The sequence below is a fragment of the Pseudophryne corroboree genome, chromosome 9, assembly GCF_028390025.1.
Source record: "Pseudophryne corroboree isolate aPseCor3 chromosome 9, aPseCor3.hap2, whole genome shotgun sequence".
NCBI classification, from domain to species: domain Eukaryota; kingdom Metazoa; phylum Chordata; class Amphibia; order Anura; family Myobatrachidae; genus Pseudophryne; species Pseudophryne corroboree.
In genome coordinates this window covers 136,015,681-136,159,859 of record NC_086452.1, presented here as the reverse complement: position 1 = coordinate 136,159,859, position 144,179 = coordinate 136,015,681, and positions in this window count along the sequence as shown.

Sequence of the window (144,179 nt, the reverse complement as noted above, 5' to 3'; positions counted from 1 at the left end):
ATGAAAATTTCAAAAGTGCCCCAATTTCTGCTTTAAACTTTAGGTACCACCCCAAATTGTATCACTAAGGTGACAGAAGTTGATTACGGAGCATGATTTTTGAATAGGAGCTTCAACCATTTTGTTGCATCTGAGAAATTTCCTAAGCCACGGACCCATAGATTTTGGTCAAAAATGACAATTTCAAAAGTGCCCCAATTTCTGCTTTAAACTTTAGGTACCACCCCAAAATGTATCACTAAGTTGACAGAAGTTGATTTCGGAGCATAATTTGTAAAAAATGAAAATTTCAAAAGTGCCCCGATTTCTGCTTTAAACTTTAGGTACTATCCCAAAATGTATCACTAAGGTGACAGAAGTTGATTTCGGAGCATCATTTTTGAACAGGAGCTTCAACAGTTTTGTGGCATATGAGAAATTCCCTAAGCCCCGGACCTGTCGATTTTGGTCAAAAATGAAAATTTCAAAAGTGCCCCAATTTCTGCTTTAAACTTTAGGTACTATCCCAAAATGTATCACTAAGGTGACAGAAGTTGATTTCGGAGCAAGATTTTTGAACAGGAGCTTCAACCATTTTGTGGTGCCTGAGAAATTCCCTAAGCCCTGGACCTATCGATTTTGGTCAAAAATTAATATGTCAAAAGTGCCCCAATTTCTGCTTTAAACTTTAGGTACCATCACAAAATGTATCACTAAGGTGACAGAAGTTGATTTCGGAGCAAGATTTTTGAACAGGAGCTTCAACCATTTTGTGGTGCCTGAGAAATTCCCTAAGCCCTGGACCTATCGATTTTGGTCAAAAATTAATATGTCAAAAGTGCCCCAATTTCTGCTTTAAACTTTAGGTACTATCCCAAAATGTATCACTAAGTTGACAGAAGTTGATTTCGGAGCATAATTTTTTAACACTAGCTTCAACCATTTTGTGGTGCCTGAGAAATTCTCTAAGCCCCGGACCTATCGATTTTGGTCAAAAATGAAAATTTCAAAAGTGCCCCGATTTCTGCTTTAAACTTTAGGTACTATCCCAAAATGTATCACTAAGGTGACAGAAGTTGATTTCGGAGCATCATTTTTGAACAGGAGCTTCAACAGTTTTGTGGCATATGAGAAATTCTCTAAGCCCCGAACCTGTGGATTTTGGTCAAAAATGAAAATTTCAAAAGTGACCCCAATTTCTGCTTTAAAGTTTAGGTACCATCCCAAAATGTATCACTAAGGTGACAGAAGTTGTTTTCGGAGCATGATTTTTGAACAGGAGTTTCAACCATTTTGTGGAATCTGAGAAATTACCTAAGCCTTGGAACAATCGATTTTGGTCAAAAATGAAAATTTCAAAAGTGCCCCAATTTCTGCTTTAAACTTTAAGTACCATCCCAAAATGTATCACTAAGGTGACAGAAGTTGATTTTGGAGCAAGATTTTTGAACAGGAGCTTCAACCGTTTTGTGGTGCTTGAGAAATTCCCTAAGCCCTGGACCCATAACTTTTTGGTCAAAAATGAAAATTTCAAAAGTGCCCCAATTTCTGCTTTAAACTTTAGGTACTATTCCAAAATGTATCACTAAGGTGACAGGAGTTTATTTTGGAGAATTATTTTTGAACAGGAGCTTCAACCGTTTTGTGGATTATGAAAAATTCCTTAAGCCCCGGACCCATATATTTTGGTTAAAAATGGAAATTTCAAAAGTGCCCCAAATTCTGCTTTAAACTTTAGGTCCCATCACAAAATGTATCACTAAGGTGACAGAAGTTGATTTTGGAGCATAATTTTTGAACAGGAGCTTCAACCGTTTTGTGGTGCTTGAGAAATTCCCTAAGCCCTGGACCCATCAATTTTGGTCAAAAATGAAAATTTCAAAAGTGTCCCAATTTCTGCTTTAAACTTTAGGTACCATCCCAAAATGTATCACTAAGGTGGCAGAAGGTAATTTCGGAGCATGATTTTTGAACAGGAGCTTCAACCGTTTTGTGGATTATGAGAAAATCCCTAAGCCCCGGACCTATCGATTTTGGTCAAAAATGAAAATTTTAAAATGACCCAATTAATGCTTTAAATTTTAGGTGCCATCCCAAAATGTATCACTAAGGTGACAGAAGTTGATTTCGGAGCATGAATTTTGAACAGGATCTTCAACCGTTTTGTGGATTATGAGAAATTCCCTAAACCCCGGACCCATCGATTTTTGTCAAAAATGAAAATTTCAAAATCCCCCAATTTCTGCTTTAAATTTTAGGTGCCATCCCAAAATGTATCACTAAGGTGACTGAAGTTGATTTTGGAGCATGAATTTGAACAGGAGCTTTAACCATTTTGTGGCGTCTGAGAAATTTCCTAAGCCCCGGACACATCTATTTTGGTCAAAAATAAAAATTTCACAAATTTCCCTAGTTTCTGCTTTAAACTTAAGGTACCATTCCAAAATGTATCACTAAGGTGACAGAAGTTGATTTCGGAGCAAGATTTTTGAACAGGAGCTTCAACCATTTTGTGGTGCCTGAGTAATTCCCTAAGCCCCGGACCCATCAATTTTGGTCAAAAATGAAAATTGCAAAAGTGCCCCAATTTCTGCTTTAAACTTTAGGTACCATCCCAAAATGTATCACTAAGGTGACAGAAGTTGATTACGGAGCATGGTTTTTGAACAGGAGCTTCAACCATTTTGTGGCATCTGAGAAATTCCCTAAGCCCCAGACCCATCAATTTTGGTCAAAAATGAAAATTTCAAAAGTGCCCCAATTTCTGCTTTAAACTTTAGGTACCACCCCAAAATGTATCACTGAGGTGACAGAAGTTGATTTTTATAGCAAGATTTTTTAAACTGGAGCGTCAATCATTTTGTGGCATATGAGAGATTCCCTAAGCCCCAGACCCACCGATTTTGGTCAAAAATGAAAATTTCAAAAGTGCCTCAATTTCTACTCTAAACTTTAGGTACCATCCCAAAATGTATCACTAAGGTGACAGAAGTTGATTACGGAGCATGATTTTTGAATAGGAGCTTCAACCATTTTGTTGCATCTGAGAAATTTCCTAAGCCACGGATGCATAGATTTTGGTCAAAAATGACAATTTCAAAAGTGCCCCAATTTCTGCTTTAAACTTTAGGTACCACCCCAAAATGTATCACTAAGTTGACAGAAGTTGATTTCGGAGCATGATTTGTAAAAAATGAAAATTTCAAAAGTGCCCCGATTTCTGCTTTAAACTTTAGGTACTATCCCAAAATGTATCACTAAGGTGACAGAAGTTGATTTCGGAGCATAATTTTTGAACAGGAGCTTCAACCGTTTTGTGGCATATGAGAAATTCCTTAAGCCCCGGACCTGTTGATTTTGGTCAAAAATGAAAATTTCAAAAGTGCCCCGATTTCTGCTTTAAACTTTAGGTACTATCCCAAAATGTATCACTAACGTGACAGAAGATGATTTCGGAGCATGATTTTTGAACAGGAGCTTCAACCATTTTGTGGCATATGAGAAATTACCTAAGCCCCGGATCCATCGATTTTGGTCAAAAATTAAAATTTCAAAAGTGCCCCAATTTCTGCTTTAAACTTTAGGTACCATCCCAAAATGTATCACTAAGGTGACAGAAGTTGATTTTGGAGCATGCATTTGAACAGGAGCTTTAACCGTTTTGTGGCATCTGAGAAATTACCTAACCCCCGGACCCATCTATTTTGGTCAAAAATGAAAATTGCAAAAGTGCCCCAATTTCTGCTTTAAACTTTAGGTGCCATCCCAAAATGTATCACTAAGGTGACAGAAGTTGATTTCGGAGCAAGATTTTTGAACAGGAGCTTCAACCATTTTGTGGCATCTGAGAAATTTCCTAAGACCCGGACCGATCATTTTTGGTCAAAAATGAAAATTTCAAAAGTGCCCCAATTTCTGCTTTAAACTTTAGGTACCATCCCAAAATGTATCACTAAGGTGACAGAAGTTTATTTTGGAGAATGATTTTTGAACAGGAGCTTTAACCGTTTTGTGGAATATGAAAAATACCTTAAGCCCCGGACCCATATATTTTAGTTAAAAATGGAAATTTCAAAAGTGCCCCAATTTTTGCTTTAAACTTTAGGTACCATCCCAAAATGTATCACTAAGGTGGCAGAAGGTAATTTCGGAGCATGATTTTTTAACAGGAGCTTCAACCGTTTTGTGGCATAGGAGAAATTCCCTAAGCCCGGATCCATTGATTTTGGTCAAAAATTAAAATTTCAAAAGTGCCCCAATTTCTGCTTTAAACTTTAGGTACCATCCCAAAATGTATCACTAAGGTGACAGAAGTTGTTTTCGGAGCAAGATTTTTGAACAGGAGTTTCAACCATTTTGTGGAATCTGAGAAATTACCTAAGCCTTGGAACAATCGATTTTGGTCAAAAATGAAAATTTCAAAAGTGCCCCATTTTCTGCTTTAAACTTTAAGTACCATCCCAAAATGTATCACTAAGGTGACAGAAGTTGATTTCGGAGCAAGATTTTTGAACAGGAGCTTCAACCGTTTTGTGGTGCTTGAGAAATTCCCTAAGCCCTGGACCCATAACTTTTTGGTCAAAAATTAAAATTTCAAAAGTATCTCAATTTCTGCTTTAAACTTTAGGTACCATCCCAAAATGTATCACTAAGGTGACAGAAGTTGATTTCGGAGCAAGATTTTTGAACAGGAGCTTCAACCGTTTTGTGGTGCCACAGAAATTCCTTAAGTCTCGGACCCATCGATTTTGGTCAAAAATGAAAATTGCAAAAGTGCCCCAATTTCTGCTTTAAACTTTAGGTACCATCCCAAAATGTATCACTAAGGTGACAGAAGATGATTTCGGAGCATGATTTTTCAACAGGAGCTTCAACCATTTTGTGGTGCCTGAGAAATTCCCTAAGCTCCTGACCCATCAATTTTGGTCAAAAATGAAAATTTCAAAAGTGCACCAATTTCTGCTTTAAACTTCAGGTACCATCACAAAATGTATCACTAAGGTGACAGAAGTTGATTTCGGAGCATGATTTTTGAACAGGAGCTTCAACCGTTTTGTGGCATCTGAGAAATTCCCTAAGCCCCGGACCCATCGATTATGGTCAAAAATGAAAATTTCAAATGTGCCCCAATTTCTGCTTTAAATTTAAGGTACCATCCCAAAATGTATCACTAAGGTGACAGAAGTTGATTTCGGAGCAAGATTTTTGAACAGGAGCTTCAACCGTTTTGTGGTGCTTGAGAATTTCCCTAAGACCTGGACCCATCAATTTTGGTCAAAAATGAAAATTTCAAAAGTGCCCCAATTTCTGCTTTAAACTTTAGGTACTATTCCAAAATGTATCACTAAGGTGACAGAAGTTTATTTTGGAGAATGATTTTTGAACAGGAGCTTCAACCGTTTTGTGGATTATGAAAAATTCCTTAACCCCCGGACCCATATATTTTGGTTAAAAATGGAAATTTCAAAAGTGCCCCAAATTCTGCTTTAAACTTTAGGTCCCATCACAAAATGTATCACTAAGGTGACAGAAGTTGATTTTGGAGCATAATTTTTGAACAGGATCTTCAACCGTTTTGTGGTGCTTGAGAAATTCCCTAAGCCCCGAACCCATCAATTTTGGTCAAAAATGAAAATTTTAAAATGACCCAATTCATGCTTTAAATTTTAGGTGCCATCCCAAAATGTATCACTAAGGTGACAGAAGTTGATTTCGGAGCATGATTTTTGGAAAGGATCTTCAACCGTTTTGTGGATTATGAGAAATTCCCTAAGCCCCGGACCCATCGATTTTTGTCAAAAATGAAAATTGCAAAAGTGCCCCAATTTCTCCTTTAAACTTTATGTACCGTCCCAAAATGTATCACTAAGGTGACAGAAGATGATTTCGGAGCATGATTTTTGAACAGGAGCTTCAACCATTTTGTGGCATATGAGAAATTCACTAAGCCCCGGATCCATCAATTTTGGTCAAAAATGAAAATTTCAAAAGTGCCCCAATTTCTGCTTTAAACTTTAGGTACCATCCCAAAATGTATCACTAAGGTGACAGAAGTTGATTTCGGAGCATGATTTTTGGAAAGGATCTTCAACCGTTTTGTGGATTATGAGAAATTCCCTAAGCCCCGGACCCATCGATTTTTGTCAAAAATGAAAATTTCAAAATCCCCCAATTTCTGCTTTAAATTTTAGGTGCCATCCCAAAATGTATCACTAAGGTGACTGAAGTTGATTTTGGAGCATTAATTTGAACAGGAGCTTTAACCATTTTGTGGCGTCTGAGAAATTTCCTAAGCCCCGGACACATCTATTTTGGTCAAAAATAAAAATTTCACAAATTTCCCTAGTTTCTGCTTTAAACTTAAGGTACCATTCCAAAATGTATCACTAAGGTGACAGAAGTTGATTTCGGAGCAAGATTTTTGAACAGGAGCTTCAACCATTTTGTGGTGCCTGAGTAATTCCCTAAGCCCCGGACCCATCAATTTTGGTCAAAAATGAAAATTGCAAAAGTGCCCCAATTTCTGCTTTAAACTTTAGGTACCATCCCAAAATGTATCACTAAGGTGACAGAAGTTGATTACGGAGCATGATTTTTGAACAGGAGCTTCAACCATTTTGTGGCATCTGAGAAATTCCCTAAGCCCCAGACCCATCAATTTTGGTCAAAAATGAAAATTTCAAAAGTGCCCCAATTTCTGCTTTAAACTTTAGGTACCACCCCAAAATGTATCACTGAGGTGACAGAAGTTGATTTTTATAGCAAGATTTTTTAAACTGGAGCGTCAATCATTTTGTGGCATATGAGAGATTCCCTAAGCCCCAGACCCACCGATTTTGGTCAAAAATAAAAATTTCAAAAGTGCCTCAATTTCTACTCTAAACTTTAGGTACCATCCAAAAATGTATCACTAAGGTGACAGAAGTTGATTACGGAGCATGATTTTTGAATAGGAGCTTCAACCATTTTGTTGCATCTGAGAAATTTCCTAAGCCACGGATGCATAGATTTTGGTCAAAAATGACAATTTCAAAAGTGCCCCAATTTCTGCTTTAAACTTTAGGTACCACCCCAAAATGTATCACTAAGTTGACAGAAGTTGATTTCGGAGCATGATTTGTAAAAAATGAAAATTTCAAAAGTGCCCCGATTTCTGCTTTAAACTTTAGGTACTATCCCAAAATGTATCACTAAGGTGACAGAAGTTGATTTCGGAGCAAGATTTTTGAACAGGAGCTTCAACCATTTTGTGGTGCCTGAGAAATTCCCTAAGCCCTGGACCTATCGATTTTGGTCAAGAATTAAAATGTCAAAAGTGCCCCAATTTCTGCTTTAAACTTTAGGTACCATCCCAAAATGTATCACTAAGGTGACAAAAGTTGATTTCAGAGCATGATTTTTGAACAGGAGCTTCAACCATTTTGTGGATTATGAGAAATTCCCTAAGCCCCAGACCCATCGATTTTGGTCAAAAATGAAAATTTCAAAAGTGCCCCAATTTCTGCTTTAAACTTTAGGTACCATCCCAAAGTTTTTCACTAAGGTGACAGAAGTTGATTACGGAGCATGATTTTTGAATAGGAGCTTCAACCATTTTGTTGCATCTGAGAAATTTCCTAAGCCACGGACCCATAGATTTTGGTCAAAAATGACAATTTCAAAAGTGCCCCAATTTCTGCTTTAAACTTTAGGTACCACCCCAAAATGTGTCACTAAGTTGACAGAAGTTGATTTCGGAGCATGATTTGTAAAAAATGAAAATTTCAAAAGTGCCCCGATTTCTGCTTTAAACTTTAGGTACTATCCCAAAATGTATCACTAAGGTGACAGAAGTTGATTTCGGAGCATAATTTTTGAACAGGAGCTTCAACCGTTTTGTGGCATATGAGAAATTCCTTAAGCCCCGGACCTGTTGATTTTGGTCAAAAATGAAAATTTCAAAAGTGCCCTGATTTCTACTTTAAACTTTAGGTACTATCCCAAAATGTATCACTAACGTGACAGAAGATGATTTCGGAGCATGATTTTTGAACAGGAGCTTCAACCATTTTGTGGCATATGAGAAATTACCTAAGCCCCGGATCCATCGATTTTGGTAAAAAATTAAAATTTCAAAAGTGCCCCAATTTCTGCTTTAAACTTTAGGTACCATCCCAAAATGTATCACTAAGGTGACAGAAGTTGATTTCGGAGCATGATTTTTGAACAGGATCTTCAACCGTTTTGTGGATTATGAGAAATTCCCTAAGCACCGGACCCATCGATTTTTGTCAAAAATGAAAATTTCAAAATCCCCCAATTTCTGCTTTAAATTGTAGGTGCCATCCCAAAATGTATCACTAAGGTGACAGAAGTTGATTTTGGAGCATGAATTTGAACAGGAGCTTTAACCGTTTTGTGGCATCTGAGAAATTACCTAACCCCCGGACCCATCTATTTTGGTCAAAAATGAAAATTGCAAAAGTGCCCCAATTTCTGCTTTAAACTTTAGGTGCCATCCCAAAATGTATCACTAAGGTGACAGAAGTTGATTTCGGAGCAAGATTTTTGAACAGGAGCTTCAACCATTTTGTGGCATCTGAGAAATTTCCTAAGACCCGGACCGATCATTTTTGGTCAAAAATGAAAATTTCAAAAGTGCCCCAATTTCTGCTTTAAACTTTAGGTACCATCCCAAAATGTATCACTAAGGTGACAGAAGTTTATTTTGGAGAATGATTTTTGAACAGGAGCTTTAACCGTTTTGTGGAATATGAAAAATACCTTAAGCCCCGGACCCATCTATTTTGGTCAAAAATAAAAATTTCACAAATTTCCCTAGTTTCTGCTGTAAACTTAAGGTACCATTCCAAAATGTATCACTAAGGTGACAGAAGTTGATTTCGGAGCAAGATTTTTGAACTGGAGCTTCAACCATTTTGTGGTGCCTGAGTAATTCCCTAAGCCCCGGACCCATCAATTTTGGTCAAAAATGAAAATTGCAAAAGTGCCCCAATTTCTGCTTTAAACTTTAGGTACCATCCCAAAATGTATCACTAAGGTGACAGAAGATATTTCGGAGCATGATTTTTGAACAGGAGCTTCAACCGTTTTGTGGATTATGAGAAATTCCCTAAGCCCCGGACCCATCGATTTTGGTCAAAAATGAAAATTTCAAAATGCCCCAATTTCTGCTTTAAATTTTAGGTGCCATCCCAAAATGTATCACTAAGGTGACAGAAGTTGATTTCGGAGCAAGATTTTTGAACAGGAGCTTCAACCATTTTGTGGTGCCTGAGAAATTCCCTAAGCCCCGGACCTATCGATTTTGGTCAAAAATTAAAATGTCAAAAGTGCCCCAATTTCTGCTTTAAACTTTAGGTACCATCCCAAAATGTATCACTAAGGTGACAGAAGTTTATTTTGGAGAATGATTTTTGAACAGGAGCTTTAACCGTTTTGTGGATTATGAAAAATACCTTAAGCCACGGACCCATATATTTTGGTTAAAAATGGAAATTTCAAAAGTGCCCCAATTTTTGCTTTAAACTTTAGGTACCATCCCAAAATGTATCACTAAGGTGACAGAAGTTGATTTCGGAGCATGATTTTTGAATAGGAGCTTCAACCATTTTGTGACATATGAGAAATTCCCTAAGCCCCGGATCCATCAATTTTGGTTATAAATGAAAAATTCATGAGACCCAATTTCTGCTTTAAACTTTAGGTACCATCACAAAATGTATCACTGAGGTGAAAGAAATTGTTTTCGGAGCATGATTTTTGAACAGGAGTTTCAACCATTTTGTGACATCTGTGAAATTTCCTAAGACCTGGACCGATCATTTTTGGTAAAAAATGGAAATTTCAAAACTGACCCAATTTCTGCTTTAAACTTTAGGTACCATCACAAAATGTATCACTAAGGTGACAGAAGTTGATTTTGGAGCATGATTTTTGAACAGGATCTTCAACCATTTTGTGGAATCTGAGAAATTACCTAAGCCTTGGAACAGTCGATTTTGGTAAAAAATGAAAATTTCAAAAGTGCCTTAATTTCTGCTTTAAACTTTAAGTACCATCCCAAAATGTATCACTAAGGTGACAGAAGTTGATTTCGGAGCAAGATTTTTGAACAGGAGCTTCAACCATTTTCTTGCATCTGAGAAATTTCCTAAGCCACAAACCCATCGATTTTGGTCAAAAATAAAAATTTCAAAAGTATCCCAATTTCTGCTTTAAACTTTAGGTACCACCCCAAAATGTATCACTAAGGTGACAGAAGTTGATTTCAGAGCATGATTTTTGAACAGGAGCTTCAACCATTTTGTGGATTATGAGAAATTCCCTAAGCCCCAGACCCATCGATTTTGGTCAAAAATGAAAATTTCAAAAGTGCCCCAATTTCTGCTTTAAACTTTAGGTACCACCCCAAAATGTATCACTAAGGTGAAAGAAGTTGATTTTGGAGCATGATTTTTGAACAGGATCTTCAACCATTTTGTGGCATATGAAAAATTTTCTAAGCCTTGGAACAATCGATTTTGGTCAAAAATGAAAATTTCAAAAGTGCCCCAATTTCTGCTTTAAACTTTAAGTACCATCCCAAAATGTATCACTAAGGTGACAGAAGTTGATTTCGGAGCAAGATTTTTGAACAGGAGCTTCAACCGTTTTGTGGTGCTTGAGAAATTCCCTAAGCCCTGGACCCATAACTTTTTGGTCAAAAATTAAAATTTCAAAAGTATCTCAATTTCTGCTTTAAACTTTAGGTACCATCCCAAAATGTATCACTAAGGTGACAGAAGTTGATTTCGGAGTAAGATTTTTGAACAGGAGCTTCAACCGTTTTGTGGTGCCACAGAAATTCCTTAAGTCTCGGACCCATCGATTTTGGTCAAAAATGAAAATTGCTAAAGTGCCCCAATTTCTGCTTTAAACTTTAGGTACCATCCCAAAATGTATCACTAAGGTGACAGAAGATGATTTCGGAGCATGATTTTTGAACAGGAGCTTCAACCATTTTGTGGCATATGAGAAATTCCCTAAGCCCCGGATCCATCAATTTTGGTCAAAAATGAAAATTTCAAAAGTGCCCCAATTTCTGCTTTAAACTTTAGGTACCATCCCAAAATGTATCACTAAGGTGACAGAAGTTGATTTCGGAGCATGATTTTTGAACAGGATCTTCAACCGTTTTGTGGATTATGAGAAATTCCCTAAGCCCCGGACCCATAGATTTTTGTCAAAAATGAAAATTTCAAAATCCCCCAATTTCTGCTTTAAATTTTAGGTGCCATCCCAAAATGTATCACTAAGGTGACTGAAGTTGATTTTGGAGCATTAATTTGAACAGGAGCTTTAACCATTTTGTGGCGTCTGAGAAATTTCCTAAGCCCCGGACCCATCTATTTTGGTCAAAAATAAAAATTTCACAAATTTCTCTAGTTTCTGCTGTAAACTTAAGGTACCATTCCAAAATGTATCACTAAGGTGACAGAAGTTGATTTCGGAGCAAGATTTTTGAACAGGAGCTTCAACCATTTTGTGGTGCCTGAGTAATTCCCTAAGCCCCGGACCCATCAATTTTGGTCAAAAATGAAAATTGCAAAAGTGCCCCAATTTCTGCTTTAAACTTTAGGTACCATCCCAAAATGTATCACTAAGGTGACAGAAGATGATTTCGGAGCATGATTTTTGAACAGGAGCTTCAACCGTTTTGTGGATTATGAGAAATTCCCTAAGCCCCGGACCCATCGATTTTGGTCAAAAATGAAAATTTCAAAATGCCCCAATGTCTGCTTTAAATTTTAGGTGCCATCCCAAAATGTATCACTAAGGTGACAGAAGTTGATTTCGGAGCAAGATTTTTGAACAGGAGCTTCAACCATTTTGTGGTGCCTGAGAAATTCCCTAAGCCCCGGACCTATCGATTTTGGTCAAAAATTAAAATGTCAAAAGTGCCCCAATTTCTGCTTTAAACTTTAGGTACCATCCCAAAATGTATCACTAAGGTGACAGAAGTTGATTTCGGAGCAAGATTTTTGAACAGGAGCTTCAACCGTTTTGTGGTGCTTGAGAAATTCCCTAAGCCCTGGACCCATAACTTTTTGGTCAAAAAATAAAATTTCAAAAGTATCTCAATTTCTGCTTTAAACTTTAGGTACCATCCCAAAATGTATCACTAAGGTGACAGAAGTTGATTTCGGAGCAAGATTTTTGAACAGGAGCTTCAACCGTTTTGTGGTGCCACAGAAATTCCTTAAGTCTCGGACCCATCGATTTTGGTCAAAAATGAAAATTGCAAAAGTGCCCCAATTTCTGCTTTAAACTTTAGGTACCATCCCAAAATGTATCACTAAGGTGACAGAAGATGATTTCGGAGCATGATTTTTCAACAGGAGCTTCAACCGTTTTGTGGTGCCTGAGAAATTCCCTAAGCTCCTGACCCATCAATTTTGGTCAAAAATGAAAATTTCAAAAGTGCACCAATTTCTGCTTTAAACTTCAGGTACCATCACAAAATGTATCACTAAGGTGACAGAAGTTGATTTCGGAGCATGATTTTTGAACAGGAGCTTCAACCGTTTTGTGGCATCTGAGAAATTCCCTAAGCCCCGGACCCATCGATTATGGTCAAAAATGAAAATTTCAAAAGTGCCCCAATTTCTGCTTTAAACTTTAGGTACTATTCCAAAATGTATCACTAAGGTGACAGAAGTTTATTTTGGAGAATGATTTTTGAACAGGAGCTTCAACCGTTTTGTGGATTATGAAAAATTCCTTAAGCCCCGGACCCATATATTTTGGTTAAAAATGGAAATTTCAAAAGTGCCCCAAATTCTGCTTTAAACTTTAGGTCCCATCACAAAATGTATCACTAAGGTGACAGAGTTGATTTTGGAGCATAATTTTTGAACAGGATCTTCAACCGTTTTGTGGTGCTTGAGAAATTCCCTAAGCCCTGGACCCATCAATTTTGGTGAAAAATGAAAATTTCAAAAGTGTCCCAAATTCTGCTTTAAACTTTAGGTACCATCCCAAAATGTATCACTAAGGTGACAGAGTTGATTTTGGAGCATAATTTTTGAACAGGATCTTCAACCGTTTTGTGGATTATGAGAAAATCCCTAAGCCCCGGACCCATCGATGTTGGTCAAAAATGAAAATTTTAAAATGACCCAATTCATGCTTTAAATTTTAGGTGCCATCCCAAAATGTATCACTAAGGTGACAGAAGTTGATTTTGGAGCAAGATTTTTGAACAGGAGCTTCAACCATTTTGTGGTGCCTGAGAAATTCCCTAAGCCCCGAACCCATCAATTTTGGTCAAAAATGAAAATTTCAAAAGTGCCCCAATTTCTGCTTTAAACTTTAGGTACCATCCCAAAATGTATCACTAAGGTGACAGAAGTTGATTTCGGCGCATGATTTTTGAACAGGATCTTCAACCGTTTTGTGGATTATGAGAAATTCCCTAAGCCCCGGACCCATCGATTTTTGTCAAAAATGAAAATTTCAAAATCCCCCAATTTCTGCTTTAAATTTTAGGTGCCATCCCAAAATGTATCACTAAGGTGACTGAAGTTGATTTTGGAGCATTAATTTGAACAGGAGCTTTAACCATTTTGTGGCGTCTGAGAAATTTCCTAAGCCCCGGACCCATCTATTTTGGTCAAAAATAAAAATTTCACAAATTTCCCTAGTTTCTGCTTTAAACTTAAGGTACCATTCCAAAATGTATCACTAAGGTGACAGAAGTTGATTTCGGAGCAAGATTTTTGAACAGGAGCTTCAACCATTTTGTGGTGCCTGAGTAATTCCCTAAGCCCCGGACCCATCAATTTTGGTCAAAAATGAAAATTGCAAAAGTGCCCCAATTTCTGCTTTAAACTTTAGGTACCATCCCAAAATGTATCACTAAGGTGACAGAATATGATTTCGGAGCATGATTTTTGAACAGGAGCTTCAACCGTTTTGTGGATTATGAGAAATTCCCTAAGCCCCGGACCCATCGATTTTGGACAAAAATGAAAATTTCAAAATGCCCCAATTTCTGCTTTAAATTTTAGGTGCCATCCCAAAATGTATCACTAAGTTGACAGAAGTTGATTTCGGAGCAAGATTTTTGAACAGGAGCTTCAACCATTTTGTGGTGCCTGAGAAATTCCCTAAGCCCCGGACCTATCGATTTTGGTCAAAAATTAAAATGTCAAAAGTGCCCCAATTTCTGCTTTAAACTTTAGGTACCATCCCAAAATGTATCACTAAGGTGACAGAAGTTTATTTTGGAGAATGATTTTTGAACAGGAGCTTTAACCGTTTTGTGGATTATGAAAAATACCTTAAGCCCCGGACCCATATATTTTGGTTAAAAATGGAAATTTCAAAAGTGCCCCAATTTTTGCTTTAAACTTTAGTTACCATCCCAAAATGTATCAAAAGGTGGCAGAAGGTAATTTCGGAGCATGATTTTTGAACAGGAGCTTCAACCATTTTGTGGCATAGGAGAAATTCCCTAAGCCCGGATCCATCGATTTTGGTCAAAAATTAAAAATTCAAAAGTGCCCCAATTTCTGCTTTAAACTTTAGGTACCATCCCAAAATGTATCACTAAGGTGACAGAAGTTGATTTCGGAGCATGATTTTTGAATAGAAGCTTCAACCATTTTGTGACATATGAGAAATTCCCTAAGCCCCGGATCCATCAATTTTGGTTATAAATGAAAAATTCATAAGAGACCCAATTTCTGCTTTAAACTTTAGGTAACATCACAAAATGTATCACTAAGGTGAAAGAAATTGTTTTCGGAGCATGATTTTTGAACAGGAGTTTCAACCATTTTGTGACTTCTGAGAAATTTCCTAAGACCCGGACCGATCATTTTTGGTCAAAAATGGAAATTTCAAAACTGACCCAATTTCTGCTTTAAACTTTAGGTACCATCACAAAATTTATCACTAAGGTGACAGAAGTTGATTTTGGAGCATGATTTTTGAACAGGATCTTCAACCATTTTGTGGAATCTGAGAAATTACCTAAGCCTTGGAACAGTCGATTTTGGTAAAAAATGAAAATTTCAAAAGTGCCTTAATTTCTGCTTTAAACTTTAAGTACCATCCCAAAATGTATCACTAAGGTGACAGAAGTTGATTTCGGAGCAAGATTTTTGAACAGGAGCTTCAACCGTCTTGTGGTGCTTGATAAATTCCCTAAGCCCTGGACCCATAACTTTTTGGTCAAAAAATAAAAATTTCAAAAGTATCCCAATTTCTGCTTTAAACTTTAGGTACCATCCCAAAATGTATCACTAAGGTGACAGAAGTTGATTTCGGAGCAAGATTTTTGAACAAGAGCTTCATCCGTTTTGTGGTGCCACAGAAATTCTTTAAGTCTCGGACCCATCGATTTTGGTCAAAAATGAAAATTGCAAAAGTGCCCCAATTTCTGCTTTAAACTTTAGGTACCATCCCAAAATGTATCACTAAGGTGACAGAAGTTTATTTTGGAGCATGATTTTTGAACAGGAGCTTCAACCGTTTTGTGGTGCCTGAGAAATTCCCTAAGCTCCTGACACATCAATTTTGGTCAAAAATGAAAATTTCAAATGTGCCCCAATTTCTGCTTTAAACTTAAGGTTCCATCCCAAAATGTATCACTAAGGTGACAGAAGTTGATTTCGGAGCAAGATTTTTGAACAGGAGCTTCAACCGTTTTGTGCTGCTTGAGAAATTCCCTAAGACCTGGACCCATCAATTTTGGTCAAAAATTAAAATTTCAAAAGTGTCCCAATTTCTGCTTTAAACTTTAGGTACCATCCCAAAATGTATCACTAAGGTGACAGAAGTTGATTTCGGAGCAAGATTTTTGAACAAGAGCTTCAACCGTTTTGTGGTGCCACAGAAATTCTTTAAGTCTCGGACCCATCGATTTTGGTCAAAAATGAAAATTGCAAAAGTGCCCCAATTTCTGCTTTAAACTTTAGGTACCATCCCAAAATGTATCACTAAGGTGACAGAAGTTTATTTTGGAGCATGATTTTTGAACAGGAGTTTCAACCATTTTGTGGATTATGAAAAATTCCTTAAGCCCCGGACTCATATATTTTGGTCAAAAATGGAAATTTCAAAAGTGACCCAATTTCTGCTTTAAACTTTAGGTACCATCCCAAAATGTATCACTAAGGTGAAAGAAGTTGATTTTGGAGCATGATTTTTGAACAGGATCTTCAACCATTTTGTGGCATATGAAAAATTTTCTAAGCCTTGGAATAATCGATTTTGGTCAAAAATGAAAATTTCAAAAGTGCCCCAATTTCTGCTTTAAACTTTAAGTACCATCCCAAAATGTATCACTAAGGTGAAAGTTTATTTTGGAGCATGATTTTTCAACAGGAGCTTCAACCGTTTTGTGGTGCCTGAGAAATTCCCTAAGCTCCTGACCCATCAATTTTGGTCAAAAATGAAAATTTCAAAAGTGCACCAATTTCTGCTTTAAACTTCAGGTACCATCACAAAATGTATCACTAAGGTGACGGAAGTTGATTTCGGAGCATGATTTTTGAACAGGAGCTTCAACCGTTTTGTGGCATCTGAGAAATTCCCTAAGCCCCGGCCCCATCGATTATGGTCAAAAATGAAAATTTCAAATGTGCCCCAATTTCTGCTTTAAACTTAAGGTTCCATCCCAAAATGTATCACTAAGGTGACAGAAGTTGATTTCGGAGCAAGATTTTTGAACAGGAGCTTCAACCGTTTTGTGCTGCTTGAGAAATTCCCTAAGACCTGGACCCATCAATTTTGGTCAAAAATTAAAATTTCAAAAGTGTCCCAATTTCTGCTTTAAACTTTAGGTACCATCCCAAAATGTATCACTAAGGTGACAGAAGTTTATTTTGGAGAATGATTTTTGAACAGGAGCTTTAACCGTTTTGTGGATTATGAAAAATACCTTAAGCCCCGGACCCATATATTTTGGTTAAAAATGGAAATTTCAAAAGTGCCCCAATTTTTGCTTTAAACTTTAGGTACCATCCCAAAATGTATCACTATGGTGGCAGAAGGTAATTTCGGAGCATGATTTTTGAACTGGAGCTTCAACCGTTTTGTGGATTATGAGAAATTCCCTAAGCCCCGGACCCATCGATTTTGGTCAAAAATGAAAATTTCAAAATGCCCCAATTTCTGCTTTAAATTTTAGGTGCCATCCCAAAATGTATCACTAAGGTGACAGAAGTTGATTTGGAGCAAGATTTTTGAACAGGAGCTTCAACCATTTTGTGGTGCCTGAGAAATTCCCTAAGCCCCGGACCCATCAATTTTGGTCAAAAATTAAAATGTCAAAAGTGACCCAATTTCTGCTTTATACTTTAGGTACCATCCCAAAATGTATCACTAAGGTGACAGAAGTTGATTTCGGAGCATGATTTTTGAACAGGAGCTTCAACCATTTTGTGGCATAGGAGAAATTCCCTAAGCCCGGATCCATCGATTTTGGTCAAAAATTAAAATTTCAAAAGTGCCCCAATTTCTGCTTTGAACTTTAGGTACCATCCCAAAATGTATCACTAAGGTGACAGAAGTTGATTTCGGAGCATGATTTTTGAATAGGAGCTTCAACCATTTTGTGGCATATGAGAAATTCCCTAAGCGCCGAATCCATCTATTTTGGTCAAAAATTAAAATTTCAAAAGCGCCCCAATTTCTGCTTTAAACTTTAGGTACCATCCCAAAATGTATCACTACGGTGACAGAAGTTTATTTTGGAGAATGATTTTTGAACAGGAGCTTTAACCGTTTTGTGGATTATGAAAAATACCTTAAGCCCCGGACCCATATATTTTGGTTAAAAATGAAAATTTCAAAAGTGCCCCAATTTTTGCTTTAAACTTTAGGTACCATTCCAAAATGTATCACTAAGGTGGCAGAAGGTAATTTCGGAGCATGATTTTTGAACAGGAGCTTCAATCATTTTGTGGCATATGAGAAATTCCCTAAGCCCCGGATCCATCAATTTTGGTCAAAAATGAACATTTCAAAAGTGCCCCAATTTCTGCTTTAAACTTTAGGTACCATCCCAAAATGTATCACTAAGGTGACAGAAGTTGATTTCGGAGCATGATTTTTGAACAGGATCTTCAACCGTTTTGTGGATTATGAGAAATTCCCTAAGCCGCGGACCCATCGATTTTTGTCAAAAATGAAAATTTCAAAATCCCCCAATTTCTGCTTTAAATTTTAGGTACCATCCCAAAATGTATCACTAAGGTGACAGAAGTTGATTTTGGAGCATGAATTTGAATAGGAGCTTTAACCGTTTTGTGGCGTCTGAGAAATTTCCTAAGCCCCGTACCAATCTATTTTGGTCAAAAATGAAAATTTCACAAATTTCCTTAGTTTCTGCTTTAAACTTAAGGTACCATTCCAAAATGTATCACTAAGGAGACAGAAGTTGATTTCGGAGCAAGATTTTTGGACAGGAGCTTCAACCATTTTGTGGTGCCTGAGTGATTCCCTAAGCCCCGGACCCATCAATTTTGGTCAAAAATGAAAATTTCAAAAGTGCCCCAATTTCTGCTTTAAACTTTAGGTACCATCCCAAAATGTATCACTAAGGTGACAGAAGTTGATTTCGGAGCAAGATTTTTGAACAGGAGCTTCAACCGTTTTGTGCTGCTTGAGAAATTCCCTAAGACCTGGATCCATCAATTTTGGTCAAAAATGAACATTTCAAAAGTGACCCAATTTCTGCTTTAAACTTTAGGTACCATCCCAAAATGTATCACTAAGGTGAAAGAAGTTGATTTTGGAGCATGATTTTTGAACCATTTTGTGGCATATGAGAAATTTCCTAAGCCTTGGAATAATCGATTTTGGTCAAAAATGAAAATTTCAAAAGTGCCCCAATTTCTGCTTTAAACTTTAAGTACCATCCCAAAATGTATCACTAAGGTGAAAGTTTATTTTGGAGCATGATTTTTCAACAGGAGCTTCAACCGTTTTGTGGTGCCTGAGAAATTCCCTAAGCTCCTGACCCATCAATTTTGGTCAAAAATGAAAATTTCAAAAGTGCACCAATTTCTGCTTTAAACTTCAGGTACCATCACAAAATGTATCACTAAGGTGACGGAAGTTGATTTCGGAGCATGATTTTTGAACAGGAGCTTCAACCGTTTTGTGGCATCTGAGAAATTCCCTAAGCCCCGGACCCATCGATTATGGTCAAAAATGAAAATTTCAAATGTGCCCCAATTTCTGCTTTAAACTTAAGGTTCCATCCCAAAATGTATCACTAAGGTGACAGAAGTTGATTTCGGAGCAAGATTTTTGAACAGGAGCTTCAACCGCTTTGTGGTGCCTGAGAAATTCCTTAAGCCTCGGACCCATCGATTTTGGTCAAAAATGAAAATTGCAAAAGTGCCCCAATTTCTGCTTTAAACTTTAGGTACCATCCCAAAATGTATCACTAAGGTGACAGAAGTTGATTTCGGAGCAAGATTTTTGAACAGGAGCTTCTACCGTTTTGTGGTGCCTGAGAAGCTCCTTAAACCTCAGACCCATCGATTTTGGTCAAAAATGAATATTGCAAAAGTGTCCCAATTTCTGCTTTAAACTTTAGGTACCATCCCAAAATGTATCACTAAGGTGACAGAAGTTGATTTTGGAGCATGAATTTGAACAGGAGCTTTAACCGTTTTGTGGATTATGAAAAATACCTTAAGCCCCGGACCCATATATTTTGGTTAAAAATGGAAATTTCAAAAGTGCCCCAATTTCTGCTTTAAACTTTAGGTACCATCCCAAAATGTATCACTAAGGTGACAGAAGATGATTTCGGAGCATGATTTTTGAACAGGAGCTTCAACCATTGTGTGGCATATGAGAAATTCCGTAAGCCCCGGATCCATCGATTTTGGTCAAAAATTAAAATTTCAAAAGTGCCCCAATTTCTGCTTTAAACTTTAGGTACCATCCCAAAATGTATCACTAAGGTGACAGAAGTTTATTTTGGAGAATGATTTTTGAACAGGAGTTTTAACCGTTTTGTGGATTATGAAAAATACCTTAAGCCCCGGACCCATATATTTTGGTTAAAAATGGAAATTTCAAAAGTGCCCCAATTTTTGCTTTAAACTTTAGGTACCATCCCAAAATGTATCACTAAGGTGGCAGAAGGTAATTTCGGAGCATGATTTTTGAACTGGAGCTTCAACCGTTTTGTGGATTATGAGAAATTCCCTAAGCCCCGGACCCATCGATTTTGGTCAAAAATTAAAATTTCAAAATGCCCCAATTTCTGCTTTAAATTTTAGGTGCCATCCCAAAATGTATCACTAAGGTGACAGAAGTTGATTTGGAGCAAGATTTTTGAACAGGAGCTTCAACCATTTTGTAGTGCCTGAGAAATTCCCTAAGCCCCGGACCCATCAATTTTGGTCAAAAATTAAAATGTCAAAAGTGACCCAATTTCTGCTTTATACTTTAGGTACCATCCCAAAATGTATCACTAAGGTGACAGAAGTTGATTTCGGAGCATGATTTTTGAACAGGAGCTTCAACCATTTTGTGACATAGGAGAAATTCCCTAAGCCCGGATCCATCGATTTTGGTCAAAAATTAAAATTTCAAAAGTGCCCCAATTTCTGCTTTAAACTTTAGGGACCATCCCAAAATGTATCACTAAGGTGACAGAAGTTGATTTCGGAGCATGATTTTTGAACAGGATCTTCAACCGTTTTGAGGATTATGAGAAATTCCCTAAGCCGCGGACCCATCGATTTTTGTCAAAAATTAAAATTTCAAAATCCCCCAATTTCTGCTTTAAATTTTAGGTACCATCCCAAAATGTATCACTAAGGTGACAGAAGTTGATTTTGGAGCATGAATTTGAACAGGAGCTTAAACCGTTTTGTGGCGTCTGAGAAATTTCCTAAGACCCGGACCCATCTATTTTGGTCAAAAATGAAAATTTCACAAATTTCCTTAGTTTCTGCTTTAAACTTAAGGTACAATTCCAAAATGTATCACTAAGGTGACAGAAGTTGATTTCGGAGCAAGATTTTTGAACAGGAGCTTCAACCATTTTGTGGTGCCTGAGTAATTCCCTAAGCCCCGGACCCATCAATTTTGGTCAAAAATGAAAATTTCAAAAGTGACCCAATTTCTGCTTTAAACTTTAGGTACCATCCCAAAATGTATTACTAAGGTGACAGAAGATGATTTCGGAGCATAATTTTTGAACAGGATCTTCAACCGTTTTGTGGATTATGAGAAATTCCCTAAGCCCCGGACCCATCAATTTTTGTCAAAAATGAAAATTTCAAAATCCCCCAATTTCTGCTTTAAATTTTAGGTACCATCCCAAAATGTATCACTAAGGTGACAGAAGTTTATTTTGGAGCATGAATTTGAACAGGAGCTTTAACCGTTTTGTGGCATCTGAGAAATTTCCTAAGACCCGGACCCATCTATTTTGGTCAAAAATGAAAATTTCACAAATTTCCTTAGTTTCTGCTTTAAACTTAAGGTACCATTCCAAAATGTATCACTAAGGTGACAGAAGTTGATTTCGGAGCAAGATTTTTGAACAGGAGCTTCAACCATTTTGTGGTGCCTGAGTAATTCCCTAAGCCCCGGACCCATCAATTTTGGTCAAAAATGAAAATTTCAAAAGTGACCCAATTTCTGCTTTAAACTTTAGGTACCATCCCAAAATGTATCACTAAGGTGACAAAATTATTTCGGAGCATGATTTTTGAACAGGAGCTTCAATCATATTGTGGCATATGAGAAATTCCCTAAGCCCCGGATCCATCAATTTTGGTCAAAAATGAAAATTTCAAAAGTGCCCCAATTTCTGCTTTAAACTTTAGGTACCATCCCAAAATGTATCACTAAGGTGACAGAAGTTGATTTCGGACCATGATTTTTGAATAGGAGCTTCAACCATTTTGTGGTGCCTGAGTAATTCCCTAAGCACCGGACCCATCAATTTTGGTCAAAAATGAAAATTGCAAAAGTGCCCCAATTTCTGCTTTAAACTTTAGGTACCATCCCAAAATGTATCACTAAGGTGACAGAAAATTATTTCGGAGCATGATTTTTGAACAGGAGCTTCAATCATTTTGTGGCATATGAGAAATTCCCTAAGCCCCGAATCCATCAATTTTGGTCAAAAATGAAAATTTCAAAAGTGCCCCAATTTCTGCTTTAAACTTTAGGTACCATCCCAAAATGTATCACTAATGTGACAGAAGTTGATTTCGGAGCATGATTTTTGAACAGGATCTTCAACCGTTTTGTGGATTATGAGAAATTCCCTAAGCCCCGGACCCATCGATTTTTGTCAAAAATGAAAATTTCAAAATCCCCCAATTTCTGCTTTAAATTTTAGGTACCATCCCAAAATGTATCACTAAGGTGACAGAAGTTGATTTTGGAGCATGAATTTGAACAGGAGCTTTAACCGTTTTGTGGCGTCTGAGAAATTTCCTAAGACCCGGACCCATCTATTTTGGTCAAAAATGAAAATTTCACAAATTTCCTTAGTTTCTGCTTTAAACTTAAGGTACCATTCCAAAATGTATCACTAAGGTGACAGAAGTTGATTTCGGAGCAAGATTTTTGAACAGGAGCTTCAACCATTTTGTGGTGCCTGAGTAATTCCCTAAGCCCCGGACCCATCAATTTTGGTCAAAAATGAAAATTTCAAAAGTGACACAATTTCTGCTTTAAACTTTAGGTACCATCCCAAAATGTATCACTAAGGTGACAGAAGATGATTTCGGAGCATGATTTTTGAACAGGAGCTTCAACCATTTTGTGGCATATGAGAAATTCCCTAAGCCCCGGATCCATAAATTTTGGTCAAAAAATAAAAATTTCAAAAGTGCCCCAATTTCTGCTTTAAAATTTAGGTACCATTCCAAAATGTATCACTAAGGTGACAGAAGATGATTTCGGAGCATGATTTTTGAACAGGAGCTTCAACCATTTTGTGGCATATGAGAAATTTCCTAAGCCCCGGATCCATCGATTTTGGTCAAAAAATAAAATTTCAAAAGTGACCCAATTTCTGCTTTAAATTTTAGGTGCCATCCCAAAATGTATCACTAAGGTGACAGAAGTTGATTTCGGAGCATGATTTTTGAACAGGAGCTTTAACCGTTTTGTGGATTATGAAAAATACCTTAAGCCCTGGACCCATATATTTTGGTTAAAAATGGAAATTTCAAAAGTGCCCCAATTTTTGCTTTAAACTTTAGGTACCATCCCAAAATGTATCACTAAGGTGGCAGAAGGTAATTTCGGAGCATGATTTTTGAACAGGAGCTTCAACCGTTTTGTGGATTATGAGAAATTCCCTAAGCCCCGGACCCTTCGATTTTGGTCAAAAATGAAAATTTCAAAATGCCCCAATTTCTGCTTTAAATTTTAGGTGCCATCCCAAAATGTATCACTAAGGTGACAGAAGTTGATTTCGGAGCATGATTTTTGAATAGGAGCTTCAACCATTTTGTGGCATATGAGAAATTCCCTAAGCCCCGGATCATCAATTTTGGTTATAAATGAAAAATTCATAAGAGACCCATTTTCTGCTTTAAACTTTAGGTACCATCCCAAAATGTATCACTAAGGTGAAAGAAATTATTTTCGGAGCATGATTTTTGAACAGGAATTTCAACCATTTTGTTGCATCTGAGAAATTTCCTAAGACCCGGACCGATCATTGTTGGTCAAAAATTGAAATTTCAAAAGTGATCCAATTTCTGCTTTAAACTTTAGGTACCATCACAAAATGTATCACTAAGGTGACAGAAGTTGATTTTGGAGCATGATTTTTGAACAGGATCTTCAACCATTTTGTGGAATCTGAGAAATTACCTAAGCCTTGGAACAATCGATTTTGGTCAAAAATTAAAATTTCAAAAGTGCCCCAATTTCTGCTTTAAACTTTAAGTACCATCCCAAAATGTATCACTAAGGTGACAGAAGTTGATTTCGGAGCAAGATTTTTGAACAGGAGCTTCAACCGTTTTGTGGTGCAGGAGCTTCAACCGTTTTGTGGTGCTTGAGAAATTCCCTAAGTCTCGGACCCATCGATTTTGGTCAAAAATGAATATTGCAAAAGTGCCCCAATTTCTGCTTTAAACTTTAGGTACCATCCCAAAATGTATCACTAAGGTGACAGATGTTTATTTTGGAGAATGATTTTTGAACAGGAGCTTCAACCGTTTTGTGGATTATAAAAAATTCCTTAAGCCCCGGACCCATATATTTTGGTTAAAAATGGAAATGTCAAAAGTGCCCCAAATTCTGCTTTAAACTTTAGGTACCATCACAAAATGTATCACTAAGGTGACAGAAGTTGATTTTGGAGCATAATTTTTGAACAGGAGCTTCAACCGTTTTGTGGTGCTTGAGAAATTCCCTAAGTCTCGGACCCATCGATTTTGGTCAAAAATGAATATTGCAAAAGTGCCCCAATTTCAACTTTAAACTTTAGGTACCATCACAAAATGTATCACTAAGGTGACAGAAGTTGATTTCTGAGCATGATTTTTGAACAGGAGCTTCAACCATTTTGTGGCATCTGAGAAATTTCCTAAGACCCGGACCGATCATTTTTGGTCAAAAATGAAAATTTCAAAAGCGCCCCAATTTCTGCTTTAAACTTTAGGTACCATCCCAAAATGTATCACTAAGGTGACAGAAGTTTATTTTGGAGAATGATTTTTGAACAGGAGCTTTAACCGTTTTGTGGATTATGAAAAATACCTTAAGCCCTGGACCCATATATTTTGGTTAAAAATGGAAATTTCAAAAGTGCCCCAATTTTTGTTTTAAACTTTAGGTACCATCCCAAAATGTATCACTAAGGTGGCAGAAGGTAATTTCGGAGCATGATTTTTGAACAGGAGCTTCAACCGTTTTGTGGATTATGAGAAATTCCCTAAGCCCCGGACCCTTCGATTTTGGTCAAAAATGAAAATTTCAAAATGCCCCAATTTCTGCTTTAAATTTTAGGTGCCATCCCAAAATGTATCACTAAGGTGACAGAAGTTGATTTCGGAGCATGATTTTTGAATAGGAGCTTCAACCATTTTGTGGCATATGAGAAATTCCCTAAGCCCCGGATCCATCAATTTTGGTTATAAATGAAAAATTCATAAGAGACCCATTTTCTGCTTTAAACTTTAGGTACCATCCCAAAATGTATCACTAAGGTGAAAGAAATTATTTTCGGAGCATGATTTTTGAACAGGAATTTCAACCATTTTGTGGCATCTGAGAAATTTCCTAAGACCCGGACCGATCATTGTTGGTCAAAAATTGAAATTTCAAAAGTGACCCAATTTCTGCTTTAAACTTTAGGTACCATCACAAAATGTATCACTAAGGTGACAGAAGTTGATTTTGGAGCATGATTTTTGAACAGGATCTTCAACCATTTTGTGGAATCTGAGAAATTACCTAAGCCTTGGAACAATCGATTTTGGTCAAAAATTAAAATTTCAAAAGTGCCCCAATTTCTGCTTTAAACTTTAAGTACCATCCCAAAATGTATCACTAAGGTGACAGAAGTTGATTTCGGAGCAAGATTTTTGAACAGGAGCTTCAACCGTTTGGTGGTGCTTTAGAAATTCCCTAAGTCTCGGACCCATCGATTTTGGTCAAAAATGAATATTGCAAAAGTGCCCCAATTTCTGCTTTAAACTTTAGGTACCATCCCAAAATGTATCACTAAGGTGACAGAAGTTTATTTTGGAGAATGATTTTTGAACAGGAGCTTCAACCGTTTTGTGGATTATGAAAAATTCCTTAAGCCCCGGACCCATATATTTTGGTTAAAAATGGAAATTTCAAAAGTGCCCCAAATTCTGCTTTAAACTTTAGGTACCATCACAAAATGTATCACTAAGGTGACAGAAGTTGATTTTGGAGCATAATTTTTGAACAGGAGCTTCAACCGTTTTGTGGTGCTTGAGAAATTCCCTAAGTCTCGGACCCATCGATTTTGGTCAAAAATTAATATTGCAAAAGTGCCCCAATTTCTGCTTTAAACTTTAGGTACCATCCCAAAATGTATCACTAAGGTGACAGAAGTTTATTTTGGAGAATGATTTTTGAACAGGAGCTTCAACCGTTTTGTGGATTATGAAAAATTCCTTAAGCCCCGGACCTATATATTTTGGTTAAAAATGGAAATTTCAAAAGTGCCCCAAATTCTGCTTTAAACTTTAGGTACCATCCCAAAATGTATCACTAAGGTGACAGAAGATGATTTCGGACCATGATTTTTGAATAGGAGCTTCAACCATTTTGTGGTGCCTGAGTAATTCCCTAAGCACCGGACCCATCAATTTTGGTCAAAAATGAAAATTGCAAAAGTGCCCCAATTTCTGCTTTAAACTTTAGGTACCATCCCAAAATGTATCACTAAGGTGACAGAAAATTATTTCGGAGCATGATTTTTGAACAGGAGCTTCAATCATTTTGTGGCATATGAGAAATTCCCTAAGCCCCGAATCCATCAATTTTGGTCAAAAATGAAAATTTCAAAAGTGCCCCAATTTCTGCTTTAAACTTTAGGTACCATCCCAAAATGTATCACTAAGGTGACAGAAGTTGATTTCGGAGCATGATTTTTGAACAGGATCTTCAACCGTTTTGTGGATTATGAGAAATTCCCTAAGCCCCGGACCCATCGATTTTTGTCAAAAATGAAAATTTCAAAATCCCCCAATTTCTGCTTTAAATTTTAGGTACCATCCCAAAATGTATCACTAAGGTGACAGAAGTTGATTTTGGAGCATGAATTTGAACAGGAGCTTTAACCGTTTTGTGGCGTCTGAGAAATTTCATAAGACCCGGACCCATCTATTTTGGTCAAAAATGAAAATTTCACAAATTTCCTTAGTTTCTTCTTTAAACTTAAGGTACCATCCCAAAATGTATCACTAAGGTGACAGAAGATGATTTCGGAGCATGATTTTTGAACAGGAGCTTCAACCATTTTGTGGCATATGAGAAATTTCCTAAGCCCCGAGTCCATCGATTTTGGTCAAAAAATAAAATTTCAAAAGTGACCCAATTTCTGCTTTAAACTTTAGGTACCATCACAAAATGTATCACTAAGGTGACAGAAGTTGATTTCTGAGCATGATTTTTAAACAGGAGCTTCAACCATTTTGTGGCATCTGAGAAATTTCCTAAGACCCGGACCGATCATTTTTGGTTAAAAATGAAAATTTCAAAAGTGCCCCAATTTCTGCTTTAAACTTTAAGTACCATCCCAAAATGTATCACTAAGGTGACAGAAGTTGATTTCGGAGCAAGATTTTTGAACAGGAGCTTCAACCGTTTTGTGGTGCAGGAGCTTCAACCGTTTTGTGGTGCTTGAGAAATTCCCTAAGTCTCGGACCCATCGATTTTGGTCAAAAATGAATATTGCAAAAGTGCCCCAATTTCTGCTTTAAACTTTAGGTACCATCCCAAAATGTATCACTAAGGTGACAGATGTTTATTTTGGAGAATGATTTTTGAACAGGAGCTTCAACCGTTTTGTGGATTATAAAAAATTCCTTAAGCCCCGGACCCATATATTTTGGTTAAAAATGGAAATGTCAAAAGTGCCCCAAATTCTGCTTTAAACTTTAGGTACCATCACAAAATGTATCACTAAGGTGACAGAAGTTGATTTTGGAGCATAATTTTTGAACAGGAGCTTCAACCGTTTTGTGGTGCTTGAGAAATTCCCTAAGTCTCGGACCCATCGATTTTGGTCAAAAATGAATATTGCAAAAGTGCCCCAATTTCAACTTTAAACTTTAGGTACCATCACAAAATGTATCACTAAGGTGACAGAAGTTGATTTCTGAGCATGATTTTTGAACAGGAGCTTCAACCATTTTGTGGCATCTGAGAAATTTCCTAAGACCCGGACCGATCATTTTTGGTCAAAAATGAAAATTTCAAAAGCGCCCCAATTTCTGCTTTAAACTTTAGGTACCATCCCAAAATGTATCACTAAGGTGACAGAAGTTTATTTTGGAGAATGATTTTTGAACAGGAGCTTTAACCGTTTTGTGGATTATGAAAAATACCTTAAGCCCTGGACCCATATATTTTGGTTAAAAATGGAAATTTCAAAAGTGCCCCAATTTTTGTTTTAAACTTTAGGTACCATCCCAAAATGTATCACTAAGGTGGCAGAAGGTAATTTCGGAGCATGATTTTTGAACAGGAGCTTCAACCGTTTTGTGGATTATGAGAAATTCCCTAAGCCCCGGACCCTTCGATTTTGGTCAAAAATGAAAATTTCAAAATGCCCCAATTTCTGCTTTAAATTTTAGGTGCCATCCCAAAATGTATCACTAAGGTGACAGAAGTTGATTTCGGAGCATGATTTTTGAATAGGAGCTTCAACCATTTTGTGGCATATGAGAAATTCCCTAAGCCCCGGATCCATCAATTTTGGTTATAAATGAAAAATTCATAAGAGACCCATTTCCTGCTTTAAACTTTAGGTACCATCCCAAAATGTATCACTAAGGTGAAAGAAATTATTTTCGGAGCATGATTTTTGAACAGGAATTTCAACCATTTTGTGGCATCTGAGAAATTTCCTAAGACCCGGACCGATCATTGTTGGTCAAAAATTGAAATTTCAAAAGTGACCCAATTTCTGCTTTAAACTTTAGGTACCATCACAAAATGTATCACTAAGGTGACAGAAGTTGATTTTGGAGCATGATTTTTGAACAGGATCTTCAACCATTTTGTGGAATCTGAGAAATTACCTAAGCCTTGGAACAATCGATTTTGGTCAAAAATTAAAATTTCAAAAGTGCCCCAATTTCTGCTTTAAACTTTAAGTACCATCCCAAAATGTATCACTAAGGTGACAGAAGTTGATTTCGGAGCAAGATTTTTGAACAGGAGCTTCAACCGTTTGGTGGTGCTTGAGAAATTCCCTAAGTCTCGGACCCATCGATTTTGGTCAAAAATGAATATTGCAAAAGTGCCCCAATTTCTGCTTTAAACTTTAGGTACCATCCCAAAATGTATCACTAAGGTGACAGAAGTTTATTTTGGAGAATGATTTTTGAACAGGAGCTTCAACCGTTTTGTGGATTATGAAAAATTCCTTAAGCCCCGGACCCATATATTTTGGTTAAAAATGGAAATTTCAAAAGTGCCCCAAATTCTGCTTTAAACTTTAGGTACCATCACAAAATGTATCACTAAGGTGACAGAAGTTGATTTTGGAGCATAATTTTTGAACAGGAGCTTCAACCGTTTTGTGGTGCTTGAGAAATTCCCTAAGTCTCGGACCCATCGATTTTGGTCAAAAATTAATATTGCAAAAGTGCCCCAATTTCTGCTTTAAACTTTAGGTACCATCCCAAAATGTATCACTAAGGTGACAGAAGTTTATTTTGGAGAATGATTTTTGAACAGGAGCTTCAACCGTTTTGTGGATTATGAAAAATTCCTTAAGCCCCGGACCTATATATTTTGGTTAAAAATGGAAATTTCAAAAGTGCCCCAAATTCTGCTTTAAACTTTAGGTACCATCCCAAAATGTATCACTAAGGTGACAGAAGATGATTTCGGACCATGATTTTTGAATAGGAGCTTCAACCATTTTGTGGTGCCTGAGTAATTCCCTAAGCACCGGACCCATCAATTTTGGTCAAAAATGAAAATTGCAAAAGTGCCCCAATTTCTGCTTTAAACTTTAGGTACCATCCCAAAATGTATCACTAAGGTGACAGAAAATTATTTCGGAGCATGATTTTTGAACAGGAGCTTCAATCATTTTGTGGCATATGAGAAATTCCCTAAGCCCCGAATCCATCAATTTTGGTCAAAAATGAAAATTTCAAAAGTGCCCCAATTTCTGCTTTAAACTTTAGGTACCATCCCAAAATGTATCACTAAGGTGACAGAAGTTGATTTCGGAGCATGATTTTTGAACAGGATCTTCAACCGTTTTGTGGATTATGAGAAATTCCCTAAGCCCCGGACCCATCGATTTTTGTCAAAAATGAAAATTTCAAAATCCCCCAATTTCTGCTTTAAATTTTAGGTACCATCCCAAAATGTATCACTAAGGTGACAGAAGTTGATTTTGGAGCATGAATTTGAACAGGAGCTTTAACCGTTTTGTGGCGTCTGAGAAATTTCATAAGACCCGGACCCATCTATTTTGGTCAAAAATGAAAATTTCACAAATTTCCTTAGTTTCTTCTTTAAACTTAAGGTACCATCCCAAAATGTATCACTAAGGTGACAGAAGATGATTTCGGAGCATGATTTTTGAACAGGAGCTTCAACCATTTTGTGGCATATGAGAAATTTCCTAAGCCCCGGATCCATCGATTTTGGTCAAAAAATAAAATTTCAAAAGTGACCCAATTTCTGCTTTAAACTTTAGGTACCATCACAAAATGTATCACTAAGGTGACAGAAGTTGATTTCTGAGCATGATTTTTAAACAGGAGCTTCAACCATTTTGTGGCATCTGAGAAATTTCCTAAGACCCGGACCGATCATTTTTGGTTAAAAATGAAAATTTCAAAAGCGCCTTAATTTCTGCTTTAAACTTTAGGTACCATCCCAAAATGTATCACTAAGGTGACAGAAGTTTATTTTGGAGAATGATTTTTGAACAGGAGCTTCAACCGTTTTGTGGATTATGAGAAATTCCCTAAGCCCCGGACCCTTCGATTTTGGTCAAAAATGAAAATTTCAAAATGCCCCAATTTCTGCTTTAAATTTTAGGTGCCATCCCAAAATGTATCACTAAGGTGACAGAAGTTGATTTCGGAGCATGATTTTTGAATAGGAGCTTCAACCATTTTGTGGCATATGAGAAATTCCCTAAGCCCTGGATCCATCAATTTTGGTTATAAATGAAAAATTCATAAGAGACCCATTTTCTGCTTTAAACTTTAGGTACCATCCCAAAATGTGTCACTAAGGTGAAAGAAATTATTTTCGGAGCATGATTTTTGAACAGGAATTTCAACCATTTTGTTGCATCTGATAAATTTCCTAAGACCCGGACCGATCATTGTTGGTCAAAAATTGAAATTTCAAAAGTGACCCAATTTCTGCTTTAAACTTTAGGTACCATCACAAAATGTATCACTAAGGTGACAGAAGTTGATTTCGGAGCATGATTTTTGAATAGGAGCTTCAACCATTTTGTGGCATATGAGAAATTCCCTAAGCCATGGATCCATCAAATTTGGTTATAAATGAAAAATTCATAAGAGACCCATTTTCTGCTTTAAACTTTAGGTACCATCCCAAAATGTATCACTAAGGTGAAAGAAATTATTTTCGGAGCATGATTTTTGAACAGGAATTTCAACCATTTTGTTGCATCTGAGAAATTTCCTAAGACCTGGACCGATCATTGTTGGTCAAAAATTGAAATTTCAAAAGTGACCCAATTTCTGCTTTAAACTTTAGGTACCATCACAAAATGTATCACTAAGGTGACAGAAGTTGATTTCGGAGCATGATTTTTGAACAGGATCTTCAACCGTTTTGTGGATTATGAGAAATTCCCTAAGCCGCGGACCCATCGATTTTTGTCAAAAATGAAAATTTCAAAATCCCCCAATTTCTGCTTTAAATTTTAGGTACCATCCCAAAATGTATCACTAAGGTGACAGAAGTTGATTTTGGAGCATGAATTTGAACAGGAGCTTTAACCGTTTTGTGGCGTCTGAGAAATTTCCTAAGCCCCGGACCCATCTATTTTGGTCAAAAATGAAAATTTCACAAATTTCCTTAGTTTCTGCTTTAAACTTAAGGTACCATTCCAAAATGTATCACTAAGGTGACAGAAGTTGATTTCGGAGCAAGATTTTTGAACAGGAGCTTCAACCATTTTGTGGTGCCTGAGTAATTCCCTAAGCACCGGACCCATCAATTTTGGTCAAAAATGAAAATTGCAAAAGTGCCCCAATTTCTGCTTTAAACTTTAGGTACCATCCCAAAATGTATCACTAAGGTGACAGAAAATTATTTCGGAGCATGATTTTTGAACAGGAGCTTCAATCATTTTGTGGCATATGAGAAATTCCCTAAGCCCCGAATCCATCAATTTTGGTCAAAAATGAAAATTTCAAAAGTGCCCCAATTTCAGCTTTAAACTTTAGGTACCATCCCAAAATGTATCACTAAGGTGACAGAAGTTGATTTCGGAGCATGATTTTTGAACAGGATCTTCAACCGTTTTGTGGATTATGAGAAATTCCCTAAGACCCGGACCCATCTATTTTGGTCAAAAATGAAAATTTCACAAATTTCCTTAGTTTCTGCTTTAAACTTAAGGTACCATTCCAAAATGTATCACTAAGGTGACAGAAGTTGATTTCGGAGCAAGATTTTTGAACAGGAGCTTCAACCATTTTGTGGTGCCTGAGTAATTCCCTAAGCCCCGGACCCATCAATTTTGGTCAAAAATGAAAATTTCAAAAATGACCCAATTTCTGCTTTAAACTTTAGGTACCATCCCAAAATGTATCACTAAGGTGACAGAAGATGATTTCGGAGCATGATTTTTGAACAGGAGCTTCAACCATTTTGTGGCATATGAGAAATTTCCTAAGCCCCGGATCCATCGATTTTGGTCAAAAAATAAAATTTCAAAAGTGACCCAATTTCTGCTTTAAACTTTAGGTACCATCACAAAATGTATCACTAAGGTGACAGAAGTTGATTTCTGAGCATGATTTTTGAACAGGAGCTTCAACCATTTTGTGGCATCTGAGAAATTTCCTAAGACCCGGACCGATCATTTTTGGTCAAAAATGAAAATTTCAAAAGCGCCCCAATTTCTGCTTTAAACTTTAGGTACCATCCCAAAATGTATCACTAAGGTGACAGAAGTTTATTTTGGAGAATGATTTTTGAACAGGAGCTTTAACCGTTTTGTGGATTATGAAAAATACCTTAAGCCCTGGACCCATATATTTTGGTTAAAAATGGAAATTTCAAAAGTGCCCCAATTTTTGCTTTAAACTTTAGGTACCATCCCAAAATGTATCACTAAGGTGGCAGAAGGTAATTTCGGAGCATGATTTTTGAACAGGAGCTTCAACCGTTTTGTGGATTATGAGAAATTCCCTAAGCCCCGGACCCTTCGATTTTGGTCAAAAATGAAAATTTCAAAATGCCCCAATTTCTGCTTTAAATTTTAGGTACCATCCCAAAATGTATCACTAAGGTGACAGAAGTTGATTTCGGAGCATGATTTTTGAATAGGAGCTTCAACCATTTTGTGGCATATGAGAAATTCCCTAAGCCCCGGATCCATCAATTTTGGTTATAAATGAAAAATTCATAAGAGACCCATTTTCTGCTTTAAACTTTAGGTACCATCCCAAAATGTATCACTAAGGTGAAAGAAATTATTTTCGGAGCATGATTTTTGAACAGGAATTTCAACCATTTTGTGGCATCTGAGAAATTTCCTAAGACCCGGACCGATCATTGTTGGTCAAAAATTGAAATTTCAAAAGTGACCCAATTTCTGCTTTAAACTTTAGGTACCATCACAAAATGTATCACTAAGGTGACAGAAGTTTATTTTGGAGAATTATTTTTGAACAGGAGCATTAACCGTTTTGTGGATTATGAAAAATACCTTAAGCCCTGGACCCATATATTTTGGTTAAAAATGGAAATTTCAAAAGTGCCCCAATTTTTGCTTTAAACTTTAGGTACCATCCCAAAATGTATCACTAAGGTGACAGAAGTTGATTTCGGAGCATGATTTTTGAATAGAAGCTTCAACCATTTTGTGACATATGAGAAATTCCCTAAGCCCCGGATCCATCAATTTTGGTTATAAATGAAAAATTCATAAGAGACCCAATTTCTGCTTTAAACTTTAGGTAACATCACAAAATGTATCACTAAGGTGAAAGAAATTGTTTTCGGAGCATGATTTTTGAACAGGAGTTTCAACCATTTTGTGACATCTGAGAAATTTCCTAAGACCCGGACCGATCATTTTTGGTCAAAAATGGAAATTTCAAAACTGACCCAATTTCTGCTTTAAACTTTAGGTACCATCACAAAATTTATCACTAAGGTGACAGAAGTTGATTTTGGAGCATGATTTTTGAACAGGATCTTCAACCATTTTGTGGAATCTGAGAAATTACCTAAGCCTTGGAACAGTCGATTTTGGTAAAAAATGAAAATTTCAAAAGTGCCTTAATTTCTGCTTTAAACTTTAAGTACCATCCCAAAATGTATCACTAAGGTGACAGAAGTTGATTTCGGAGCAAGATTTTTGAACAGGAGCTTCAACCGTCTTGTGGTGCTTGATAAATTCCCTAAGCCCTGGACCCATAACTTTTTGGTCAAAAAATAAAAATTTCAAAAGTATCCCAATTTCTGCTTTAAACTTTAGGTACCATCCCAAAATGTATCACTAAGGTGACAGAAGTTGATTTCGGAGCAAGATTTTTGAACAAGAGCTTCATCCGTTTTGTGGTGCCACAGAAATTCTTTAAGTCTCGGACCCATCGATTTTGGTCAAAAATGAAAATTGCAAAAGTGCCCCAATTTCTGCTTTAAACTTTAGGTACCATCCCAAAATGTATCACTAAGGTGACAGAAGTTTATTTTGGAGCATGATTTTTGAACAGGAGCTTCAACCGTTTTGTGGTGCCTGAGAAATTCCCTAAGCTCCTGACACATCAATTTTGGTCAAAAATGAAAATTTCAAATGTGCCCCAATTTCTGCTTTAAACTTAAGGTTCCATCCCAAAATGTATCACTAAGGTGACAGAAGTTGATTTCGGAGCAAGATTTTTGAACAGGAGCTTCAACCGTTTTGTGCTGCTTGAGAAATTCCCTAAGACCTGGACCCATCAATTTTGGTCAAAAATTAAAATTTCAAAAGTGTCCCAATTTCTGCTTTAAACTTTAGGTACCATCCCAAAATGTATCACTAAGGTGACAGAAGTTGATTTCGGAGCAAGATTTTTGAACAAGAGCTTCAACCGTTTTGTGGTGCCACAGAAATTCTTTAAGTCTCGGACCCATCGATTTTGGTCAAAAATGAAAATTGCAAAAGTGCCCCAATTTCTGCTTTAAACTTTAGGTACCATCCCAAAATGTATCACTAAGGTGACAGAAGTTTATTTTGGAGCATGATTTTTGAACAGGAGTTTCAACCATTTTGTGGATTATGAAAAATTCCTTAAGCCCCGGACTCATATATTTTGGTCAAAAATGGAAATTTCAAAAGTGACCCAATTTCTGCTTTAAACTTTAGGTACCATCCCAAAATGTATCACTAAGGTGAAAGAAGTTGATTTTGGAGCATGATTTTTGAACAGGATCTTCAACCATTTTGTGGCATATGAAAAATTTTCTAAGCCTTGGAATAATCGATTTTGGTCAAAAATGAAAATTTCAAAAGTGCCCCAATTTCTGCTTTAAACTTTAAGTACCATCCCAAAATGTATCACTAAGGTGAAAGTTTATTTTGGAGCATGATTTTTCAACAGGAGCTTCAACCGTTTTGTGGTGCCTGAGAAATTCCCTAAGCTCCTGACCCATCAATTTTGGTCAAAAATGAAAATTTCAAAAGTGCACCAATTTCTGCTTTAAACTTCAGGTACCATCACAAAATGTATCACTAAGGTGACGGAAGTTGATTTCGGAGCATGATTTTTGAACAGGAGCTTCAACCGTTTTGTGGCATCTGAGAAATTCCCTAAGCCCCGGCCCCATCGATTATGGTCAAAAATGAAAATTTCAAATGTGCCCCAATTTCTGCTTTAAACTTAAGGTTCCATCCCAAAATGTATCACTAAGGTGACAGAAGTTGATTTCGGAGCAAGATTTTTGAACAGGAGCTTCAACCGTTTTGTGCTGCTTGAGAAATTCCCTAAGACCTGGACCCATCAATTTTGGTCAAAAATTAAAATTTCAAAAGTGTCCCAATTTCTGCTTTAAACTTTAGGTACCATCCCAAAATGTATCACTAAGGTGACAGAAGTATATTTTGGAGAATGATTTTTGAACAGGAGCTTTAACCGTTTTGTGGATTATGAAAAATACCTTAAGCCCCGGACCCATATATTTTGGTTAAAAATGGAAATTTCAAAAGTGCCCCAATTTTTGCTTTAAACTTTAGGTACCATCCCAAAATGTATCACTATGGTGGCAGAAGGTAATTTCGGAGCATGATTTTTGAACTGGAGCTTCAACCGTTTTGTGGATTATGAGAAATTCCCTAAGCCCCGGACCCATCGATTTTGGTCAAAAATGAAAATTTCAAAATGCCCCAATTTCTGCTTTAAATTTTAGGTGCCATCCCAAAATGTATCACTAAGGTGACAGAAGTTGATTTGGAGCAAGATTTTTGAACAGGAGCTTCAACCATTTTGTGGTGCCTGAGAAATTCCCTAAGCCCCGGACCCATCAATTTTGGTCAAAAATTAAAATGTCAAAAGTGACCCAATTTCTGCTTTATACTTTAGGTACCATCCCAAAATGTATCACTAAGGTGACAGAAGTTGATTTCGGAGCATGATTTTTGAACAGGAGCTTCAACCATTTTGTGGCATAGGAGAAATTCCCTAAGCCCGGATCCATCGATTTTGGTCAAAAATTAAAATTTCAAAAGTGCCCCAATTTCTGCTTTGAACTTTAGGTACCATCCCAAAATGTATCACTAAGGTGACAGAAGTTGATTTCGGAGCATGATTTTTGAATAGGAGCTTCAACCATTTTGTGGCATATGAGAAATTCCCTAAGCGCCGAATCCATCTATTTTGGTCAAAAATTAAAATTTCAAAAGCGCCCCAATTTCTGCTTTAAACTTTAGGTACCATCCCAAAATGTATCACTACGGTGACAGAAGTTTATTTTGGAGAATGATTTTTGAACAGGAGCTTTAACCGTTTTGTGGATTATGAAAAATACCTTAAGCCCCGGACCCATATATTTTGGTTAAAAATGAAAATTTCAAAAGTGCCCCAATTTTTGCTTTAACACTTTAGGTACCATTCCAAAATGTATCACTAAGGTGGCAGAAGGTAATTTCGGAGCATGATTTTTGAACAGGAGCTTCAATCATTTTGTGGCATATGAGAAATTCCCTAAGCCCCGGATCCATCAATTTTGGTCAAAAATGAACATTTCAAAAGTGCCCCAATTTCTGCTTTAAACTTTAGGTACCATCCCAAAATGTATCACTAAGGTGACAGAAGTTGATTTCGGAGCATGATTTTTGAACAGGATCTTCAACCGTTTTGTGGATTATGAGAAATTCCCTAAGCCGCGGACCCATCGATTTTTGTCAAAAATGAAAATTTCAAAATCCCCCAATTTCTGCTTTAAATTTTAGGTACCATCCCAAAATGTATCACTAAGGTGACAGAAGTTGATTTTGGAGCATGAATTTGAATAGGAGCTTTAACCGTTTTGTGGCGTCTGAGAAATTTCCTAAGCCCCGTACCCATCTATTTTGGTCAAAAATGAAAATTTCACAAATTTCCTTAGTTTCTGCTTTAAACTTAAGGTACCATTCCAAAATGTATCACTAAGGTGACAGAAGTTGATTTCGGAGCAAGATTTTTGAACAGGAGCTTCAACCGTTTTGTGCTGCTTGAGAAATTCCCTAAGACCTGGATCCATCAATTTTGGTCAAAAATGAACATTTCAAAAGTGACCCAATTTCTGCTTTAAACTTTAGGTACCATCCCAAAATGTATCACTAAGGTGAAAGAAGTTGATTTTGGAGCATGATTTTTGAACCATTTTGTGGCATATGAGAAATTTCCTAAGCCTTGGAATAATCGATTTTGGTCAAAAATGAAAATTTCAAAAGTGCCCCAATTTCTGCTTTAAACTTTAAGTACCATCCCAAAATGTATCACTAAGGTGAAAGTTTATTTTGGAGCATGATTTTTCAACAGGAGCTTCAACCGTTTTGTGGTGCCTGAGAAATTCCCTAAGCTCCTGACCCATCAATTTTGGTCAAAAATGAAAATTTCAAAAGTGCACCAATTTCTGCTTTAAACTTCAGGTACCATCACAAAATGTATCACTAAGGTGACGGAAGTTGATTTCGGAGCATGATTTTTGAACAGGAGCTTCAACCGTTTTGTGGCATCTGAGAAATTCCCTAAGCCCCGGACCCATCGATTATGGTCAAAAATGAAAATTTCAAATGTGCCCCAATTTCTGCTTTAAACTTAAGGTTCCATCCCAAAATGTATCACTAAGGTGACAGAAGTTGATTTCGGAGCAAGATTTTTGAACAGGAGCTTCAACCGCTTTGTGGTGCCTGAGAAATTCCTTAAGCCTCGGACCCATCGATTTTGGTCAAAAATGAATATTGCAAAAGTGCCCCAATTTCTGCTTTAAACTTTAGGTACCATCCCAAAATGTATCACTAAGGTGACAGAAGATTATTTTGGAGAATGATTTTTGAACAGGAGCTTCAACCGTTTTGTGGATTATGAAAAATTCCTTAAGCCCCGGACCAATATATTTTGGTTAAAAATGGAAATTTCAAAAGTGCCCCAAATTCTGCTTTAAACTTTAGGTACCATCACAAAATGTATCACTAAGGTGACAGAAGTTGATTTTGGATCATAATTTTTGAACAGGATCTTCAACCGTTTTGTGGTGCTTGAGAAATTCCCTATGCCCTGGACCCATCAATTTTGGTCAAAAATGAAAATTGCAAAAGTGCCCCAATTTCTGCTTTAAACTTTAGGTACCATCCCAAAATGTATCACTAAGGTGACAGAAGTTGATTTCGGAGCAAGATTTTTGAACAGGAGCTTCTACCGTTTTGTGGTGCCTGAGAAGCTCCTTAAACCTCGGACCTATCGATTTTGGTCAAAAATGAATATTGCAAAAGTGTCCCAATTTCTGCTTTAAACTTTAGGTACCATCCCAAAATGTATCACTAAGGTGACAGAAGTTTATTTTGGAGAATGATTTTTGAACAGGAGCTTCAACCGTTTTGTGGATTATGAAAAATTCCTTAAGCCCCGGACCCATATATTTTGGTTAAAAATGGAAATTTCAAAAGTGCCCCAAATTCTGCTTTAAACTTTAGGTACCATCCCAAAATGTATCACTAAGGTGACAGAAGTTGATTTCGGAGCAAGATTTTTGAACAGGAGCTTCTACCATTTTGTCGTGCCTGAGAAGCTCCTTAAACCTCGGACCCTTCGATTTTGGTAAAAAATGAATATTGCAAAAGTGCACCAATTTCTGCTTTAAACTTTAGGTGCCATCCCAAAATGTATCACTAAGGTGGCAGAAGGTAATTTCGGAGCATGATTTTTGAACAGGAGCTTCAACCGTTTTGTGGATTATGAGAAAATCCCTAAGCCCTGGACCTATCGATTTTGGTCAAAAATGAACATTTTAAAATGACCCAATTCATGTTTTAAATTTTAGGTGCCATCCAAAAATGTATCACTAAGGTGACAGAAGTTGATTTCGGAGCAAGATTTTTGAACAGGAGCTTCAACCATTTTGTGGTGCCTGAGTAATTCCCTAAGCCCCGGACCCATCGATTTTTGTCAAAAATGAAAATTTCAAAATCCCCCAATTTCTGCTTTAAATTTTAGGTGCCATCCCAAAATGTATCACTAAGGTGACAGAAGTTGATTTTGGAGCATGAATTTGAACAGGAGCTTTAACCGTTTTGTGGATTATGAAAAATACCTTAAGCCCCGGACCCATATATTTTGGTTAAAAATGGAAATTTCAAAAGTGCCCCAATTTCTGCTTTAAACTTTAGGTACCATCCCAAAATGTATCACTAAGGTGACAGAAGATGATTTCGGAGCATGATTTTTGAACAGGAGCTTCAACCATTGTGTGGCATATGAGAAATTCCGTAAGCCCCGGATCCATCGATTTTGGTCAAAAATTAAAATTTCAAAAGTGCCCCAATTTCTGCTTTAAACTTTAGGTACCATCCCAAAATGTATCACTAAGGTGACAGAAGTTTATTTTGGAGAATGATTTTTGAACAGGAGTTTTAACCGTTTTGTGGATTATGAAAAATACCTTAAGCCCCGGACCCATATATTTTGGTTAAAAATGGAAATTTCAAAAGTGCCCCAATTTTTGCTTTAAACTTTAGGTACCATCCCAAAATGTATCACTAAGGTGGCAGAAGGTAATTTCGGAGCATGATTTTTGAACTGGAGCTTCAACCGTTTTGTGGATTATGAGAAATTCCCTAAGCCCCGGACCCATCGATTTTGGTCAAAAATTTAAATTTCAAAATGCCCCAATTTCTGCTTTAAATTTTAGGTGCCATCCCAAAATGTATCACTAAGGTGACAGAAGTTGATTTGGAGCAAGATTTTTGAACAGGAGCTTCAACCATTTTGTAGTGCCTGAGAAATTCCCTAAGCCCCGGACCCATCAATTTTGGTCAAAAATTAAAATGTCAAAAGTGACCCAATTTCTGCTTTATACTTTAGGTACCATCCCAAAATGTATCACTAAGGTGACAGAAGTTGATTTCGGAGCATGATTTTTGAACAGGAGCTTCAACCATTTTGTGACATAGGAGAAATTCCCTAAGCCCGGATCCATCGATTTTGGTCAAAAATTAAAATTTCAAAAGTGCCCCAATTTCTGCTTTAAACTTTAGGGACCATCCCAAAATGTATCACTAAGGTGACAGAAGTTGATTTCGGAGCATGATTTTTGAACAGGATCTTCAACCGTTTTGAGGATTATGAGAAATTCCCTAAGCCCCGGACCCATCAATTTTTGTCAAAAATGAAAATTTCAAAATCCCCCAATTTCTGCTTTAAATTTTAGGTACCATCCCAAAATGTATCACTAAGGTGACAGAAGTTGATTTTGGAGCATGAATTTGAACAGGAGCTTTAACCGTTTTGTGGCATCTGAGAAATTTCCTAAGACCCGGACCCATCTATTTTGGTCAAAAATGAAAATTTCACAAATTTCCTTAGTTTCTGCTTTAAACTTAAGGTACCATTCCAAAATGTATCACTAAGGTGACAGAAGTTGATTTCGGAGCAAGATTTTTGAACAGGAGCTTCAACCATTTTGTGGTGCCTGAGTAATTCCCTAAGCCCCGGACCCATCAATTTTGGTCAAAAATGAAAATTTCAAAAGTGACCCAATTTCTGCTTTAAACTTTAGGTACCATCCCAAAATGTATTACTAAGGTGACAGAAGATGATTTCGGAGCATAATTTTTGAACAGGATCTTCAACCGTTTTGTGGATTATGAGAAATTCCCTAAGCCCCGGACCCATCAATTTTTGTCAAAAATGAAAATTTCAAAATCCCCCAATTTCTGCTTTAAATTTTAGGTACCATCCCAAAATGTATCACTAAGGTGACAGAAGTTGATTTTGGAGCATGAATTTGAACAGGAGCTTTAACCGTTTTGTGGCATCTGAGAAATTTCCTAAGACCCGGACCCATCTATTTTGGTCAAAAATGAAAATTTCACAAATTTCCTTAGTTTCTGCTTTAAACTTAAGGTACCATTCCAAAATGTATCACTAAGGTGACAGAAGTTGATTTCGGAGCAAGATTTTTGAACAGGAGCTTCAACCATTTTGTGGTGCCTGAGTAATTCCCTAAGCCCCGGACCCATCAATTTTGGTCAAAAATGAAAATTTCAAAAGTGACCCAATTTCTGCTTTAAACTTTAGGTACCATCCCAAAATGTATCACTAAGGTGACAAAATTATTTCGGAGCATGATTTTTGAACAGGAGCTTCAATCATATTGTGGCATATGAGAAATTCCCTAAGCCCCGGATCCATCAATTTTGGTCAAAAATGAAAATTTCAAAAGTGCCCCAATTTCTGCTTTAAACTTTAGGTACCATCCCAAAATGTATCACTAAGGTGACAGAAGTTGATTTCGGACCATGATTTTTGAATAGGAGCTTCAACCATTTTGTGGTGCCTGAGTAATTCCCTAAGCACCGGACCCATCAATTTTGGTCAAAAATGAAAATTGCAAAAGTGCCCCAATTTCTGCTTTAAACTTTAGGTACCATCCCAAAATGTATCACTAAGGTGACAGAAAATTATTTCGGAGCATGATTTTTGAACAGGAGCTTCAATCATTTTGTGGCATATGAGAAATTCCCTAAGCCCCGAATCCATCAATTTTGGTCAAAAATGAAAATTTCAAAAGTGCCCCAATTTCTGCTTTAAACTTTAGGTACCATCCCAAAATGTATCACTAATGTGACAGAAGTTGATTTCGGAGCATGATTTTTGAACAGGATCTTCAACCGTTTTGTGGATTATGAGAAATTCCCTAAGCCCCGGACCCATCGATTTTTGTCAAAAATGAAAATTTCAAAATCCCCCAATTTCTGCTTTAAATTTTAGGTACCATCCCAAAATGTATCACTAAGGTGACAGAAGTTGATTTTGGAGCATGAATTTGAACAGGAGCTTTAACCGTTTTGTGGCGTCTGAGAAATTTCCTAAGACCCGGACCCATCTATTTTGGTCAAAAATGAAAATTTCACAAATTTCCTTAGTTTCTGCTTTAAACTTAAGGTACCATTCCAAAATGTATCACTAAGGTGACAGAAGTTGATTTCGGAGCAAGATTTTTGAACAGGAGCTTCAACCATTTTGTGGTGCCTGAGTAATTCCCTAAGCCCCGGACCCATCAATTTTGGTCAAAAATGAAAATTTCAAAAGTGACACAATTTCTGCTTTAAACTTTAGGTACCATCCCAAAATGTATCACTAAGGTGACAGAAGATGATTTCGGAGCATGATTTTTGAACAGGAGCTTCAACCATTTTGTGGCATATGAGAAATTCCCTAATCCCCGGATCCATAAATTTTGGTCAAAAAATAAAAATTTCAAAAGTGCCCCAATTTCTGCTTTAAAATTTAGGTACCATTCCAAAATGTATCACTAAGGTGACAGAAGATGATTTCGGAGCATGATTTTTGAACAGGAGCTTCAACCATTTTGTGGCATATGAGAAATTTCCTAAGCCCCGGATCCATCGATTTTGGTCAAAAAATAAAATTTCAAAAGTGACCCAATTTCTGCTTTAAACTTAAGGTACCATTCCAAAATGTATCACTAAGGTGACAGAAGTTTATTTTGGAGAATGATTTTTGAACAGGAGCTTTAACCGTTTTGTGGATTATGAAAAATACCTTAAGCCCTGGACCCATATATTTTGGTTAAAAATGGAAATTTCAAAAGTGCCCCAATTTTTGCTTTAAACTTTAGGTACCATCCCAAAATGTATCACTAAGGTGGCAGAAGGTAATTTCGGAGCATGATTTTTGAACAGGAGCTTCAACCGTTTTGTGGATTATGAGAAATTCCCTAAGCCCCGGACCCTTCGATTTTGGTCAAAAATGAAAATTTCAAAATGCCCCAATTTCTGCTTTAAATTTTAGGTGCCATCCCAAAATGTATCACTAAGGTGACAGAAGTTGATTTCGGAGCATGATTTTTGAATAGGAGCTTCAACCATTTTGTGGCATATGAGAAATTCCCTAAGCCCCGGATCATCAATTTTGGTGATAAATGAAAAATTCATAAGAGACCCATTTTCTGCTTTAAACTTTAGGTACCATCCCAAAATGTATCACTAAGGTGAAAGAAATTATTTTCGGAGCATGATTTTTGAACAGGAATTTCAACCATTTTGTTGCATCTGAGAAATTTCCTAAGACCCGGACCGATCATTGTTGGTCAAAAATTGAAATTTCAAAAGTGATCCAATTTCTGCTTTAAACTTTAGGTACCATCACAAAATGTATCACTAAGGTGACAGAAGTTGATTTTGGAGCATGATTTTTGAACAGGATCTTCAACCATTTTGTGGAATCTGAGAAATTACCTAAGCCTTGGAACAATCGATTTTGGTCAAAAATTAAAATTTCAAAAGTGCCCCAATTTCTGCTTTAAACTTTAAGTACCATCCCAAAATGTATCACTAAGGTGACAGAAGTTGATTTCGGAGCAAGATTTTTGAACAGGAGCTTCAACCGTTTTGTGGTGCAGGAGCTTCAACCGTTTTGTGGTGCTTGAGAAATTCCCTAAGTCTCGGACCCATCGATTTTGGTCAAAAATGAATATTGCAAAAGTGCCCCAATTTCTGCTTTAAACTTTAGGTACCATCCCCAAATGTATCACTAAGGTGACAGATGTTTATTTTGGAGAATGATTTTTGAACAGGAGCTTCAACCGTTTTGTGGATTATAAAAAATTCCTTAAGCCCCGGACCCATATATTTTGGTTAAAAATGAAAATGTCAAAAGTGCCCCAAATTCTGCTTTAAACTTTAGGTACCATCACAAAATGTATCACTAAGGTGACAGAAGTTGATTTTGGAGCATAATTTTTGAACAGGAGCTTCAACCGTTTTGTGGTGCTTGAGAAATTCCCTAAGTCTCGGACCCATCGATTTTGGTCAAAAATGAATATTGCAAAAGTGCCCCAATTTCAACTTTAAACTTTAGGTACCATCACAAAATGTATCACTAAGGTGACAGAAGTTGATTTCTGAGCATGATTTTTGAACAGGAGCTTCAACCATTTTGTGGCATCTGAGAAATTTCCTAAGACCCGGACCGATCATTTTTGGTCAAAAATGAAAATTTCAAAAGCGCCCCAATTTCTGCTTTAAACTTTAGGTACCATCCCAAAATGTATCACTAAGGTGACAGAAGTTTATTTTGGAGAATGATTTTTGAACAGGAGCTTTAACCGTTTTGTGGATTATGAAAAATACCTTAAGCCCTGGACCCATATATTTTGGTTAAAAATGGAAATTTCAAAAGTGCCCCAATTTTTGTTTTAAACTTTAGGTACCATCCCAAAATGTATCACTAAGGTGGCAGAAGGTAATTTCGGAGCATGATTTTTGAACAGGAGCTTCAACCGTTTTGTGGATTATGAGAAATTCCCTAAGCCCCGGACCCTTCGATTTTGGTCAAAAATGAAAATTTCAAAATGCCCCAATTTCTGCTTTAAATTTTAGGTGCCATCCCAAAATGTATCACTAAGGTGACAGAAGTTGATTTCGGAGCATGATTTTTGAATAGGAGCTTCAACCATTTTGTGGCATATGAGAAATTCCCTAAGCCCCGGATCCATCAATTTTGGTTATAAATGAAAAATTCATAAGAGACCCATTTTCTGCTTTAAACTTTAGGTACCATCCCAAAATGTATCACTAAGGTGAAAGAAATTATTTTCGGAGCATGATTTTTGAACAGGAATTTCAACCATTTTGTGGCATCTGAGAAATTTCCTAAGACCCGGACCGATCATTGTTGGTCAAAAATTGAAATTTCAAAAGTGACCCAATTTCTGCTTTAAACTTTAGGTACCATCACAAAATGTATCACTAAGGTGACAGAAGTTGATTTTGGAGCATGATTTTTGAACAGGATCTTCAACCATTTTGTGGAATCTGAGAAATTACCTAAGCCTTGGAACAATCGATTTTGGTCAAAAATTAAAATTTCAAAAGTGCCCCAATTTCTGCTTTAAACTTTAAGTACCATCCCAAAATGTATCACTAAGGTGACAGAAGTTGATTTCGGAGCAAGATTTTTGAACAGGAGCTTCAACCGTTTGGTGGTGCTTGAGAAATTCCCTAAGTCTCGGACCCATCGATTTTGGTCAAAAATGAATATTGCAAAAGTGCCCCAATTTCTGCTTTAAACTTTAGGTACCATCCCAAAATGTATCACTAAGGTGACAGAAGTTTATTTTGGAGAATGATTTTTGAACAGGAGCTTCAACCGTTTTGTGGATTATGAAAAATTCCTTAAGCCCCGGACCCATATATTTTGGTTAAAAATGGAAATTTCAAAAGTGCCCCAAATTCTGCTTTAAACTTTAGGTACCATCACAAAATGTATCACTAAGGTGACAGAAGTTGATTTTGGAGCATAATTTTTGAACAGGAGCTTCAACCGTTTTGTGGTGCTTGAGAAATTCCCTAAGTCTCGGACCCATCGATTTTGGTCAAAAATTAATATTGCAAAAGTGCCCCAATTTCTGCTTTAAACTTTAGGTACCATCCCAAAATGTATCACTAAGGTGACAGAAGTTTATTTTGGAGAATGATTTTTGAACAGGAGCTTCAACCGTTTTGTGGATTATGAAAAATTCCTTAAGCCCCGGACCCATATATTTTGGTTAAAAATGGAAATTTCAAAAGTGCCCCAAATTCTGCTTTAAACTTTAGGTACCATCCCAAAATGTATCACTAAGGTGACAGAAGATGATTTCGGACCATGATTTTTGAATAGGAGCTTCAACCATTTTGTGGTGCCTGAGTAATTCCCTAAGCACCGGACCCATCAATTTTGGTCAAAAATGAAAATTGCAAAAGTGCCCCAATTTCTGCTTTAAACTTTAGGTACCATCCCAAAATGTATCACTAAGGTGACAGAAAATTATTTCGGAGCATGATTTTTGAACAGGAGCTTCAATCATTTTGTGGCATATGAGAAATTCCCTAAGCCCCGAATCCATCAATTTTGGTCAAAAATGAAAATTTCAAAAGTGCCCCAATTTCTGCTTTAAACTTTAGGTACCATCCCAAAATGTATCACTAAGGTGACAGAAGTTGATTTCGGAGCATGATTTTTGAACAGGATCTTCAACCGTTTTGTGGATTATGAGAAATTCCCTAAGCCCCGGACCCATCGATTTTTGTCAAAAATGAAAATTTCAAAATCCCCCAATTTCTGCTTTAAATTTTAGGTACCATCCCAAAATGTATCACTAAGGTGACAGAAGTTGATTTTGGAGCATGAATTTGAACAGGAGCTTTAACCGTTTTGTGGCGTCTGAGAAATTTCATAAGACCCGGACCCATCTATTTTGGTCAAAAATGAAAATTTCACAAATTTCCTTAGTTTCTTCTTTAAACTTAAGGTACCATTCCAAAATGTATCACTAAGGTGACAGAAGTTGATTTCGGAGCAAGATTTTTGAACAGGAGCTTCAACCATTTTGTGGTGCCTGAGTAATTCCCTAAGCCCCGGACCCATCAATTTTGGTCAAAAATGAAAATTTCAAAAATGACCCAATTTCTGCTTTAAACTTTAGGTACCATCCCAAAATGTATCACTAAGGTGACAGAAGATGATTTCGGAGCATGATTTTTGAACAGGAGCTTCAACCATTTTGTGGCATATGAGAAATTCCCTAAGCCCCGGATCCATCAATTTTGGTCAAAAAATGAAAATTTCAAAAGTGCCCCAATTTCTGCTTTAAACTTTAGGTACCATCCCAAAATGTATCACTAAGGTGACAGAAGATGATTTCGGAGCATGATTTTTGAACAGGAGCTTCAACCATTTTGTGGCATATGAGAAATTTCCTAAGCCCCGGATCCATCGATTTTGGTCAAAAAATAAAATTTCAAAAGTGACCCAATTTCTGCTTTAAACTTTAGGTACCATCACAAAATGTATCACTAAGGTGACAGAAGTTGATTTCTGAGCATGATTTTTAAACAGGAGCTTCAACCATTTTGTGGCATCTGAGAAATTTCCTAAGACCCGGACCGATCATTTTTGGTTAAAAATGAAAATTTCAAAAGCGCCCCAATTTCTGCTTTAAACTTTAGGTACCATCCCAAAATGTATCACTAAGGTGACAGAAGTTTATTTTGGAGAATGATTTTTGAACAGGAGCTTCAACCGTTTTGTGGATTATGAGAAATTCCCTAAGCCCCGGACCCTTCGATTTTGGTCAAAAATGAAAATTTCAAAATGCCCCAATTTCTGCTTTAAATTTTAGGTGCCATCCCAAAATGTATCACTAAGGTGACAGAAGTTGATTTCGGAGCATCATTTTTGAATAGGAGCTTCAACCATTTTGTGGCATATGAGAAATTCCCTAAGCCCCGGATCCATCAATTTTGGTTATAAATGAAAAAATCATAAGAGACCCATTTTCTGCTTTAAACTTTAGGTACCATCCCAAAATGTGTCACTAAGGTGAAAGAAATTATTTTCGGAGCATGATTTTTGAACAGGATCTTCAACCGTTTTGAGGATTATGAGAAATTCCCTAAGCCGCGGACCCATCGATTTTTGTCAAAAATGAAAATTTCAAAATCCCCCAATTTCTGCTTTAAATTTTAGGTACCATCCCAAAATGTATCACTAAGGTGACAGAAGTTGATTTTGGAGCATGAATTTGAACAGGAGCTTCAACCATTTTGTGGCATCTGAGAAATTTCCTAAGACCCGGACCGATCATTTTTGGTTAAAAATGAAAATTTCAAAAGCGCCCCAATTTCTGCTTTAAACTTTAGGTACCATCCCAAAATGTATCACTAAGGTGACAGAAGTTTATTTTGGAGAATGATTTTTGAACAGGAGCTTCAACCGTTTTGTGGATTATGAGAAATTCCCTAAGCCCCGGACCCTTCGATTTTGGTCAAAAATGAAAATTTCAAAATGCCCCAATTTCTGCTTTAAATTTTAGGTGCCATCCCAAAATGTATCACTAAGGTGACAGAAGTTGATTTCGGAGCATCATTTTTGAATAGGAGCTTCAACCATTTTGTGGCATATGAGAAATTCCCTAAGCCCCGGATCCATCAATTTTGGTTATAAATGAAAAAATCATAAGAGACCCATTTTCTGCTTTAAACTTTAGGTACCATCCCAAAATGTGTCACTAAGGTGAAAGAAATTATTTTCGGAGCATGATTTTTGAACAGGATCTTCAACCGTTTTGAGGATTATGAGAAATTCCCTAAGCCGCGGACCCATCGATTTTTGTCAAAAATGAAAATTTCAAAATCCCCCAATTTCTGCTTTAAATTTTAGGTACCATCCCAAAATGTATCACTAAGGTGACAGAAGTTGATTTTGGAGCATGAATTTGAACAGGAGCTTAAACCGTTTTGTGGCGTCTGAGAAATTTCCTAAGACCCGGACCCATCTATTTTGGTCAAAAATGAAAATTTCACAAATTTCCTTAGTTTCTGCTTTAAACTTAAGGTACCATTCCAAAATGTATCACTAAGGTGACAGAAGTTGATTTCGGAGCAAGATTTTTGAACAGGAGCTTCAACCATTTTGTGGTGCCTGAGTAATTCCCTAAGCCCCGGACCCATCAATTTTGGTCAAAAATGAAAATTTCAAAAGTGACCCAATTTCTGCTTTAAACTTTAGGTACCATCCCAAAATGTATTACTAAGGTGACAGAAGATGATTTCGGAGCATAATTTTTGAACAGGATCTTCAACCGTTTTGTGGATTATGAGAAATTCCCTAAGCCCCGGACCCATCAATTTTTGTCAAAAATGAAAATTTCAAAATCCCCCAATTTCTGCTTTAAATTTTAGGTACCATCCCAAAATGTATCACTAAGGTGACAGAAGTTGATTTCGGACCATGATTTTTGAATAGGAGCTTCAACCATTTTGTGGTGCCTGAGTAATTCCCTAAGCACCGGACCCATCAATTTTGGTCAAAAATGAAAATTGCAAAAGTGCCCCAATTTCTGCTTTAAACTTTAGGTACCATCCCAAAATGTATCACTAAGGTGACAGAAAATTATTTCGGAGCATGATTTTTGAACAGGAGCTTCAATCATTTTGTGGCATATGAGAAATTCCCTAAGCCCCGAATCCATCAATTTTGGTCAAAAATGAAAATTTCAAAAGTGCCCCAATTTCTGCTTTAAACTTTAGGTACCATCCCAAAATGTATCACTAATGTGACAGAAGTTGATTTCGGAGCATGATTTTTGAACAGGATCTTCAACCGTTTTGTGGATTATGAGAAATTCCCTAAGCCCCGGACCCATCGATTTTTGTCAAAAATGAAAATTTCAAAATCCCCCAATTTCTGCTTTAAATTTTAGGTACCATCCCAAAATGTATCACTAAGGTGACAGAAGTTGATTTTGGAGCATGAATTTGAACAGGAGCTTTAACCGTTTTGTGGCGTCTGAGAAATTTCCTAAGACCCGGACCCATCTATTTTGGTCAAAAATGAAAATTTCACAAATTTCCTTAGTTTCTGCTTTAAACTTAAGGTACCATTCCAAAATGTATCACTAAGGTGACAGAAGTTGATTTCGGAGCAAGATTTTTGAACAGGAGCTTCAACCATTTTGTGGTGCCTGAGTAATTCCCTAAGCCCCGGACCCATCAATTTTGGTCAAAAATGAAAATTTCAAAAGTGACACAATTTCTGCTTTAAACTTTAGGTACCATCCCAAAATGTATCACTAAGGTGACAGAAGATGATTTCGGAGCATGATTTTTGAACAGGAGCTTCAACCATTTTGTGGCATATGAGAAATTCCCTAATCCCCGGATCCATAAATTTTGGTCAAAAAATAAAAATTTCAAAAGTGCCCCAATTTCTGCTTTAAAATTTAGGTACCATTCCAAAATGTATCACTAAGGTGACAGAAGATGATTTCGGAGCATGATTTTTGAACAGGAGCTTCAACCATTTTGTGGCATATGAGAAATTTCCTAAGCCCCGGATCCATCGATTTTGGTCAAAAAATAAAATTTCAAAAGTGACCCAATTTCTGCTTTAAACTTAAGGTACCATTCCAAAATGTATCACTAAGGTGACAGAAGTTTATTTTGGAGAATGATTTTTGAACAGGAGCTTTAACCGTTTTGTGGATTATGACAAATACCTTAAGCCCTGGACCCATATATTTTGGTTAAAAATGGAAATTTCAAAAGTGCCCCAATTTTTGCTTTAAACTTTAGGTACCATCCCAAAATGTATCACTAAGGTGGCAGAAGGTAATTTCGGAGCATGATTTTTGAACAGGAGCTTCAACCGTTTTGTGGATTATGAGAAATTCCCTAAGCCCCGGACCCTTCGATTTTGGTCAAAAATGAAAATTTCAAAATGCCCCAATTTCTGCTTTAAATTTTAGGTGCCATCCCAAAATGTATCACTAAGGTGACAGAAGTTGATTTCGGAGCATGATTTTTGAATAGGAGCTTCAACCATTTTGTGGCATATGAGAAATACCCTAAGCCCCGGATCATCAATTTTGGTTATAAATGAAAAATTCATAAGAGACCCATTTTCTGCTTTAAACTTTAGGTACCATCCCAAAATGTATCACTAAGGTGAAAGAAATTATTTTCGGAGCATGATTTTTGAACAGGAATTTCAACCATTTTGTTGCATCTGAGAAATTTCCTAAGACCCGGACCGATCATTGTTGGTCAAAAATTGAAATTTCAAAAGTGATCCAATTTCTGCTTTAAACTTTAGGTACCATCACAAAATGTATCACTAAGGTGACAGAAGTTGATTTTGGAGCATGATTTTTGAACAGGATCTTCAACCATTTTGTGGAATCTGAGAAATTACCTAAGCCTTGGAACAATCGATTTTGGTCAAAAATTAAAATTTCAAAAGTGCCCCAATTTCTGCTTTAAACTTTAAGTACCATCCCAAAATGTATCACTAAGGTGACAGAAGTTGATTTCGGAGCAAGATTTTTGAACAGGAGCTTCAACCGTTTTGTGGTGCAGGAGCTTCAACCGTTTTGTGGTGCTTGAGAAATTCCCTAAGTCTCGGACCCATCGATTTTGGTCAAAAATGAATATTGCAAAAGTGCCCCAATTTCTGCTTTAAACTTTAGGTACCATCCCAAAATGTATCACTAAGGTGACAGATGTTTATTTTGGAGAATGATTTTTGAACAGGAGCTTCAACCGTTTTGTGGATTATAAAAAATTCCTTAAGCCCCGGACCCATATATTTTGGTTAAAAATGGAAATGTCAAAAGTGCCCCAAATTCTGCTTTAAACTTTAGGTACCATCACAAAATGTATCACTAAGGTGACAGAAGTTGATTTTGGAGCATAATTTTTGAACAGGAGCTTCAACCGTTTTGTGGTGCTTGAGAAATTCCCTAAGTCTCGGACCCATCGATTTTGGTCAAAAATGAATATTGCAAAAGTGCCCCAATTTCAACTTTAAACTTTAGGTACAATCACAAAATGTATCACTAAGGTGACAGAAGTTGATTTCTGAGCATGATTTTTGAACAGGAGCTTCAACCATTTTGTGGCATCTGAGAAATTTCCTAAGACCCGGACCGATCATTTTTGGTCAAAAATGAAAATTTCAAAAGCGCCCCAATTTCTGCTTTAAACTTTAGGTACCATCCCAAAATGTATCACTAAGGTGACAGAAGTTTATTTTGGAGAATGATTTTTGAACAGGAGCTTTAACCGTTTTGTGGATTATGAAAAATACCTTAAGCCCATGACCCATATATTTTGGTTAAAAATGGAAATTTCAAAAGTGCCCCAATTTTTGTTTTAAACTTTAGGTACCATCCCAAAATGTATCACTAAGGTGGCAGAAGGTAATTTCGGAGCATGATTTTTGAACAGGAGCTTCAACCGTTTTGTGGATTATGAGAAATTCCCTAAGCCCCGGACCCTTCGATTTTGGTCAAAAATGAAAATTTCAAAATGCCCCAATTTCTGCTTTAAATTTTAGGTGCCATCCCAAAATGTATCACTAAGGTGACAGAAGTTGATTTCGGAGCATGATTTTTGAATAGGAGCTTCAACCATTTTGTGGCATATGAGAAATTCCCTAAGCCCCGGATCCATCAATTTTGGTTATAAATGAAAAATTCATAAGAGACCCATTTTCTGCTTTAAACTTTAGGTACCATCCCAAAATGTATCACTAAGGTGAAAGAAATTATTTTCGGAGCATGATTTTTGAACAGGAATTTCAACCATTTTGTGGCATCTGAGAAATTTCCTAAGACCCGGACCGATCATTGTTGGTCAAAAATTGAAATTTCAAAAGTGACCCAATTTCTGCTTTAAACTTTAGGTACCATCACAAAATGTATCACTAAGGTGACAGAAGTTGATTTTGGAGCATGATTTTTGAACAGGATATTCAACCATTTTGTGGAATCTGAGAAATTACCTAAGCCTTGGAACAATCGATTTTGGTCAAAAATTAAAATTTCAAAAGTGCCCCAATTTCTGCTTTAAACTTTAAGTACCATCCCAAAATGTATCACTAAGGTGACAGAAGTTGATTTCGGAGCAAGATTTTTGAACAGGAGCTTCAACCGTTTGGTGGTGCTTGAGAAATTCCCTAAGTCTCGGACCCATCGATTTTGGTCAAAAATGAATATTGCAAAAGTGCCCCAATTTCTGCTTTAAACTTTAGGTACCATCCCAAAATGTATGACTAAGGTGACAGAAGTTTATTTTGGAGAATGATTTTTGAACAGGAGCTTCAACCGTTTTGTGGATTATGAAAAATTCCTTAAGCCCCGGACCCATATATTTTGGTTAAAAATGGAAATTTCAAAAGTGCCCCAAATTCTGCTTTAAACTTTAGGTACCATCACAAAATGTATCACTAAGGTGACAGAAGTTGATTTTGGAGCATAATTTTTGAACAGGAGCTTCAACCGTTTTGTGGTGCTTGAGAAATTCCCTAAGTCTCGGACCCATCGATTTTGGTCAAAAATTAATATTGCAAAAGTGCCCCAATTTCTGCTTTAAACTTTAGGTACCATCCCAAAATGTATCACTAAGGTGACAGAAGTTTATTTTGGAGAATGATTTTTGAACAGGGGCTTCAACCGTTTTGTGGATTATGAAAAATTCCTTAAGCCCCGGACCCATATATTTTGGTTAAAAATGGAAATTTCAAAAGTGCCCCAAATTCTGCTTTAAACTTTAGGTACCATCCCAAAATGTATCACTAAGGTGACAGAAGATGATTTCGGACCATGATTTTTGAATAGGAGCTTCAACCATTTTGTGGTGCCTGAGTAATTCCCTAAGCACCGGACCCATCAATTTTGGTCAAAAATGAAAATTGCAAAAGTGCCCCAATTTCTGCTTTAAACTTTAGGTACCATCCCAAAATGTATCACTAAGGTGACAGAAAATTATTTCGGAGCATGATTTTTGAACAGGAGCTTCAATCATTTTGTGGCATATGAGAAATTCCCTAAGCCCCGAATCCATCAATTTTGGTCAAAAATGAAAATTTCAAAAGTGCCCCAATTTCTGCTTTAAACTTTAGGTACCATCCCAAAATGTATCACTAAGGTGACAGAAGTTGATTTCGGAGCATGATTTTTGAACAGGATCTTCAACCGTTTTGTGGATTATGAGAAATTCCCTAAGCCCCGGACCCATCGATTTTTGTCAAAAATGAAAATTTCAAAATCCCCCAATTTCTGCTTTAAATTTTAGGTACCATCCCAAAATGTATCACTAAGGTGACAGAAGTTGATTTTGGAGCATGAATTTGAACAGGAGCTTTAACCGTTTTGTGGCGTCTGAGAAATTTCATAAGACCCGGACCCATCTATTTTGGTCAAAAATGAAAATTTCACAAATTTCCTTAGTTTCTTCTTTAAACTTAAGGTACCATTCCAAAATGTATCACTAAGGTGACAGAAGTTGATTTCGGAGCAAGATTTTTGAACAGGAGCTTCAACCATTTTGTGGTGCCTGAGTAATTCCCTAAGCCCCGGACCCATCAATTTTGGTCAAAAATGAAAATTTCAAAAATGACCCAATTTCTGCTTTAAACTTTAGGTACCATCCCAAAATGTATCACTAAGGTGACAGAAGATGATTTCGGAGCATGATTTTTGAACAGGAGCTTCAACCATTTTGTGGCATATGAGAAATTCCCTAAGCCCCGGATCCATCAATTTTGGTCAAAAAATGAAAATTTCAAAAGTGCCCCAATTTCTGCTTTAAACTTTAGGTACCATCCCAAAATGTATCACTAAGGTGACAGAAGATGATTTCGGAGCATGATTTTTGAACAGGAGCTTCAACCATTTTGTGGCATATGAGAAATTTCCTAAGCCCCGGATCCATCGATTTTGGTCAAAAAATAAAATTTCAAAAGTGACCCAATTTCTGCTTTAAACTTTAGGTACCATCACAAAATGTATCACTAAGGTGACAGAAGTTGATTTCTGAGCATGATTTTTAAACAGGAGCTTCAACCATTTTGTGGCATCTGAGAAATTTCCTAAGACCCGGACCGATCATTTTTGGTTAAAAATGAAAATTTCAAAAGCGCCCCAATTTCTGCTTTAAACTTTAGGTACCATCCCAAAATGTATCACTAAGGTGACAGAAGTTTATTTTGGAGAATGATTTTTGAACAGGAGCTTCAACCGTTTTGTGGATTATGAGAAATTCCCTAAGCCCCGGACCCTTCGATTTTGGTCAAAAATGAAAATTTCAAAATGCCCCAATTTCTGCTTTAAATTTTAGGTGCCATCCCAAAATGTATCACTAAGGTGACAGAAGTTGATTTCGGAGCATCATTTTTGAATAGGAGCTTCAACCATTTTGTGGCATATGAGAAATTCCCTAAGCCCCGGATCCATCAATTTTGGTTATAAATGAAAAAATCATAAGAGACCCATTTTCTGCTTTAAACTTTAGGTACCATCCCAAAATGTGTCACTAAGGTGAAAGAAATTATTTTCGGAGCATGATTTTTGAACAGGAATTTCAACCATTTTGTTGCATCTGATAAATTTCCTAAGACCCGGACCGATCATTGTTGGTCAAAAATTGAAATTTCAAAAGTGACCCAATTTCTGCTTTAAACTTTAGGTACCATCACAAAATGTATCACTAAGGTGACAGAAGTTGATTTCGGAGCATGATTTTTGAATAGGAGCTTCAACCATTTTGTGGCATATGAGAAATTCCCTAAGCCATGGATCCATCAAATTTGGTTATAAATGAAAAATTCATAAGAGACCCATTTTCTGCTTTAAACTTTAGGTACCATCCCAAAATGTATCACTAAGGTGAAAGAAATTATTTTCGGAGCATGATTTTTGAACAGGAATTTCAACCATTTTGTTGCATCTGAGAAATTTCCTAAGACCTGGACCGATCATTGTTGGTCAAAAATTGAAATTTCAAAAGTGACCCAATTTCTGCTTTAAACTTTAGGTACCATCACAAAATGTATCACTAAGGTGACAGAAGTTGATTTCGGAGCATGATTTTTGAACAGGATCTTCAACCGTTTTGTGGATTATGAGAAATTCCCTAAGCCGCGGACCCATCGATTTTTGTCAAAAATGAAAATTTCAAAATCCCCCAATTTCTGCTTTAAATTTTAGGTACCATCCCAAAATGTATCACTAAGGTGACAGAAGTTGATTTTGGAGCATGAATTTGAACAGGAGCTTTAACCGTTTTGTGGCGTCTGAGAAATTTCCTAAGCCCCGGACCCATCTATTTTGGTCAAAAATGAAAATTTCACAAATTTCCTTAGTTTCTGCTTTAAACTTAAGGTACCATTCCAAAATGTATCACTAAGGTGACAGAAGTTGATTTCGGAGCAAGATTTTTGAACAGGAGCTTCAACCATTTTGTGGTGCCTGAGTAATTCCCTAAGCACCGGACCCATCAATTTTGGTCAAAAATGAAAATTCCAAAAGTGCCCCAATTTCTGCTTTAAACTTTAGGTACCATCCCAAAATGTATCACTAAGGTGACAGAAAATTATTTCGGAGCATGATTTTTGAACAGGAGCTTCAATCATTTTGTGGCATATGAGAAATTCCCTAAGCCCCGAATCCATCAATTTTGGTCAAAAATGAAAATTTCAAAAGTGCCCCAATTTCAGCTTTAAACTTTAGGTACCATCCCAAAATGTATCACTAAGGTGACAGAAGTTGATTTCGGAGCATGATTTTTGAACAGGATCTTCAACCGTTTTGTGGATTATGAGAAATTCCCTAAGACCCGGACCCATCTATTTTGGTCAAAAATGAAAATTTCACAAATTTCCTTAGTTTCTGCTTTAAACTTAAGGTACCATTCCAAAATGTATCACTAAGGTGACAGAAGTTGATTTCGGAGCAAGATTTTTGAACAGGAGCTTCAACCATTTTGTGGTGCCTGAGTAATTCCCTAAGCCCCAGACCCATCAATTTTGGTCAAAAAATAAAATTTCAAAAGTGACCCAATTTCTGCTTTAAACTTAAGGTACCATTCCAAAATGTATCACTAAGGTGACAGAAGTTTATTTTGGAGAATGATTTTTGAACAGGAGCTTTAACCGTTTTGTGGATTATGAAAAATACCTTAAGCCCTGGACCCATATATTTTGGTTAAAAATGGAAATTTCAAAAGTGCCCCAATTTTTGCTTTAAACTTTAGGTACCATCCCAAAATGTATCACTAAGGTGGCAGAAGGTAATTTCGGAGCATGATTTTTGAACAGGAGCTTCAACCGTTTTGTGGATTATGAGAAATTCCCTAAACCCCGGACCCTTCGATTTTGGTCAAAAATGAAAATTTCAAAATGCCCCAATTTCTGCTTTAAATTTTAGGTGCCATCCCAAAATGTATCACTAAGGTGACAGAAGTTGATTTCGGAGCATGATTTTTGAATAGGAGCTTCAACCATTTTGTGGCATATGAGAAATTCCCTAAGCCCCGGATCATCAATTTTGGTTATAAATGAAAAATTCATAAGAGACCCATTTTCTGCTTTAAACTTTAGGTACCATCCCAAAATGTATCACTAAGGTGAAAGAAATTATTTTCGGAGCATGATTTTTGAACAGGAATTTCAACCATTTTGTTGCATCTGAGAAATTTCCTAAGACCCGGACCGATCATTGTTGGTCAAAAATTGAAATTTCAAAAGTGATCCAATTTCTGCTTTAAACTTTAGGTACCATCACAAAATGTATCACTAAGGTGACAGAAGTTGATTTTGGAGCATGATTTTTGAACAGGATCTTCAACCATTTTGTGGAATCTGAGAAATTACCTAAGCCTTGGAACAATCGATTTTGGTCAAAAATTAAAATTTCAAAAGTGCCCCAATTTCTGCTTTAAACTTTAAGTACCATCCCAAAATGTATCACTAAGGTGACAGAAGTTGATTTCGGAGCAAGATTTTTGAACAGGAGCTTCAACCGTTTTGTGGTGCAGGAGCTTCAACCGTTTTGTGGTGCTTGAGAAATTCCCTAAGTCTCGGACCCATCGATTTTGGTCAAAAATGAATATTGCAAAAGTGCCCCAATTTCTGCTTTAAACTTTAGGTACCATCCCAAAATGTATCACTAAGGTGACAGATGTTTATTTTGGAGAATGATTTTTGAACAGGAGCTTCAACCGTTTTGTGGATTATAAAAAATTCCTTAAGCCCCGGACCCATATATTTTGGTTAAAAATGGAAATGTCAAAAGTGCCCCAAATTCTGCTTTAAACTTTAGGTACCATCACAAAATGTATCACTAAGGTGACAGAAGTTGATTTTGGAGCATAATTTTTGAACAGGAGCTTCAACCGTTTTGTGGTGCTTGAGAAATTCCCTAAGTCTCGGACCCATCGATTTTGGTCAAAAATGAATATTGCAAAAGTGCCCCAATTTCAACTTTAAACTTTAGGTACCATCACAAAATGTATCACTAAGGTGACAGAAGTTGATTTCTGAGCATGATTTTTGAACAGGAGCTTCAACCATTTTGTGGCATCTGAGAAATTTCCTAAGACCCGGACCGATCATTTTTGGTCAAAAATGAAAATTTCAAAAGCGCCCCAATTTCTGCTTTAAACTTTAGGTACCATCCCAAAATGTATCACTAAGGTGACAGAAGTTTATTTTGGAGAATGATTTTTGAACAGGAGCTTTAACCGTTTTGTGGATTATGAAAAATACCTTAAGCCCTGGACCCATATATTTTGGTTAAAAATGGAAATTTCAAAAGTGCCCCAATTTTTGTTTTAAACTTTAGGTACCATCCCAAAATGTATCACTAAGGTGGCAGAAGGTAATTTCGGAGCATGATTTTTGAACAGGAGCTTCAACCGTTTTGTGGATTATGAGAAATTCCCTAAGCCCCGGACCCTTCGATTTTGGTCAAAAATGAAAATTTCAAAATGCCCCAATTTCTGCTTTAAATTTTAGGTGCCATCCCAAAATGTATCACTAAGGTGACAGAAGTTGATTTCGGAGCATGATTTTTGAATAGGAGCTTCAACCATTTTGTGGCATATGAGAAATTCCCTAAGCCCCGGATCCATCAATTTTGGTTATAAATGAAAAATTCATAAGAGACCCATTTTCTGCTTTAAACTTTAGGTACCATCCCAAAATGTATCACTAAGGTGAAAGAAATTATTTTCGGAGCATGATTTTTGAACAGGAATTTCAACCATTTTGTGGCATCTGAGAAATTTCCTAAGACCCGGACCGATCATTGTTGGTCAAAAATTGAAATTTCAAAAGTGACCCAATTTCTGCTTTAAACTTTAGGTACCATCACAAAATGTATCACTAAGGTGACAGAAGTTGATTTTGGAGCATGATTTTTGAACAGGATCTTCAACCATTTTGTGGAATCTGAGAAATTACCTAAGCCTTGGAACAATCGATTTTGGTCAAAAATTAAAATTTCAAAAGTGCCCCAATTTCTGCTTTAAACTTTAAGTACCATCCCAAAATGTATCACTAAGGTGACAGAAGTTGATTTCGGAGCAAGATTTTTGAACAGGAGCTTCAACCGTTTGGTGGTGCTTGAGAAATTCCCTAAGTCTCGGACCCATCGATTTTGGTCAAAAATGAATATTGCAAAAGTGCCCCAATTTCTGCTTTAAACTTTAGGTACCATCCCAAAATGTATCACTAAGGTGACAGAAGTTTATTTTGGAGAATGATTTTTGAACAGGAGCTTCAACCGTTTTGTGGATTATGAAAAATTCCTTAAGCCCCGGACCCATATATTTTGGTTAAAAATGGAAATTTCAAAAGTGCCCCAAATTCTGCTTTAAACTTTAGGTACCATCACAAAATGTATCACTAAGGTGACAGAAGTTGATTTTGGAGCATAATTTTTGAACAGGAGCTTCAACCGTTTTGTGGTGCTTGAGAAATTCCCTAAGTCTCGGACCCATCGATTTTGGTCAAAAATTAATATTGCAAAAGTGCCCCAATTTCTGCTTTAAACTTTAGGTACCATCCCAAAATGTATCACTAAGGTGACAGAAGTTTATTTTGGAGAATGATTTTTGAACAGGAGCTTCAACCGTTTTGTGGATTATGAAAAATTCCTTAAGCCCCGGACCCATATATTTTGGTTAAAAATGGAAATTTCAAAAGTGCCCCAAATTCTGCTTTAAACTTTAGGTACCATCCCAAAATGTATCACTAAGGTGACAGAAGATGATTTCGGACCATGATTTTTGAATAGGAGCTTCAACCATTTTGTGGTGCCTGAGTAATTCCCTAAGCACCGGACCCATCAATTTTGGTCAAAAATGAAAATTGCAAAAGTGCCCCAATTTCTGCTTTAAACTTTAGGTACCATCCCAAAATGTATCACTAAGGTGACAGAAAATTATTTCGGAGCATGATTTTTGAACAGGAGCTTCAATCATTTTGTGGCATATGAGAAATTCCCTAAGCCCCGAATCCATCAATTTTGGTCAAAAATGAAAATTTCAAAAGTGCCCCAATTTCTGCTTTAAACTTTAGGTACCATCCCAAAATGTATCACTAAGGTGACAGAAGTTGATTTCGGAGCATGATTTTTGAACAGGATCTTCAACCGTTTTGTGGATTATGAGAAATTCCCTAAGCCCCGGACCCATCGATTTTTGTCAAAAATGAAAATTTCAAAATCCCCCAATTTCTGCTTTAAATTTTAGGTACCATCCCAAAATGTATCACTAAGGTGACAGAAGTTGATTTTGGAGCATGAATTTGAACAGGAGCTTTAACCGTTTTGTGGCGTCTGAGAAATTTCATAAGACCCGGACCCATCTATTTTGGTCAAAAATGAAAATTTCACAAATTTCCTTAGTTTCTTCTTTAAACTTAAGGTACCATTCCAAAATGTATCACTAAGGTGACAGAAGTTGATTTCGGAGCAAGATTTTTGAACAGGAGCTTCAACCATTTTGTGGTGCCTGAGTAATTCCCTAAGCCCCGGACCCATCAATTTTGGTCAAAAATGAAAATTTCAAAAATGACCCAATTTCTGCTTTAAACTTTAGGTACCATCCCAAAATGTATCACTAAGGTGACAGAAGATGATTTCGGAGCATGATTTTTGAACAGGAGCTTCAACCATTTTGTGGCATATGAGAAATTCCCTAAGCCCCGGATCCATCAATTTTGGTCAAAAAATGAAAATTTCAAAAGTGCCCCAATTTCTGCTTTAAACTTTAGGTACCATCCCAAAATGTATCACTAAGGTGACAGAAGATGATTTCGGAGCATGATTTTTGAACAGGAGCTTCAACCATTTTGTGGCATATGAGAAATTTCCTAAGCCCCGGATCCATCGATTTTGGTCAAAAAATAAAATTTCAAAAGTGACCCAATTTCTGCTTTAAACTTTAGGTACCATCACAAAATGTATCACTAAGGTGACAGAAGTTGATTTCTGAGCATGATTTTTAAACAGGAGCTTCAACCATTTTGTGGCATCTGAGAAATTTCCTAAGACCCGGACCGATCATTTTTGGTTAAAAATGAAAATTTCAAAAGCGCCCCAATTTCTGCTTTAAACTTTAGGTACCATCCCAAAATGTATCACTAAGGTGACAGAAGTTTATTTTGGAGAATGATTTTTGAACAGGAGCTTCAACCGTTTTGTGGATTATGAGAAATTCCCTAAGCCCCGGACACTTCGATTTTGGTCAAAAATGAAAATTTCAAAATGCCCCAATTTCTGCTTTAAATTTTAGGTGCCATCCCAAAATGTATCACTAAGGTGACAGAAGTTGATTTCGGAGCATGATTTTTGAATAGGAGCTTCAACCATTTTGTGGCATATGAGAAATTCCCTAAGCCCCGGATCCATCAATTTTGGTTATAAATGAAAAATTCATAAGAGACCCATTTTCTGCTTTAAACTTTAGGTACCATCCCAAAATGTGTCACTAAGGTGAAAGAAATTATTTTCGGAGCATGATTTTTGAACAGGAATTTCAACCATTTTGTTGCATCTGATAAATTTCCTAAGACCCGGACCGATCATTGTTGGTCAAAAATTGAAATTTCAAAAGTGACCCAATTTCTGCTTTAAACTTTAGGTACCATCACAAAATGTATCACTAAGGTGACAGAAGTTGATTTCGGAGCATGATTTTTGAATAGGAGCTTCAACCATTTTGTGGCATATGAGAAATTCCCTAAGCCATGGATCCATCAAATTTGGTTATAAATGAAAAATTCATAAGAGACCCATTTTCTGCTTTAAACTTTAGGTACCATCCCAAAATGTATCACTAAGGTGAAAGAAATTATTTTCGGAGCATGATTTTTGAACAGGAATTTCAACCATTTTGTTGCATCTGAGAAATTTCCTAAGACCTGGACCGATCATTGTTGGTCAAAAATTGAAATTTCAAAAGTGACCCAATTTCTGCTTTAAACTTTAGGTACCATCACAAAATGTATCACTAAGGTGACAGAAGTTGATTTCGGAGCATGATTTTTGAACAGGATCTTCAACCGTTTTGTGGATTATGAGAAATTCCCTAAGCCGCGGACCCATCGATTTTTGTCAAAAATGAAAATTTCAAAATCCCCCAATTTCTGCTTTAAATTTTAGGTACCATCCCAAAATGTATCACTAAGGTGACAGAAGTTGATTTTGGAGCATGAATTTGAACAGGAGCTTTAACCGTTTTGTGGCGTCTGAGAAATTTCCTAAGCCCCGGACCCATCTATTTTGGTCAAAAATGAAAATTTCACAAATTTCCTTAGTTTCTGCTTTAAACTTAAGATACCATTCCAAAATGTATCACTAAGGTGACAGAAGTTGATTTCGGAGCAAGATTTTTGAACAGGAGCTTCAACCATTTTGTGGTGCCTGAGTAATTCCCTAAGCACCGGACCCATCAATTTTGGTCAAAAATGAAAATTGCAAAAGTGCCCCAATTTCTGCTTTAAACTTTAGGTACCATCCCAAAATGTATCACTAAGGTGACAGAAAATTATTTCGGAGCATGATTTTTGAACAGGAGCTTCAATCATTTTGTGGCATATGAGAAATTCCCTAAGCCCCGAATCCATCAATTTTGGTCAAAAATGAAAATTTCAAAAGTGCCCCAATTTCAGCTTTAAACTTTAGGTACCATCCCAAAATGTATCACTAAGGTGACAGAAGTTGATTTCGGAGCATGATTTTTGAACAGGATCTTCAACCGTTTTGTGGATTATGAGAAATTCCCTAAAACCCGGACCCATCTATTTTGGTCAAAAATGAAAATTTCACAAATTTCCTTAGTTTCTGCTTTAAACTTAAGGTACCATTCCAAAATGTATCACTAAGGTGACAGAAGTTGATTTCGGAGCAAGATTTTTGAACAGGAGCTTCAACCATTTTGTGGTGCCTGAGTAATTCCCTAAGCCCCGGACCCATCAATTTTGGTCAAAAATGAAAATTTCAAAAATGACCCAATTTCTGCTTTAAACTTTAGGTACCATCCCAAAATGTATCACTAAGGTGACAGAAGATGATTTCGGAGCATGATTTTTGAACAGGAGCTTCAACCATTTTGTGGCATATGAGAAATTTCCTAAGCCCCGGATCCATCGATTTTGGTCAAAAAATAAAATTTCAAAAGTGACCCAATTTCTGCTTTAAACTTTAGGTACCATCACAAAATGTATCACTAAGGTGACAGAAGTTGATTTCTGAGCATGATTTTTGAACAGGAGCTTCAACCATTTTGTGGCATCTGAGAAATTTCCTAAGACCCGGACCGATCATTTTTGGTCAAAAATGAAAATTTCAAAAGCGCCCCAATTTCTGCTTTAAACTTTAGGTACCATCCCAAAATGTATCACTAAGGTGACAGAAGTTTATTTTGGAGAATGATTTTTGAACAGGAGCTTTAACCGTTTTGTGGATTATGAAAAATACCTTAAGCCCTGGACCCATATATTTTGGTTAAAAATGGAAATTTCAAAAGTGCCCCAATTTTTGCTTTAAACTTTAGGTACCATCCCAAAATGTATCACTAAGGTGGCAGAAGGTAATTTCGGAGCATGATTTTTGAACAGGAGCTTCAACCGTTTTGTGGATTATGAGAAATTCCCTAAGCCCCGGACCCTTCGATTTTGGTCAAAAATGAAAATTTCAAAATGCCCCAATTTCTGCTTTAAATTTTAGGTACCATCCCAAAATGTATCACTAAGGTGACAGAAGTTGATTTCGGAGCATGATTTTTGAATAGGAGCTTCAACCATTTTGTGGCATATGAGAAATTCCCTAAGCCCCGGATCCATCAATTTTGGTTATAAATGAAAAATTCATAAGAGACCCATTTTCTGCTTTAAACTTTAGGTACCATCCCAAAATGTATCACTAAGGTGAAAGAAATTATTTTCGGAGCATGATTTTTGAACAGGAATTTCAACCATTTTGTGGCATCTGAGAAATTTCCTAAGACCCGGACCGATCATTGTTGGTCAAAAATTGAAATTTCAAAAGTGACCCAATTTCTGCTTTAAACTTTAGGTACCATCACAAAATGTATCACTAAGGTGACAGAAGTTTATTTTGGAGAATTATTTTTGAACAGGAGCTTTAACCGTTTTGTGGATTATGAAAAATACCTTAAGCCCTGGACCCATATATTTTGGTTAAAAATGGAAATTTCAAAAGTGCCCCAATTTTTGCTTTAAACTTTAGGTACCATCCCAAAATGTATCACTAAGGTGGCAGAAGGTAATTTCGGAGCATGATTTTTGAACAGGAGCTTCAACCGTTTTGTGGATTATGAGAAATTCCCTAAACCCCGGACCCTTCGATTTTGGTCAAAAATGAAAATTTCAAAATGCCCCAATTTCTGCTTTAAATTTTAGGTGCCATCCCAAAATGTATCACTAAGGTGACAGAAGTTGATTTCGGAGCATGATTTTTGAATAGGAGCTTCAACCATTTTGTGGCATATGAGAAATTCCCTAAGCCCCGGATCCATCAATTTTGGTTATAAATGAAAAATTCATAAGAGACCCATTTTCTGCTTTAAACTTTAGGTACCATCCCAAAATGTATCACTAAGGTGAAAGAAATTATTTTCGGAGCATGATTTTTGAACAGGAATTTCAACCATTTTGTGGCATCTGAGAAATTTCCTAAGACCCGGACCGATCATTGTTGGTCAAAAATTGAAATTTCAAAAGTGACCCAATTTCTGCTTTAAACTTTAGGTACCATCACAAAATGTATCACTAAGGTGACAGAAGTTGATTTCGGAGCAAGATTTTTGAACAGGATCTTCAACTGTTTTGTGGATTATGAGAAATTCCCTAAGCCCCGGACCCATCGATTTTTGTCAAAAATGAAAATTTCAAAATCCCCCAATTTCTGCTTTAAATTTTAGGTACCATCCCAAAATGTATCACTAAGGTGACAGAAGTTGATTTTGGAGTATGAATTTGAACAGGAGCTTTAACCGTTTTGTGGCGTCTGAGAAATTTCCTAAGACCCGGACCCATCTATTTTGGTCAAAAATGAAAATTTCACAAATTTCCTTAGTTTCTGCTTTAAACTTAAGGTACCATTCCAAAATGTATCACTAAGGTGACAGAAGTTGATTTCGGAGCAAGATTTTTGAACAGGAGCTTCAACCATTTTGTGGTGCCTGAGTAATTCCCTAAGCCCCGGACCCATCAATTTTGGTCAAAAATGAAAATTTAAAAAATGACCCAATTTCTGCTTTAAACTTTAGGTACCATCCCAAAATGTATCACTAAGGTGACAGAAGATGATTTCGGAGCATGATTTTTGAACAGGAGCTTCAACCATTTTGTGGCATATGAGAAATTCCCTAAGCCCCGGATCCATCGATTTTGGTCAAAAAATAAAATTTCAAAAGTGACCCATTTTCTGCTTTAAACTTTAGGTACCATCCCAAAATGTATCACTAAGGTGAAAGAAATTATTTTCGGAGCATGATTTTTGAACAGGAATTTCAACCATTTTGTGGCATCTGAGAAATTTCCTAAGACCCGGACCGATCATTGTTGGTCAAAAATTGAAATTTCAAAAGTGACCCAATTTCTGCTTTAAACTTTAGGTACCATCACAAAATGTATCACTAAGGTGACAGAAGTTGATTTCGGAGCAAGATTTTTGAACAGGAGCTTCAACCGTTTTGTGGTGCAGGAGCTTCAACCGTTTTGTGGTGCTTGAGAAATTCCCTAAGTCTCGGACCCATCGATTTTGGTCAAAAATGAATATTGCAAAAGTGCCCCAATTTCTGCTTTAAACTTTAGGTACCATCCCAAAATGTATCACTAAGGTGACAGATGTTTATTTTGGAGAATGATTTTTGAACAGGAGCTTCAACCGTTTTGTGGATTATGAAAAATTCCTTAAGCCCCGGACCCATATATTTTGGTTAAAAATGGAAATGTCAAAAGTGCCCCAAATTCTGCTTTAAACTTTAGGTACCATCACAAAATGTATCACTAAGGTGATAGAAGTTGATTTTGGAGCATAATTTTTGAACAGGAGCTTCAACCGTTTTGTGGTGCTTGAGAAATTCCCTAAGTCTCGGACCCATCGATTTTGGTCAAAAATGAATATTGCAAAAGTGCCCCAATTTCTGCTTTAAACTTTAGGTACCATCACAAAATGTATCACTAAGGTGACAGAAGTTGATTTCTGAGCATGATTTTTGAACAGGAGCTTCAACCATTTTGTGGCATCTGAGAAATTTCCTAAGAGCCGGACCGATCATTTTTGGTCAAAAATGAAAATTTCAAAAGCGCCCCAATTTCTGCTTTAAACTTTAGGTACCATCCCAAAATGTATCACTAAGGTGACAGAAGTTTATTTTGGAGAATGATTTTTGAACAGGAGCTTTAACCGTTTTGTGGATTATGAAAAATACCTTAAGCCCTGGACCCATATATTTTGGTTAAAAATGGAAATTTCAAAAGTGCCCCAATTTTTGCTTTAAACTTTAGGTACCATCCCAAAATGTATCACTAAGGTGGCAGAAGGTAATTTCGGAGCATGATTTTTGAACAGGAGCTTCAACCGTTTTGTGGATTATGAGAAATTCCCTAAGCCCCGGACCCTTCGATTTTGGTCAAAAATGAAAATTTCAAAATGCCCCAATTTCTGCTTTAAATTTTAGGTGCCATCCCAAAATGTATCACTAAGGTGACAGAAGTTGATTTCGGAGCATGATTTTTGAATAGGAGCTTCAACCATTTTGTGGCATATGAGAAATTCCCTAAGCCCCGGATCCATCAATTTTGGTTATAAATGAAAAATTCATAAGAGACCCATTTTCTGCTTTAAACTTTAGGTACCATCCCAAAATGTATCACTAAGGTGAAAGAAATTATTTTCGGAGCATGATTTTTGAACAGGAATTTCAACCATTTTGTGGCATCTGAGAAATTTCCTAAGACCCGGACCGATCATTGTTGGTCAAAAATTGAAATTTCAAAAGTGACCCAATTTCTGCTTTAAACTTTAGGTACCATCACAAAATGTATCACTAAGGTGACAGAAGTTGATTTTGGAGCATGATTTTTGAACAGGATCTTCAACCATTTTGTGGAATCTGAGAAATTACCTAAGCCTTGGAACAATCGATTTTGGTCAAAAATTAAAATTTCAAAAGTGCCCCAATTTCTGCTTTAAACTTTAAGTACCATCCCAAAATGTATCACTAAGGTGACAGAAGTTGATTTCGGAGCAAGATTTTTGAACAGGAGCTTCAACCGTTTGGTGGTGCTTGAGAAATTCCCTAAGTCTCGGACCCATCGATTTTGGTCAAAAATGAATATTGCAAAAGTGCCCCAATTTCTGCTTTAAACTTTAGGTACCATCCCAAAATGTATCACTAAGGTGACAGAAGTTTATTTTGGAGAATGATTTTTGAACAGGAGCTTCAACCGTTTTGTGGATTATGAAAAATTCCTTAAGCCCCGGACCCATATATTTTGGATAAAAATGGAAATTTCAAAAGTGCCCCAAATTCTGCTTTAAACTTTAGGTACCATCACAAAATGTATCACTAAGGTGACAGAAGTTGATTTTGGAGCATAATTTTTGAACAGGAGCTTCAACCGTTTTGTGGTGCTTGAGAAATTCCCTAAGTCTCGGACCCATCGATTTTGGTCAAAAATTAATATTGCAAAAGTGCCCCAATTTCTGCTTTAAACTTTAGGTACCATCCCAAAATGTATCACTAAGGTGACAGAAGTTTATTTTGGAGAATGATTTTTGAACAGGAGCTTCAACCGTTTTGTGGATTATGAAAAATTCCTTAAGCCCCGGACCCATATATTTTGGTTAAAAATGGAAATTTCAAAAGTGCCCCAAATTCTGCTTTAAACTTTAGGTACCATCACAAAATGTATCACTAAGGTGACAGAAGAAGATTTCGGACCATGATTTTTGAATAGGAGCTTCAACCATTTTGTGGTGCCTGAGTAATTCCCTAAGCACCGGACCCATCAATTTTGGTCAAAAATTAAAATTGCAAAAGTGCCCCAATTTCTGCTTTAAACTTTAGGTACCATCCCAAAATGTATCACTAAGGTGACAGAAAATTATTTCGGAGCATGATTTTTGAACAGGAGCTTCAATCATTTTGTGGCATATGAGAAATTCCCTAAGCCCCGAATCCATCAATTTTGGTCAAAAATGAAAATTTCAAAAGTGCCCCAATTTCTGCTTTAAACTTTAGGTACCATCCCAAAATGTATCACTAATGTGACAGAAGTTGATTTCGGAGCATGATTTTTGAACAGGATCTTCAACCGTTTTGTGGATTATGAGAAATTCCCTAAGCCCCGGACCCATCGATTTTTGTCAAAAATGAAAATTTCAAAATCCCCCAATTTCTGCTTTAAATTTTAGGTACCATCCCAAAATGTATCACTAAGGTGACAGAAGTTGATTTTGGAGCATGAATTTGAACAGGAGCTTTAACCGTTTTGTGGCGTCTGAGAAATTTCCTAAGACACGGACCCATCTATTTTGGTCAAAAATGAAAATTTCACAAATTTCCTTAGTTTCTTCTTTAAACTTAAGGTACCATTCCAAAATGTATCACTTAGGTGACAGAAGTTGATTTCGGAGCAAGATTTTTGAACAGGAGCTTCAACCATTTTGTGGTGCCTGAGTAATTCCCTAAGCCCCGGACCCATCAATTTTGGTCAAAAATGAAAATTTCAAAAATGACCCAATTTCTGCTTTAAACTTTAGGTACCATCCCAAAATGTATCACTAAGGTGACAGAAGATGATTTCGGAGCATGATTTTTGAACAGGAGCTTCAACCATTTTGTGGCATATGAGAAATTCCCTAAGCCCCGGATCCATCAATTTTGGTCAAAAAATGAAAATTTCAAAAGTGCCCCAATTTCTGCTTTAAACTTTAGGTACCATCCCAAAATGTATCACTAAGGTGACAGAAGATGATTTCGGAGCATGATTTTTGAACAGGAGCTTCAACCATTTTGTGGCATCTGAGAAATTTCCTAAGACCCGGACCGATCATTTTTGGTCAAAAATGAAAATTTCAAAAGCGCCCCAATTTCTGCTTTAAACTTTAGGTACCTCCCAAAATGTATCACTAAGGTGACAGAAGTTTATTTTGGAGAATGATTTTTGAACAGGAGCTTTAACCGTTTTGTGGATTATGAAAAATACCTTAAGCCCTGGACCCATATATTTTGGTTAAAAATGGAAATTTCAAAAGTGCCCCAATTTTTGCTTTAAACTTTAGGTACCATCCCAAAATGTATCACTAAGGTGGCAGAAGGTAATTTCGGAGCATGATTTTTGAACAGGAGCTTCAACCGTTTTGTGGATTATGAGAAATTCCCTAGGCCCCGGACCCTTCGATTTTGGTCAAAAATGAAAATTTCAAAATGCCCCAATTTCTGCTTTAAATTTTAGGTGCCATCCCAAAATGTATCACTAAGGTGACAGAAGTTGATTTCGGAGCATGATTTTTGAATAGGAGCTTCAACCATTTTGTTGCATCTGAGAAATTTCCTAAGACCCGGACCGATCATTGTTGGTCAAAAATTGAAATTTCAAAAGTGACCCAATTTCTGCTTTAAACTTTAGGTACCATCACAAAATGTATCACTAAGGTGACAGAAGTTGATTTCGGAGCATGATTTTTGAATAGGAGCTTCAACCATTTTGTGGCATATGAGAAATTCCCTAAGCCATGGATCCATCAATTTTGGTTATAAATGAAAAATTCATAAGAGACCCATTTTCTGCTTTAAACTTTAGGTACCATCCCAAAATGTATCACTAAGGTGAAAGAAATTATTTTCGGAGCATGATTTTTGAACAGGAATTTCAACCATTTTGTGGCATCTGAGAAATTTCCTAAGACCCGGACCGATCATTGTTGGTCAAAAATTGAAATTTCAAAAGTGACCCAATTTCTGCTTTAAACTTTAGGTACCATCACAAAATGTATCACTAAGGTGACAGAAGTTGATTTTGGAGCATGATTTTTGAACAGGATCTTCAACCATTTTGTGGAATCTGAGAAATTACCTAAGCCTTGGAACAATCGATTTTGGTCAAAAATTAAAATTTCAAAAGTGCCCCAATTTCTGCTTTAAACTTTAAGTACCATCCCAAAATGTATCACTAAGGTGACAGAAGTTGATTTCGGAGCAAGATTTTTGAACAGGAGCTTCAACCGTTTGGTGGTGCTTGAGAAATTCCCTAAGTCTCGGACCCATCGATTTTGGTCAAAAATGAATATTGCAAAAGTGCCTCAATTTCTGCTTTAAACTTTAGGTACCATCCCAAAATGTATCACTAAGGTGACAGAAGTTTATTTTGGAGAATTATTTTTGAACAGGAGCTTTAACCGTTTTGTGGATTATGAAAAATACCTTAAGCCCTGGACCCATATATTTTGGTTAAAAATGGAAATTTCAAAAGTGCCCCAATTTTTGCTTTAAACTTTAGGTACCATCCCAAAATGTATCACTAAGGTGGCAGAAGGTAATTTCGGAGCATGATTTTTGAACAGGAGCTTCAACCGTTTTGTGGATTATGAGAAATTCCCTAAACCCCGGACCCTTCGATTTTGGTCAAAAATGAAAATTTCAAAATGCCCCAATTTCTGCTTTAAATTTTAGGTGCCATCCCAAAATGTATCACTAAGGTGACAGAAGTTGATTTCGGAGCATGATTTTTGAATAGGAGCTTCAACCATTTTGTGGCATATGAGAAATTCCCTAAGCCCCGGATCCATCAATTTTGGTTATAAATGAAAAATTCATAAGAGACCCATTTTCTGCTTTAAACTTTAGGTACCATCCCAAAATGTATCACTAAGGTGAAAGAAATTATTTTCGGAGCATGATTTTTGAACAGGAATTTCAACCATTTTGTGGCATCTGAGAAATTTCCTAAGACCCGGACCGATCATTGTTGGTCAAAAATTGAAATTTCAAAAGTGACCCAATTTCTGCTTTAAACTTTAGGTACCATCACAAAATGTATCACTAAGGTGACAGAAGTTGATTTCGGAGCAAGATTTTTGAACAGGATCTTCAACCGTTTTGTGGATTATGAGAAATTCCCTAAGCCCCGGACCCATCGATTTTTGTCAAAAATGAAAATTTCAAAATCCCCCAATTTCTGCTTTAAATTTTAGGTACCATCCCAAAATGTATCACTAAGGTGACAGAAGTTGATTTTGGAGTATGAATTTGAACAGGAGCTTTAACCGTTTTGTGGCGTCTGAGAAATTTCCTAAGACCCGGACCCATCTATTTTGGTCAAAAATGAAAATTTCACAAATTTCCTTAGTTTCTGCTTTAAACTTAAGGTACCATTCCAAAATGTATCACTAAGGTGACAGAAGTTGATTTCGGAGCAAGATTTTTGAACAGGAGCTTCAACCATTTTGTGGTGCCTGAGTAATTCCCTAAGCCCCGGACCCATCAATTTTGGTCAAAAATGAAAATTTAAAAAATGACCCAATTTCTGCTTTAAACTTTAGGTACCATCCCAAAATGTATCACTAAGGTGACAGAAGATGATTTCGGAGCATGATTTTTGAACAGGAGCTTCAACCATTTTGTGGCATATGAGAAATTCCCTAAGCCCCGGATCCATCGATTTTGGTCAAAAAATAAAATTTCAAAAGTGACCCATTTTCTGCTTTAAACTTTAGGTACCATCCCAAAATGTATCACTAAGGTGAAAGAAATTATTTTCGGAGCATGATTTTTGAACAGGAATTTCAACCATTTTGTGGCATCTGAGAAATTTCCTAAGACCCGGACCGATCATTGTTGGTCAAAAATTGAAATTTCAAAAGTGACCCAATTTCTGCTTTAAACTTTAGGTACCATCACAAAATGTATCACTAAGGTGACAGAAGTTGATTTCGGAGCAAGATTTTTGAACAGGAGCTTCAACCGTTTTGTGGTGCAGGAGCTTCAACCGTTTTGTGGTGCTTGAGAAATTCCCTAAGTCTCGGACCCATCGATTTTGGTCAAAAATGAATATTGCAAAAGTGCCCCAATTTCTGCTTTAAACTTTAGGTACCATCCCAAAATGTATCACTAAGGTGACAGATGTTTATTTTGGAGAATGATTTTTGAACAGGAGCTTCAACCGTTTTGTGGATTATGAAAAATTCCTTAAGCCCCGGACCCATATATTTTGGTTAAAAATGGAAATGTCAAAAGTGCCCCAAATTCTGCTTTAAACTTTAGGTACCATCACAAAATGTATCACTAAGGTGATAGAAGTTGATTTTGGAGCATAATTTTTGAACAGGAGCTTCAACCGTTTTGTGGTGCTTGAGAAATTCCCTAAGTCTCGGACCCATCGATTTTGGTCAAAAATGAATATTGCAAAAGTGCCCCAATTTCTGCTTTAAACTTTAGGTACCATCACAAAATGTATCACTAAGGTGACAGAAGTTGATTTCTGAGCATGATTTTTGAACAGGAGCTTCAACCATTTTGTGGCATCTGAGAAATTTCCTAAGAGCCGGACCGATCATTTTTGGTCAAAAATGAAAATTTCAAAAGCGCCCCAATTTCTGCTTTAAACTTTAGGTACCATCCCAAAATGTATCACTAAGGTGACAGAAGTTTATTTTGGAGAATGATTTTTGAACAGGAGCTTTAACCGTTTTGTGGATTATGAAAAATACCTTAAGCCCTGGACCCATATATTTTGGTTAAAAATGGAAATTTCAAAAGTGCCCCAATTTTTGCTTTAAACTTTAGGTACCATCCCAAAATGTATCACTAAGGTGGCAGAAGGTAATTTCGGAGCATGATTTTTGAACAGGAGCTTCAACCGTTTTGTGGATTATGAGAAATTCCCTAAGCCCCGGACCCTTCGATTTTGGTCAAAAATGAAAATTTCAAAATGCCCCAATTTCTGCTTTAAATTTTAGGTGCCATCCCAAAATGTATCACTAAGGTGACAGAAGTTGATTTCGGAGCATGATTTTTGAATAGGAGCTTCAACCATTTTGTGGCATATGAGAAATTCCCTAAGCCCCGGATCCATCAATTTTGGTTATAAATGAAAAATTCATAAGAGACCCATTTTCTGCTTTAAACTTTAGGTACCATCCCAAAATGTATCACTAAGGTGAAAGAAATTATTTTCGGAGCATGATTTTTGAACAGGAATTTCAACCATTTTGTGGCATCTGAGAAATTTCCTAAGACCCGGACCGATCATTGTTGGTCAAAAATTGAAATTTCAAAAGTGACCCAATTTCTGCTTTAAACTTTAGGTACCATCACAAAATGTATCACTAAGGTGACAGAAGTTGATTTTGGAGCATGATTTTTGAACAGGATCTTCAACCATTTTGTGGAATCTGAGAAATTACCTAAGCCTTGGAACAATCGATTTTGGTCAAAAATTAAAATTTCAAAAGTGCCCCAATTTCTGCTTTAAACTTTAAGTACCATCCCAAAATGTATCACTAAGGTGACAGAAGTTGATTTCGGAGCAAGATTTTTGAACAGGAGCTTCAACCGTTTGGTGGTGCTTGAGAAATTCCCTAAGTCTCGGACCCATCGATTTTGGTCAAAAATGAATATTGCAAAAGTGCCCCAATTTCTGCTTTAAACTTTAGGTACCATCCCAAAATGTATCACTAAGGTGACAGAAGTTTATTTTGGAGAATGATTTTTGAACAGGAGCTTCAACCGTTTTGTGGATTATGAAAAATTCCTTAAGCCCCGGACCCATATATTTTGGATAAAAATGGAAATTTCAAAAGTGCCCCAAATTCTGCTTTAAACTTTAGGTACCATCACAAAATGTATCACTAAGGTGACAGAAGTTGATTTTGGAGCATAATTTTTGAACAGGAGCTTCAACCGTTTTGTGGTGCTTGAGAAATTCCCTAAGTCTCGGACCCATCGATTTTGGTCAAAAATTAATATTGCAAAAGTGCCCCAATTTCTGCTTTAAACTTTAGGTACCATCCCAAAATGTATCACTAAGGTGACAGAAGTTTATTTTGGAGAATGATTTTTGAACAGGAGCTTCAACCGTTTTGTGGATTATGAAAAATTCCTTAAGCCCCGGACCCATATATTTTGGTTAAAAATGGAAATTTCAAAAGTGCCCCAAATTCTGCTTTAAACTTTAGGTACCATCACAAAATGTATCACTAAGGTGACAGAAGATGATTTCGGACCATGATTTTTGAATAGGAGCTTCAACCATTTTGTGGTGCCTGAGTAATTCCCTAAGCACCGGACCCATCAATTTTGGTCAAAAATTAAAATTGCAAAAGTGCCCCAATTTCTGCTTTAAACTTTAGGTACCATCCCAAAATGTATCACTAAGGTGACAGAAAATTATTTCGGAGCATGATTTTTGAACAGGAGCTTCAATCATTTTGTGGCATATGAGAAATTCCCTAAGCCCCGAATCCATCAATTTTGGTCAAAAATGAAAATTTCAAAAGTGCCCCAATTTCTGCTTTAAACTTTAGGTACCATCCCAAAATGTATCACTAATGTGACAGAAGTTGATTTCGGAGCATGATTTTTGAACAGGATCTTCAACCGTTTTGTGGATTATGAGAAATTCCCTAAGCCCCGGACCCATCGATTTTTGTCAAAAATGAAAATTTCAAAATCCCCCAATTTCTGCTTTAAATTTTAGGTACCATCCCAAAATGTATCACTAAGGTGACAGAAGTTGATTTTGGAGCATGAATTTGAACAGGAGCTTTAACCGTTTTGTGGCGTCTGAGAAATTTCCTAAGACACGGACCCATCTATTTTGGTCAAAAATGAAAATTTCACAAATTTCCTTAGTTTCTTCTTTAAACTTAAGGTACCATTCCAAAATGTATCACTTAGGTGACAGAAGTTGATTTCGGAGCAAGATTTTTGAACAGGAGCTTCAACCATTTTGTGGTGCCTGAGTAATTCCCTAAGCCCCGGACCCATCAATTTTGGTCAAAAATGAAAATTTCAAAAATGACCCAATTTCTGCTTTAAACTTTAGGTACCATCCCAAAATGTATCACTAAGGTGACAGAAGATGATTTCGGAGCATGATTTTTGAACAGGAGCTTCAACCATTTTGTGGCATATGAGAAATTCCCTAAGCCCCGGATCCATCAATTTTGGTCAAAAAATGAAAATTTCAAAAGTGCCCCAATTTCTGCTTTAAACTTTAGGTACCATCCCAAAATGTATCACTAAGGTGACAGAAGATGATTTCGGAGCATGATTTTTGAACAGGAGCTTCAACCATTTTGTGGCATCTGAGAAATTTCCTAAGACCCGGACCGATCATTTTTGGTCAAAAATGAAAATTTCAAAAGCGCCCCAATTTCTGCTTTAAACTTTAGGTACCTCCCAAAATGTATCACTAAGGTGACAGAAGTTTATTTTGGAGAATGATTTTTGAACAGGAGCTTTAACCGTTTTGTGGATTATGAAAAATACCTTAAGCCCTGGACCCATATATTTTGGTTAAAAATGGAAATTTCAAAAGTGCCCCAATTTTTGCTTTAAACTTTAGGTACCATCCCAAAATGTATCACTAAGGTGGCAGAAGGTAATTTCGGAGCATGATTTTTGAACAGGAGCTTCAACCGTTTTGTGGATTATGAGAAATTCCCTAGGCCCCGGACCCTTCGATTTTGGTCAAAAATGAAAATTTCAAAATGCCCCAATTTCTGCTTTAAATTTTAGGTGCCATCCCAAAATGTATCACTAAGGTGACAGAAGTTGATTTCGGAGCATGATTTTTGAATAGGAGCTTCAACCATTTTGTTGCATCTGAGAAATTTCCTAAGACCCGGACCGATCATTGTTGGTCAAAAATTGAAATTTCAAAAGTGACCCAATTTCTGCTTTAAACTTTAGGTACCATCACAAAATGTATCACTAAGGTGACAGAAGTTGATTTCGGAGCATGATTTTTGAATAGGAGCTTCAACCATTTTGTGGCATATGAGAAATTCCCTAAGCCATGGATCCATCAATTTTGGTTATAAATGAAAAATTCATAAGAGACCCATTTTCTGCTTTAAACTTTAGGTACCATCCCAAAATGTATCACTAAGGTGAAAGAAATTATTTTCGGAGCATGATTTTTGAACAGGAATTTCAACCATTTTGTGGCATCTGAGAAATTTCCTAAGACCCGGACCGATCATTGTTGGTCAAAAATTGAAATTTCAAAAGTGACCCAATTTCTGCTTTAAACTTTAGGTACCATCACAAAATGTATCACTAAGGTGACAGAAGTTGATTTTGGAGCATGATTTTTGAACAGGATCTTCAACCATTTTGTGGAATCTGAGAAATTACCTAAGCCTTGGAACAATCGATTTTGGTCAAAAATTAAAATTTCAAAAGTGCCCCAATTTCTGCTTTAAACTTTAAGTACCATCCCAAAATGTATCACTAAGGTGACAGAAGTTGATTTCGGAGCAAGATTTTTGAACAGGAGCTTCAACCGTTTGGTGGTGCTTGAGAAATTCCCTAAGTCTCGGACCCATCGATTTTGGTCAAAAATGAATATTGCAAAAGTGCCTCAATTTCTGCTTTAAACTTTAGGTACCATCCCAAAATGTATCACTAAGGTGACAGAAGTTTATTTTGGAGAATTATTTTTGAACAGGAGCTTTAACCGTTTTGTGGATTATGAAAAATACCTTAAGCCCTGGACCCATATATTTTGGTTAAAAATGGAAATTTCAAAAGTGCCCCAATTTTTGCTTTAAACTTTAGGTACCATCCCAAAATGTATCACTAAGGTGGCAGAAGGTAATTTCGGAGCATGATTTTTGAACAGGAGCTTCAACCGTTTTGTGGATTATGAGAAATTCCCTAAACCCCGGACCCTTCGATTTTGGTCAAAAATGAAAATTTCAAAATGCCCCAATTTCTGCTTTAAATTTTAGGTGCCATCCCAAAATGTATCACTAAGGTGACAGAAGTTGATTTCGGAGCATGATTTTTGAATAGGAGCTTCAACCATTTTGTGGCATATGAGAAATTCCCTAAGCCCCGGATCCATCAATTTTGGTTATAAATGAAAAATTCATAAGAGACCCATTTTCTGCTTTAAACTTTAGGTACCATCCCAAAATGTATCACTAAGGTGAAAGAAATTATTTTCGGAGCATGATTTTTGAACAGGAATTTCAACCATTTTGTGGCATCTGAGAAATTTCCTAAGACCCGGACCGATCATTGTTGGTCAAAAATTGAAATTTCAAAAGTGACCCAATTTCTGCTTTAAACTTTAGGTACCATCACAAAATGTATCACTAAGGTGACAGAAGTTGATTTCGGAGCAAGATTTTTGAACAGGATCTTCAACCGTTTTGTGGATTATGAGAAATTCCCTAAGCCCCGGACCCATCGATTTTTGTCAAAAATGAAAATTTCAAAATCCCCCAATTTCTGCTTTAAATTTTAGGTACCATCCCAAAATGTATCACTAAGGTGACAGAAGTTGATTTTGGAGTATGAATTTGAACAGGAGCTTTAACCGTTTTGTGGCGTCTGAGAAATTTCCTAAGACCCGGACCCATCTATTTTGGTCAAAAATGAAAATTTCACAAATTTCCTTAGTTTCTGCTTTAAACTTAAGGTACCATTCCAAAATGTATCACTAAGGTGACAGAAGTTGATTTCGGAGCAAGATTTTTGAACAGGAGCTTCAACCATTTTGTGGTGCCTGAGTAATTCCCTAAGCCCCGGACCCATCAATTTTGGTCAAAAATGAAAATTTAAAAAATGACCCAATTTCTGCTTTAAACTTTAGGTACCATCCCAAAATGTATCACTAAGGTGACAGAAGATGATTTCGGAGCATGATTTTTGAACAGGAGCTTCAACCATTTTGTGGCATATGAGAAATTCCCTAAGCCCCGGATCCATCGATTTTGGTCAAAAAATAAAATTTCAAAAGTGACCCATTTTCTGCTTTAAACTTTAGGTACCATCCCAAAATGTATCACTAAGGTGAAAGAAATTATTTTCGGAGCATGATTTTTGAACAGGAATTTCAACCATTTTGTGGCATCTGAGAAATTTCCTAAGACCCGGACCGATCATTGTTGGTCAAAAATTGAAATTTCAAAAGTGACCCAATTTCTGCTTTAAACTTTAGGTACCATCACAAAATGTATCACTAAGGTGACAGAAGTTGATTTCGGAGCAAGATTTTTGAACAGGAGCTTCAACCGTTTTGTGGTGCAGGAGCTTCAACCGTTTTGTGGTGCTTGAGAAATTCCCTAAGTCTCGGACCCATCGATTTTGGTCAAAAATGAATATTGCAAAAGTGCCCCAATTTCTGCTTTAAACTTTAGGTACCATCCCAAAATGTATCACTAAGGTGACAGATGTTTATTTTGGAGAATGATTTTTGAACAGGAGCTTCAACCGTTTTGTGGATTATGAAAAATTCCTTAAGCCCCGGACCCATATATTTTGGTTAAAAATGGAAATGTCAAAAGTGCCCCAAATTCTGCTTTAAACTTTAGGTACCATCACAAAATGTATCACTAAGGTGATAGAAGTTGATTTTGGAGCATAATTTTTGAACAGGAGCTTCAACCGTTTTGTGGTGCTTGAGAAATTCCCTAAGTCTCGGACCCATCGATTTTGGTCAAAAATGAATATTGCAAAAGTGCCCCAATTTCTGCTTTAAACTTTAGGTACCATCACAAAATGTATCACTAAGGTGACAGAAGTTGATTTCTGAGCATGATTTTTGAACAGGAGCTTCAACCATTTTGTGGCATCTGAGAAATTTCCTAAGAGCCGGACCGATCATTTTTGGTCAAAAATGAAAATTTCAAAAGCGCCCCAATTTCTGCTTTAAACTTTAGGTACCATCCCAAAATGTATCACTAAGGTGACAGAAGTTTATTTTGGAGAATGATTTTTGAACAGGAGCTTTAACCGTTTTGTGGATTATGAAAAATACCTTAAGCCCTGGACCCATATATTTTGGTTAAAAATGGAAATTTCAAAAGTGCCCCAATTTTTGCTTTAAACTTTAGGTACCATCCCAAAATGTATCACTAAGGTGGCAGAAGGTAATTTCGGAGCATGATTTTTGAACAGGAGCTTCAACCGTTTTGTGGATTATGAGAAATTCCCTAAGCCCCGGACCCTTCGATTTTGGTCAAAAATGAAAATTTCAAAATGCCCCAATTTCTGCTTTAAATTTTAGGTGCCATCCCAAAATGTATCACTAAGGTGACAGAAGTTGATTTCGGAGCATGATTTTTGAATAGGAGCTTCAACCATTTTGTGGCATATGAGAAATTCCCTAAGCCCCGGATCCATCAATTTTGGTTATAAATGAAAAATTCATAAGAGACCCATTTTCTGCTTTAAACTTTAGGTACCATCCCAAAATGTATCACTAAGGTGAAAGAAATTATTTTCGGAGCATGATTTTTGAACAGGAATTTCAACCATTTTGTGGCATCTGAGAAATTTCCTAAGACCCGGACCGATCATTGTTGGTCAAAAATTGAAATTTCAAAAGTGACCCAATTTCTGCTTTAAACTTTAGGTACCATCACAAAATGTATCACTAAGGTGACAGAAGTTGATTTTGGAGCATGATTTTTGAACAGGATCTTCAACCATTTTGTGGAATCTGAGAAATTACCTAAGCCTTGGAACAATCGATTTTGGTCAAAAATTAAAATTTCAAAAGTGCCCCAATTTCTGCTTTAAACTTTAAGTACCATCCCAAAATGTATCACTAAGGTGACAGAAGTTGATTTCGGAGCAAGATTTTTGAACAGGAGCTTCAACCGTTTGGTGGTGCTTGAGAAATTCCCTAAGTCTCGGACCCATCGATTTTGGTCAAAAATGAATATTGCAAAAGTGCCCCAATTTCTGCTTTAAACTTTAGGTACCATCCCAAAATGTATCACTAAGGTGACAGAAGTTTATTTTGGAGAATGATTTTTGAACAGGAGCTTCAACCGTTTTGTGGATTATGAAAAATTCCTTAAGCCCCGGACCCATATATTTTGGATAAAAATGGAAATTTCAAAAGTGCCCCAAATTCTGCTTTAAACTTTAGGTACCATCACAAAATGTATCACTAAGGTGACAGAAGTTGATTTTGGAGCATAATTTTTGAACAGGAGCTTCAACCGTTTTGTGGTGCTTGAGAAATTCCCTAAGTCTCGGACCCATCGATTTTGGTCAAAAATTAATATTGCAAAAGTGCCCCAATTTCTGCTTTAAACTTTAGGTACCATCCCAAAATGTATCACTAAGGTGACAGAAGTTTATTTTGGAGAATGATTTTTGAACAGGAGCTTCAACCGTTTTGTGGATTATGAAAAATTCCTTAAGCCCCGGACCCATATATTTTGGTTAAAAATGGAAATTTCAAAAGTGCCCCAAATTCTGCTTTAAACTTTAGGTACCATCACAAAATGTATCACTAAGGTGACAGAAGATGATTTCGGACCATGATTTTTGAATAGGAGCTTCAACCATTTTGTGGTGCCTGAGTAATTCCCTAAGCACCGGACCCATCAATTTTGGTCAAAAATTAAAATTGCAAAAGTGCCCCAATTTCTGCTTTAAACTTTAGGTACCATCCCAAAATGTATCACTAAGGTGACAGAAAATTATTTCGGAGCATGATTTTTGAACAGGAGCTTCAATCATTTTGTGGCATATGAGAAATTCCCTAAGCCCCGAATCCATCAATTTTGGTCAAAAATGAAAATTTCAAAAGTGCCCCAATTTCTGCTTTAAACTTTAGGTACCATCCCAAAATGTATCACTAATGTGACAGAAGTTGATTTCGGAGCATGATTTTTGAACAGGATCTTCAACCGTTTTGTGGATTATGAGAAATTCCCTAAGCCCAGGACCCATCGATTTTTGTCAAAAATGAAAATTTCAAAATCCCCCAATTTCTGCTTTAAATTTTAGGTACCATCCCAAAATGTATCACTAAGGTGACAGAAGTTGATTTTGGAGCATGAATTTGAACAGGAGCTTTAACCGTTTTGTGGCGTCTGAGAAATTTCCTAAGACACGGACCCATCTATTTTGGTCAAAAATGAAAATTTCACAAATTTCCTTAGTTTCTTCTTTAAACTTAAGGTACCATTCCAAAATGTATCACTTAGGTGACAGAAGTTGATTTCGGAGCAAGATTTTTGAACAGGAGCTTCAACCATTTTGTGGTGCCTGAGTAATTCCCTAAGCCCCGGACCCATCAATTTTGGTCAAAAATGAAAATTTCAAAAATGACCCAATTTCTGCTTTAAACTTTAGGTACCATCCCAAAATGTATCACTAAGGTGACAGAAGATGATTTCGGAGCATGATTTTTGAACAGGAGCTTCAACCATTTTGTGGCATATGAGAAATTCCCTAAGCCCCGGATCCATCAATTTTGGTCAAAAAATGAAAATTTCAAAAGTGCCCCAATTTCTGCTTTAAACTTTAGGTACCATCCCAAAATGTATCACTAAGGTGACAGAAGATGATTTCGGAGCATGATTTTTGAACAGGAGCTTCAACCATTTTGTGGCATCTGAGAAATTTCCTAAGACCCGGACCGATCATTTTTGGTCAAAAATGAAAATTTCAAAAGCGCCCCAATTTCTGCTTTAAACTTTAGGTACCTCCCAAAATGTATCACTAAGGTGACAGAAGTTTATTTTGGAGAATGATTTTTGAACAGGAGCTTTAACCGTTTTGTGGATTATGAAAAATACCTTAAGCCCTGGACCCATATATTTTGGTTAAAAATGGAAATTTCAAAAGTGCCCCAATTTTTGCTTTAAACTTTAGGTACCATCCCAAAATGTATCACTAAGGTGGCAGAAGGTAATTTCGGAGCATGATTTTTGAACAGGAGCTTCAACCGTTTTGTGGATTATGAGAAATTCCCTAGGCCCCGGACCCTTCGATTTTGGTCAAAAATGAAAATTTCAAAATGCCCCAATTTCTGCTTTAAATTTTAGGTGCCATCCCAAAATGTATCACTAAGGTGACAGAAGTTGATTTCGGAGCATGATTTTTGAATAGGAGCTTCAACCATTTTGTTGCATCTGAGAAATTTCCTAAGACCCGGACCGATCATTGTTGGTCAAAAATTGAAATTTCAAAAGTGACCCAATTTCTGCTTTAAACTTTAGGTACCATCACAAAATGTATCACTAAGGTGACAGAAGTTGATTTCGGAGCATGATTTTTGAATAGGAGCTTCAACCATTTTGTGGCATATGAGAAATTCCCTAAGCCATGGATCCATCAATTTTGGTTATAAATGAAAAATTCATAAGAGACCCATTTTCTGCTTTAAACTTTAGGTACCATCCCAAAATGTATCACTAAGGTGGCAGAAGGTAATTTCGGAGCATGATTTTTGAACAGGAGCTTCAACCGTTTTGTGGATTATGAGAAATTCCCTAGGCCCCGGACCCTTCGATTTTGGTCAAAAATGAAAATTTCAAAATGCCCCAATTTCTGCTTTAAATTTTAGGTGCCATCCCAAAATGTATCACTAAGGTGACAGAAGTTGATTTCGGAGCATGATTTTTGAATAGGAGCTTCAACCATTTTGTTGCATCTGAGAAATTTCCTAAGACCCGGACCGATCATTGTTGGTCAAAAATTGAAATTTCAAAAGTGACCCAATTTCTGCTTTAAACTTTAGGTACCATCACAAAATGTATCACTAAGGTGACAGAAGTTGATTTCGGAGCATGATTTTTGAATAGGAGCTTCAACCATTTTGTGGCATATGAGAAATTCCCTAAGCCATGGATCCATCAATTTTGGTTATAAATGAAAAATTCATAAGAGACCCATTTTCTGCTTTAAACTTTAGGTACCATCCCAAAATGTATCACTAAGGTGAAAGAAATTATTTTCGGAGCATGATTTTTGAACAGGAATTTCAACCATTTTGTGGCATCTGAGAAATTTCCTAAGACCCGGACCGATCATTGTTGGTCAAAAATTGAAATTTCAAAAGTGACCCAATTTCTGCTTTAAACTTTAGGTACCATCACAAAATGTATCACTAAGGTGACAGAAGTTGATTTCGGAGCAAGATTTTTGAACAGGAGCTTCAACCGTTTTGTGGTGCAGGAGCTTCAACCGTTTTGTGGTGCTTGAGAAATTCCCTAAGTCTCGGACCCATCGATTTTGGTCAAAAATGAATATTGCAAAAGTGCCCAAATTTCTGCTTTAAACTTTAGGTACCATCCCAAAATGTATCACTAAGGTGACAGATGTTTATTTTGGAGAATGATTTTTGAACAGGAGCTTCAACCGTTTTGTGGATTATGAAAAATTCCTTAAGCCCCGGACCCATATATTTTGGTTAAAAATGGAAATGTCAAAAGTGCCCCAAATTCTGCTTTAAACTTTAGGTACCATCACAAAATGTATCACTAAGGTGATAGAAGTTGATTTTGGAGCATAATTTTTGAACAGGAGCTTCAACCGTTTTGTGGTGCTTGAGAAATTCCCTAAGTCTCGGACCCATCGATTTTGGTCAAAAATGAATATTGCAAAAGTGCCCCAATTTCTGCTTTAAACTTTAGGTACCATCACAAAATGTATCACTAAGGTGACAGAAGTTGATTTCTGAGCATGATTTTTGAACAGGAGCTTCAACCATTTTGTGGCATCTGAGAAATTTCCTAAGAGCCGGACCGATCATTTTTGGTCAAAAATGAAAATTTCAAAAGCGCCCCAATTTCTGCTTTAAACTTTAGGTACCATCCCAAAATGTATCACTAAGGTGACAGAAGTTTATTTTGGAGAATGATTTTTGAACAGGAGCTTTAACCGTTTTGTGGATTATGAAAAATACCTTAAGCCCTGGACCCATATATTTTGGTTAAAAATGGAAATTTCAAAAGTGCCCCAATTTTTGCTTTAAACTTTAGGTACCATCCCAAAATGTATCACTAAGGTGGCAGAAGGTAATTTCGGAGCATGATTTTTGAACAGGAGCTTCAACCGTTTTGTGGATTATGAGAAATTCCCTAAGCCCCGGACCCTTCGATTTTGGTCAAAAATGAAAATTTCAAAATGCCCCAATTTCTGCTTTAAATTTTAGGTGCCATCCCAAAATGTATCACTAAGGTGACAGAAGTTGATTTCGGAGCATGATTTTTGAATAGGAGCTTCAACCATTTTGTGGCATATGAGAAATTCCCTAAGCCCCGGATCCATCAATTTTGGTTATAAATGAAAAATTCATAAGAGACCCATTTTCTGCTTTAAACTTTAGGTACCATCCCAAAATGTATCACTAAGGTGAAAGAAATTATTTTCGGAGCATGATTTTTGAACAGGAATTTCAACCATTTTGTGGCATCTGAGAAATTTCCTAAGACCCGGACCGATCATTGTTGGTCAAAAATTGAAATTTCAAAAGTGACCCAATTTCTGCTTTAAACTTTAGGTACCATCACAAAATGTATCACTAAGGTGACAGAAGTTGATTTTGGAGCATGATTTTTGAACAGGATCTTCAACCATTTTGTGGAATCTGAGAAATTACCTAAGCCTTGGAACAATCGATTTTGGTCAAAAATTAAAATTTCAAAAGTGCCCCAATTTCTGCTTTAAACTTTAAGTACCATCCCAAAATGTATCACTAAGGTGACAGAAGTTGATTTCGGAGCAAGATTTTTGAACAGGAGCTTCAACCGTTTGGTGGTGCTTGAGAAATTCCCTAAGTCTCGGACCCATCGATTTTGGTCAAAAATGAATATTGCAAAAGTGCCCCAATTTCTGCTTTAAACTTTAGGTACCATCCCAAAATGTATCACTAAGGTGACAGAAGTTTATTTTGGAGAATGATTTTTGAACAGGAGCTTCAACCGTTTTGTGGATTATGAAAAATTCCTTAAGCCCCGGACCCATATATTTTGGATAAAAATGGAAATTTCAAAAGTGCCCCAAATTCTGCTTTAAACTTTAGGTACCATCACAAAATGTATCACTAAGGTGACAGAAGTTGATTTTGGAGCATAATTTTTGAACAGGAGCTTCAACCGTTTTGTGGTGCTTGAGAAATTCCCTAAGTCTCGGACCCATCGATTTTGGTCAAAAATTAATATTGCAAAAGTGCCCCAATTTCTGCTTTAAACTTTAGGTACCATCCCAAAATGTATCACTAAGGTGACAGAAGTTTATTTTGGAGAATGATTTTTGAACAGGAGCTTCAACCGTTTTGTGGATTATGAAAAATTCCTTAAGCCCCGGACCCATATATTTTGGTTAAAAATGGAAATTTCAAAAGTGCCCCAAATTCTGCTTTAAACTTTAGGTACCATCACAAAATGTATCACTAAGGTGACAGAAGATGATTTCGGACCATGATTTTTGAATAGGAGCTTCAACCATTTTGTGGTGCCTGAGTAATTCCCTAAGCACCGGACCCATCAATTTTGGTCAAAAATTAAAATTGCAAAAGTGCCCCAATTTCTGCTTTAAACTTTAGGTACCATCCCAAAATGTATCACTAAGGTGACAGAAAATTATTTCGGAGCATGATTTTTGAACAGGAGCTTCAATCATTTTGTGGCATATGAGAAATTCCCTAAGCCCCGAATCCATCAATTTTGGTCAAAAATGAAAATTTCAAAAGTGCCCCAATTTCTGCTTTAAACTTTAGGTACCATCCCAAAATGTATCACTAATGTGACAGAAGTTGATTTCGGAGCATGATTTTTGAACAGGATCTTCAACCGTTTTGTGGATTATGAGAAATTCCCTAAGCCCCGGACCCATCGATTTTTGTCAAAAATGAAAATTTCAAAATCCCCCAATTTCTGCTTTAAATTTTAGGTACCATCCCAAAATGTATCACTAAGGTGACAGAAGTTGATTTTGGAGCATGAATTTGAACAGGAGCTTTAACCGTTTTGTGGCGTCTGAGAAATTTCCTAAGACACGGACCCATCTATTTTGGTCAAAAATGAAAATTTCACAAATTTCCTTAGTTTCTTCTTTAAACTTAAGGTACCATTCCAAAATGTATCACTTAGGTGACAGAAGTTGATTTCGGAGCAAGATTTTTGAACAGGAGCTTCAACCATTTTGTGGTGCCTGAGTAATTCCCTAAGCCCCGGACCCATCAATTTTGGTCAAAAATGAAAATTTCAAAAATGACCCAATTTCTGCTTTAAACTTTAGGTACCATCCCAAAATGTATCACTAAGGTGACAGAAGATGATTTCGGAGCATGATTTTTGAACAGGAGCTTCAACCATTTTGTGGCATATGAGAAATTCCCTAAGCCCCGGATCCATCAATTTTGGTCAAAAAATGAAAATTTCAAAAGTGCCCCAATTTCTGCTTTAAACTTTAGGTACCATCCCAAAATGTATCACTAAGGTGACAGAAGATGATTTCGGAGCATGATTTTTGAACAGGAGCTTCAACCATTTTGTGGCATCTGAGAAATTTCCTAAGACCCGGACCGATCATTTTTGGTCAAAAATGAAAATTTCAAAAGCGCCCCAATTTCTGCTTTAAACTTTAGGTACCTCCCAAAATGTATCACTAAGGTGACAGAAGTTTATTTTGGAGAATGATTTTTGAACAGGAGCTTTAACCGTTTTGTGGATTATGAAAAATACCTTAAGCCCTGGACCCATATATTTTGGTTAAAAATGGAAATTTCAAAAGTGCCCCAATTTTTGCTTTAAACTTTAGGTACCATCCCAAAATGTATCACTAAGGTGGCAGAAGGTAATTTCGGAGCATGATTTTTGAACAGGAGCTTCAACCGTTTTGTGGATTATGAGAAATTCCCTAGGCCCCGGACCCTTCGATTTTGGTCAAAAATGAAAATTTCAAAATGCCCCAATTTCTGCTTTAAATTTTAGGTGCCATCCCAAAATGTATCACTAAGGTGACAGAAGTTGATTTCGGAGCATGATTTTTGAATAGGAGCTTCAACCATTTTGTTGCATCTGAGAAATTTCCTAAGACCCGGACCGATCATTGTTGGTCAAAAATTGAAATTTCAAAAGTGACCCAATTTCTGCTTTAAACTTTAGGTACCATCACAAAATGTATCACTAAGGTGACAGAAGTTGATTTCGGAGCATGATTTTTGAATAGGAGCTTCAACCATTTTGTGGCATATGAGAAATTCCCTAAGCCATGGATCCATCAATTTTGGTTATAAATGAAAAATTCATAAGAGACCCATTTTCTGCTTTAAACTTTAGGTACCATCCCAAAATGTATCACTAAGGTGAAAGAAATTATTTTCGGAGCATGATTTTTGAACAGGAATTTCAACCATTTTGTGGCATCTGAGAAATTTCCTAAGACCCGGACCGATCATTGTTGGTCAAAAATTGAAATTTCAAAAGTGACCCAATTTCTGCTTTAAACTTTAGGTACCATCACAAAATGTATCACTAAGGTGACAGAAGTTGATTTTGGAGCATGATTTTTGAACAGGATCTTCAACCATTTTGTGGAATCTGAGAAATTACCTAAGCCTTGGAACAATCGATTTTGGTCAAAAATTAAAATTTCAAAAGTGCCCCAATTTCTGCTTTAAACTTTAAGTACCATCCCAAAATGTATCACTAAGGTGACAGAAGTTGATTTCGGAGCAAGATTTTTGAACAGGAGCTTCAACCGTTTGGTGGTGCTTGAGAAATTCCCTAAGTCTCGGACCCATCGATTTTGGTCAAAAATGAATATTGCAAAAGTGCCTCAATTTCTGCTTTAAACTTTAGGTACCATCCCAAAATGTATCACTAAGGTGACAGAAGTTTATTTTGGAGAATGATTTTTGAACAGGAGCTTCAACCGTTTTGTGGATTATGAAAAATTCCTTAAGCCCCAGACCCATATATTTTGGTTAAAAATGGAAATTTCAAAAGTGCCCCAAATTCTGCTTTAAACTTTAGGTACCATCACAAAATGTATCACTAAGGTGACAGAAGTTGATTTTGGAGCATAATTTTTGAACAGGAGCTTCAACCGTTTTGTGGTGCTTGAGAAATTCCCTAAGTCTCGGACCCATCGATTTTGGTCAAAAATGAAAATTGCAAAAGTGCCCCAATTTCTGCTTTAAACTTTAGGTACCATCCCAAAATGTATCACTAAGGTGACAGAAAATTATTTCGGAGCATGATTTTTGAACAGGAGCTTCAACCATTTTGTGGCATATGAGAAATTCCCTAAGCCCCGGATCCATCAATTTTGGTCAAAAAATGAAAATTTCAAAAGTGCCCCAATTTCTGCTTTAAACTTTAGGTACCATCCCAAAATGTATCACTAAGGTGACAGAAGATGATTTCGGAGCATGATTTTTGAACAGGAGCTTCAACCATTTTGTGGCATATGAGAAATTTCCTAAGACCCGGACCGATCATTTTTGGTCAAAAATGAAAATTTCAAAAGCGCCCCAATTTCTGCTTTAAACTTTAGGTACCATCCCAAAATGTATCACTAAGGTGACAGAAGTTTATTTTGGAGAATGATTTTTGAACAGGAGCTTTAACCGTTTTGTGGATTATGAAAAATACCTTAAGCCCTGGACCCATATATTTTGGTTAAAAATGGAAATTTCAAAAGTGCCCCAATTTTTGCTTTAAACTTTAGGTACCATCCCAAAATGTATCACTAAGGTGGCAGAAGGTAATTTCGGAGCATGATTTTTGAACAGGAGCTTCAACCGTTTTGTGGATTATGAGAAATTCCCTAAGCCCCGGACCCTTCGATTTTGGTCAAAAATGAAAATTTCAAAATGCCCCAATTTCTGCTTTAAACTTTAGGTACCATCACAAAATGTATCACTAAGGTGACAGAAGTTGATTTCGGAGCATGATTTTTGAATAGGAGCTTCAACCATTTTGTGACATATGAGAAATTCCCTAAGCCATGGATCCATCAATTTTGGTTATAAATGAAAAATTCATAAGAGACCCATTTTCTGCTTTAAACTTTAGGTACCATCCCAAAATGTATCACTAAGGTGAAAGAAATTATTTTCGGAGCATGATTTTTGAACAGGAATTTCAACCATTTTGTGGCATCTGAGAAATTTCCTAAGACCCGGACCGATCATTGTTGGTCAAAAATTGAAATTTCAAAAGTGACCCAATTTCTGCTTTAAACTTTAGGTACCATCACAAAATGTATCACTAAGGTGACAGAAGTTGATTTTGGAGCATGATTTTTGAACAGGATCTTCAACCATTTTGTGGAATCTGAGAAATTACCTAAGCCTTGGAACAATCGATTTTGGTCAAAAATCAAAATTTCAAAAGTGCCCCAATTTCTGCTTTAAACTTTAAGTACCATCCCAAAATGTATCACTAAGGTGACAGAAGTTGATTTCGGAGCAAGATTTTTGAACAGGAGCTTCAACCGTTTGGTGGTGCTTGAGAAATTCCCTAAGTCTCGGACCCATCGATTTTGGTCAAAAATGAATATTGCAAAAGTGCCCCAATTTCTGCTTTAAACTTTAGGTACCATCCCAAAATGTATCACTAAGGTGACAGAAGTTTATTTTGGAGAATGATTTTTGAACAGGAGCTTTAACCGTTTTGTGGATTATGAAAAATACCTTAAGCCCTGGACCCATATATTTTGGTTAAAAATGGAAATTTCAAAAGTGCCCCAATTTTTGCTTTAAACTTTAGGTACCATCCCAAAATGTATCACTAAGGTGGCAGAAGGTAATTTCGGAGCATGATTTTTGAACAGGAGCTTCAACCGTTTTGTGGATTATGAGAAATTCCCTAAGCCCCGGACCCTTCGATTTTGGTCAAAAATGAAAATTTCAAAATGCCCCAATTTCTGCTTTAAATTTTAGGTGCCATCCCAAAATGTATCACTAAGGTGACAGAAGTTGATTTCGGAGCATGATTTTTGAATAGGAGCTTCAACCGTTTTGTGGCATATGAGAAATTCCCTAAGCCCCGGACCCTTCGATTTTGGTCAAAAATGAAAATTTCAAAAGCGCCCCAATTTCTGCTTTAAACTTTAGGTACCATCCCAAAATGTATCACTAAGGTGACAGAAGTTTATTTTGGAGAATGATTTTTGAACAGGAGCTTCAACCGTTTTGTGGATTATGAAAAATTCCTTAAGCCCCGGACCCATATATTTTGGTTAAAAATGGAAATTTCAAAAGTGCCCCAAATTCTGCTTTAAACTTTAGGTACCATCACAAAATGTATCACTAAGGTGACAGAAGTTGATTTTGGAGCATAATTTTTGAACAGGAGCTTCAACCGTTTTGTGGTGCTTGAGAAATTCCCTAAGTCTCGGACCCATCGATTTTGGTCAAAAATGAATATTGCAAAAGTGCCCCAATTTCTGCTTTAAACTTTAGGTACCATCCCAAAATGTATCACTAAGGTGACAGATGTTTATTTTGGAGAATGATTTTTGAACAGGAGCTTCAACCGTTTTGTGGATTATGAAAAATTCCTTAAGCCCCGGACCCATATATTTTGGTTAAAAATGGAAATTTCAAAAGTGCCCCAAATTCTGCTTTAAACTTTAGGTACCATCACAAAATGTATCACTAAGGTGACAGAAGTTGATTTTGGAGCATAATTTTTGAACAGGAGCTTCAACCGTTTTGTGGTGCTTGAGAAATTCCCTAAGTCTCGGACCCATCGATTTTGGTCAAAAATGAATATTGCAAAAGTGCCCCAATTTCTGCTTTAAACTTTAGGTACCATCCCAAAATGTATCACTAAGGTGACAGAAGTTTATTTTGGAGAATGATTTTTGAACAGGAGCTTCAACCGTTTTGTGGATTATGAAAAATTCCTTAAGCCCCGGACCCATATATTTTGGTTAAAAATGGAAATTTCAAAAGTGCCCCAAATTCTGCTTTAAACTTTAGGTACCATCACAAAATGTATCACTAAGGTGACAGAAGATGATTTCGGAGCATGATTTTTGAACAGGAGCTTCAACCATTTTGTGGCATATGAGAAATTTCCTAAGCCCCGGATCCATCGATTTTGGTCAAAAAATAAAATTTCAAAAGTGACCCAATTTCTGCTTTAAACTTTAGGTACCATCACAAAATGTATCACTAAGGTGACAGAAGTTGATTTCTGAGCATGATTTTTGAACAGGAGCTTCAACCATTTTGTGGCATCTGAGAAATTTCCTAAGACCCGGACCGATCATTTTTGGTCAAAAATGAAAATTTCAAAAGCGCCCCAATTTCTGCTTTAAACTTTAGGTACCATCCCAAAATGTATTACTAAGGTGACAGAAGTTTATTTTGGAGAATGATTTTTGAACAGGAGCTTTAAGCGTTTTGTGGATTATGAAAAATACCTTAAGCCCTGGACCCATATATTTTGGTTAAAAATGGAAATTTCAAAAGTGCCCCAATTTTTGCTTTAAACTTTAGGTACCATCCCAAAATGTATCACTAAGGTGGCAGAAGGTAATTTCGGAGCATGATTTTTGAACAGGAGCTTCAACCATTTTGTGGATTATGAGAAATTCCCTAAGCCCCGGACCCTTCGATTTTGGTCAAAAATGAAAATTTCAAAATGCCCCAATTTCTGCTTTAAATTTTAGGTGCCATCCCAAAATGTATCACTAAGGTGACAGAAGTTGATTTTGGAGCATGAATTTGTACAGGAGCTTTAACCGTTTTGTGGCGTCTGAGAAATTTCCTAAGAATCGGACCCATCTATTTTGGTCAAAAATGAAAATTTCACAAATTTCCTTAGTTTCTGCTTTAAACTTAAGGTACCATTCCAAAATTTATCACTTAGGTGACAGAAGTTGATTTCGGAGCAAGATTTTTGAACAGGAGCTTCAACCAATTTGTGGTGCCTGAGTAATTCCATAAGCCCCGGACCCATCAATTTTGGTCAAAAATGAAAATTTCAAAAGTGACCCTATTTCTGCTTTAAACTTTAGGTACCATCCCAAAATGTATCACTAAGGTGACAGAAGATGATTACGGAGCATGATTTTTGAACAGGAGCTTCAACCATTTTGTGGCATATGAGAAATTTCCTAAGCTCCGGATCCATCGATTTTGGTCAAAAAATAAAATTTCAAAAGTGACCCAATTTCTGCTTTAAACTTTAGGTACCATCACAAAATGTATCACTAAGGTGACAGAAGTTGATTTCTGAGCATGATTTTTGAACAGGAGCTTCAACCATTTTGTGGCATCTGAGAAATTTCCTAAGACCCGGACCGATCATTTTTGGTCAAAAATGAAAATTTCAAAAGCGCCCCAATTTCTGCTTTAAACTTTAGGTACCATCCCAAAATGTATTACTAAGGTGACAGAAGTTTATTTTGGAGAATGATTATTGAACAGGAGCTTTAAGCGTTTTGTGGATTATGAAAAATACCTTAAGCCCTGGACCCATATATTTTGGTTAAAAATGGAAATTTCAAAAGTGCCCCAATTTTTGCTTTAAACTTTAGGTACCATCCCAAAATGTATCACTAAGGTGGCAGAAGGTAATTTCGGAGCATTATTTTTGAACAGGAGCTTCAACCGTTTTGTGGATTATGAGAAATTCCCTAAGCCCCGGACCCTTCGATTTTGGTCAAAAATGAAAATTTCAAAATGCCCCAATTTCTGCTTTAAATTTTAGGTGCCATCCCAAAATGTATCACTAAGGTGACAGAAGTTGATTTCGGAGCATGATTTTTGAATAGGAGCTTCAACCATTTTGTGGCATATGAGAAATTCCCTAAGCCCCGGATCCATCAATTTTGGTTATAAATGAAAAATTCATAAGAGACCCATTTTCTGCTTTAAACTTTAGGTACCATCCCAAAATGTGTCACTAAGGTGAAAGAAATTATTTTCGGAGCATGATTTTTGAACAGGAATTTCAACCATTTTGTGGCATCTGAGAAATTTCCTAAGACCCGGACCGATCATTGTTGGTCAAAAATTGAAATTTCAAAAGTGACCCAATTTCTGCTTTAAACTTTAGGTACCATCACAAAATGTATCACTAAGGTGACAGAAGTTGATTTTGGAGCATGATTTTTGAACAGGATCTTCAACCATTTTGTGGAATCTGAGAAATTACCTAAGCCTTGGAACAATCGATTTTGGTCAAAAATTAAAATTTCAAAAGTGCCCCAATTTCTGCTTTAAACTTTAAGTACCATCCCAAAATGTATCACTAAGGTGACAGAAGTTGATTTCGGAGCAAGATTTTTGAACAGGAGCTTCAACCGTTTTGTGGTGCTTGAGAAATTCCCTAAGTCTCGGACCCATCGATTTTGGTCAAAAATGAATATTGCAAAAGTGCCCCAATTTCTGCTTTAAACTTTAGGTACCATCCCAAAATGTATCACTAAGGTGACAGATGTTTATTTTGGAGAATGATTTTTGAACAGGAGCTTCAACCGTTTTGTGGATTATGAAAAATTCCTTAAGCCCCGGACCCATATATTTTGGTTAAAAATGGAAATTTCAAAAGTGCCCCAAATTCTGCTTTAAACTTTAGGTACCATCACAAAATGTATCACTAAGGTGACAGAAGTTGATTTTGGAGCATAATTTTTGAACAGGAGCTTCAACCGTTTTGTGGTGCTTGAGAAATTCCCTAAGTCTCGGACCCATCGATTTTGGTCAAAAATGAATATTGCAAAAGTGCCCCAATTTCTGCTTTAAACTTTAGGTACCATCCCAAAATGTATCACTAAGGTGACAGAAGTTTATTTTGGAGAATGATTTTTGAACAGGAGCTTCAACCGTTTTGTGGATTATGAAAAATTCCTTAAGCCCCGGACCCATATATTTTGGTTAAAAATGGAAATTTCAAAAGTGCCCCAAATTCTGCTTTAAACTTTAGGTACCATCACAAAATGTATCACTAAGGTGACAGAAGATGATTTCGGAGCATGATTTTTGAACAGGAGCTTCAACCATTTTGTGGCATATGAGAAATTTCCTAAGCCCCGGATCCATCGATTTTGGTCAAAAAATAAAATTTCAAAAGTGACCCAATTTCTGCTTTAAACTTTAGGTACCATCACAAAATGTATCACTAAGGTGACAGAAGTTGATTTCTGAGCATGATTTTTGAACAGGAGCTTCAACCATTTTGTGGCATCTGAGAAATTTCCTAAGACCCGGACCGATCATTTTTGGTCAAAAATGAAAATTTCAAAAGCGCCCCAATTTCTGCTTTAAACTTTAGGTACCATCCCAAAATGTATTACTAAGGTGACAGAAGTTTATTTTGGAGAATGATTTTTGAACAGGAGCTTTAAGCGTTTTGTGGATTATGAAAAATACCTTAAGCCCTGGACCCATATATTTTGGTTAAAAATGGAAATTTCAAAAGTGCCCCAATTTTTGCTTTAAACTTTAGGTACCATCCCAAAATGTATCACTAAGGTGGCAGAAGGTAATTTCGGAGCATGATTTTTGAACAGGAGCTTCAACCATTTTGTGGATTATGAGAAATTCCCTAAGCCCCGGACCCTTCGATTTTGGTCAAAAATGAAAATTTCAAAATGCCCCAATTTCTGCTTTAAATTTTAGGTGCCATCCCAAAATGTATCACTAAGGTGACAGAAGTTTATTTTGGAGCATGAATTTGAACAGGAGCTTTAACCGTTTTGTGGCGTCTGAGAAATTTCCTAAGAATCGGACCCATCTATTTTGGTCAAAAATGAAAATTTCACAAATTTCCTTAGTTTCTGCTTTAAACTTAAGGTACCATTCCAAAATGTATCACTTAGGTGACAGAAGTTGATTTCGGAGCAAGATTTTTGAACAGGAGCTTCAACCATTTTGTGGTGCCTGAGTAATTCCATAAGCCCCGGACCCATCAATTTTGGTCAAAAATGAAAATTTCAAAAGTGACCCAATTTCTGCTTTAAACTTTAGGTACCATCCCAAAATGTATCACTAAGGTGACAGAAGATGATTTCGGAGCATGATTTTTGAACAGGAGCTTCAACCATTTTGTGGCATATGAGAAATTTCCTAAGCTCCGGATCCATCGATTTTGGTCAAAAAATAAAATTTCAAAAGTGACCCAATTTCTGCTTTAAACTTTAGGTACCATCACAAAATGTATCACTAAGGTGACAGAAGTTGATTTCTGAGCATGATTTTTAAACCGGAGCTTCAACCATTTTGTGGCATCTGAGAAATTTCCTAAGACCCGGACCGATCATTTTTGGTCAAAAATGAAAATTTCAAAAGCGCCCCAATTTCTACTTTAAACTTTAGGTACCATCCCAAAATGTATCACTAAGGTGACAGATGTTTATTTTGGAGAATGATTTTTGAACAGGAGCTTCAACCGTTTTGTGGATTATGAAAAATTCCTTAAGCCCCGGACCCATATATTTTGGTTAAAAATGGAAATTTCAAAAGTGCCCCAAATTCTGCTTTAAACTTTAGGTACCATCACAAAATGTATCACTAAGGTGACAGAAGTTGATTTTGGAGCATAATTTTTGAACAGGAGCTTCAACCGTTTTGTGGTGCTTGAGAAATTCCCTAAGTCTCGGACCCATCGATTTTGGTCAAAAATGAATATTGCAAAAGTGCCCCAATTTCTGCTTTAAACTTTAGGTACCATCCCAAAATGTATCACTAAGGTGACAGAAGTTTATTTTGGAGAATGATTTTTGAACAGGAGCTTCAACCGTTTTGTGGATTATGAAAAATTCCTTAAGCCCCGGACCCATATATTTTGGTTAAAAATGGAAATTTCAAAAGTGCCCCAAATTCTGCTTTAAACTTTAGGTACCATCACAAAATGTATCACTAAGGTGACAGAAGATGATTTCGGAGCATGATTTTTGAACAGGAGCTTCAACCATTTTGTGGCATATGAGAAATTTCCTAAGCCCCGGATCCATCGATTTTGGTCAAAAAATAAAATTTCAAAAGTGACCCAATTTCTGCTTTAAACTTTAGGTACCATCACAAAATGTATCACTAAGGTGACAGAAGTTGATTTCTGAGCATGATTTTTGAACAGGAGCTTCAACCATTTTGTGGCATCTGAGAAATTTCCTAAGACCCGGACCGATCATTTTTGGTCAAAAATGAAAATTTCAAAAGCGCCCCAATTTCTGCTTTAAACTTTAGGTACCATCCCAAAATGTATTACTAAGGTGACAGAAGTTTATTTTGGAGAATGATTTTTGAACAGGAGCTTTAAGCGTTTTGTGGATTATGAAAAATACCTTAAGCCCTGGACCCATATATTTTGGTTAAAAATGGAAATTTCAAAAGTGCCCCAATTTTTGCTTTAAACTTTAGGTACCATCCCAAAATGTATCACTAAGGTGGCAGAAGGTAATTTCGGAGCATGATTTTTGAACAGGAGCTTCAACCATTTTGTGGATTATGAGAAATTCCCTAAGCCCCGGACCCTTCGATTTTGGTCAAAAATGAAAATTTCAAAATGCCCCAATTTCTGCTTTAAATTTTAGGTGCCATCCCAAAATGTATCACTAAGGTGACAGAAGTTTATTTTGGAGCATGAATTTGAACAGGAGCTTTAACCGTTTTGTGGCGTCTGAGAAATTTCCTAAGAATCGGACCCATCTATTTTGGTCAAAAATGAAAATTTCACAAATTTCCTTAGTTTCTGCTTTAAACTTAAGGTACCATTCCAAAATGTATCACTTAGGTGACAGAAGTTGATTTCGGAGCAAGATTTTTGAACAGGAGCTTCAACCATTTTGTGGTGCCTGAGTAATTCCATAAGCCCCGGACCCATCAATTTTGGTCAAAAATGAAAATTTCAAAAGTGACCCAATTTCTGCTTTAAACTTTAGGTACCATCCCAAAATGTATCACTAAGGTGACAGAAGATGATTTCGGAGCATGATTTTTGAACAGGAGCTTCAACCATTTTGTGGCATATGAGAAATTTCCTAAGCTCCGGATCCATCGATTTTGGTCAAAAAATAAAATTTCAAAAGTGACCCAATTTCTGCTTTAAACTTTAGGTACCATCACAAAATGTATCACTAAGGTGACAGAAGTTGATTTCTGAGCATGATTTTTAAACCGGAGCTTCAACCATTTTGTGGCATCTGAGAAATTTCCTAAGACCCGGACCGATCATTTTTGGTCAAAAATGAAAATTTCAAAAGCGCCCCAATTTCTACTTTAAACTTTAGGTACCATCCCAAAATGTATCACTAAGGTGACAGAAGTTTATTTTGGAGAATGATTTTTGAACAGGAGCTTTAACCGTTTTGTGGATTATGAAAAACACCTTAAGCCCTGGACCCATATATTTTGGTTAAAAATTGAAATTTCAAAAGTGCCCCAATTTTTGCTTTAAACTTTAGGTACCATCCCAAAATGTATCACTAAAGTGGCAGAAGGTAATTTCGGAGCATGATTTTTGAACAGGAGCTTCAACCGTTTTGTGGATTATGAGAAATTCCCTAAGCCCCGGACCCTTCGATTTTGGTCAAAAATGAAAATTTCAAAATGCCCCAATTTCTGCTTTAAATTTTAGGTGCCATCCCAAAATGTATCACTAAGGTGACAGAAGTTGATTTCGGAGCATAATTTTTGAGTAGGAGCTTCAACCATTTTGTGGCATATGAGAAATTCCCTAAGCCCCGGATCCATCAATTTTGGTTATAAATGAAAAATTCATAAGAGACCCATTTTCTGCTTTAAACTTTAGGTACCATCCCAAAATGTATCACTAAGGTGAAAGAAATTATTTTCGGAGCATGATTTTTGAACAGGAATTTCAACCATTTTGTGGCATCTGAGAAATTTACTAAGACCCGGACCGATCATTGTTGGTCAAAAATTGAAATTTCAAAAGTGACCCAATTTCTGCTTTAAACTTTAGGTACCATCACAAAATGTATCACTAAGGTGACAGAAGTTGATTTTGGAGCATGATTTTTGAACAGGATCTTCAACCATTTTGTGGAATCTGAGAAATTACCTAAGCCTTGGAACAATCGATTTTGGTCAAAAATTAAAATTTCAAAAGTGCCCCAATTTCTGCTTTAAACTTTAAGTACCATACCAAAATGTATCGCTAAGGTGACAGAAGTTGATTTCGGAGCAAGATTTTTGAACAGGAGCTTCACCCGTTTTGTGGTGCTTGAGAAATTCCCTAAGTCTCGGACCCATCGATTTTGGTCAAAAATGAATATTGCAAAAGTGCCCCAATTTCTGCTTTAAACTTTAGGTACCATCCCAAAATGTATCACTAAGGTGACAGAAGTTGATTTCTGAGCATGATTTTTGAACAGGAGCTTCAACCATTTTGTGGCATCTGAGAAATTTCCTGAGACCTGGACCGATCATTTTTGGTCAAAAATGAAAATTTCAAAAGCGCCCCAATTTCTGCTTTAAACTTTAGGTACCATCCCAAAATGTATCACTAAGGTGACAGAAGTTTATTTTGGAGAATGATTTTTGAACAGGAGCTTCAACCGTTTTGTGGATTATGAAAAATTCCTTAAGCCCCGGACCCATATATTTTGGTTAAAAATGGAAATTTCAAAAGTGCCCCAAATTCTGCTTTAAACTTTAGGTACCATCACAAAATGTATCACTAAGGTGACAGAAGTTGATTTTGGAGCATAATTTTTGAACAGGAGCTTCAACCGTTTTGTGGTGCTTGAGAAATTCCCTAAGTCTCGGACCCATCGATTTTGGTCAAAAATGAATATTGCAAAAGTGCCCCAATTTCTGCTTTAAACTTTAGGTACCATCCCAAAATGTATCACTAAGGTGACAGATGTTTATTTTGGAGAATGATTTTTGAACAGGAGCTTCAACCGTTTTGTGGATTATGAAAAATTCCTTAAGCCCCGGACCCATATATTTTGGTTAAAAATGGAAATTTCAAAAGTGCCCCAAATTCTGCTTTAAACTTTAGGTACCATCACAAAATGTATCACTAAGGTGACAGAAGTTGATTTTGGAGCATAATTTTTGAACAGGAGCTTCAACCGTTTTGTGGTGCTTGAGAAATTCCCTAAGTCTCGGACCCATCGATTTTGGTCAAAAATGAATATTGCAAAAGTGCCCCAATTTCTGCTTTAAACTTTAGGTACCATCCCAAAATGTATCACTAAGGTGACAGAAGTTTATTTTGGAGAATGATTTTTGAACAGGAGCTTCAACCGTTTTGTGGATTATGAAAAATTCCTTAAGCCCCGGACCCATATATTTTGGTTAAAAATGGAAATTTCAAAAGTGCCCCAAATTCTGCTTTAAACTTTAGGTACCATCACAAAATGTATCACTAAGGTGACAGAAGATGATTTCGGAGCATGATTTTTGAACAGGAGCTTCAACCATTTTGTGGCATCTGAGAAATTTCCTAAGACCCGGACCGATCATTTTTGGTCAAAAATGAAAATTTCAAAAGCGCCCCAATTTCTGCTTTAAACTTTAGGTACCATCCCAAAATGTATTACTAAGGTGACAGAAGTTTATTTTGGAGAATGATTTTTGAACAGGAGCTTTAAGCGTTTTGTGGATTATGAAAAATACCTTAAGCCCTGGACCCATATATTTTGGTTAAAAATGGAAATTTCAAAAGTGCCCCAATTTTTGCTTTAAACTTTAGGTACCATCCCAAAATGTATCACTAAGGTGGCAGAAGGTAATTTCGGAGCATGATTTTTGAACAGGAGCTTCAACCATTTTGTGGATTATGAGAAATTCCCTAAGCCCCGGACCCTTCGATTTTGGTCAAAAATGAAAATTTCAAAATGCCCCAATTTCTGCATTAAATTTTAGGTGCCATCCCAAAATGTATCACTAAGGTGACAGAAGTTGATTTTGGAGCATGAATTTGAACAGGAGCTTTAACCGTTTTGTGGCATCTGAGAAATTTCCTAAGAATCGGACCCATCTATTTTGGTCAAAAATGAAAATTTCACAAATTTCCTTAGTTTCTGCTTTAAACTTAAGGTACCATTCCAAAATGTATCACTTAGGTGACAGAAGTTGATTTCGGAGCAAGATTTTTGAACAGGAGCTTCAACCATTTTGTGGTGCCTGAGTAATTCCATAAGCCCCGGACCCATCAATTTTGGTCAAAAATGAAAATTTCAAAAGTGACCCAATTTCTGCTTTAAACTTTAGGTACCATCCCAAAATGTATCACTAAGGTGACAGAAGATGATTTCGGAGCATGATTTTTGAACAGGAGCTTCAACCATTTTGTGGCATATGAGAAATTTCCTAAGCTCCGGATCCATCGATTTTGGTCAAAAAATAAAATTTCAAAAGTGACCCAATTTCTGCTTTAAACTTTAGGTACCATCACAAAATGTATCACTAAGGTGACAGAAGTTGATTTCTGAGCATGATTTTTGAACAGGAGCTTCAACCATTTTGTGGCATCTGAGAAATTTCCTAAGACCCGGACCGATCATTTTTGGTCAAAAATGAAAATTTCAAAAGCGCCCCAATTTCTGCTTTAAACTTTAGGTACCATCCCAAAATGTATTACTAAGGTGACAGAAGTTTATTTTGGAGAATGATTTTTGAACAGGAGCTTTAAGCGTTTTGTGGATTATGAAAAATACCTTAAGCCCTGGACCCATATATTTTGGTTAAAAATGGAAATTTCAAAAGTGCCCCAATTTTTGCTTTAAACTTTAGGTACCATCCCAAAATGTATCACTAAGGTGGCAGAAGGTAATTTCGGAGCATTATTTTTGAACAGGAGCTTCAACCGTTTTGTGGATTATGAGAAATTCCCTAAGCCCCGGACCCTTCGATTTTGGTCAAAAATGAAAATTTCAAAATGCCCCAATTTCTGCTTTAAATTTTAGGTGCCATCCCAAAATGTATCACTAAGGTGACAGAAGTTGATTTCGGAGCATGATTTTTGAATAGGAGCTTCAACCATTTTGTGGCATATGAGAAATTCCCTAAGCCCCGGATCCATCAATTTTGGTTATAAATGAAAAATTCATAAGAGACCCATTTTCTGCTTTAAACTTTAGGTACCATCCCAAAATGTGTCACTAAGGTGAAAGAAATTATTTTCGGAGCATGATTTTTGAACAGGAATTTCAACCATTTTGTGGCATCTGAGAAATTTCCTAAGACCCGGACCGATCATTGTTGGTCAAAAATTGAAATTTCAAAAGTGACCCAATTTCTGCTTTAAACTTTAGGTACCATCACAAAATGTATCACTAAGGTGACAGAAGTTGATTTTGGAGCATGATTTTTGAACAGGATCTTCAACCATTTTGTGGAATCTGAGAAATTACCTAAGCCTTGGAACAATCGATTTTGGTCAAAAATTAAAATTTCAAAAGTGCCCCAATTTCTGCTTTAAACTTTAAGTACCATCCCAAAATGTATCACTAAGGTGACAGAAGTTGATTTCGGAGCAAGATTTTTGAACAGGAGCTTCAACCGTTTTGTGGTGCTTGAGAAATTCCCTAAGTCTCGGACCCATCGATTTTGGTCAAAAATGAATATTGCAAAAGTGCCCCAATTTCTGCTTTAAACTTTAGGTACCATCCCAAAATGTATCACTAAGGTGACAGATGTTTATTTTGGAGAATGATTTTTGAACAGGAGCTTCAACCGTTTTGTGGATTATGAAAAATTCCTTAAGCCCCGGACCCATATATTTTGGTTAAAAATGGAAATTTCAAAAGTGCCCCAAATTCTGCTTTAAACTTTAGGTACCATCACAAAATGTATCACTAAGGTGACAGAAGTTGATTTTGGAGCATAATTTTTGAACAGGAGCTTCAACCGTTTTGTGGTGCTTGAGAAATTCCCTAAGTCTCGGACCCATCGATTTTGGTCAAAAATGAATATTGCAAAAGTGCCCCAATTTCTGCTTTAAACTTTAGGTACCATCCCAAAATGTATCACTAAGGTGACAGAAGTTTATTTTGGAGAATGATTTTTGAACAGGAGCTTCAACCGTTTTGTGGATTATGAAAAATTCCTTAAGCCCCGGACCCATATATTATGGTTAAAAATGGAAATTTCAAAAGTGCCCCAAATTCTGCTTTAAACTTTAGGTACCATCACAAAATGTATCACTAAGGTGACAGAAGATGATTTCGGAGCATGATTTTTGAACAGGAGCTTCAACCATTTTGTGGCATATGAGAAATTTCCTAAGCCCCGGATCCATCGATTTTGGTCAAAAAATAAAATTTCAAAAGTGACCCAATTTCTGCTTTAAACTTTAGGTACCATCACAAAATGTATCACTAAGGTGACAGAAGTTGATTTCTGAGCATGATTTTTGAACAGGAGCTTCAACCATTTTGTGGCATCTGAGAAATTTCCTAAGACCCGGACCGATCATTTTTGGTCAAAAATGAAAATTTCAAAAGCGCCCCAATTTCTGCTTTAAACTTTAGGTACCATCCCAAAATGTATTACTAAGGTGACAGAAGTTTATTTTGGAGAATGATTTTTGAACAGGAGCTTTAAGCGTTTTGTGGATTATGAAAAATACCTTAAGCCCTGGACCCATATATTTTGGTTAAAAATGGAAATTTCAAAAGTGCCCCAATTTTTGCTTTAAACTTTAGGTACCATCCCAAAATGTATCACTAAGGTGGCAGAAGGTAATTTCGGAGCATGATTTTTGAACAGGAGCTTCAACCATTTTGTGGATTATGAGAAATTCCCTAAGCCCCGGACCCTTCGATTTTGGTCAAAAATGAAAATTTCAAAATGCCCCAATTTCTGCTTTAAATTTTAGGTGCCATCCCAAAATGTATCACTAAGGTGACAGAAGTTGATTTTGGAGCATGAATTTGAACAGGAGCTTTAACCGTTTTGTGGCGTCTGAGAAATTTCCTAAGAATCGGACCCATCTATTTTGGTCAAAAATGAAAATTTCACAAATTTCCTTAGTTTCTGCTTTAAACTTAAGGTACCATTCCAAAATGTATCACTTAGGTGACAGAAGTTGATTTCGGAGCAAGATTTTTGAACAGGAGCTTCAACCATTTTGTGGTGCCTGAGTAATTCCATAAGCCCCGGACCCATCAATTTTGGTCAAAAATGAAAATTTCAAAAGTGACCCAATTTCTGCTTTAAACTTTAGGTACCATCCCAAAATGTATCACTAAGGTGACAGAAGATGATTTCGGAGCATGATTTTTGAACAGGAGCTTCAACCATTTTGTGGCATATGAGAAATTTCCTAAGCTCCGGATCCATCGATTTTGGTCAAAAAATAAAATTTCAAAAGTGACCCAATTTCTGCTTTAAACTTTAGGTACCATCACAAAATGTATCACTAAGGTGACAGAAGTTGATTTCTGAGCATGATTTTTGAACAGGAGCTTCAACCATTTTGTGGCATCTGAGAAATTTCCTAAGACCCGGACCGATCATTTTTGGTCAAAAATGAAAATTTCAAAAGCGCCCCAATTTCTACTTTAAACTTTAGGTACCATCCCAAAATGTATCACTAAGGTGACAGAAATTTATTTTGGAGAATGATTTTTGAACAGGAGCTTTAACCGTTTTGTGGATTATGAAAAACACCTTAAGCCCTGGACCCATATATTTTGGTTAAAAATTGAAATTTCAAAAGTGCCCCAATTTTTGCTTTAAACTTTAGGTACCATCCCAAAATGTATCACTAAAGTGGCAGAAGGTAATTTCGGAGCATGATTTTTGAACAGGAGCTTCAACCGTTTTGTGGATTATGAGAAATTCCCTAAGCCCCGGACCCTTCGATTTTGGTCAAAAATGAAAATTTCAAAATGCCCCAATTTCTGCTTTAAATTTTAGGTGCCATCCCAAAATGTATCACTAAGGTGACAGAAGTTGATTTCGGAGCATAATTTTTGAGTAGGAGCTTCAACCATTTTGTGGCATATGAGAAATTCCCTAAGCCCCGGATCCATCAATTTTGGTTATAAATGAAAAATTCATAAGAGACCCATTTTCTGCTTTAAACTTTAGTTACCATCCCAAAATGTATCACTAAGGTGAAAGAAATTATTTTCGGAGCATGATTTTTGAACAGGAATTTCAACCATTTTGTGGCATCTGAGAAATTTACTAAGACCCGGACCGATCATTGTTGGTCAAAAATTGAAATTTCAAAAGTGACCCAATTTCTGCTTTAAACTTTAGGTACATCACAAAATGTATCACTAAGGTGACAGAAGTTGATTTTGCAGCATGATTTTTGAACAGGATCTTCAACCATTTTGTGGAATCTGAGAAATTACCTAAGCCTTGGAACAATCGATTTTGGTCAAAAATTAAAATTTCAAAAGTGCCCCAATTTCTGCTTTAAACTTTAAGTACCATCCCAAAATGTATCACTAAGGTGACAGAAGTTGATTTCGGAGCAAGATTTTTGAACAGGAGCTTCACCCGTTTTGTGGTGCTTGAGAAATTCCCTAAGTCTCGGACCCATCGATTTTGGTCAAAAATGAATATTGCAAAAGTGCCCCAATTTCTGCTTTAAACTTTAGGTACCATCCCAAAATGTATCACTAAGGTGACAGAAGTTGATTTCTGAGCATGATTTTTGAACAGGAGCTTCAACCATTTTGTGGCATCTGAGAAATTTCCTGAGACCCGGACCGATCATTTTTGGTCAAAAATGAAAATTTCAAAAGCGCCCCAATTTCTGCTTTAAACTTTAGGTACCATCCCAAAATGTATCACTAAGGTGACAGAAGTTTATTTTGGAGAATGATTTTTGAACAGGAGCTTTAACTGTTTTGTGGATTATGAAAAATACCTTAAGCCCTGGACCCATATATTTTGGTTAAAAATGGAAATTTCAAAAGTGCCCCAATTTTTGCTTTAAACTTTAGGTACCATCCCAAAATGTATCACTAAGGTGGCAGAAGGTAATTTCGGAGCATGATTTTTGAACAGGAGCTTCAACCGTTTTGTGGATTATGAGAAATTCCCTAAGCCCCGGACCCTTCGATTTTGGTCAAAAATGAAAATTTCAAAATGCCCCAATTTCTGCTTTAAATTTTAGGTGCCATCCCAAAATGTATCACTAAGGTGACAGAAGTTGATTTGGAGCAAGATTTTTGAACAGGAGCTTCAACCATTTTGTGGTGCCTGAGAAATTCCCTAAGCCCCGGACCCATCAATTTTGGTCAAAAATTAAAATGTCAAAAGTGCCCCAATTTCTGCTTTAAACTTTAGGTACCATCCCAAAATGTATCACTAAGGTGACAGAAGTTGATTTCTGAGCATGATTTTTGAACAGGAGCTTCAACCATTTTGTGGCATCTGAGAAATTTCCTAAGACCCGGACCGATCATTTTTGGTCAAAAATGAAAATTTCAAAAGCGCCCCAATTTCTGCTTTAAACTTTAGGTACCATCCCAAAATGTATCACTAAGGTGACAGAAGTTTATTTTGGAGAATGATTTTTGAACAGGAGCTTTAACCGTTTTGTGGATTATGAAAAACACCTTAAGCCCTGGACCCATATATTTTGGTTAAAAATTGAAATTTCAAAAGTGCCCCAATTTTTGCTTTAAACTTTAGGTACCATCCCAAAATGTATCACTAAAGTGGCAGAAGGTAATTTCGGAGCATGATTTTTGAACAGGAGCTTCAACCGTTTTGTGGATTATGAGAAATTCCCTAAGCCCCGGACCCTTCGATTTTGGTCAAAAATGAAAATTTCAAAATGCCCCAATTTCTGCTTTAAATTTTAGGTGCCATCCCAAAATGTATCACTAAGGTGACAGAAGTTGATTTCGGAGCATGATTTTTGAGTAGGAGCTTCAACCATTTTGTGGCATATGAGAAATTCCCTAAGCCCCGGATCCATCAATTTTGGTTATAAATGAAAAATTCATAAGAGACCCATTTTCTGCTTTAAACTTTAGGTACCATCCCAAAATGTATCACTAAGGTGAAAGAAATTATTTTCGGAGCATGATTTTTGAACAGGAATTTCAACCATTTTGTGGCATCTGAGAAATTTACTAAGACCCAGACCGATCATTGTTGGTCAAAAATTGAAATTTCAAAAGTGACCCAATTTCTGCTTTAAACTTTAGGTACCATCACAAAATGTATCACTAAGGTGACAGAAGTTGATTTTGGAGCATGATTTTTGAACAGGATCTTCAACCATTTTGTGGAGTCTGAGAAATTACCTAAGCCTTGGAACAATCGATTTTGGTCAAAAATTAAAATTTCAAAAGTGCCCCAATTTCTGCTTTAAACTTTAAGTTCCATCCCAAAATGTATCACTAAGGTGACAGAAGTTGATTTCGGAGCAAGATTTTTGAACAGGAGCTTCAACCGTTTTGTGGTGCTTGAGAAATTCCCTAAGTCTCGGACCCATCGATTTTGGTCAAAAATGAATATTGCAAAAGTGCCCCAATTTCTGCTTTAAACTTTAGGTACCATCCCAAAATGTATCACTAAGGTGACAGAAGTTTATTTTGGAGAATGATTTTTGAACAGGAGCTTCAACCGTTTTGTGGATTATGAAAAATTCCTTAAGCCCCGGACCCATATATTTTGGTTAAAAATGGAAATTTCAAAAGTGACCCAAATTCTGCTTTAAACTTTAGGTACCATCACAAAATGTATCACTAAGGTGACAGAAGATGGTTTCGGAGCATGATTTTTGAACAGGAGCTTCAACCATTTTGTGGCATATGAGAAATTTCCTAAGCCCCGGATCCATCGATTTTGGTCAAAAAATAAAATTTCAAAAGTGACCCAATTTCTGCTTTAAACTTTAGGTACCATCACAAAATGTATCACTAAGGTGACAGAAGTTGATTTCTGAGCATGAATTTTGAACAGGAGCTTCAACCATTTTGTGGCATCTGAGAAATTTCCTAAGACCCGGACCGATCATTTTTGGTCAAAAATGAAAATTTCAAAAGCGCCCCAATTTCTGCTTTAAACTTTAGGTACCATCCCAAAATGTATCACTAAGGTGACAGAAGTTTATTTTGGAGAATGATTTTTGAACAGGAGCTTTAACTGTTTTGTGGATTATGAAAAATACCTTAAGCCCTGGACCCATATATTTTGGTTAAAAATGGAAATTTCAAAAGTGCCCCAATTTTTGCTTTAAACTTTAGGTACCATCCCAAAATGTATCACTAAGGTGGCAGAAGGTAATTTCGGAGCATGATTTTTGAACAGGAGCTTCAACCGTTTTGTGGATTATGAGAAATTCCCTAAGCCCCGGACCCTTCGATTTTGGTCAAAAATGAAAATTTCAAAATGCCCCAATTTCTGCTTTAAATTTTAGGTGCCATCCCAAAATGTGTCACTAAGGTGACAGAAGTTGATTTGGAGCAAGATTTTTGAACAGGAGCTTCAACCATTTTGTGGTGCCTGAGAAATTCCCTAAGCCCCGGACCCATCAATTTTGGTCAAAAATTAAAATGTCAAAAGTGCCCCAATTTCTGCTTTAAACTTTATGTACCATCCCAAAATGTATCACTAAGGTGACAGAAGTTGATTTCGGAGCATGATTTTTGAACAGGAGCTTCAACCGTTTTGTGGTGCTTGAGAAATTCCCTAAGCCCGGATCCATCGATTTTGGTCAAAAATTAAAATTTCAAAAGTGCCCCAATTTCTGCTTTAAACTTTAGGTACCATCCCAAAATGTATCACTAAGGTGACAGAAGTTGATTTCGGAGCATGATTTTTGAATAGGAGCTTCAACCGTTTTGTGGATTATGAAAAATTCCTTAAGCCCCGGACCCATATATTTTGGTTAAACTGGAAATTTCAAAAGTGCCCCAAATTCTGCTTTAAACTTTAGGTACCATCACAAAATGTATCACTAAGGTGACAGAAGTTGATTTTGGAGCATAATTTTTGAACAGGATCTTCAACCGTTTTGTGGTGCTTGAGAAATTCCCTAAGCCCCAGACCCATCGATTATGGTCAAAAATGAAAATTTCAGAAGTGCCCCAATTTCTGCTTTAAACTTTAGGTACCATCCCAAAATGTATCACTAAAACACCTTTTAATGGACTGACAACTTGCGGAACGCTCACTGCTTAAACGCCTTGATCTTTACTGTCATGGTAACTATCACGCACGGTTTATACTTCAAGGTCCTTATGGGACTAATGGGGACCATATATATGGAACAGGTCTGCTGAATTTTTATTGATCCTACGATATTTAATTAGGACTAGCACATTGAACATTTTTTCATTACAGTATATTGTGTGCGATTTCTTCATCCAATAATTTTTAAATGTAATTATTCTTTATGTCTACCAATAATCATGTATTATTGTTTGAATACTCAATTAAATGAGTGCACTGCTATGACCTACTCATCTCATATGTGACCCTCTAGCGCTGTATGCTCTGTTTTTCATACAACTAATATGTCATACAGTAAACAGAAAATAACATTTACAGAGGGTACTGTATGTAATGTACAGAAATACTCTTCATTACTTTGCTGCCAGTAAACTCACAGTACTTTCTGACAACTTTTCTCCATTCATGGATAAATGTAAATATCAATAAGGTAATGCTTTTTATTTTAATACTTTACACATTACACATACTCATTTAATTTGTTGAACCACTAGTGCAAGCGTGCCTGGACATCAAGAGTGATTCACCTGTAAAAAAAAAATGAAAGAAAAGACAGTACTCATCCACTGAATGTTCAAATATTTTAATAAATTTGAACACCCCACAAAGCAACTGTTTTCCTGTCACTAATCAGTCTGTCCTCCCATGTCGCTGGGTCACTTACCACTTTTGCTGAGCTAATACCAGATCAATGTGGCAAGCTGTCAAAGTCCGGTGCCCATGATAACTATAAAGATCTCAATATTTCACGGCCTACTAGGCCGCAGTTCACTGCCAGCCAGATCCAGAGTTCTGCTGTCCCAATCACTTGACCAGTCTAGCCAATCATTAGTCACCCTGAGCAGGCCTGCATCGCCTGATGCTGCTCAGCCAATCTTGGCTAAGCCCTGGGTATTTATTCCATCAGCTGACCCACAAAAGATGCCTGTACAATGTCTAACCTAGTCATTGCTAGGTGAAGCTAACAGAGCTCCTGCTGTTGATTCCCTGTGTATCCAGCCAGAGAAGTTTTGCCATTATCTACTATAGTGACCTCCTGACCTGCTTACCATCAGCGCAGGTCATTCCTCAGGTTGCACAGTCAGTTGATACAGGCTATCTGCTTGCCTCACTCATGCCTGCTACCATCCATTCTGGTGTTCGGTTTTCCAGTGTTTTTCCATCTGAATGCTACTAGTGCCAGGATTACAATACAACCCAGTATCAAGCCTGGTAAATCCACTGTCCAGTTCTGTCACTCCAGCATTTCCAAATTACTGCATCTACTAGAGAGTGTCACAAACCATTTACAGTAACTACCCAGTTTCCAGCCTGGTCAAACTGCTGTTACACTCACTCTCTCCACAGAAACCATTCATATACCAACATCGAAGTCCCTGATGGTCTAGTGGCAGGATCTGGCACTCTCTGTCAAGGCCCGGGTTCGATTCCCGGTCGGGGAGGCTTACTGATTCTATTTTGCATTACATATTGGGTGTTATCCTCAAGCCAGACAGTTTCACATATTCTCCAGACACCTACACTGACAAATATCCAGACCCGGGTTCACAAGCAAATACAAGCATGACATTTCCCATTTACTACTCACAAAATGTCAGCGTATTGGTCACTGATTCCCCATACATTCCTACAGAGATTGTCCCCCGTGTGACCTCTCATTTGTGATGGAGAACAGAAATTTCATTTTTTTTTTTTTTATTTCCAGGATTCTGGGATGCTACAGGGACCAAAGATGATGTGGACTCTGATATTCTGTTACTAATACATGTGTATATAGTAGAGATGAGCGGGTTCGGTTTCTCTGAAACCGAACCCGCACGAACTTCATGTTTTTTTTCACGGGTCCGAGCAGACTCGGATCCTCCCGCCTTGCTCGGTTAACCCGAGCGCGCCCGAACGTCATCATGACGCTGTCGGATTCTCGCGAGACTCGGATTCTATATAAGGAGCCGCGCGTCGCCGCCATTTTCACACGTGCATTGAGATTGATAGGGAGAGGACGTGGCTGGCGTCCTCTCCATTAGAAATTAGATTAGAAGAGAGAGAGAGATTGTGCAGAGTCAGACAGAGTTTACCACAGTGACCAGTGCAGTTGTTGTTAGTTAACTTTTATTTATTTTAATATAATATATCCGTTCTCTGCTATATCCGTTCTCTGCCTGAAAAAAAACGATACACAGCAGCAGCCAGTCACACAGTGTGACTCAGTCTGTGTGCACTCAGCTCAGCCCAGTGTGCTGCACATCAATGTATAAAAGGCAAAGCTTATAATAATTGTGGGGGAGACTGGGGAGCACTGCAGGTTGTTATAGCAGGAGCCCCCAGGAGTACATAATATTATATTAATTTAAAATTAAACAGTGCACACTTTTGCTGCAGGAGTGCCACTGCCAGTGTGACTAGTGGTGACCAGTGCCTGACCACCAGTATAGTAGTATATTGTTGTATGTATTGTATACTATCTCTTTATCAACCAGTCTATATTAGCAGCAGACACAGTACAGTGCGGTAGTTCACGGCTGTGGCTACCTCTGTGTCGGCAGTCGGAACTCGGCAGGCAGTCCGTCCATCCATAATTGTATTACAATATATACCACCTAACCGTGGTATTTTTTTTTCTTTCTTTATACCGTCGTCATAGTGTCATACTAGTTGTTACGAGTATACTACTATCTCTTTATCAACCAGTGTACAGTGCGGTAGTTCACGGCTGTGGCTACCTCTGTGTCGGCAGTCGGCAGGCAGTCCGTCCATCCATAATTGTATTATTATTATAATATATACCACCTAACCGTGGTTTTTTTTTCATTCTTTATACCGTCATAGTGTCATACTAGTTGTTACGAGTATACTACTATCTCTTTATCAACCAGTGTACAGTGCGGTAGTTCACGGCTGTGGCTACCTCTGTGTCGGCAGTCGGCAGGCAGTCCGTCCATCCATAATTGTATTATTATTATAATATATACCACCTAACCGTGGTTTTTTTTTCATTCTTTATACCGTCGTCATAGTGTCATACTAGTTGTTACGAGTATACTACTATCTCTTTATCAACCAGTGTACAGTGCGGTAGTTCACGGCTGTGGCTACCTCTGTGTCGGCAGTCGGCAGGCAGTCCGTCCATCCATAATTGTATTATTATTATAATATATACCACCTAACCGTGGTTTTTTTTTCATTCTTTATACCGTCGTCATAGTGTCATACTAGTTGTTACGAGTATACTACTATCTCTTTATCAACCAGTGTACAGTGCGGTAGTTCACGGCTGTGGCTACCTCTGTGTCGGCAGTCGGCAGGCAGTCCGTCCATCCATAATTGTATTATTATTATAATATATACCACCTAACCGTGGTTTTTTTTTCATTCTTTATACCGTCGTCATAGTGTCATACTAGTTGTTACGAGTATACTACTATCTCTTTATCAACCAGTGTACAGTGCGGTAGTTCACGGCTGTGGCTACCTCTGTGTCGGCAGTCGGCAGGCAGTCCGTCCATCCATAATTGTATTATTATTATAATATATACCACCTAACCGTGGTTTTTTTTTCATTCTTTATACCGTCGTCATAGTGTCATACTAGTTGTTACGAGTATACTACTATCTCTTTATCAACCAGTGTACAGTGCGGTAGTTCACGGCTGTGGCTACCTCTGTGTCGGCAGTCGGCAGGCAGTCCGTCCATCCATAATTGTATTATTATTATAATATATACCACCTAACCGTGGTATTTTTTTTTCTTTCTTTATACCGTCGTCATAGTGTCATACTAGTTGTTACGAGTATACTACTATCTCTTTATCAACCAGTGTACAGTGCGGTAGTTCACGGCTGTGGCTACCTCTGTGTCGGCAGTCGGCAGGCAGTCCGTCCATCCATAATTGTATTATTATTATAATATATACCACCTAACTGTGGTATTTTTTTTTCTTTCTTTATACCGTCGTCATAGTGTCATACTAGTTGTTACGAGTATACTACTATCTCTTTATCAACCAGTGTACAGTGCGGTAGCTCACGGCTGTGGCTACCTCTGTGTCGGCAGTCGGCAGGCAGTCCGTCCATCCATAATTGTATTATTATTATAATATATACCACCTAACCGTGGTTTTTTTTTCATTCTTTATACCGTCGTCATAGTGTCATACTAGTTGTTACGAGTATACTACTATCTCTTTATCAACCAGTGTACAGTGCGGTAGTTCACGGCTGTGGCTACCTCTGTGTCGGCAGTCGGCAGGCAGTCCGTCCATCCATAATTGTATTATTATTATAATATATACCACCTAACCGTGGTTTTTTTTTCATTCTTTATACCGTCGTCATAGTGTCATACTAGTTGTTACGAGTATACTACTATCTCTTTATCAACCAGTGTACAGTGCGGTAGTTCACGGCTGTGGCTACCTCTGTGTCGGCAGTCGGCAGGCAGTCCGTCCATCCATAATTGTATTATTATTATAATATATACCACCTAACTGTGGTATTTTTTTTTCTTTCTTTATACCGTCGTCATAGTGTCATACTAGTTGTTACGAGTATACTACTATCTCTTTATCAACCAGTGTACAGTGCGGTAGTTCACGGCTGTGGCTACCTCTGTGTCGGCAGTCGGCAGGCAGTCCGTCCATCCATAATTGTATTATTATTATAATATATACCACCTAACTGTGGTATTTTTTTTTCTTTCTTTATACCGTCGTCATAGTGTCATACTAGTTGTTACGAGTATACTACTATCTCTTTATCAACCAGTGTACAGTGCGGTAGTTCACGGCTGTGGCTACCTCTGTGTCGGCAGTCGGCAGGCAGTCCGTCCATCCATAATTGTATTATTATTATAATATATACCACCTAACCGTGGTTTTTTTTTCATTCTTTATACCGTCGTCATAGTGTCATACTAGTTGTTACGAGTATACTACTATCTCTTTATCAACCAGTGTACAGTGCGGTAGTTCACGGCTGTGGCTACCTCTGTGTCGGCAGTCGGCAGGCAGTCCGTCCATCCATAATTGTATTATTATTATAATATATACCACCTAACTGTGGTATTTTTTTTTCTTTCTTTATACCGTCGTCATAGTGTCATACTAGTTGTTACGAGTATACTACTATCTCTTTATCAACCAGTGTACAGTGCGGTAGTTCACGGCTGTGGCTACCTCTGTGTCGGCAGTCGGCAGGCAGTCCGTCCATCCATAATTGTATTATTATTATAATATATACCACCTAACCGTGGTTTTTTTTTCATTCTTTATACCGTCGTCATAGTGTCATACTAGTTGTTACGAGTATACTACTATCTCTTTATCAACCAGTGTACAGTGCGGTAGTTCACGGCTGTGGCTACCTCTGTGTCGGCAGTCGGCAGGCAGTCCGTCCATCCATAATTGTATTATTATTATAATATATACCACCTAACCGTGGTTTTTTTTTCATTCTTTATACCGTCGTCATAGTGTCATACTAGTTGTTACGAGTATACTACTATCTCTTTATCAACCAGTGTACAGTGCGGTAGTTCACGGCTGTGGCTACCTCTGTGTCGGCAGTCGGCAGGCAGTCCGTCCATCCATAATTGTATTATTATTATAATATATACCACCTAACCGTGGTATTTTTTTTTCTTTCTTTATACCGTCGTCATAGTGTCATACTAGTTGTTACGAGTATACTACTATCTCTTTATCAACCAGTGTACAGTGCGGTAGTTCACGGCTGTGGCTACCTCTGTGTCGGCAGTCGGCAGGCAGTCCGTCCATCCATAATTGTATTATTATTATAATATATACCACCTAACTGTGGTATTTTTTTTTCTTTCTTTATACCGTCGTCATAGTGTCATACTAGTTGTTACGAGTATACTACTATCTCTTTATCAACCAGTGTACAGTGCGGTAGTTCACGGCTGTGGCTACCTCTGTGTCGGCAGTCGGCAGGCAGTCCGTCCATCCATAATTGTATTATTATTATAATATATACCACCTAACCGTGGTATTTTTTTTTCTTTCTTTATACCGTCGTCATAGTGTCATACTAGTTGTTACGAGTATACTACTATCTCTTTATCAACCAGTGTACAGTGCGGTAGTTCACGGCTGTGGCTACCTCTGTGTCGGCAGTCGGCAGGCAGTCCGTCCATCCATAATTGTATTATTATTATAATATATACCACCTAACTGTGGTATTTTTTTTTCTTTCTTTATACCGTCGTCATAGTGTCATACTAGTTGTTACGAGTATACTACTATCTCTTTATCAACCAGTGTACAGTGCGGTAGTTCACGGCTGTGGCTACCTCTGTGTCGGCAGTCGGCAGGCAGTCCGTCCATCCATAATTGTATTATTATTATAATATATACCACCTAACCGTGGTTTTTTTATACCACCTAACCGTGGCAGTCCGTCCATAATTGTATACTAGTATCCAATCCATCCATCTCCATTGTTTACCTGAGGTGCCTTTTAGTTCTGCCTATAAAATATGGAGAACAAAAAAGTTGAGGTTCCAAAATAGGGAAAGATCAAGATCCACTTCCACCTCGTGCTGAAGCTGCTGCCACTAGTCATGGCCGAGACGATGAAATGCCAGCAACGTCGTCTGCCAAGGCCGATGCCCAATGTCATAGTACAGAGCATGTCAAATCCAAAACACCAAATATCAGAAAAAAAAGGACTCCAAAACCTAAACTAAAATTGTCGGAGGAGAAGCGTAAACTTGCCAATATGCCATTTACCACACGGAGTGGCAAGGAACGGCTGAGGCCCTGGTCTATGTTCATGGCTAGTGGTTCAGCTTCACATGAGGATGGAAGCACTCAGCCTCTCGCTAGAAAAATGAAACGACTCAAGCTGGCAAAAGCACAGCAAAGAACTGTGCGTTCTTCGAAATCCCAAATCCACAAGGAGAGTCCAATTGTGTCGGTTGCGATGCCTGACCTTCCCAACACTGGATGTGAAGAGCATGCGCCTTCCACCATTTGCACGCCCCCTGCAAGTGCTGGAAGGAGCACCCGCAGTCCAGTTCCTGATAGTGAGATTGAAGATGTCAGTGTTGAAGTCCACCAGGATGAGGAGGATATGGGTGTTGCTGGCGCTGGGGAGGAAATTGACAAGGAGGATTCTGATGGTGAGGTGGTTTGTTTAAGTCAGGCACCCGGGGAGACACCTGTTGTCCGTGGGACGAATATGGCCGTTGACATGCCAGGTGAAAATACCAAAAAAATCAGCTCTTCGGTGTGGAGGTATTTCACCAGAAATGCGGACAACAGGTGTCAAGCCGTGTGTTCCCTTTGTCAAGCTGTAATAAGTAGGGGTAAGGACGTTAACCACCTCGGAACATCCTCCCTTATACGTCACCTGCAGCGCATTCATAATAAGTCAGTGACAAGTTCAAAAACTTTGGGTGACAGCGGAAGCACTCCACTGACCAGTAAATCCCTTCCTCTTGTAACCAAGCTCACGCAAACCACCCCACCAACTCCCTCAGTGTCAATTTCCTCCTTCCCCAGGAATGCCAATAGTCCTGCAGGCCATGTCACTGGCAATTCTGACGATTCCTCTCCTGCCTGGGATTCCTCCGATGCATCCTTGCGTGTAACGCCTACTGCTGCTGGCGCTGCTGTTGTTGCTGCTGGGAGTCGATGGTCATCCCGGAGAGGAAGTCGTAAGACCACTTTTACTACTTCCACCAAGCAATTGACTGTCCAACAGTCATTTGCGAGGAAGATTAAATATCACAGCAGTCATCCTACTGCAAAGCGGATAACTGAGGCCTTGACATCCTGGGTGGTGAGAAACGTGGTTCCGGTATCCATCATTACTGCAGAGCCAACTAAAGACTTGTTGGAGGTACTGTGTCCCCGGTACCAAATACCATCTAGGTTCCATTTCTCTAGGGTTGCGATACCGAAAATGTACACAGACCTCAGAAAAAGAGTCACCAGTGTCCTAAAAAATGCAGCTGTACCCAATGTCCACTTAACCACGGACATGTGGACAAGTGGAGCAGGGCAGGGTCAGGACTATATGACTGTGACAGCCCACTGGGTAGATGTATGGACTCCCGCCGCAAGAACAGCAGCGGCGGCACCAGTAGCAGCATCTCGCAAACGCCAACTCGTTCCTAGGCAGGCTACGCTTTGTATCACCGGTTTCCAGAATACGCACACAGCTGAAAACCTCTTACGGCAACTGAGGAAGATCATCGCGGAATGGCTTACCCCAATTGGACTCTCCTGTGGATTTGTGGCATCGGACAACGCCAGCAATATTGTGCGTGCATTACATCTGGGCAAATTCCAGCACGTCCCATGTTTTGCACATACCTTGAATTTGGTGGTGCAGAATTTTTTAAAAAACGACAGGGGCGTGCAAGAGATGCTGTCGGTGGCCAGAAAAATTGCGGGACACTTTCGGCGTACAGGCAGCACGTACAGAAGACTGGAGCACCACCAAAAACGCCTGAACCTGCCCTGCCATCATCTGAAGCAGGAGGTGGTAACGAGGTGGAATTCAACCCTCTATATGCTTCAGAGGTTGGAGGAGCAGCAAAAGGCCATTCAAGCCTATACAACTGACCACGATATAGGAGGTGGAATGCACCTGTCTCAAGCGCAGTGGAGAATGATTTCAACGTTGTGCAAGGTTCTGCAACCTTTTGAACTTGCCACACGTGAAGTCAGTTCAGACACTGCCAGCCTGAGTCAGGTCATTCCAATCATCAGGCTTTTGCAGAAGAAGCTGGAGACATTGAAGGAGGAGCTAAGACAGAGCGATTCCGCTAGGCATGTGGGACTTGTGGATGGAGCCCTTAATTCGCTTAACAAGGATTCACGGGTGGTCAATCTGTTGAAATCAGAGCACTACATTTTGGCCACCGTGCTCGATCCTAGATTTAAAACCTACCTTGGATCTCTCTTTCCGGCGCACACAAGTCTGCTGGGTTTCAAAGACCTGCTGGTGAGAAAATTGTCAAGTCAAGCGGAACGCGACCTGTCAACATCTCCTCCTTCACATTCTCCCGCAACTGGGGGTGCGAGGAAAAGGCTCAGAATTCCGAGCCCACCCGCTGGCGGTGATGCAGGGCAGTCTGGAGCGACTGCTGATGCTGACATCTGGTCCGGACTGAAGGACCTGACAACCATTACGGACATGTCGTCTACTGTCACTGCATATGATTCTATCACCATTGATAGAATGGTGGAGGATTATATGAGTGACCGCATCCAAGTAGGCACGTCACACAGTCCGTACTTATACTGGCAGGAAAAAGAGGCAATTTGGAGGCCCTTGCACAAACTGGCTTTATTCTACCTAAGTTGCCCTCCCACAAGTGTGTACTCCGAAAGAGTGTTTAGTGCCGCCGCTCACCTTGTCAGCAATCGGCGTACGAGGTTACATCCAGAAAATGTGGAGAAGATGATGTTCATTAAAATGAATTATAATCAATTCCTCCGCGGAGACATTGACCAGCAGCAATTGCCTCCACAAAGTACACAGGGAGCTGACATGGTGGATTCCAGTGGGGACGAATTGATAATCTGTGAGGAGGGGGATGTACACGGTGATATATCGGAGGATGATGATGAGGTGGACATCTTGCCTCTGTAGAGCCAGTTTGTGCAAGGAGAGATTAATTGCTTCTTTTTTGGTGGGGGTCCAAACCAACCCGTCATTTCAGTCACAGTCGTGTGGCAGACCCTGTCACTGAAATGATGGGTTGGTTAAAGTGTGCATGTCCTGTTTTGTTTATACAACATAAGGGTGGGTGGGAAGGGCCCAAGGACAATTCCATCTTGCACCTCTTTTTTCTTTTATTTTTCTTTGCGTCATGTGCTGTTTGGGGAGGGTTTTTTGGAAGGGACATCCTGCGTGACACTGCAGTGCCACTCCTAGATGGGCCCGGTGTTTGTGTCGGCCACTAGGGTCGCTTATCTTTCTCACACAGCTACCTCATTGCGCCTCTTTTTTTCTTTGCGTCATGTGCTGTTTGGGGAGGGTTTTTTGGAAGGGACATCCTGCGTGACACTGCAGTGCCACTCCTAGATGGGCCCGGTGTTTGTGTCGGCCACTAGGGTCGCTTATCTTTCTCACACAGTCAGCTACCTCATTGCGCCTCTTTTTTTCTTTGCGTCATGTGCTGTTTGGGGAGGGTTTTTTGGAAGGGACATCCTGCGTGACACTGCAGTGCCACTCCTAGATGGGCCCGGTGTTTGTGTCGGCCACTAGGGTCGCTAATCTTACTCACACAGCTACCTCATTGCGCCTCTTTTTTTCTTTGCATCATGTGCTGTTTGGGGAGGGTTTTTTGGAAGGGACATCCTGCGTGACACTGCAGTGCCACTCCTAGATGGGCCCGGTGTTTGTGTCGGCCACTAGGGTCGCTTATCTTTCTCACACAGTCAGCTACCTCATTGCGCCTCTTTTTTTCTTTGCGTCATGTGCTGTTTGGGGAGGGTTTTTTGGAAGGGACATCCTGCGTGACACTGCAGTGCCACTCCTAGATGGGCCCGGTGTTTGTGTCGGCCACTAGGGTCGCTTATCTTTCTCACACAGTCAGCTACCTCATTGCGCCTCTTTTTTTCTTTGCGTCATGTGCTGTTTGGGGAGGGTTTTTTGGAAGGGACATCCTGCGTGACACTGCAGTGCCACTCCTAGATGGGCCCGGTGTTTGTGTCGGCCACTAGGGTCGCTAATCTTACTCACACAGCTACCTCATTGCGCCTCTTTTTTTCTTTGCGTCATGTGCTGTTTGGGGAGGGTTTTTTGGAAGGGACATCCTGCGTGACACTGCAGTGCCACTCCTAGATGGGCCCGGTGTTTGTGTCGGCCACTAGGGTCGCTTATCTTACTCACACAGCGACCTCGGTGCAAATTTTAGGACTAAAAGTAATATTGTGAGGTGTGATGTGTTCAGAATAGGCTGAAAATGAGTGTAAATTATGTTTTTTGAGGTTAATAATACTTTGGGATCAAAATTACCCCCAAATTCTATGATTTAAGCTGTTTTTTAGGGTTTTTTGAAAAAAACACCCGAATCCAAAACACACCCGAATCCGACAAAAAAAATTCGGTGAGGTTTTGCCAAAACGCGGTCGAACCCAAAACACGGCCGCGGAACCGAACCCAAAACCAAAACACAAAACCCGAAAAATTTCCGGCGCTCATCTCTAGTATATAGGGGCTGTGTGTGTATTGGTGGGTTGCTATTTAGACATGATGTGTGTGTGTACTGCTTTCATTTAATTTGTATCTTTTTTACAAGTTAAGTACTTTTGCCAGTGGGATCCTGATGTCTGGTCAGTCTTGTTTGCACCTGTAGTCCACCTGTAAAAATTAGTATTATTTAACCATTTAATATTAATAGTTCCTCTGCACCCAAAACCCAGTCGGTATGGAGAAGAGCAGGGATAGTTGTTCTCTTGGAAGAGGGATCGATATTTAGGGGTCCCCGGTTCCCTAGAGATTCTACACCTTGCATAACCAATTTTGGGGTTGGTTACCGCTATGGCTGGGCGACCCCATGCTGTGTTTCACACTGCTATATCATCAGCTGTCATGGCTCATTCTGCGTAGTGCTGATTATTGGAACATTGGTGGGACTCCATGCCAATTTCTTTCCCTATATAACAATATCAGTCATGGCTCAGGTGACCAGTGACTGGTTATTGATTTAGTTACAGGTTTTCTTTTTTAAATTTGGCAAATTTTAAACTTTATTAATATAACAAAGCCTGCTCAGATTGGAGTGGTACCTAAAGTTTAATGCAGAAATTGGGGCACTTTTGAAATTTTCATTTTTTACCAAAATCGATGGGTCTGGCGCTTAGGGAATTTCTTATATGTCACTAAACGGTTGAAGCTCCTGTTTAAAAAATCATGCTCCGAAATCAACTTCTGTCACCTTAGTGAAACACTTTGGGATGGTACCTATTGTTTAAGAAATTGGGGCACTTTTGAAATTTTCATTTTTGACCAAAATCGATGGGTCCGTGGCTTAGGAAATTTCTCATAATCCACAAACCGGTTGAAGCTCCTGTTCAAAAATCATGCTCCGAAATCAATTTCTGTCACCTTAGTGATACATTTTGGGATGGTACCTAAAGTTTAAAGCAGAAATTGGGGCACTTTTGAAATTTTCATTTTTAACCAAAATAAATGGGTCCGGGGCTTAGGGAATTTCTCTGATGCCACAAAACGGTTGAAGCTCCTGTTCAAAAATGATGCTCCGAAATCAACTTGTCACCTTAGTGATACATTTTGGGATGATACCTAAAGTTTAGAGTAGAAATTGGGGCACTTTTGAAATTATTATTTTTGACCAAAATCGATGGGTCTGGGTCTTCGGGAATTAATTTTTTCTCACAAAATGGTTGACGCTCCTGTTTAAAAATCATGCTCCGAAATCAACTTCTGTCACCTTAGTGATACATTTTGGGATGGTACCTAAAGTTTAGAGTAGAAATTGGGGCACTTTTGAAATGTTTTAATTTTTGACCAAAATCGGTGGGTCTGGGGCTTAGGGAATCTCTCATATGCCACAAAATGATTGACGCTCCAGTTTAAAAATCTTGCTATAAAAATCAACTTCTGTCACCTTAGTGATACATTTTGGGATGGTACCTAAAGTTTAGAGTAGAAATTGGGGCACTTTTGAAATTTTCATTTTTTACCAAAATCGAAGTGTCTGGGGCTTAGGGAATTTCTTATATGTCACAAAACGGTTGATGCTCCTGTTTAAAAATCATGCTCCAAAATCAACTTCTGTCACCTTAGTGAAAAACTTTGGGATGGTACCTAAAGTTTAAAGCAGAAATTGGGGCACTTTTGAAATTTTCATTTTTGACCAAAATCGATGGGTCCATGGCTTAGGAAATTTCTCAGATGCAACAAAATGGTTGAAGCTCCTATTCAAAAATCATGCTCCGTAATCAACTTCTGTCACCTTAGTGATACATTTTGGGATGGTACCTAAAGTTTAAAGCAAAAATTGGGGCACTTTTGAAATTTTCATTTTTGACCAAAATCGATGGGTCAGGGGCTTAGGGAATTTCTCATAATCCACAAAATGGTTGAAGCTCCTGTTCAAAAATCATGCTCCGAAATCAACTTCTGTCACCTTAGTGATACATTTTGGGGTGGTACCTAAAGTTTAAAGCAGAAATTGGGGCACTTTTGAAATTTTAATTTTTGACCAAAATCGATGGGTTTGTGGCTTAGGAAATTTCTCAGATGCAACAAAATGGTTGAAGCTCCTATTCAAAAATCATGCTCTGTAATCAACTTCTGTCACCTTAGTGCAGTGCTATACATCTGATGCAAACTGATGGCAGATTCTACAAGAAATGCTTAATCTGATGTTTTTTAAACAGAAACTATGCAATGGATATCGCCGTCAGACTTCTATAGATGCTCAAATCCAATGGATAATAAAAACAGGATATTTAGACAGTGATCCATCAGAATGCAATGGACATCAAATCCTTAGTAAATCTATACTTAGTAAATCTATCCTTAGTAAATTTCCCCCTAAAATCCGGCACTAGGCATAGGCATTACAGGCAAATGCCTATGGCATCACAAACCCGGTGCCAGATTAACGATACAGTAGGCTACTCCTGCCAATCTTGCTGCCCATCCTCGCAGGCACAGGTGTAAACACTGCGTGGAGGAGAATTGCTGGGTTGACAGGTGCCATGCTACCGCCATATCCCCCGGGCTTGTATGCTATTCTCAGTGCTTTACTCATAAGGCAGGCTGTATGTTTAGACGTTGCATCTCCAACATCTCCAACTTAAACTCCTGACTTTCTTGTACTTCCAGGTGAATGGAGCTATTCCGGATGGCTTACAATTATGACAATGGGCCCCCGGCTCTTTTTCAGCTATAGCTTGTAACAGGTATATGTCATTTTATCAGTGATAAAAAATGCTTTAATATATCAAAGTACTGCATGACAAATACATACTGTACCTAGAATGCTGGGTGCTATAAAGCATTGGTGTATTTTCCCTTCTGATGCTTTCTGCATCTAGGAGCTTGGTGTCTGTTTACTCTTCTGCATACACAATTTATCATTAATCACATGATTTATCATTAATCACAACAATGATTTATCATTACTCACATTCTCACTGCTGATCCCTACAACTGTCAGTCAGCATTTGCCCACAAATATCATTGGCTGTGTTACCAATTTATGTGAATTCTCATTGCTGATCCCTACAACTCAGTCTGCATTAACCCATAAATATCATCAGCTGTGTAGCCAATGTATGTGAATTCTCAGTGACATCCTACAAACAACTGCAACTCCTTATCTGTATTTACACTAATGCATAGTTTAGCAGTGTATTTAAATGTATGTGTATAATATTAGTACTTGGTTGTAGTTGATATTGTCTTTTGAAGATGTTGTTTAGTGGAGTGCATTTTATGGAGCTAGTGGACTAGTGTTTACTTAACACAGGGTAATTTAAGTCCTTTAATTAGATGTTCACTTGGCTTCAGCTGAAGCCTTTTGTTAATTAGACCTACTATATCTTTGCATTCATTTGTGGGGGTAGTTGTCCGTGGGGCAGTTGTCAGTGGTAGAAATATTTGAAGTGAGGAAATTACAAAGTGTGATTTTTTTTTTAAATAACCGTTAATCCAACTGTTGAAAAAACATTGAAAAACATTGAGACCAGTTAATTTTCTCCATCTAACTTACATATTCCTTATGCACTAACCTAAATATATATATACTGTACTTTTATTTAAAAAAAACACCATGTACCACAAACTGTTTTTTTTTTCTAATAACACTTAATGGTATCCTCTATAAAGCAGTAACATCCTTCACTATCACTGCAACTCATCGCTCCGTGCACATTGCAGCCTCAATAATCCACTCCCCTCTTACTAACACTCATGAGCTTTTAACCTATCTATGTACACTGACTCTAACATCCTTAACCTGTCCCCATAAAAACTATCACACGGGGCGTGGCTTGGCAGGCAAGCAAGCTGGATGTGTGGTGTTGGTGCTCCTGCTCTAACCCGGCCATAGTGTGCTTCCCATACACCCTTTAACACCCTGGTCGCTCCTGGAGTGATCCCCCCCCTGTCTGCCTGGGGATGCTGTGTTTGTGCTGCGGAGCCGGCGGCCGGGATCTCCCGTCCTTGCCGGCTGTGGCTCACTCCCCCCCATTGAGCCGGGACCTGGAGCTTACCTTCTGGCCGGAGCTGTGTGGTCGCGGAGGTCCAGGCGGTGCACTTCCTCCTCTGCCCGTGGCTGATCCTCCCTGGTGCCCGTATGAGAGACTGAGGCTCCCGTTGACGTGGACGCCGGGCGGCTCCGCTTCCTGACCCGGGCTGAGCTGGGGGACGCTGGCTGTGTGGCTCCCCTTCTGCTGGTGCTTCCCTGCAGCGCCCATCTTTAATGCTGGAAGTGAGGTGAGCTCCTGTACTTCCCAGCCTCAGTTAAAGCTGGCTGTTCGAGCTGAATAGACTGTGCTCTCAGTTGCTCCACTTTGCCACCACTGCATTTTTATAAGACTCCATCCCACCTGCTTCATGGGTCCTGGCAGCTATAACCAAAATTTGACAATATAATACAAAAAAAAAGGGAAATAAAAAAAAAGCCTCATATCGCCGGGTGTGCTGCGAACAGGTCCTTCACTGCTGCCATGCTCTTACATCCCGTCGGGGCTGGGGATCGGCTGCCCCTCAGAGCGGACGCTGTCTCAGCCACACTGAGTCTTGGCGGCTCATCGGGCTCTCGCCGGGGATTTACTCACGCGCGTCTTGGCTGCAGCTCCTGCCTGGTTGTTGGACCTCGATCCCACACCACACTCTGCTGTTTCCCTGAGGGTCTGCTGTTCCTCCACCTAACCTATAGAAATCAGAGCCGATCCCCTGCCGACCCTCAGCGTTAAAAAGCTTGCTGCGGGCACAGTCCGCGGGACTCCCGCGAAGAGTCTAAGGGCTGTCGTGGGGTTGAGCTATCGGAGGAGGGTGATAACTCCGTAGTTGCCGGCCTGATACTGTCCGCCCCGCTCATCAGCTGCTATCTGGTCCCTACTCTCCCTAAGGCTGCCGTACAGCTGTCAGCCTCTGCTGTTGCCCATATCCAGTCGGCCCCCCTGAGCGAAGTGTACCTCTGGGACTGTGTTGCCCCCGACGGCTCACAGGTGTCTCATATCACATATTTGCAAACCGGCAAGACCGAACCCTGGGGTCGCACGGTTAATTCCTAAACTGCGTTTAATCCCTATACTGAAGAATCATCACGAGGCTCCCTAAGAGACCAATTTTATCATAGAGTTCCCCAAAAGAATCAGTCTCAATAATTATATGACTGCTGTCATATAATTATTGAGACTGATTCTTTTGACAGACTGATTCTCTATGATAAAATTGGTCTCTTAGGGAGCCTCGTGATGATTCTTCAGTAAAGGGATTAAATATAGTTATACCTTGTAACACATACCTTACAGTGGTTATACTGGAAATAAGAATCAATATACAAATCTCTGTGGAACCCTAGGATATGTACTAATAAGGGAACAAAGAACAAGATGCAAACAATTGCTGATAATTGTATAATATTAATAAGCACAAGAAAATATAAGGATATACACATACTATAATAGGCATACAGAACTGTAGCTTGCGGACGCCTTGTGTGTGGGAAGTCACATATTTTAAACACATTTTCTATTCTTTCGCTTCTTTATTTTATCCTATATTTTGCAATGTTCTCTTTAATAATACGAATTAAAAGTCAAAATTTTATTATGAGTAATAACGTGCACCACTATATGGCAATCTTGTTTTCTTCCTGTATACACAAATCTTACACATACATAATTCTATCATTGGTTCCATCCCTCACATTTACTTCATTTGAAATACATCTATTAGGATTTCCACCCCTTTCTCTTTTCATGTTGCTGCTAAGTTTCTGGAACATTTTTTTGCTTGGCTCCTCAATCTGACATCTCCACTATCATTATGGGCAATTTAAATCCACAATCTCCCCTTGCCTCCAAACTTCTCTCTCTAACCTCATTTATTGGCCACTACCAATGGACTGACTCCTTTACTCATCAGGAGGGCTACTGCCTTGATCTTGTATTCACTAAACTATGCTCTGTTTCTGAATTCACTAACATACCTTTCCCTCTTTCAGATCACATGCTTTCATCCATTACTTCAGACACAATGTCACTGAAGTCTACCAAATGTCCTCTAACCTGCAGAAATATTAACGCTTTTAATTTACAAGTATCCACCTCTCTGCAAAAACTATATTCACCAATTTCTACATTCACCTCTCCTGAAACTGCTGTATCACACCTGAACCAAACTCTAGAAACAGCTCCAGCTACTCATCGCACTTCATGTAGACTTAAATGGTAATCTAAATTCACAAGACACTTACAAAATCATCTCGGAAAGTAGAACGTCAGTGGCATAAATCTCATAGTTCAAGTGACTTTCTCACATATAAGACCAAACACTGCCAAACAAACATATTTCCAATCTCTCATCTCTGCTCAAGCATCTAACCCCAAGTGACTTTCTCTCATATATATGACCATACACTGCCAAACAAACATATTTCCAATCTCTCATCTCTGCTCAAGCATCTATCCCCAAGTGACTTTTTAATACATTTAAATCACTTCTTATTCCTCCCTCACCAATCGCACCAGCTACTATTAGTGCACAAGATCTTTCTTCCTATTTCAATTACAATAGTGATAAAATCTGAAATTAAATGGTATGCTCTTCCACAGCCAGTGACCTGCTCAATTCCCTTCCTGAACCCTCTAACACCTTCTCTTCATTTAATCCACCAAATGAAAATGAAGTATCTGCACTCTTATTATCTGCCTACTCTACTACCTCTCCCCTTTATCCTATACCCTCACAAATAAGCAAAGCTCTGTCTCCTGTGCTCATCCCAACCTTATCCAAAATCTGTAATTTCTATCTGTTTACTTCTATCTATCCATCCCTGTCTAAACATGCAGTGATTATTCAAATTCTGATTCTCATTAGAGATGAGTGGGTTCGGTTCCTCGGAATCCGAACCCGCCCGAACTTCAGCCTTTTTTGCACGGGTCTGAGCAGACTCGGATCCTCCCGCCTTGCTCGGTTAACCCGAGCGCGCCCGAACGTCATCATCCCGCTGTCGGATTCTCGCGATACTCGGATTCTATATAAGGAGCCGCGCGTCGCCGCCATTTTCACACGTGCATTGAGATTGATAGGGAGAGGACGTGGCTGGCGTCCTCTCCGTTTAGAATAGATTTGGAGAGACACTTGATTAAGTTGATTTACTACTAATTTTGGGGAGCATTAGGAGTACTCAGTACAGTGCAGAGTTTTGCTGATAGTGACCACCAGTTTTATTTATAATCCGTTCTCTGCCTGAAAAAAAATGATACACAGTCACATACCATATCTGTGCTCAGCCTCAGTGTGCTGCATGATATATCTATGTATATCTGACTGTGCTGAGTGCTCACTGCTCACACACCTTAATTGTGGGGGAGACTGGGGAGCAGTTATAGCAGGAGAACAGTGCACACTTTTGCTGCCAGTGACCACCAGTATATTGTCTGCCTGAAAAAGTTAAACACTCCTGTGGTGTTTTTTTTTTTTAATTCTATAAACGCATTCTGCTGACAGTGTCCAGCAGGTCCACTCCGTCATTCATTATATTATATAAATATTTACCTACAGTAGTGTTATATATTTTTTTTCATCTATATCATCTTTATCATCTCTATATTAGCAGACGCAGTACGGTTGTCCACGGCTGTGGCTATCTCTGTGTCGTCAGTGCTCGTCCATAATTGTATACCTACCTACCTACCTGTGGTGGGGTTTTTTTTTCTATCTTCTTCATACTAGTAGTTTAGGAGTCTGCTGACAGTGTCCTCCAGGTCCGTCATTATATTATATACCTACAGTAGTAATATATTTAGTATATTATCTATACTAGCAGACGCAGTACGGTAGGCCACGGCTGTGGCTATCTCTGTGTCGTCGGTGCTCGTCCATAATTGTATACCTACCTACCTGTGGTGGGGTTTTTTTTTCTATCTTCTTCATACTAGTAGTTTAGGAGTCTGCTGACAGTGTCCACCAGGTCCGTCATTATATTATATATACCTGCAGTAGTGATATATATATATTTTTTATATCATTATCATCTCTATACTAGCAGACACAGTACGGTAGTCCACGGCTGTAGCTACCTCTGTGTCGTCAGTGCAGGTCCATAATTGTATACCTACCTGTGGTGGGGATTTTTTTTCTATCTTCTTCATACTAGTAGTTTAGGAGTCTGCTGACAGTGTCCACCAGGTCCGTCATTATATTATATATACCTGCAGTAGTGATATATATATATATTTTATATCATTATCATCTCTATACTAGCAGACACAGTACGGTAGTCCACGGCTGTAGCTACCTCTGTGTCGTCAGTGCTCGTCCATAATTGTATACCTACCTGTGGTGGGTTTTGTTTTCTATCTTCTTCATACTAGTAGTTCAGCAGTCTGCTGACAGTGTCTAGCAGGTCCATCATTATATTATATATACCTGCAGTAGTAATATATATATATTTTTTATATCATTATCATCTCTATACTAGCAGACACAGTACGGTAGTCCATGGCTGTAGCTACCTCTGTGTCGTCAGTGCTCGTCCATAATTGTATACCTACCTGTGGTGGGGTTTTTTTTTCTATCTTCTTCATACTAGTAGTTCAGCAGTCTGCTGACAGTGTCCAGCAGGTCCGTCATTATATTATATATACCTGCAGTAGTGATATATATATTTTTTATATCATTATCATCTCTATACTAGCAGACACAGTACGGTAGTCCATGGCTGTAGCTACCTCTGTGTCGTCAGTGCTCATCCATAATTGTATACCTACCTGTGGTGGGTTTTTTTTTCTATCTTCTTCATACTAGTAGTTCAGCAGTCTGCTGACAGTGTCCAGCAGGTCCGTCATTATATTATATATACCTGCAGTAGTGATATATATATATATTTTTTACATCATTATCATCTCTATACTAGCAGACACAGTACGGTAGTCCACGGCTGTAGCTACCTCTGTGTCGTCAGTGCTCGTCCATAATTGTATACCTACCTGTGGTGGGTTTTTTTTTTCTATCTTCTTCATACTAGTAGTTTAGGAGTCTGCTGACAGTGTCCAGCAGGTCCGTCATTATATTATATATACCTGCAGTAGTGATATATATATATTTTTTATATCATTATCATCTCTATACTAGCAGACGCAGTACGATAGTCCACGGCTGTAGCTACCTCTGTGTCGTCAGTCACTCGTCATACATAAGTATACTAGTATCCATCCATCTCCATTGTTTACCTGAGGTGCCTTTTAGTTGTGCCTATTAAAATATGGAGAACCAAAATGTTGAGGTTCCAAAAATAGGGAAAGATGAAGATCCACTTCCACCTCGTGCTGAAGCTGCTGCCACTAGTCATGGCCGAGACGATGAAATTCCATCAACGTCGTCTGCCAAGGCCGATGCCCAATGTCATAGTACAGAGCATGTAGAATCCAAAACACAAAATATCAGTAAAAAAAGGACTCTAAAATAAAATCGTCGGAGGAGAAGCGTAAACTTGCCAATATGCCATTTACCACACGGAGTGGCAAGGAACGGCTGAGGCCCTGGCCTATGTTCATGGCTAGTGGTTCAGCTTCACATGAGGATGGAAGCACTCAGCCTCTCGCTAGAAAAATGAAAAGACTTAAGCTGGCAAAAGCACAGCAAAGAACTGTGCGTTCTTCGAAATCACAAATCCACAAGGAGAGTCCAATTGTGTCGGTTGCGATGCCTGACCTTCCCAACACTGGACGTGAAGAGCATGCGCCTTCCACCACTTGCACGCCCCCTGCAAGTGCTGGAAAGAGCACCCGCAGTCCAGTTCCTGATAGTCAGATTGAAGATGTCAGTGTTGAAGTACACCAGGATGAGGAGGATATGGGTGTTGCTGGCGCTGGGGAGGAAATTGACAAGGAGAATTCTGATGGTGAGGTGGTTTGTTTAAGTCAGGCACCCGGGGAGACACCTGTTGTCCGTGGGAGGAATATGGCCATTGACATGCCTGGTGAAAATACAAAAAAAATCAGCTCTTCGGTGTGGAAGTATTTCAACAGAAATGCGGACAACAGGTGTCAAGCCGTGTGTTGCCTTTGTCAAGCTGTAATAAGTAGGGGTAAGGACGTTTACCACCTCAGAACATCCTCCCTTATACGTCACCTGCAGCGCATTCATCATAAGTCAGTGACAAGTTCAAAAACTTTGGGCGACAGCGGAAGCAGTCCACTGACCAGTAAATCCCTTCCTCTTGTAACCATGCTCACGCAAACCACCCCACCAACTCCCTCAGTGTCAATTTCCTCCTTCCCCAGGAATGCCAATATCCTGCAGGCCATGTCACTGGCAATTCTGACGAGTCCTCTCCTGCCTCGGATTCCTCCGATGCATCCTTGAGTGTAACGCCTACTGCTGCTGGCGCTGCTGTTGTTGCTGCTGGGAGTCGATGGTCATCCCAGAGGGGAAGTCGTAAGACCACTTTTACTACTTCCACCAAGCAATTGACTGTCCAACAGTCCTTTGCGAGGAAAATGAAATATCACAGCAGTCATCCTGCTGCAAAGCGGATAACTGAGGCCTTGGCATCCTGGGCGGTGAGAAACGTGGTTCCGGTATCCATCATTACTTCAGAGCCAACTATAGACTTGATTGAGGTACTGTGTCCCCGGTACCAAATACCATCTAGGTTCCATTTCTCTAGGCAGGCGATACCGAAAATGTACACAGACCTCAGAAAAAGACTCACCAGTGTCCTAAAAAATGCAGTTGTACCCAATATCCACTTAACCACGGACATGTGGACAAGTGGAGCAGGGCAGACTCAGGACTATATGACTGTGACAGCCCACTGGGTAGATGTATTGACTCCCGCCGCAAGAACAGCAGCAGCGGCACCAGTAGCAGCATCTCGCAAACGCCAACTCTTTCCTAGGCAGGCTACGCTTTGTATCACCGCTTTCCAGAATACGCACACAGCTGAAAACCTCTTACGGCAACTGAGGAAGATCATCGCAGAATGGCTTACCCCAATTGGACTCTCCTGTGGATTTGTGGCATCGGACAACGCCAGCAATATTGTGCGTGCATTAAATCTGGGCAAATTCCAGCACGTACCATGTTTTGCACATACCTTGAATTTGGTGGTGCAGAATTATTTAAAAAACGACAGGGGCGTGCAAGAGATGCTGTCGGTGGCCAGAAGAATTGCGGGACACTTTCGGCGTACAGGCACCACGTACAGAAGACTGGAGCAACACCAAAAACGCCTGAACCTGCCCTGCCATCATCTGAAGCAAGAAATGGTAACGAGGTGGAATTCAACCCTCTATATTCTTCAGAGGATGGAGGAGCAGCAAAAGGCCATTCAAGCCTATACATCTGACTACGATATAGGAGGTGGAATGCACCTGTCTCAAGCGCAGTGGAGAATGATTTCAACGTTGTGCAAGGTTCTGCAACCTTTTGAACTTGCCACACGTGAAGTCAGTTCAGACACTGCCAGCCTGAGTCAGGTCATTCCCCTCATCAGGCTTTTGCAGAAGAAGCTGGAGACATTGAAGGAAGAGCTAAGACAGAGCGATTCCACTAGGCATGTGGGACTTGTGGATGGAGCCCTTCATTCGCTTATCCAGGATTCACGGGTGGTCAATCTGTTGAAATCAGAGCACTACATTTTGGCCACCGTGCTCGATCCTAGATTTAAAACCTACGTTGTATCTCTCTTTCCGGCAGACACAAGTCTGCAGGGGTTCAAAGACCTGCTGGTGAGAAAATTATCAAGTCAAGTGGAACTTGATCGGTCAACAGCTCCTCCTTCACATTCTCCCGCAATTAGGGGTGCGAGGTAAAGGCTACGAATTCCGAGCCCACCCGCTGGCAGTGATGCAGGGCAGTCTGGAGCGACTGCTGATGCTGACATCTGGTCCGGACTGAAGGACCTGCCAACGATTACGGACATGTCGTCTACTGTCACTGCATATGATTCTCTCACCATTGAAAGAATGGTGGAGGATTATATGAGTGACCGCTTCCAAGTAGGCACGTCAGGCAGTCCGTACGTATACTGGCAGGAAAAAGAGGCAATTTGGAGGCCCTTGCACAAACTGGCTTTATTCTACCTAAGTTGCCCTCCCACAAGTGTGTACTCCGAAAGAGTGTTTAGTGCCGCCGCTCACCTTGTCAGCAATCGGCGTACGAGGTTACTTCCAGAAAATGTGGAGAAGATGATGTTCATTAAAATTAATTATAATCAATTCCTCCGTGGAGACATTGACCAGCAGCAATTGCCTCCACAAAGTACACAGGGAGCTGAGATGGTGGATTCCAGTGGGGACGAATTGATAATCTGTGAGGAGGGGGATGTACACGGTGATGAATCGGAGGATGATGATGAGGTGGACATCTTGCCTCTGTAGAGCCAGTTTGTGCAAGGAGAGATTAATTGCTTCTTTTTTGGTGGGGGTCCAAACCAACCCGTCATTTCAGTCACAGTCGTGTGGCAGACCCTGTCACTGAAATGATGGGTTGGTTAAAGTGTGCATGTCCTGTTTATACAACATAAGGGTGGGTGGGAGGGCCCAAGGACAATTCCATCTTGCACCTCTTTTTTCTTTAATTTTTCTTTGCGTCATGTGTTGTTTGGAGAGTGTTTTTTGGAAGGGCCATCCTGCGTGACACTGCAGTGCCACTCCTAGATGGGCCAGGTGTTTGTGTCGGCCACTTGGGTCGCTGAGCTTAGTCACACAGCTACCTCATTGCGCCTCTTTTTTTCTTTGCGTCATGTGCTGTTTGGGGAGTGTTTTTTGGAAGGGCCATCCTGCGTGACACTGCAGTGCCACTCCTAGATGGGCCAGGTGTTTGTGTCGGCCACTAGGGTCGCTTAGCTTACTCACACAGCTACCTCATTGCGCCTCTTTTTTTTCTTCTTTGCGTCATGTGCTGTTTGGGGAGTATTTTTTGGTAGCGCCATCCTGCCTGACACTGCAGTGCCACTCCTAGATGGGCCAGGTGTTTGTGTCGGCCACTAGGGTCGCTTAGCTTACTCACACAGCTACCTCATTGCGCCTCTTTTTTTTCTTCTTTGCATCATGTGCTGTTTGGGGAGTATTTTTTGGAAGAGCCATCCTGCCTGACACTGCAGTGCCACTCCTAGATGGGCCAGGTGTTTGTGTCGGCCACTTGGGTCGCTGAGCTCAGTCACACAGCTACCTCATTGCGCCTCTTTTTTTCTTTGCGTCATGTGCTGTTTGGGGAGTGTTTTTTGGAAGGGCCATCCTGCGTGACACTGCAGTGCCACTCCTAGATGGGCCAGGTGTTTGTGTCGGCCACTAGGGTCGCATAGCTTACTCACACAGCTACCTCATTGCGCCTCTTTTTTTTCTTCTTTGCGTCATGTGCTGTTTGGGGAGTATTTTTTGGAAGGGCCATCCTGCCTGACACTGCAGTGCCACTCCTAGATGGGCCAGGTGTTTGTGTCGGCCACTAGGGTCGCTTAGCTTATTCACACAGCTACCTCATTGCGCCTCTTTTTTTTCTTCTTTGCGTCATGTGCTGTTTGGGGAGTATTTTTTGGAAGGGCCATCCTGCGTGACACTGCAGTGCCACTCCTAGATGGGCCAGGTGTTTGTGTCGGCCACTTGGGTCGCTGAGCTTAGTCACACAGCTACCTCATTGCGCCTCTTTTTTTCTTTGCGTCATGTGCTGTTTGGGGAGTGTTTTTTGGAAGGGCCATCCTGCGTGACACTGCAGTGCCACTCCTAGATGGGCAAGGTGTTTGTGTCGGCCACTAGGGTCGCTTAGCTTACTCACACAGCTACCTCATTGCGCCTCTTTTTTTTCTTCTTTGCGTCATGTGCTGTTTGGGGAGTATTTTTTGGAAGGGCCATCCTGCCTGACACTGCAGTGCCACTCCTAGATGGGCCAGGTGTTTGTGTCGGCCACTAGGGTCGCTTAGCTTAGCCATCCAGCGACCTCGGTGCAAATTTTAGGACTAAAAATAATATTGTGAGGTGTGAGGTGTTCAGAATAGACTGAAAATGAGTGGAAATTATGGTTATTGAGGTTAATAATACTTTGGGATCAAAATGACCCCCAAATTCTATGATTTAAGCTGTTTTTGAGGGTTTTTTGAAAAAAAAACACCCGAATCCAAAACACACCCGAATCCGACAAAAAAAATTCGGTGAGGTTTTGCCAAAACGCGTTCGAACCCAAAACACGGCCGTGGAATCGAACCTAAAACCAAAACACAAAACCCGAAAAATTTCCGGGGCACATCTCTAATTCTCATACAAACACTACAATATCTAGGTCTACAGGGCACAACCCTTTCTTGATTCCCAACCTATCTAGCTAATTGCTCTTTCGGTGTTTGTTTCTCTGACTCCACCTCCTCTTGGCTACCTCTTTTAGTTCGAGTACCGCAAGGCTCAACTTGAGTTCTCTGCTTTTCTCAATATATACCACATATCTTGCCAAACTAGTTGGCTCTTTTGGATTTCAGTATCATCTGTGTATGGATGACACTCAAATCTACCTTTCCTCCCCAGATTTGTCACCATCTGTATTGGGCCGTGTCACTGAATGCCTTACTCCCATTTCATCTTGAATGACATCTCGCTACCTCAAACTTAATATTTCCAAACTGAATTAATTATATTTCCACTGGCCAATAATAGATACCAACATGATATCTCTATCACTGTTGATAACTCAACAATCAATCCTACACCTCAAGGTCACTGTCTAGGTGTCATTCTTGACTTTGAACTTGTTATGCACACCAGTGCCTGCAGGAATGTACTGGTGTCTGAACAGAGAGGGATGCAAAACAAATGAACTCACAGACAGACTGGGAAATATGACATAACGTACACAGAAGGTGATAGGGTAACAAAACCAACACAGAGTGAACAGAGAAGCCCAGAGGCTAAGAAACTGGGTGTCTCCCTAGTATTAGAAATGCTCAGATGTAAAAAGCAAGATGTTGTGTTTTAATACGTAGAGAACCCGAAATGCTGTTGCTAAGGGCAACAGCAAAACCCTAAAGGGTTACCAACGGGTGTGGCAGTAAACTCCTTGGTCAGAGATGGAATAATAGACACAAGGAGAGTCTCCACAATCCTAATTCTCACTTGCAGGGCCCAGGTTCAGCTTACTGCCACTAAACTGACACATGGACGCCCTGCACAGTGAGAGAGGATTAAGCAGGCAGGTCTGAAAGTACAGCCACAAACCTGCTGGGTTCACAGAATAGCAAAAGAACCTCAGCAGGCTAAACGACTGACTCCAGTCTTACTGCTAGGTCTGGATTGGCAGAGTGTAGTACCAAATCCCCAGGCCTATTTGCAGTAAGCAACAACAAATACAAAGCTACACAGTACTGGCTAACTTTCAGGAACTGACTAACCAACAAAGATTCAGCAGCATCTGCTTAACCTGAGAAGAGGCCTTATAAAGCAGGTGCTGTCCACGCCCCCCTCAGACCTCACAGACTGTGAGCACAAAAACAAGCACCGGATCCCCTGCCTGTAACCACTGCACAGCAAAAGACCCGAAACGGAGTATCAGCTGTGCTCAGGTTACTCCGCTAGCACTTGTCTCCCAGTTGCCATGACGACGTGGCAGCACAGGGCAGGAGACCCTAACAGTACCCCCCCTCTGACGAGGGGTCAAAGAACCCCTACCACCGGGTTTATCGGGGAACTGCGAGAAGAAAGAGCGTATCAGTCTGGGGGCATGAAGATCACAACTGCGCACCCACGACCGCTCCTCCGGGCCATACCCCTTCCAGTGCACCAAAAATGACAGCCGACCCCGAACCATCTTGGAGTCAAGAATCCTTTCAACAACAAACTCCCTCTGGCCACGTATCAGAAGAGGGGAAGGTCTTCCTCTGGAAGAAGGATTACTAATCGCCCGTTTTAAAAGGGAACAATGAAATGTTTTATTGATACCCAAAGAACGTGGCAGATCTAACTGAAATGCCACCGGATTGATAACCCTGGTGATCTTATAAGGGCCGATGAACCGGGGGCCTAACTTATGAGATGGCTGTCTCAACTTCAAATTCTTGGTAGACAACCAGACGAAGTCTCCTAATTTGAAGCTGCAGGGTCTTTTCCGCTTATCAAAAACCCTTTTGGTCACTAATGACACAGACACAAGGGCTTTCTTCACTTTCCTCCAAATACCTTTAAGGACCGAAACGACAGAGGAACCACCAGGCGTGGAGTCCAGGGGGTCAAAAGAATTGGCCTTAGGATGATGCCCATACACACAAAGGAAGGGAGAGATCCCTGTAGCAGAGTGAGCCGCGTTGTTATAGGCAAACTCCGCCATTGACAGATGAGCAACCCAGTCAGTCTGACACTTGGAGACATAACACCTGAGGAACTGCTCCAAGGACTGGTTCACCCTTTCAGTCTGCCCATTAGACTGCGGATGGTAGCCTGACGACAAGCTGACAGAAATCTGGAGATCGGAACAAAATGCCCTCCAGAATTTGGCCACAAACTGGGATCCGCGGTCAGAGACCACATCAAGTGGCAACCCGTGGAGACGCACAACATGCAGCATAAATAATTCAGACAGGCGTCTGGCCGATGGCAGCCCAACCAGTGGAACGAAGTGCGCCATCTTCGAAAACCTGTCAACGACAACCCAGATGGCTGTCATCCCCGAGGATTTGGGCAAGTCCACAACAAAATCCATTGAAATGTGGGTCCATGGCTTAGATGGAATAGAGAGTGGATGTAATGGGCCAACAGGAACCCCTCTAGGAGTCTTATTTCGGGCACAGATGTCACATGCCCGAACCCACTGATCCACATCCTTAGCCACCGAGGGCCACCACACCGCCCTAGATAGCAACTCCCGAGTTCTGGCAATACCCTGGTGACCTGCCGACTTCTTGGCATGGAATTCCAGGAACACTCGCTGTCTTAACCTAGGAGGCACAAACAAAAGACCTACCGGAAGGTCTGGAGGAGCCTGCTCCTGTGCTCTAAGGACTAATAACAAGAGGTCCTGGGTAATGCCCACTTTAATACATGATGGGGACACAATGGGCAACGGCTCCTCGGTGGTCTCCTGGATTGGAGCAAAACTCCGCGAGAGCGCATCAGCTTTGATGTTTTTTGACCCAGGGCGATATGTTATCAAAAAATTAAAGCGAGCAAAAAACAAAGCCCATCGTGCCTGCCTGGCATTGAGACGTTTCGCTGACTCTAAATATGCCAAATTCTTATGGTCGGTGAGAATTGAGACCACAAACTTAGCCCCCTCAAGCCAGTGTCTCCACTCCTCGAGTGCATCCTTAATAGCCAACAATTCCCGGTTACCCACGTCATAATTCATCTCGGCAGGCGAAAATTTACGGGAAAAGTAAGCACAGGGATGAAGGCGATTATCAGACACTCCCATCTGAGAGAGCACTGCCCCAATACCCATCTCAGAGGCATCCACCTCCACCACAAAAGGACGCTCTGGATCTGGGTGTCGCAGCACCTTGGCCGAGACAAATGCCCTTTTGAGACGGGCAAAAGCCGCTTTGGCCTCACGAGACCAGTGAGCAACATCCGCCCCTTTCTTAGTGAGTGCCACCAAGGGCGCCACTATAGACGAAAATCCAGCGATAAATCGTCTATAAAAATTTGCAAAGCCCAGGAAACGCTGAAGCGCCTTCAAACTAGTGGGCTGCACCCAATCCAGGACTGCCTGTACCTTGGAACCCTCCATTTGGAAACCTTCTGGGGAGATAATATATCCTAGAAATGCGATTTGCTGAACTTCAAATTCGCACTTCTCCAGCTTCGCCCCAAGCCGGTGGTCTCTGAGTTACTGGAGGACTAAGCGTATATGCTTCCGATGTTCCTCCAGGGAATGGGAGAAGATTAGGATGTCATCTAAGTATACAACTAAGAATCTATCCAAATATTCCCTGAGCACATCGTTCATGAAATCCTGGAAGACTGCCGGGGCATTACAGAGCCCAAAAGGCATCACCAAATATTCATAATGCCCTGAGTGGGTATTAAAGGCAGTCTTCCATTCATCCCCCTCTCTTATTCGGATTAGATTGTACGCACCGCGTAGGTCAATCTTAGAAAAAATGGTGGCAGTACGAAGCTGGTCAAACAAGACCGAAATGAGAGGCAGTGGGTATGAGTTTTTAATCGTGATACGGTTCAATTCCCTGAAGTCGATGCAGGGTCGCAATGAACCGTCCTTTTTACCCACGAAGAAGAACCCCGACCCAACTGGAGACTGTGAAGGTCTGATAAATCCTTTAGCCAAGTTCTCCTGAATGTACTCTGCCATAGCCTGAGTCTCAGGACGTGACAGGGAGTACAACCTGCTCTTGGGAAGCTTAGCATTCGGCAACAAATCAATGGCACAGTCATAGGGGCGATGGGGAGGTAGTACCTCTGCAACTTTTTTGGAGAACACGTCCGCAAAATCTGCATAACACCCTGGCAATCCTGGCAAACTTAGCTGCGAGAGCCTGACTGGAAGGCTCAAGCAACTCCTGAAACAATCAGTACCCCAACTAAGAATCTCCCCAGAGACCCAGTCAAATTGAGGATTGTGGACCCTTAACCAGAGTAACCCCAACACCAATGGGGCAAAAGTACAGACAGTCACATAAAAGGACAATTTTTCAGAGTGTGTGGCTCCAATAAACAAAGAAATCTGGCTAGTGCAAGAGGTAATTTTACCCTGGGATAATGGTTCCCCGTTTAACCCACAAATCTCAATTTCCGACACCAAGGGTACTAAGGAAACAGAGTGTTTCAGGGCGAATTGGCGGTCCATAAAAACCCCGTCGGCCCCACTGTCCACAAAGGCCTCAGTCTTGACAGTTTGACCGAGGATCTTCAAGGTCACCGGAATGATAAAAGTCTTCTTGGGAAATTCTGACTTCTGGCCTGACAGGATATTTCCCATCACCCTCAGGCGCTGAAGTTTTCCTGCTTTTCTGGGCATGATACTACCACATGACCTTTATTCCCACAGTACAAACACAACCCCTACTGTCTCCTCCGCGTCTTCTCACCCGAGGAGAGGCGGGTAGCCCCAATCTGCATAGGCTCCTCGGAAAATTCCTCAGAGTCTGAGGTTCCCTTGGGAAAGAAGGAAACCTCGGTCTCCCATTCAAGCCTACGCTCTCTCAGCCGTCTATACACCCGGATGGATAACTGCATGAGCTGATCCAAGCTATCAGGCAAGGGATATTGTACCAGTTGGTCTTTTATCTGGATAGAAAGACCTCTTCGGTACTGGTGTCTCAGGGCTGGGTCATTCCACTGGGTATCTTGGGCCAACCTCCGAAACTCCGTACAGTAAACCTCAACTGGCCTTCGCCCTTGCTTAAGGATCGAAATCTGAGCCTCGGCTGAGGCCGTCTTGTCAGAGTCATCATACAACATGCCCAGTGCCGTAAAAAAGCATCAACACTTTTAAGCGACGGACAGTCAGGCTGCAACCCATATGCCCAGACCTGTGGGTCTCCTTGTAGCAAGGAAATCACTATGCCCACCCGCTGAATCTCCGACCCAGAAGACTGAGGCCTAAGCCGGAAGTATAGCTTGCAGCTTTCCTTGAAACAAAAGAACTGCGAGCGATCTCCAGAAAAACGATCCGGGAGATTTACTTTCGGCTCCTTAACCCCTGAAGGTGCTGCTGCTGTGGGAGCTCCGCCAGCGGCCTGGGAGGTGTGCATTTTAATGGACAAATCATTAAATTGTTGAGTCAGGACCTGCACCTGATCGACCACCTGTTGCAACGTATTTTGAGGGGTATGCTCCATATTCCCACAAAATTTCAACAGGAGTATTAGGCTGCTGAATATGTTATGCACACCAGTGCCTGCAGGAATGTACTGGTGTCTGAACTGTTATGCACACCAGTGCCTGCAGGAATGTACTGGTGTCTGAACTGTTATGCACACCAGTGCCTGCAGGAATGTACTGGTGTCTGAACGGATAGGGATGCAAAACAAATAAACTCACAGACAGACTGGGGAATATGACATTACGTACACAGAAGGTGATAGGGTAACAAAATAAACACAAAGTGAACAGAGAAGCCCAGAGGCTAAGAAACTGGGTGTCTCCCTAGTATTAGGAATGCTGAGATGGAAAAAGCAAGATGTTGTGTTTTAATACGTAGAGAACCCGAAATGCTGTTGCTAAGGGCAACAGCAAAACCCTAAAGGGTTACCAACGGGTGTGGCAGTAAACTCCTTGGTCAGAGATGGAACGATAGACACAAGGAGAGTCTCCACAATCCTAATCCTCACTTGCAGTGCACAGGTTCAGCTTACTGCCACTAAACTGACACCAGAACACCTTGCACAGTGAGACAGGATTTAGGCAGGCAAGTCTGAGAATACAGCCGCAAACTTGCTAAGTTCACAGAGTAGCAAAAGAACCCCAGCAAGTTAAACGACTGACTCCAGTCTTACTGCTAGGTCTGGATTGGCAGAGTGTAGTACCAAATCCCCAGGCCTATTTGCAGTAAGCAACAACAAATACAAAGCTACACAGTACTGGCTAACTTTCAGGAACTAACTAACCAACAAAGATTCAGCAGCATCTGCTTACCCTGAGAAGAGGCCTTATATAGCAGGTACTGTCCACGCCCCACTCAGACCTCACAGACTGTGAGCACAAAAACCAGCACCGGATCCCCTGCCGTGCACAGAGCCTGTAACCACTGCACAGCAAAAGACCCGAACCGGAGTATCAGCTGCGCTCATGTTACTCCGCTAGCACTTGTCTCCCGGTTGCCATGACGACGTGGCAGCACAGGGCAGGAGACCCTAACAAAAGGGAAAATTACTACTGGTTGCCTTAATTTTAGTGATGTGCACCGGACATTTTTTGTGTTTTGTGTTTTGGTTTTGGATTCGGTTCCGCGGCCGTGTTATGGACTCGGACGCGTTTTGTCAAAACCTCCCTGAAAATTTTTCGTCGGATTCGGGTGTGTTTTGGATTCGGGTGTTTTTTTTACAAAAAACCCTCAAAAACAGCTTAAATCATAGAATTTGGGGGTCATTTTGATACCATAGTATTATTAACCTCAATACCCATAATTTCCACTCATTTCCAGTCTATTCTGAACACCTCACACCTCACAATATTATTTTTAGTCCTAAAATTTGCACTGAGGTCGCTGGATGACTAAGCTAAGTGACCCAAGTGGCCGACAAAAACACCTGGCCCATCTAGGAGTGGCACTGCAGTGTCAGACAGGATGGCACTAAAAAACATAGTCCCCAAACAGCACATGATGCAAGGAAAAAAAGAGGAGCACTGAGGTCACTGGATGACTAAGCTAAGTGACCCAAGTGGCCGACACAAACAACTGGCCCATCTAGGAGTGGCACTGCAGTGTCAGGCAGGATGGCAGATTTAAACAATAGTCCCCAAACAGCACATGATGCAAAGTTAAATTAAAGAAAAAAGAGGTGCAAGATGGAATTGTCCTTGGGCCCTCCCACCCACCCTTATGTTATATAAACAGGACATGCACATTTTAACAAACCCATCATTTCAGCGACAGGGTCTGCCACACGACTGTGACTGAAATGACTGGTTGGTTTGGGCCCCCACCAAAAAAGAAGCAATCAATCTCTCCTTGCACAAACTGGCTCTACAGAGGCAAGATGTCTACCTCCTCCTCATCGTCCGATTCCTCACCCCTTTCACTGTGTACATCCCCCTCCTCACAGATTATTAATTTGTCCCCACTGGAATCCACCATCTCAGGTCCCTGTGTACTTTCTGGAGGCAATTGCTGGTGAATGTCTCCACGGAGGAATTGATTATAATTCATTTTGATGAACATCATCTTCTCCACATTTTCTGGAAGTAACCTTGTACGCCGATTGCTGACAAGGTGAGCGGCTGTACTAAACACTCTTTCGGAGTACACACTGGAGGGGGGGCAACTTAGGTAAAATAAAGCCAGTTTGTGCAAGGGCCTCCAAATTGCCTCTTTTTCCTGCCAGTATACGTACGGACTGTCTGACGTGCCTACTTGGATGCTGTCACTCATATAATCCTCCACCATTCTTTCAATGGTGACAGAATCATATGCAGTGACAGTAGACGATATGTCAGTAATCGTTGGCAGGTCCTTCAGTCTGGACCAGATGTCAGCACTCGCTCCAGACTGCCCTGCATCAACGCCAGCGGGTGGGCTTGGAATTCTTAGCCTTTTCCTCGCATCCCCAGTTGCGGGAGAATGTGAATGAGGAGCTGTTGGCGGGTCACGTTCCGCTTGACTTAACAATTTTCTCACGAGCAGGTCTTTGAACCTCTGCAGACTTGTGTCTGCCGGAAAGAGAGATCCAACGTAGGTTTTAAATATAGGATCGAGCATGGTGGCCAAAATGTAGTGCTCTGATTTCAACAGATTGACCACCCGTGAATCCTGGTTAAGCGAATTAAGGGCTCCATCCACAAGTCTCACATACCTAGTGGAATCGCTCTGTTTTAGCTCCTCTTTCAATCCCTCCAGCTTCTTCTGCAAAAGCCTGATGAGGGGAATAACCTGACTCAGGCTGGCAGTGTCTGAACTGACTTCATGTGTGGCAATTTCAAAGGGTTGCAGAACCTTGACCAACGTTGAAATCATTCTCCACTGCGCTTGAGTCAGGTGCATTCCCCCTCCTTTGCCTATATCGTAGGTAGCTGTATAGGCTTGAATGGCCTTTTGCTGCTCCTCCATCCTCTGAAGCATATAGAGGGTTGAATTCCACCTCGTTACCACCTCTTACTTCAGATGATGGCGGGGCAGGTTCAGGAATGTTTGCTGGTGCTCTAGTCTTCTGTACGTGGTGGCTGAATGCCGAAAGTGGCCCGCAATTCTTCGGGCCACCGACAGCATCTCTTGAATGCCACTGTTGTTTTTTAAATAATTCTGCACCACCACATTCAATGTATGTGCAAAACATGGGACGTGCTGGAATTTTCCCAGATGTAATGCATGCACAATATTGGTGGCGTTGTCCGATGTCACAAATCCCCAGGAGAGTTCAATTGGGGTAAGCCATTCTGCGATGATGTTCCTCAGTTTCCTTAAGAGGTAGTCAGCTGTGTGCCTCTTCTGGAAAGCCTTGATACAAAGCATAGCCTGCCTAGGAATGAGTTGGCATTTGCGAGATCCTGCTACTGGTGCCGCCGCTGCTGTTCTTGCTGCGGGAGGCAATACATCTACCCAGTGGGCTGTCACAGTCATATAGTCCTTAGTCTGCCCTGCTCCACTTGTCCACATGTCCGTGGTTAAGTGGAATTAGGGAACAACTGCATTTTTTAGGACACTGGTGACTCTTTTTCTGAGGTCTGTGTACATTATCGGTATCACCTGCCTAGAGAGATGGAACCTAGATGGTATTTGGTACCGGGGACACAATACCACAAGCAAATCTCTAGTTTCCTGTGAATTAACGGTGGATACCGGAAACACGTTTAACAGCGCCCAGGCTGCCAGGGCCTGAGTTATCCGCTTTGCAGCAGAATGACTGCTGTGATATTTCATCTTCCTCGCAAAGGACTGTTGGACAGTCAATTGCTTACTGGAAGTAGTACAAGTGGTCTTCCGACTTCCCCTCTGGGATGACGATCGACTCCCAGCAGCAATAACAGCAGCGCTAGCAGCAGTAGGCGTTACACTCAAGGATGCATCGGAGGAATCCCAGGCAGGAGAGGACTCGTCAGACTTTACAGTGACATGGCCTGCAGGACTATTGGCGTTCCTGTCTACGGAGGAAATTGACACTGAGGGAGTTGGTGGTGTGGTTTGCAGGAGCTTGGTTACAAGAGGAAGGGATTTAGTTGTCAGTGGACTGCTTCCGCTGTCATCCAAAGTTTTTGAACTTGTCAATGACTTCTGATGAATGCGCTCCAGTTTACGTATAAGGGAGGATGTTCCTAGGTGGTTAACATCCTTACCCCTACTTATTACAGCATGACAAAGGTAACACATGGCTTGACAAATGTTGTCCGCATTTCTGTTAAAATAATTCCACACCGACGAGGTGATTTTTTTTGACCAGGCATGTCAATGGCCATATTGGTCCCACGGACAACAGGTGTCTCCCCGGGTGCCTGACTTAAATAAACCACCTCACCATCAGAATCCTCCTTGTCAATTTCCTCCTCAGCGCTAGCAAAACCCATATCCTCATCCTGGTGTACTTCAACAGTGACATTTTTAATTTGACTATCAGGAACTGGACTGCGGGTGCTCATTCCAGCACTTGCAGGGGGTGTGCAAATGGTGGAAGGCGCCACCTCTTCCCGTCCAGTGTTGGGAAGGTCAGGCATCGAACCGACACAATTGGACTCTCCTTGGGGATTTGTGATTTAGAAGAACGCACAGTTCTTTGCTGTGCTTTTGCCAGCTTAAGTCTTTTAGTTTTTTTAGTTGGAGGATGAGTGCTTCCATCCTTGT